This window comes from Humulus lupulus, chromosome 3 (genome assembly GCF_963169125.1).
Source record: "Humulus lupulus chromosome 3, drHumLupu1.1, whole genome shotgun sequence".
Taxonomy (NCBI): domain Eukaryota; kingdom Viridiplantae; phylum Streptophyta; class Magnoliopsida; order Rosales; family Cannabaceae; genus Humulus; species Humulus lupulus.
The window spans coordinates 278,637,739-278,781,917 of NC_084795.1; the positions used below are offsets into that span (position 1 = coordinate 278,637,739).

A 144,179-nucleotide genomic window follows, 5' to 3' on the forward strand; every position below is an offset into this window, starting at 1 on the left:
TGAAGCTTCAGGTGGCATTTGAACGTGAGGTTGCTTGCTGGGAAGGAGAAATTGGGCTTGGGCCCATGGCTTGATCATGGCATTTTTAAAAAATGCCATTTCCCTTCTTTCTTTTCCTTAAAAATGTCAATTTTCCTTTATTTTTCTTGCTTTTTCAAGAGCAAAAATTTCAACAAATTCTCTACAAAAATCAACCTAAATTAAATTAAAACTAAATATTTCCAATAATAAAATATACAATAAAAGTTCCATGAAAATATTAATTAAAATTTAATTTACTTAAACACTTCAGCTCAAAATTGCATCTTTTTTCTCATAATTTAACAATATTAATTTTAAATAATTAACTACAAAATTTTACAACAAAATAACTATAAAAACACACAAAAATATATAAAATCAAAATAAGACTAATAAATTCAAAATTATTTAAAAACTTAATAAATCAATTAAAAACTCAAGAATTAAGCAACAATTAGCACATAAAAAGTGGTAAAATAACTCTATTTTGTAGAGTTATCAATTTTGGACCCAAAATCAGTAGTTAAACCCTCATATACCCTTCCTAAACGTCTTTACACTCCTAAATATTGCCTAAAACACTCATTTAAACCTAGAATTATACACACTCTTTACCTATAACCGATTATCCTCAAGAATATATCAAGAACGTTAATATGACAGTTACCAAAAAGAGATCATTCTTAGTAGAAATGCAAGAAAATTGATACAAAATAGATGAAGTTGCTCAAAAACTTACTTGGAGTAGGGATTGCTAAAGATTCTTAGAAACTGACGCAAGATGATCGGAAAGGGCTTGAATTTTTTTGGAAGTTTTTGAAGAAAGAGAAAGTTAATGTGAGAAATGAAGGAAAAGGAAGAAGCCTATTTATACTGGTTAGGGTAGTTGACAAGTCACGAGTTAAAAGAGGGTTTTGAAACATTGAAAAATGTAAAACAGTCAAATCCTTCCTTAGAAACCATAAAATCATAATTATTTACCTTTTCGAGGAAGTAAAAGTACGGTTGGACGTGACAAGTCAGTGAATGCGGGTCGAGTAAGTTTATTTAATGTTGATTGCATCATAATAAACTTGGGGGGCAAATGTTTCCCTAAAAATTAACATGTTGACGTGGCATAAACAAAAGGCACGTGAAAGGCACATGACAAGTCATTTATGGAAGACTGGTCGACCCACGACCAGACCGGAGAAGGAAGCATGCTATCAAACATGTGCATGAGTTATGTGGAGCAACAGGAAAAAAAGTTGTTCAAAAGAGATGCGACCAAAGCTGCTTAATGGAACGTAGTTAAAGCTCAAAGTTAGTTAAATGTATAGATATTTGCGGGATCTGTTATTTCAAATGTAAAGTGTATTATTTACATATTATTTTATTATTATTTGTTGCACAAGTTACGCAACATGGCCCATATTTGTACATCATTGAGTCTATAAATAGAGACCCAAGGATTCATTATTCCTTACGTTGTAATTCTTTATGTTTAGAGAGTTCATAAGATTCGAGTGTTGTAATACACGTTCTTGTATCCTTCTTCCTAACTTGTGAAACTCGGTGGACTCTAGTGTGCTAATCACAAGTTTTGAGGGATTTACATTAATAAAAGTACTACGTAGACATATGTCATTATTGACTATCGGGGCCGGACCACTATAAATCTTTGTGTCGTTTATTATTCGTTGATATTCTTAAGTTCAATTCTTATTTCATATCGTTTATTTGACTAAGTGTCGTTGGAAAATTCGTGGGTCAACATGAACCTAATGGTTTGTATCTCTTAACTAGTTACATAATAGTTAGGGATGAGGAATGATGGATGCTAAGTATTATTTTGATGTTTTATGACTTATTAAATCTAACTATTTGGTGATTACATAATCGTAGGGATATTATTGTCTTATGTATAATGATAGATGATCCTAATATATAATTACTTATGTTTTCTATATAAATATAGGAGTTATTCCATCATAATTTATGGTACTATATGGTATTGTTGACTCGTTTTTGCATTAACTCGTCTAACACCCAAAAAATAATATTGAGAAGATTTGTGAGAGCTAAATAAAGTATATGAGATGTTTCTAGTGCCCAAAAATAATGGATTGATAGCATTTTATAATGGTTTGGCCCCAAAAAGATGACCTACATCCACATAGTCACCGTCATTGATCTTGCAAGTCATGGATTACACGTGTATTTAACTTTTAGCGATTTTGCTCCATTTTTCCTGTAAAAAGCTGACGCCCATTTTTCCTCTCTCTCTTTTCTTGGTCTTTACTCCTCTTATTTATATTGAAGAGTTATTGTTACATTTGATTAGGCCCTAAGCATGATCTAAGGTAAATGATAGTGATACTCCAAAAATGGATATAACATGTATAAACTAAATGGTCATTTATAAGCATTATTTTACAACAAAGGTTAAAGTGTGACCTTAGACCACCCAAATTATGGATATTATACATCTTGTAAAGGAATAAGGACAAATAGGTTGTTGTAACAAATTGTACCAGCCAGTAGTGGTTCCCAGACGTGGTCATGGCACACCCATTATTTGTTAGCTTTTTATCATTCTGTTATTTTCAGTACAATATGTGTAAAAAGGCTGTGTATATCCATTGCCCTCTTTTGTATTCTTCTGCCTGAAATGGCTATTTAAGTAATGGAATTACATCAGCTTCAATTGAGCTGAATATTCATTTTCACTGTTTCTATTTTCTTAACTTGGTATCAAGAGCCATCAAGGCCTATGCCAAAATGTCCACAGGACCAGATCAGACTCCTCCGCCAGCCTCTGCTCAAAGTGAGGCTCATTCGGCCAACCCTCAGCAGCCATCTGCCCTTGCTTTTAGCAATCCTTCAGCTCCTATTTCTCCATTTGGCAGCACTCTTAGCCAACCCTTTGTTGTCAAACTTGACAGAAACAATTTTACTCTTTGGCGTGCCATGGTCTCCACTATTATTAGGGGTCACCGTCTGGATGGTTACCTCAATGGCACAAAGCCTTGCCCCCCAGAGTTCATCCCTGCCCCAGCTGACTCACCCTCTGCCGAGTCCCGTTGCCCCAATCCAGAATATGAAATCTGGATTATTAATGACCAGCTTTTAATGGGCTGGCTTTATGGTTCAATGACAGAGGTCATTGCCTCTGAAGTCATGGGTTGCACCTCTGCTTTTGATTTGTGGAAAGCACTTGAAACCCTCTATGGAGCTTTCTCTAAGGCCAAGGTTGATGACACTCGCACCTGCCTTCAAACCTCACGCAAGGAAGATTTGACTATGGCGGCTTATCTTCGGCAAATGCGATCTTGGGCTGATACTCTCGCCATCGCAGGTGCACCATATCCTGACTCTTATTTGATTACTAATGTTTTGAATGGCCTTGGTCCAGAATATCTCACCATTGTCGTGCAACTTGAGGCTCGTGGCTCTTCCCTCACATGGCTTGAACTTCAAGATGTTCTTCTCCGCTTTGATAGTCGGTTGGAACGTCTCAGCACCCACACGACCAGCACCAAGATACTCAAGGATGTCGTTGCTCCTTCGGTGCATTTTGCAGCTAAGACCTCTTCTCCCTTACCACCCAACAGGCGTTCCTCTTCTGGCCACAATAGCTATCGGGGTTCTGGTTCTAGAGCTCGTGGTCGTAGTGGTCGTTCCAGCTCCAATGCTAATCGCCCTACCTGCCAAGTTTGCGGGAAGTATGGGCACTCTGCCGCTGTTTGCTACAACAGGTACAATGATTCGTTCATGGGCAGTGACCCACGCCAGAAATCCCAGTCATCACCAACTTCTCCTACCTCTCAACCCAGTGCATTTGTGACTTCTCCAGAGGTTATTGATCATGATGCCTGGTTCGCTGACAGTGGTGCCAGCAACCACCTCACCGCTGACCCTTCCCATCTGGCCAATCGAACTCCTTATGGTGGTAAGGAACGGCTCACAGTTGGTGATGGTAACTCTCTTACTATTGCTAATACTGGGTTTTGCTCATTCCCTTCTCTGTCTAAACAGCCCCTTATTTTGAGAGATTTATTACATGTTCCTGCAATTACAAAAAATTTGGTCAGTGTGTCAAAACTCACAGCTGATAATGAGGTCCTAATGGAATTCCACTCTGATGTTTGTTTTGTGAAGGACAAGAAAACAGGGAAGGTGCTACTCCAAGGGACTCTTAAAAATGGACTTTACCAACTACAACTCCCACCGATACCTCCTCCTAGCTCATCTTCTTCATCGAGTCCAGCTGCTTTTGTTTCCCATGTCTCTACTAGTCCTGTAAACCAACCTGTGGTTGGTGAGTCTGTTATTTCAATCAATGGGGTTTGGCATCAACGTTTGGGTCACCCCTCACCTAAAGTTCTTAGACATGTATTTTTGGATGCTAATATAAAAGGTTCTGTTAATGCTCAAATTCCCTTTTGTGATGCTTGTCAACTGGGTAAATCCCATGCTTTACCATTTCCTTCATCTAATAGCCGAGCCACTAAGGCTCTTGCACTTGTACACACTGACCTATGGGGTCCTGCCCCTATGCAATCAAACACCAATTATCGCTATTACATACACTTTCTCGATGATTTTAGTCGCTACACCTGGTTCTTTCCGCTCAAACATAAATCTGAAGTTCTAAGTGCATTTTCTCAATTTAAGAACCTTGCTGAAAACCAATTTGACACTAAAATTAAAGTCTTGCGCTCTGACTGGGGGGGGGGGGGGAGAATATGTTTCATTTGGCCAACTTGTTCGGGATAGTGGTATTGCCTTTCAACATTCCTGTCCTTTCACCTCCGCCCAAAATGGTCGTGCTGAACGGAAACATCGACACATTGTCGATATGGGTTTGACTCTTTTAGCCCAAGCACACATGCCATTACGCTACTGGGTTGATGCTTTCACTACTTCTGTTTACCTCATCAATAGATTGCCCTCTTCTGTCCTCAACTTTCGGTCACCATATGAAGTCTTATTTCACAAAAAACCCAATTACCATCAGCTTCGTATTTTTGGTACTGCCTGCTTCCCTTGTCTCCGTTCTTATCAACCTCACAAATTCAGTTTTCGGTCACTCAAGTGTGTCAATTTGGGTTATAGTGAACAATTCAAAGGCTACAAATGCTTGAGCTCTACTGGGAAGGTTTATATTTCTCGGCATGTTCGATTTAATGAGGGTGATTTCCCTTTTGCAACTGGGTTTCTTCATACCTGTCGGCCTGAACAATCAGCTCCCTCTGCTTGGGTTCATCTTCCTTTCCTTGTCCCCTCCACTGCCTCTTCCCCATCGCAACCCTCTGACCGCCCTGGAGTAGCACCCCCTGACCCAGACTTGGCTCCTCTGACTCCCACGAAGGTAACGTCTTCCTCTTCCTCGGCTGTTCGTCCTTCACCCATTTCTTCTTGCAGGAATGTACCCAATGCTACTGCCGAGTCCTCTTCCACACGTTCGGCGCCCTCACCTCCGAAGCCCTCACATCCGATGATCACCCGTGCCAAATCTGGCATTTTCAAGCCCAAGGTCTACGTGGGTCAATCTCAATGGACTTCTTCCTTCCGTGAACCTTGTTCTGCTTCAGAAGCCCTTGCGATTGAGGGGTGGCGTGATGCAATGGAAACTGAAATGGCAGCTCTTCACCGAAATCACACATGGACCCTTGTACCTCCATCTCCTACTTATAATCTGGTTGGAAATCGCTGGGTTTTTGCAACAAAGCTGAATGCCGATGGGTCACTTCAGAGATTGAAAGCTCGCTTAGTAGCAAAGGGGTTTCATCAGAGACCGGAGGTGGATTACAGTGAGACGTTTAGTCCCGTTATCAAAGCCTCAACTGTTCGTATTGTGCTTACAGTAGCTGTCGCTAAAAATTGGCCAATCCGACAACTGGACATTAACAATGCGTTCCTCAACGGGCAGCTAAATGAAGACGTGTTTATGGTCCAACCAGAGGGCTTTGTTGATCAAGAGAAACCAGATTATGTGTGTAAGCTTAACAGATCATTGTATGGCCTCAAGCAAGCGCCGAGAGCCTGGTTTGAAAAGTTGAAACAGACACTGCAACAATGGGGGTTCAAGAATTCTAGAGCAGATAATTCCTTGTTCTACTTATATCACAACAAGGTAATTATTCTGGTGTTGATTTACGTTGATGATATAATAGTTACAGGGAACAACAATACACGGCTCACTCAATTTGTTGCTGCCTTGAACAAAAAATTTACCTTGAAAGACCTTGGACCCCTCAGTTTCTTTTTGGGAATAGAAGCTTGTCGAGATGAGACTGGACTTTATCTTACCCAGTCTAAATACATAGAAGAATTACTTCACAGGTATAACATGACAACTTTGAAGCCATGTCCAACTCCTATAGTGGCTGGTAAATCGATTTCACTTGCTGATGGTGAAGCTCTCCCAAATTCATCCACTTATAGAAGCCTCATTGGAGCTTTACAGTACCTTTGTCACACTAGACCAGACATTGCTTTCGCAGTAAACAAACTAAGTCAGTTCCTGCAGAAACCAACTAGTGTTCACTGGAGTTGTGCGAAGAGGATTATGAGATATTTGAAAGGAACAGTTCAGTATGGGTTACACATCAGTCCAAGTGACCAATTGCAGATTACTGGGTACTCTGATGCGGACTGGGCTTGCTGTCCAGATGATCGACGATCTGTGGCAGGTTATTGCGTCTATCTTGGAGATTCATTAATATCTTGGTCCTCAAAGAAACAGGCTGTTGTATCTAGATCTAGTACTGAATCAGAATATAGAGCTCTTGCTCATGTTGCAGCTGAAATTTCATGGGTAGAATCACTCCTCAAAGAACTCTGTTTTCCTTTAGTTTCAAGGTCTGTGACGTGGTGTGACAATATAAGTGCAGCAGCTTTAGCTTCAAACCCAGTTTATCATGCCAGGACTAAGCACATAGAGATAGATGTGCATTTTGTACGTGACAAGGTGCTGAAGAAAGAACTGGACATTAGATACATTCCATCAGCTGATCAAGTAGCTGACTGTCTTACAAAAGGGCTTACACAGGATAGATTTCAGAATTTAATTTCCAAACTCGGCGTGAGAAAAACACCCTCTCATTTGAGGGGTGGTGTAAAGGAATAAGGACAAATAGGTTGTTGTAACAAATTGTACCAGCCAGTAGTGGTTCCCAGACGTGGTCATGGCACACCCATTATTTGTTAGCTTTTTATCATTCTGTTATTTTCAGTACAATATGTGTAAAAAGGCTGTGTATATCCATTGCCCTCTTTTGTATTCTTCTGCCTGAAATGGCTATTTCAGTAATGGAATTACATCAGCTTCAATTGAGCTGAATATTCATTTTCACTGTTTCTATTTTCTTAACTCATCTATCACAACTTCTAGGGCTCGGGTTGTGACAAGTATTCTCAAAGGCGGGTACTAGTTTTGTTTCAATAATTGCGGTTGGAAGCTTTGAAGGGAACTTGTTTATGGGTTTACTCATTTGATGGGCAAACTTAACATTCGAAAGTGCCCAAGAGTGATATAACTAGCAATGATAAAGTGATTTGTGCAGTTTGATAATAGATTTTATTTTCGATATTTGAGTTTGATTATTGAAATTAATTTGGGTTTAATTTCCGAAATTGCATCAAGATCGCAGGTTCATGAATGAGAGAAAGAGGGAGAAGGAGAGACAAGACTTTTTTTTTTTTAATTAAGTTGTTTTCTTTTATTTGTATTTTAAAATTTTAAAATATTTTACAAATACTTTAATTCAAGAATAATATGATCATATTTAAAAACATTTTAACTAAATTCAAGCTCAGTAAATTAATTTTAACCATTTAATATTACAAAATACAGGATTTAAAAAGTGGTTTTTCTTTTACAATGAAAGGTTTCATCATCATCACAAAGTGTTAGAATTTTTGGTCTGCATTAAACATCCGAACACATCAGCAAAGTTATATTTTTCTTCCAGTCTTGTCTACCATTTCGCCAGATGAGTCTGTGTTTATTTCTGGTATATTTTAAGTTAGATGACAGTTGTAAAAAAACCCCCTATAAATAAGTCTTGTTATCTCAGTTGTTTAGAGGTGATACGTGAACAGATTTCATTTTGTAAAATAGGAGCTATTTCAGAGAGAGAAAGAGAGAGAGCTTGAGAGAGAAACACTTGGGTCTTGGGTGAGAGATTTCTTTGTACATGGTCAAGTGTACTTGGGGTTTTGTTTGGGTTCAAGGCATTGTAATCCATCAAGTGTAGAAGTTCTCTAGTGGTGACAAGTTGTAATCTCCATTGCTGTTTCATAATGTAGAGAAGAACATCCCAATGGGAGTTCAAAGAGGATGTAGGCTCAAGTTATTTGGGCTGAATCTCTATAATTCTTGGTGTTCATTTTATTGTTTTTCTTGCTGATTTTTTCTATTGATATTTGTGTATGTTGTGTCTATTAGTTTGTTGCTTTTGTGTTTGTAGATGAAGCTGGTGTGAGGAAGGTGAATTCCCTAACACAAAGTAACAGTTGTAAATATCAAATAGTTGAATTTATATAATGAATGATATTATTGATATAGCACAAAACGTAAGGAGAAAGTGTACGTTGCCATTATTTTATTACAGACGTGAACAATAGAAAATGTATAAAAATGAACATAACAATTATAGTAGTTCGTAGTAGTAGTAGTACATATATATATATATATATAAATAGGTTTGGATATGGAGAATTAATGGTTTAATTAACCAGTTTGAGGTGTGGCAGTAACAATTCCATTGTCATTAACCACAACACGAACCCTATCACACCGAAACTGAGTGTCGCCGATGAAATTTTCCGGCACACGAATGGCGTTCACAGCAGGATTCTCCCTCTCAATAGTCTCTACAGCAACCTCACCTCGCACTCCCACCAACTCAGGCCATGATGTCTTATTATTCCCTGTCAACAATATAAATATTATTCATAAACAGCTTATATATATATATATCATTAATAAGTAGTGATTCTAATATACTCTTATACATAAATATATATTTTGCATACCTTCATCATCACAACTCATCTTTGCTCAAATATGATTTGTAAAAACTAAGTATAATAGATATATATTTGATTTTGAGAATGGGTTATTATTAGTGCCCTATTTATAGATTTTGTCTGACTTAATTATTAAGCTATATATATATAGTTTTTGTGTTTGTCCATTATTGACTCTTTTTTTTTTCCTTTCTCCCATACATGCACCGCTAGCTGCTGGTTCACCTTAAAAGATAATATATATAGCTGATGACAAGTATTCGTTATAATCTCTACACGTACGAATTAAGAGGTTTTATGATGAAGACTAGCTACTAGATCATCATATAATATAATATGATATCATATATAATAAACATTTCACACTTGTATATATATAGGCCACGTGACATATACATATATATAAGAAAGATAAGTACAACTATACTCACACATGCATATACATTATTGAATCTATATTTATATATATATATATATATATACGTCTACGATTTGCTGTCTTAATTTGAATTACTAAGAACAAGTTGATCCACACAACACAAAATTGTTATCATATTAATAGATTAGCTTGTGCTTTAATGTATAGTATTGTTTGTAGTATATGTTAAGGATGGTTTCGTTTTATTATATCAATAGATTAGCTTGTGCTGTAATATATATTATTAGTATTCGCCCGCTGATAATAAAGGTAATTATCCGTCACTAATTGTGTTTGCAGCGGCTAATTCACCTCTAATAAAGGTGATTACCTGTCGTTAATAATTATAAAAATAGAAGCCCCATTTCTTTGGTGTATTAGCAGCGGGCTACCCGCCATAGGAAGTCCGGCGCTAATAAAAATTATAAAATAATTACAAATTATTAGCAGCAGACCCTAGTCCGCAGCTAATAACATGAACAATACAAACAGAGTCCGCCTCTAATAGCTAATTTTCTTGTAGTGATTGTTTGTGTTTCTATTACAATGTCCAAACAAAATGGACTCAAACTTGTAGCTAAAAAAAAATCTATGTATATATATATATGCTAGCTATATAGCCAATTAATATAATGTGAAGATTAAAGTTGTTGAGAATAGGCTTGCTAATAGGGCGGGTTGTCCTACGGCACTCCACGAAGCAACCCGTCCTATTTGGCTCGCCCCATTTAATAAATAGGGTGGGACGGAACAAACCCAATAAAACATAACCTACCCAGCTACATCAACGGGCTTAATTTGTATTTTAGATAATAATTTTCAGCAGCATAGACAGTACTTTCCAACAACTTTCTCACTGTTTCTTAAATAAAAATTATGATAAAGCCACCCAAAAGGTATAGTAGGAAAAACAATCTTACCATTGTTCTCAATCTAGTTTGAATATAAATTAAAATCCAATGTGTTCAATATATAACAGCATATAGTGAAACTCTACATATAGTATTGTCCATAAAAACTTGTCTAATTTAGTCATTCTGCACAAAGCCATGAATATTTCGCCTCCAATAAAATTTGGTTTTGTGCATGAATAATAACAAACTAAGTCACTTAAAAAAACACATTAGTTAAAAGGTGTGGTAAAATAAACAAAAAATAAAGAGATTTTTTAAGTGATAGTTTCAATCTTTACACTTTGTAATATTTAGGTCTCGAAAATTGATTTTTTATTAGTTAGGTTCACAATATTTTCAAATCGTATCATTTAAGTCTCTAAATGTTATTTTTATTTATTTTTTCTTTCAAAATATAAAAAATGGTGAATCAATCTTAAAAAAAAATTAGACAATATCAAACAAAACATTGAAAAAATATATATTTTCATAACATTTTAACTTTATAACTAATCATATATATACATGCACATAAATAATTTTATATACACTATTAAATTTATAAAAAAAAAATATGAAATAAACAAGCATAAACACAATAAAAATGGATGATATCAAGATAATCGAGATAACATAGTTATTAATCATAATTATAATATAGCAATGTAGGTAAGAATATATTTTTGAATGAAACATTAATTCAATTTATAAAAATATTAAATATATTTAAAATGTCATGAAAATATTTTTTTCTCGTGTCATGTTTGTTATTGTCATAAATTAAATGTCCAGATATTTTAAGAATGACTCACCATTTATTTTGTAGTTTTTATGTATTTTAAAATAAAAAAAGCATTTAGGGACGTAAATGATCCAAGAACTAGTACTTTTCACATACATTGCCTTACTCTATTGCAGACTTTCAATGGGAAGCCCATTCGGATCACTGTTATTGCCTCATTAAAACACTCAAACTAGGTACTCTAGGCTTTAAGCCATTTCAGTTCTTTAGTTTCTGGACTACTCATAGGGGGTTTAAGGAGGTAGTTTTAGATAGTTGGAATAAGCCTTTGGTTGTGAGGGGTCTGCTGGGTGTGACCAAAAAGCTGCTTCGACTTAAGCATGCTTTGAAAGCTTTTAATAGGGAGGAAATTGGAGATGTTGAGCAGGGCTATCATCAAGCAAAAGGTGACTATCAACTCGCACTCACTAAAGCTCAAGCTTCTCCTACTGATTTTGCTGCGCAGGAGGCTGAAAAAACAGCAGCTTTTCGCTTTCAAGAACACACTGCTAGATACAAAAGTTTTTTGATCCAACAAAGCAAAATTACTTGGCTGCAGAAGGGTGATAATAATAATGCATACCTTCATGCTTGCATTAAAAAAAGAAGAAAGGAGAACCGTATTGTTTCCTTTCAGAATGAGCAGGGGGTTGTTATTGATGATTATAAGGCAATGGTTCATCATTTCTTGGACCATTTCAGAGGTTATATGGGAATCTCTAGTTCAGCCAATGGTTCATTTAATTCTCAGTGTATTGAGTTAGGTCTTTGTCTGGATATTGAGATGCAGCTGAGTTAGACTAGGGAATTTGGGAAATCTGATGTCAAGAAGGCTCTCTTTAGCATTCCGGGCACAAAAAGTCCAGGGCCGGATGGATATGGTTATGAGTTTTACAAGTCAATGTGGCAGAATATAAGGGATAGCATATCAGAGGCTGTCCTTGGGTTCTTTCGTGATGGGCAGATCCCTGCACAGCTCAATGAAACAGCTCTTGCTCTGGTCCCTAAAATTGAAGTGCCTAGCAGAGCGGTTGACTACAGGCCCATAGCTTGCTGCAACGCTTTATATAAGTGCATTTCAAAAATGATATGTAGTAGACTCTCAGAAGTTTTTCCTTATCTGATAAGTCAAAATCAAGGAGCCTTTGTTAAAGGGAGATCTCTAGCTCATAAAATTCTTATTTTTCAAGATTTGATCAAGAACTACAATAGAATAAATACTTCCCCGAGGTGTGCTTTGAAGATTGACTTGAGTAAGGCCTATGACACTGTTGATGCGGTTTTTCGCCAACAGGTAATTAAGAAAATAAGAGGAAGGGATTAGTGTTTTGTAATGAACCGAAATAGATGAATGATCTTTTAATGGACTGGTGACACAAAATACGTTTTTTAGGTGGTTCAAAGGTTAAAATCCTTCTACTCCACCAGTCAATATTATTGCTATATGCCTGGTATTCTTTTACAGGGTATTTCCTTATACAATAGAATCCAACCTCTTGCAACTCCCAGGGTCTCCATATTTATAGGAGAGAGCACCTGAGGGTTGGTAAGAAGGTCATCCCGTGACCTTCTTACCTATCATATCACTTCTGTGACATTCATTATTAATTCCTAAAACCTGACACATGAAGTGTGGTCTAATCAATAGGTAAGGGGGACAATGGGCTGCACGGCCCAACCCAGTCGTGGGTGCCTGAATACGCACGCTCATGCTGCGTGTCCGAGAAGTCGGGGATATATCAGACACGTAATGTCTGATATATGCACGTTTACATTGCGTGGTTGACTTTATAAGAGGTCATTGCTTCCAACTCCAGTTCGTACCGCGAGCTGGATGCCTCCTCGACCTGCGGCCTTCACAGTCCTGACTCGGTCATTAAATAATCTTGGTGAACCTTTTGGATCCCCGAGCTAACGAGGTAGGACCTGACGACAACAGCTCCGGTCATGGGGGATCCACGTGGTTGTGATATAATTAGGCCATATCTCAGCTCGCTAATAGCCCATTGGAAAATTATGGCGTACATTTGCCCCCCAAGCCCATGCTCGTGGTACACGACGTCGTGTAGGGCCATAGCAGGGGCTTTTGGGCTTCTCCATGAACTCTCCATATTCCACATTTTACGCAGGCGCCGAATACGTGGAACATCGTGGTTGGTGACGGTACGTCTTCCGAGAACCGCATTAAATGGCCTAGCCTATACTCAGCCGTCGTTTCGCCTTTCGAGTGGAGAGTCTTGGATCCCACATCAGGGCAATCCAACGGCCCTCCTCACGTGGCCTTTCACGTATATAAAAGGGGTGGCCACCTTACGCATGGGCCACCCGGTCATTCAAAAAATTTCTGAACCTTCCACTTTCTTCTCTCTTCTTCATCTTCAAAAGAAAAACCCTCTTCTTTCCGGCCGCCATTCCCAGCATTCAAGAAGTTCAGGTGTAAGGGCTCCCTTGAAGCTTTGGAATCAACTACTCCGACGAAGCCCCAACCCAGACGATCCCTTCATCCTCTTCTCAACCAGAATACTCCGTAAGTCCCCTGACTGTACATGTTTTGAAATTATTTTTCACTGTAGCCTAGGTAAATATTTACTGTAGCTGCATGCAAGGTTTTGTTGGTTTTTTGTAGCCATGAAGGGTGAAAGCCTTTTAGGTTAGAGTATCGCTTGTAGTAGAAAACCATTTAGGAACACGGTTTATAGGGTTCATTTTCTGGGGAAAGTTTCTGGGTAGGATTTTCGGTATGGTTGTTTAAAATATCCAATACTTTTGGGTGCAAAACCGGGTAGCTTAGGGGACACGCCTCACAGGCGATTTTGCACCCCTTGCCTACTGAAACTTTCCCTCCAAGGCAAATTTTCATCCTGACCCTCCTGGCACACGAATTCCGAGCAATCGGGGATCTGTTGGGAGCATATGCGCGTGTTCATAGAACCGCGTGGTCTCACTCTCCACGAGCTGAGATTACCTCAGCTCGTGCAAAGGAAACACCTTTTTTTTATTCTCCCTTATGCTTAGGTCGCCTTTTCTGAAAATTTCTTCTTTTGTTCGCTAGGCGACCAGATGGGACCCAAGAAGAACGCTTCTAAGAGGATCGCAGGCAGCTCGTCTTCCCAACAATCCAAGGGAAAGGAAGTGATGACAGACTCCCCAATTCCTGTCTTCGGGCCGGCCGTTGAGCGGGAGCTTGAGGTGGCACCCGACGCTTTCTTCGAGGCTGAGAGGATCGTCTCGAAGATCACTGACCAGGGGAAAGTGAATAAGATATTCCTTTCCCACAACATCGAAGTGGGGAGGGGCGCCCTGATCGCCCGACCTCCCCTAGAAGGTGAGCGGAGCTGCGCGCCGCTCGACAAGGAATTCGCGGCCTGGAGTGACGAACACTTCAAAGCCGGGGCTTTCCTCCCGCTGGACCAGTACTTCGCCGACTTCCTCAACTATGTGAGGTTCGCCCCTTTCCAGCTCTCCCCCAACTCCTATCGTTTGTTGGCGGGGCTGAGATATCTGTTCTTGAAATAGGAGTGGGAGGTCCCCACTCCGGCAGATATCCTATACTTTTTCTACCTCAAGGCCAGTTCAGAGCAGCGGGGGCGAGGCGACGGGGTCTACTACTTGACCCGGTTTCCAAATACGACTGCGGTCATCGAGCTGCCCAACCACCCCAATGAATTCAAAGACCAGTTCTTCATGTCCAAGGGGTTTCGCAACTGCGACCTGCACTACTTCAACCGTCCTCGTAAGTACTTTTCGTCCTTAGCTCGTAAGTTAAGTATCGGTTAGCTCTCCCTCTTATCCGTTTCTGACTTGGATTAATTCTGCATCCATTTTCGTGAGGACAGACAAGTCCGTGATCCTCGGGAGCCAGTACGAGACACTGGCGGGCTTGCCCCCCAGTGAAAAGGACTATCGCCAGCTCGTGACAGATGAGACGAGGCTGGCATGCAAGCTGATCTCTCCAGGCCAGACTCTGAACCTGAGGAGACCCCGGGTGCCTCCCCCAGCTCGCGAGATGAGGCCTATCCCCGAGGAGGAGGCCGCAGAGGATGAGGAGGACGAGGAGGACGAGGTGCCCCTCGTGAGGAGGAAGCCCAAAGAACGGACGAGGAGAGGATTCGGTCAGGAGCAGCTGCAGGTCCCTCCGACCAAGGTAACCCATATATGTTTAGGAACTTAGATAGGGCCCAGATTTTTGGGTTCGCGAAGGAGCGCCGCGACCCTGTTCTTGGGCGCCGCGGCGCGAGGCTGATTCTAAGCAGGGGAGGCTCTGTGACTTTCTGGGCGCCGCGGCCCTCTAGGGCAGCGCCGCGGCGCTAGGCTATTTTCAGCCGCGGCGCTAGGCCATTTTCAGAACACAAGATTTTGCAATTTTGAGTCTTTGCTCCGGGGGTTCGGGGGATGTCTTCGATGTATTGTTTTAGGGATTTGGGAGTTCCGAGAGTGTGGGATTGGCCCCGGAAGGTGGTTTTGGATTGGTTAGCATTAAATGGTGTTTTATATGTGTTGTGACTAGGTCTTTTGAGAGGCTCGGGTTAGAGGACCGTGCTCGCGGCTTTGGGGTATCGAAAGCTCGGGATACAGGTAAGAAAACTGTGGCACCCGTAGAGCAGGGCTTGGGCCCATAGAATTGTTGCAGGGCGCGGCCCTAAATTGTTTCATTGCTAGAATATAGTTTAATATGAATGATTGTATATTTGATTGTTAATTGAGAATGCTTAATGTGGCAAAAGCAGAACGAACGACGAAGGGCCAGGAACGGCGAAGGGCCGAGAACGGCGAAGGCCGAGAACGGCAGTGGGGCCGGGATTACCACTTAGCACATGGAGTGCTCGTGGTTAGGGTGAGACCTCAATGGATACATGGGATATCCTTACGGTGTAGACTGAGATCCCAGGCTTTGGTAACGTTTCTGGGACGACATGGCCGTATATGTGTTAGTTTATATGGACTGTCTGACTAGATTTAAGATGTCTGCTATAATGATTGTATATTATGCATATGTTATGTACTGTTTGAGTTTTCTTGCTGGGCTTCGGCTCACGGGTGCTCTATGTTGCAGGTAAAGGCAAAGAGAAGGTCGACCAGCCATGAGTACAGAGAGCGTGGGGGCGGCGCGTACATGTTCGGCTTGCCCAACTGCTTTGGTTGGGAATATTTCTGAGAAATGGCTGTATAAACCCTAGTTTTGATGGTTAATTACTTATAAACTTGTTTTGAGTTGTAAATATTTCATAAACTGGTTTGTGGGATCCCGAATGTTAAACTCCTGAACTTTTAATGAAATAGAATACTTTCTAAAGATTACAGCCTAGATTTTCACTTAATCACACTTTTATTTTAAAAAACTCGTTTAGCGAGTTGATTGCACATTTTAGCCTCACTTAGTAACGGCTCTAAGGTAGTAGGGCGTTACAAAAACCTTCGTGCACTTCCTGCAGGATGGCCTTTGTTTCGCCTGGCAAAACACATCGCAGGAGAGGAAGGGAGTGCCCACGTCGGTACAGCACCCCATCTACCATTGTATACCTTGGAGCCTGGTACAGTATCCACCGCGCATCATTACACTCCTCTGGTAGCTTCCCTTCGGTGAGATACTCAAGGATGTGGGTCATCCAGGTCGGCCTGGCGTCGATCATCTCGACCTCCGCCCTGACTTCTTCTATACTTGGTTTCTCCAAGAACTCTACCGGTACTAACCCCAAAGCCTCCGTCTCCTCGGAGGTGGCGAGCTTGGCAAGAGCGTCTGCGTTAGCGTTCTGCTCCCGAGGTATCTGTTCGATTGAGCCTCGCCCAAACGCAGACAGCTCGACTCTTACCTTTGCCAGGAAGGCAGCCATCTTGGGTCCTCGCGCTTGATATTTGCCCAGAACCTGGTTTACCACGAGCTGGGAGTCACTGAAGCACTGGACGGAGCTCGCCTTTAGCTCCTGGGATATTCTTAGCCCGGCCAGCAAAGCTTCGTACTCGGCCTCGTTGTTGGAGGCCTTGACACTACAAGAAAATTGGGTCTTTACCTACCAATTGTAAGTGTGTGTAAAACTAGTCTAATGGTGGGTAATATGGTTTACCTACCAATATTGAATTGGTAGAGATTGGTAGGTAAAGGTTAGTGGGGAAAGAGTCTTTACCTACACTTATTAATAATGGTAGGTAAAAGAATCAGTGGACCCCACTAAGTTATAAATCAATTGATGAGTCAGCAGATGACGTGTTTGATGATGTGGCATCCTACATGTCTACTGACATGGTTTCCATAGTTTATGTGTCTGATGACGTGGTATCCGTGGCATACATCAAAACCGCCACTTGGCATCTTGTGGTTGCTCCACGTGTCAGACAATAATTTATCCACGTACTACAAGAAATTCAAATGATTGTGTTACTTATCCCCTTTTTATCGGTTATGTGGCACTAAATGATTGGTCCACGTGACATGTTGTAGTATACTTATTTTTACCTACACTTATTTATTTGTGAGTAAATATAATATTTCTATGTAGGTAATTTTAATTATATATAAATTTTATTTAATATAAATAATAAATGAAAGTAATTAATTTGAAAAATATTTAACATTATTAATCAAATAAATTATTTAACTTTAATAAAAAAATAAACAAACATATATTATACAAAATTCATTGCTTATTAAGAAGCACATTTCATAAAAAAAATATCTATACATTATTTTTAGGTCATTGAAAACTCAATAATGTCATTTTTCTTGACATTCTTCCTATTATTCACTTTGGGATCATTGCATGAGAGCCTCCTTTTCTCTAACTGAACTTATTGTGAATGTCGATGATGACTTTGGTAGTCTGCTAGAGACTTACTCATGGTACTTGATTCAAATATATAATCGAGCAACTCACTGTCCGCAATATCCTTTCCTTGATTCTGTGGGAAAAGGAATAAAGAAAAAATTATCTGCAAAGATCACTGAAGACAGCAGAATAGCATAAGAAGCAAAGTCTATTGGAAGACATACATCAAGAAGATCAAGCCAACGGTTGGCAACAGAAGCAACAGCTGAATAGCATTCCACTAAGGTTGAGCCATTGAGAAACTTGTCGATAAGCTCATCCTGAAAATAGAAAAAGTATAAAACATACATTTAAAAATAAAGCAAAAAATAATTTTTTATATATATAAGTAAGCAAACATGAAGTACACAGTGAAATTATTCCATCTTAAGATTCATTCCACAACAGAACCTAAAGCAGCTTGCCCATGACGATTCTATAACACATGGTATGTCTATAAAATAGATAACTCTATTGGAAATTTTGTCCAGAATTTAGTCATAGAAGGAGAACTATACTATCCCAATTGTTAATAACCATAAATATAGACTTAAACTAAAGTATGAGGAGTTCAAGAGGTTTAGTTTTGTGATTTGTTGAGGATTTGAGAATTATTAGACTAGTAAGGCTTTACTTTACTTTGTATTGATGGCTTGATTTTCGATAGGTTTTTCTTTCTAGTAGGAAATATTTTTCCCTTTGCTTTTGTAATTTTTATAATATTATTGTTTCTTTTTAAATTAAAACATAAATAATTAAAGATGCATGTAGAAAAAGGCATATAATGAGTCCACAAAAAAGAGACCTTTTCTTTGCCATGAAGACTTCTCCACGCCAAACCCATTCAAGCTTCCGAAGACAAGTCTTTCCTGGGCAATTAAAATCACAAGCAGTGCAAATCTCGTCTGTAACTATTGATGATGGCTGAAATAGACAAATAAATATATTAAAGAATCAACAATCTCTCTCTCTCTCTCTCTTTTCTATTGATCAGTGAAGAACAAGTTTTGTTCATAAAAAGGATTAGAGATAACAATAGCAAAGATCAGAAGATGCAAATAAGGAAAAATTAATAGGTAAACCAGACGTGTAAAACATGTTAAACACCAAGTTTTGTTGTGTAATTGCAATATGTATTGCAAATTTCAATTGTAGACCACAAAGATAATATGAAATGAATTGAAGCTTGAACTTGTCAAGCACATTACATGAAAGAAATCAATTAACCAGCTTACCTGAAGCATGTTTGTTAAAATAATGTTCGAGTACATTGCAGCTACATCTAAATGATAAATAATGGGGCATTCATCTCGTATGGGGTCATCTCGTAATCTTACAAGCTGTAAAGTGAGGAAGAACGATAATAAAAGAGACCAAATTGTACGGAAGAAATGGGAAAAAATATATATAATTCCAAGTTGCTGCCTCAAACAATGTGAACCTTAAAACAATTGTTATTGTATGAAATTAAGCACGCTAGCACTCTCTTTAAGGGGATGAATGTATCAATCACTAGAGGCGAGTGACTTTTGAACGTAATAAACATTGGAAATTCAAAGGCGATTGTTAGATTTAAGGAAAGCGAATGATTTTAGACCCATTAGTTTGGTAGCTAGTCTGTGTAAAATAAATTACAAGAAACAAACTATTTAATTCATAAAATTCTAAGACAACGCCTAATAAAACAAGGCCCATATCCAGAAAGATAAATAGCTATCACGTTGGGTTTGCGGCAAAGAATTTCAAGAATTAAAGGAGTCTTCTAATGTTTTATCCATGTCTACTTTATAAGAAAACTTTAAACTCTTTCTGTATTACCTGTTTCCAATGAATAAAGAATATGTCTCTTACCAACAAAAAAATTAATGATCTCAGGAACACAATAGGCCATTGCACCAAGTAATTGAACACTACTTTGCTTTGTTGCTAAGCTTTATACTCAAGACCCTACAAAAGTAATGCATTAAATTAAATCCTTCATATAAATACTATATTAGGACAATCTTTCTCTAAGCAAACAAAGAAATCTCTTTCAACCCCAAAACACGTCTCTTAATTGGCAACCTATATTACTAACACAAAACCATTGAAAAAAATTCAGTTTCAGCATCAAATGGAAAGAAGAAAACTGGGTTTACATAAAAAAAATGCTTGACAAATATGTAATAATCAGAACCTAACCTTTTTGCAAACAAAACAAAGAAAAAAGATGAGGCTTTCACCAACAAGTTCCAACCCGAGCTGTCATGGGATCAAACCACATAAGCCAAGCATGACAAATGATATTTAGATGCAGCACAAATGTTCAATCAATACCCAGCACAAACCCAGATTGTTAAAAAAGGAAAATACCACTAATGTTCAATCAATACCCATAAATTTTAAGGGCAAAACCCCAATTCAGAAAGCAGGCGCTGAGATCGCGTCAACCACCACCATTTTCACCGGAGAGAAGAGCTGAAACTCACCATTGCATTCACCATTATATTGCCTTTGTAACATTCCCACCAAGTCAACTCAGAGAGAAAAGCTGAAACTCACGATCGCATTCACCATCGCCTTCATATTCAATCTAATATTCAAGCTCATCAAAATCAGATTCAAACCATATTCACTCTCTCGTCAATATTAAGAGTCAAACTCATAAAAAATGAAGAAAAAACTCAAATCTCATCACAGAAATGAAACCCATAAAAAATAAACCATATGAGCCATATCTAACCCTTTTCTAAACCCACCTGCAATGTCGACACCAGCCTCGCGTCTTCCACAATGCCGACCTGCCTCACCTTCACGTCTTCCTAGCTCCAGCATCGATCCCGTCACTCCCTGGGCATGCCAACGATATGAAGCCACCAAGCCTCACGAGCGATGGAGAAGACAACCGACGTTGGTGCTTCGCGTTCCTGGCAGTGGACCTCAACGGCACACTAGATCTTCCTCGTCCTCAGCCCTAACGTTGGTGCTTAGCATTCCCTGCGTCTTCCACAGTGCCGACCAACCCTACCCTCTCTTTCCCCCTTCTCTTGGTTGAAGAAACAATTTGTATTTTAATTTTAAATACAAATTTATTATAAATATATTTTATTTATATTTTTTCCAACTATGTACACACGTGGCATGCCACATGTTATACAATGTGTACACATCATATTATTTACTCCACATAAGCTTCCAAATAAGCATTTATAATAATAAAATAATATATTGAAAATAAAAAATAGGGGGAAAATTGAGCGGGAATGGTTAAAAAATTTCCCTCCATAATATACGTAGGTAAAGATCATTACCTACTGATATTATTGGTAGGTAAAGCTATATTCCAAAATATAATATAATGGACTAGCATTTACCTACTAATATTATCTACCAATAAATATTGGCAGGCAAAACATTACTTTCCCTACCAATATATATTGGTAGGTAAAATATTGGTAGGTAAAGATCAGATTTCTTGTAGTGTGAATCTGAATCTTAGCGCCGAGTGGAATCTATGTCCCTCAGGGGATATCAAAATGATTCCAGCCCCAGAGCCGTTCTCATTGGATGAGCCATCCACGAAGATCTTCCACGACGTCTGGGCCGAGGTGACCTGGGGTGAGTCTTCTACAGGATTCTCCCAGAATCCCGTGCACTCCGCCACAAAATCGGCCAAGACCTGAATTTTTATAGCAGTTCGTGGGGTGTATAAAATCTCGAACTGACTGAGTTCGATAGCCCACTTTAACAAGCGTCCCGATGCTTCAGGTTTTTGCAAAACCTGCCTTAAAGGCTGATCGGTCATGACGTGTACTGAGTAGGACTGGAAGTACGGCCTGAGCTTTCGGGAGGTCGTGATAAGGCAGAACGCCAATTTTTCCATCAACGGGTATCGGGATTCAGCCCCGAGAAGTCTTTTACTGATGTAATAGACCGGTTTCTGAACCCGGTTTTCTTCTCGGACCAATACGGCACTAGTTGCATCCTCTGTGACAGCTAGGTAGAGAAAAAGGGGCTCTCCTGCCTTTGGTTTGGATAATACGAGTGGCTCGGCCAAATGTGCCTTCAGGTCGAGGAAAGCACTTTCGCACTCTTTTGTCCATTCGAACTTCTTATTTCCTCAGAGCAGGTTGTAGAATGGCAGACACTTATCGGTGGATTTTGAAATAAACCGATTGAGGGTTGCCACCCTTCCTGTCATGCCTTGGACGTCTTTGCGCGACCTGGGTGAGGGAAGCTCGAGTAATGACCTGATCTTGTCGGGGTTTGCCTCGATTCCTCGGGTATTGACGATGAAACCCAGGAATTTTCCAGATGCGACTCCAAAAGTGCACTTCTGTGGATTAAGCCTCATGACATACTCCCGTAGTATCTTGAAGCATTCCTCCAGGTCGGAAACATGGTTATCGGCAGTCTTTGACTTAACCAGCATGTCATCAACGTACACTTCCATGTTCTTCCCGATCAGGTTGGCGAACATTCTATTTACTAACCTCTGGTACGTAGCATCGGCGTTCTTCAGCCCGAATGGTATGACCTTGTAACAATAGACGTTAGTCGGGGTCATGAAGTTAGTGTGCTCCTGGTCCCCCGGATTCATGGCAATCTGGTTATAGCCTGAGTACGCGTCCATAAAGGGCATGAGCTCGTGCCCCGCTGTGGCGTCCACCAATTGGTCAATCCTTGGCAAGGGAAAATAATCTTTAGGGCAGGCTTTATTTAGGTCAGAGAAGTCGATGCAGGTTCGCCACTTCCCGTTGGGCTTCGGGGCCAGCATGGGGTTGGCGACCCAAATCGGAAACTTGGCTTCACGGATAAAGCCGCATTTCTTGAGCCGGGCTACTTCTTCCTCTAAGGCCTCAGCCCGGGTTGTTCCCAAGCGCCTCTGCTTCTGGGACTTCGCATGAACGCTCTTGTCCAGATGAAGGGTGTGCATGATGACATTTGGACTAATTCCCACCATGTCCTCATGTGACCACGCAAACACATCCAAGTTATCCTACAGAAACTTGATCAGCTCTGCTTTCCTCTTGCTACAGAGGTTTTTCCCGAGCTTGACCATCCGGGAAGGATTTTGTGGATCGATGTTTACTTCCTCGAGCTCTTCAATAGCCTGGAGCTCAGACTTATCCTCGCCTATTCGGGGGTCAATATCCTCACTTAAGACGATATTTTCCCCTTCGGCGCTCTGAGGTATTTCAATCTCAGGATTAGTTAAAGGTTCTTGAGATTCCTCTCCTCCACCTTGGATGGCCATTGCTAGCTGCCCGGGTTTCGATTTTCCCTTCATGGAAATGTTGTAGCATTCCCTGGCGGCAAGCTGGTCTCCACGGATCGTGCATATTCCCGTGGAAGAAGGGAATTTCAGCGCGAGGTGGCGAACGGAGATGATGGCCTCAGAAGCTATGAGTGTGGGTCGGCCCAAAATAGCATTGTATGCAGCGGAGCAGTCGATGACCACAAACTCGAGGAGTTTGGAGACTGTCTGAGGTCCTTCTCCTAGGGTGATCACCAGCTCGATCGTCCCTATAGCCGCTGATCCTTCTCCTGAAAAACCATACAGCATTATGGAGGTTTCCTACAGCTCGACAACAGTTAAACCCATCTTCTCCAGCGTGGATCGGAATAGAAGGTTTACCGAGCTCCCATTATCGATCAGCACCCTCCTAACCCTTCGATTGGCGAGCTGCACTGCTACGACCAGGGGGTCGTTATGAGGGAACTGAACGTGGTTGGCATCCTCTTAGGTAAAAATGATTGGCTGTCTCTCCAATCGCTGCTGCTTCGGCAGACGCTGCTCCGGGACGAACTCTACTCCGTTATGCGCCTTTAGTTCGTTCACGTACCTCTTTTGGGCACCCCAGCTCGTGCCAGCCAAATGTGGACCTCCCGAGATTGTGGATATCTCTCCTCCTATCACTGGAGGAGGGACGTCTTGATCCACCCGAGACCTGGGCTGACTGGCCGGGACCTCCGGAGCAGGTCGGCCTGTCGGAGCCCTGTTCCGCGCGTACTAAGCTAACGGGCCGACTCTGATGAGAGTTTCGATCTCATCTTTCAAATGCCTACAATCATCGGTATTATGGCCAACGTCGTTGTGGAAACGGCAAAACTTGGAGGTGTCTCTCTTCCCCTTCTGGTGCTTTAACGGCTCCAGCCTCTTCCAGGGGAGGCGAGTAGAGTTTGCTAGGAAGATGTTCTCCCTAGAGTGGGTGATCTCTGTATAAGTCGCGTAGACTGGCTTAAATTTGTCTACGAACTTATTCTTCTTTGGGCCGTGCTGGTTGCCCTCGTCGTTCCCCTTTCTTTTACCTCCACCGAACTGGTTATTCTGTGTAACGTTTTGGGTCGCTGTCGCGACCTCCGTTCCCACTCCAGGGGGCTGCTTAGGGACCTGGCTGGTCCCTGCAGATGAGGCTTGGGCCTCCTCCAAGTTGATCCATTCCTGGGCCCTATTTAGAAACTCATTCACTGAGCTAACTCCCTTCCTTTGTATTTCGTTCCAGAGTCCCCCTCCGACGAGGATTCCAGTCCTCAAGGCCATGAGCTTGGAGCTGTCATCTGCGTCTCTGGCCCGAGCAGCGATGTTCGCGAACCTACTCAGGTAAGCCTTCAAAGGCTCGTCGGGTTGCTACCTCACGTTAGCTAGAGAGTCGGCCTTGACGCGGGCAGCCTGGGAGGCTCGGAATGCCCTTTTGAAGTCAGCAGAGAAAGTTTTCCAGGAGCTGATTGATTGTTTCTTGCTTTGTTTGAACCACTGCCTGGCTGGTCCAGTCAGTGTGGAGGGAAATATCAGACACCTCAGCTCAGGGCCAATGTTGTGGGCCATCATCAGGGTGTTGAGCATCCCAGATGATCCGACGGATCTCCATATCAGTTGAATTTGGACTAGTGCGGCATACGGAAACCGGTTGGGTATGTCATTGTCGCAATGCTGGGGGCGAAGAGCTCAAGCTCGTCCCCCGAATCATATTCGTCTTTCTCTTTCTCCGACAGGAGCTTCCTCATTAGCTCCTCCATCTGAGCCAGGCGCTCAAGGGTTTTGTCCTGATTTCCTTGGTTATTCCGGGGCTGTTCGACAGCTCCGGGTCCATTGTATACGTTTGGTGGGTTATTTCCCCTCCTATCTTTAGATAGGTTATTTGGGGCATTCCCACCGTTACGTACCTCAGACAGGTCTCCCCCTGAGCGAGCATGGCTGTCACCTCCTACTGGTTCCCCCCTATGAGAGTTAAGGCGATCTTGCAGGTCGCCCCTAGGTGGTTTGAAGACTTTGTGCCGAGCTTAAACGTTGACGCAGGTCTCCGCTAGAAAGGTCGCTCCAGCGACTGCCGGTCCAGTAGCTCCCATTAGAGAAGCTCGGAGCCCTGCTACGTCAGGTAGGTCCTGCGGACGGCGGGTTTCTCCTGCTGCCTCCATAAGCTGGAACATCTCGGATGGGCCGAGCAGGAGATGGATATCTTATTGGTGACGGAGGATGCCTGACCGGAGATGCAATCCTGGTTCCATCAGGGCGGATCAAGTTAGGTGGGGGCATTTCGGCCCTGCCAGCCTGCGGGCCCCGCGCCTGGCGATCTGGACGAGGCGCAGGACAGCTGGTGGGGACGGGCTGATGCTGTGAGCCCTCCTCGGATCTCCTTCTGGAATTCCCTCGAGCCCTCCTGGGCGTGCTCGAGGCTGGCTGGGAACTGGGAGTTGATGTTCGGACCGAGCAGCTATACTATTGTTCGGCTCTAGGCATTTCTTCGAAGTTTGCCTCTCGACGGTGCGATGAGGGAATAGAGTTGGATGCCGGCAGTCTGTCTGAGCAGCTAGGCCTGGACCGATTACCCCGGCGGGACTTATGAGTCTCGCCTTGCCTCTTTCCGACGTTAGCGTCGGTTGTAAGAGGGGGTAGTCGGGTCAACACCTCCTTAATCTGCTGACTAGCTTTCGCTAGTTGGCTCCTCAACTGAGCGTTCTCCATTTCTATCGCAGTGTAAAAATCTGGGTTTGGATTAGGTGGCCGGGGCGCCGAGCTTCCAGTGTCATCTTGGCCCACCGGCTGGTTGCCCGGCCGCTGCTGGACCTCAGGAATTTGTTCATCGGAGATGGCAGCATGATGAGCCTCTTGCCCATCATGTTGTTCCGCCTCGTTACCGTGTCTTGATCGAGTGGTCACCATAGTTGGACGTTTGCAATAGCACCAATCTAACACCAAACTGTTGACGCGGCTCTTCGCCAACAGGTAATTAAGAAAATAAGAGGAAGGGATTAGTGCTTTGTAATGAACCGAAATAAATGAATGATCTTTTAATGGACTGGTGACACAAAATACGTTTTTTAGGTGGTTCAAAGGTTAAAATCATTCTACTCCACCAGTCAATATTATTGCTATATGCCTGGTATTCTTTTACAGGGTATTTCCTTATACAATAGAATCCAACCTCTTGCAACTCCCAGGGTCTCCATATTTATAGGAGAGAGCACCTGAGGGTTGGTAAGAAGGTCATCCCGTGACCTTCTTACCTATCATATCACTTCTGTGACATTCATGATTAATTCCTAAAACCTGACACATGAAGTGTGGTCTAATCAATAGGTAAGGGGGACAATGGGCCGCACGGCCCAACCCAGTCGTGGGTGCCTGAATACGCAGGTTCATGCTGCGTGTCCGAGAAGTCAGGGATATATCAGACACGTGATGTCTGATATATGCATGTTTACCTTGCGTGGTTGACTTTATAAGAGGTCATTGCTTCCAACTCCAGTTCGTACCGCGAGCTGGATGCCTCCTCGACCTGCGGCCTTCACAGTCCTGACTCGGTCATTAAGTAATCTTGGTGAACCTTTTGGATCCCCGAGCTAACGAGGTAGGACCTGACGACAGCAACTCTGGTCATGGGGGATCCACGTGGCTGTGATATAATTAGGTCATATCTCAGCTCGCTAATAGCCCGTTGGAAAATTAGGGCGTACAGACACAGTAGATTGGTGCTTTTTAGAGAAGTTGCTTATCTGTTTTAGGTTTCCTACCCGATTCATTCATTGGGTGATGGTGTGTCTTCGTGGCACTTCTTATGTTCTTATGCTGAATGGTAGAATACAGGGGGGTTTTCAGGGAGTTTAGGGTCTTCGCCAAAGGGATCCTATCTCACCATTACTTTTTGTCTTGATTATGGAATATCTTACGTGGCTACTTCAACTAGGGGCTCAGCAAAAAGATTTCAGATATCACCCTATGTGTAAAAGCCTTAAGATTATTAATCTCTGCTTTATTGATGACCTAGTGATCTTTTGCAAAGCAAACAGTGGCTCAGCCCAGGTGGTTAAGCAGGTTTTTGAGGATTTCTGTAGTAGTACAGGTCTGAAGGCAAATATCAATAAATCTCAGATATTTTTTGGAGGTGTTTCGGCTGCTATTAAGGACCAGATACTTCAGATTTTACAGCTTGAAGAAGGAACCTTTCCTCTTAAGTATTTGGGGATTCCTATGAGGCCAACAAAATGGAAAATGACAGATTGTGAAGAGATTCTAAAAAAAATTAAACTCAGACTTCACACATGGGCTAGCAGACATCTATCATATGCAGGGTTGATTCAACTCATCACATCTGTTCTATTGGGATTGCGAAACTACTGGATGAACATCTTCTTGCTCCCTCAAAGCATTGTCAAAGAGGTAGATAAGCTTTGCTTATGGTTTTTGTGGGGCAACAATGGTACCAGGAGTAAATTTCATCTCACCCCTTGGTCCACTGTTTGTTTGCCGAAAAGATTTGGAGTTTTGCGTTTCGGTGAAGGAACTAAGTGGAATAAGGCAATGCTAGCCAAATATATCTGGGCTATTAGTCATCAACCAGAGACCCTTTGGGTGAAATGGACTAACACGGTGTACTTAAAAGGTCAAAATTTCTGGCAATACCAACTTAAGGCGGATTCAAGTTGGTATTGGCAGAAAATTTGTCATATGCGTGATACGGTTTTTCAAAGGGATATTGATGAAGCTAGTAGTCAAGGGAGATTTAAAATTAGTTTACTTTATATGAGATTTATACATCAAGATTCAGTTAAGTACCATCCCTTTGTTTGGAATAGGATGAGTGTGCCAAAGCATCGATTTATTACTTGGCAAGCGGTGAATGAGAAGTTGTTAACCCATGATCATTTGCATAGAGTGCTCATGCTTCTTGATTGTCTACTCTGCCCAGTTTATGAGTTAGCTGCAAAAAACCATGAGCATTTATTCTTTGACTGCAATTTCTCTCAACAGGTTGTGCAGCAGGTCCAAAAGAGGCTGGGATGTAATTGGCCTTTAAACTTCAATGAATGGACCAGGTGGATTGAAGATATGAGAGGAGATCTTAAAACAGCGCTTGTAGCGGCTGTCTTCTCAGCAACAATCTATTACATTTGGTATAATCGTAACACTTGTGTTGTCAATCACTTCTCTCATAGAGTCAATTGTATAGTTGATATGATCAAAAAAGATATTAGCTATAGAAGTAGGTGCTTTTTACAAAAGAAAATGTCAGGAACAGAGAGGACTTTTGTGAGGAATTTATCTTCTTTGTAATGCTGTTAATGCCTTCCCAGCTAATAACTCTACAAAATAGAGTTATTTTACCACTTTTTATGTGCTAATTGTTGCTTAATTCTTGAGTTTTTAATTGATTTATTAAATTTTTAAGTAATTTTGAATTTATTAGTCTTATTTTGATTTTATATATTTTTGTGTGTTTTTATAGTTATTTTGTTGTAAAATATTGTAGTTAATTATTTGGATTGTTATTGTTAAGTTAGTGGTAAAAAAAATGTTGTATTATTGAACTTAAATGTAAAATATAATTAAGTTATAATTAATATTTTCAAAGAATTAAATTGATTTATTTTATAATTGAAAATATTGTATTATGATTTATTTTATATTTATTTTGTAGGGAATTTATGCTCTTGAAAAGCAATGAAAACGATGAAAAAAAGTGGCATTTTAAGGAAAAGAAAGTAAAATTATGGCATTCTTGAAATGCCATAAGCAAGGCCCAAGCAAGGCCCAAGCCCACATTCAGCTTGCCATCAACCATGTTCACCATGTGCTTCACCATTTCCTTGCCCAGCCGTTCACATCACAAGACCATGTTCAAATCCCCTGCCATTTCTCCAAATGCCACCTGCCAGCCTCCAATCCAAACATCAACCTGCCTTCTTCAGCAATCCGCCAGCACGCCAAGCAGCCTCCAGCAGCTTCTCCACCTGGGCTGAACCAACAAGCTGGCCCACCTGCCCTACGCCAGGCATAGCAGCCACCAGCCCCTTGCACCCTAAGTGCCATAAAGCTGCCCAATTTTATTGAGCCCAACATTTGTTCCCTATGACAAAAATACCAATTTTTACCCAATTTTCTACACTTTTTACCCCAAAACATAATTATTACACCCTATAATTTATCCATATTTGCCATATTATAATTAATTCAATTAATTTTAATCAATTTAATTAATTTGAATTGATTATTTTAATCATCATTTTTGGCTATAAATATGGGATTTTTGTGTCCATTTTGAGAGGGAGGTTACTATACCATAATTTCTACACAATTCAAAACCTCTCCATTCTCTTCATCTTCTTCTTCTTTTTGGTTATTTTCTATGTATTTTTAGAGGAAAAATTTGGGGGTTTCTCCTCCAAATTTTCCTATTTATGTTTGTAATTTTTAGTGTGTATTTGTTATTCTAGTTATGTGTTTCTAATCTTTTTAAGATTATTAAGGTGATGATGAAACATTTTGTAACTAGATAGTATTTATTTTGTATGTTGATTTCTCATTTTGTGCAACAAAGTTTATGGAATTTTCTTCTTCAAATATCTTCTTTCATCTTAAATATCATGTATTTTGGATTGTTAGCACATATTTACACTCTGTTCTTCATTAGATGTGTCATTAAATTGTACACATCCATGCTTAGAACAAAAATATTATGTTTTGCCTTATAAATAATGTTCATTGATTTATTTGTTATTTCATTAGATTGATTTACACTAAATGCTTTGAAATTATAATTTTGAAAAGTGAAGAAAAATCCTATCTTTTTAGAAATAATTTGTGCTTAAAGTTATAAATCTATTTAGAAAATGATAGTTTGATTTATTTTAACTATCACTAAAACTTGGGAATTAATGTACTTATAAATATTATTGAACTTATATTTTGTGGATTCTAATCCTTAATAATCTTATTTTATCATCTTCATTTCTATTATTAATTTATGTTATATATATTGTCTTTAATTTCTTTATTATTATATTTTATTTTATTTTTATTGTTACAAATTCTCATCAATCTTTGGAACTAGGTTAGAATTTATTAATTTTGGTTTAAAATAGTTTCTCTTTTCGATTTTAGACAACTCCTTTGGGTTCGACATCCTTGCTTACGATCACTATTCTATATGGACGATTCGTGCGCTTGCGATATATAAATTTTTAAACATACCCGTTTTGAGTCCAACACCAGCGAGGGAGGTTTTGTTTGTAATCTGAATGTGATTAATAAAGGTTTTCTTTCTTGATAAAAAAAAAACTGGATGTCATCCAATGTGCGGTTGACATTTCAATCTCACACGTTTTAGGGAAAAAAATATTAATCGCTCGATATATTGTTCCAAAAAATAATTCAGTCATATCAATCTCTTGTTAACCTCCATTCATCTTTAGAAAGAATCGTCTTATAATGAGGAGAAAATATCTTAACTTGTATGGAAAAGCAATGTAAGCAATAAACATTGATGTCATGAATTTTTGTTATTCTATTTTTCTAAACACAACTAACCTATCCTATCCATGACTATCAAATTCAATTAATATATGTGCACAAGATCGCATATGAAATAAAGTCTATTTCGAAGTAATAATGACAATTTGTTTTCATTGTAGAGATGATGACATCATCATTGATAGTATAATTATCTAGAAATCTAGCATCAATAATCCTGCAATCTACTAAACATTGCTGACATGGGTGATGGACGGTGGTGGTGGCAAGACTCTCATCTTAACTCTAAGCCTTAGATGGTGTTGACATGTTGAAGTGGTGAAATGGTGGTGAGAAGCATGAGATGAGAAAGAGAAGTGGGTCTGAGAGGGAGAGGGAGAGGGAGAGGGTTAAGGTTAGGGAGATAAGGAGGGTGAAATGTGAGCTCGAGATTAAAAGAGAAAGAGAGATGAAATAAGGGAGATTAAAAGAGAGGGAATTAAAGTAGGTAACTTGAGATGAAAAGAGAAGAAATTAGATTTACTAGTTTAGGGTGTCTTAAATAAAAAAAAAAGTGAGTATATAAGATTTTCCAGGTTTCGAGTATATGAACACAACCTGGTGTAGTCTTAGATTGGATGTGTTTCGCTCAAAACAAAAACAAAGAACAAAAATCTGTTGTCACATTCCTGTTCCAGCCAATTAAATATTGACACATCATTTAATTTGACACATCAACTAACAGAGATGTAAGACTAAAAACGTTCTTAAATTTTCTGTTAATACCTAGCATTTATTATTTTATTTTGTTGGAGTAATCCTAATATAACTGGCAAATGACGTGTTGTTATTAAGAGATCTTTTAACAACTTTTCTCTTCTGTTATTTTTCCTTTGCCTAGTCAGTTACAAAAGATTTTTAGTCAGTTAAAACAGAACTGATTTTTCTTTCAACACGTGAAAGAACTGGAGCTGCAGCTATATATATCCAGGGGTTTCATTAGTTGAGGGCACAAGAAAATCAGAGGTTTTGAGAGGTTTAGAAAAGAAAGAAAAGAGAGAACAATGGTTAATTTTCTTTGTACATTGTTGAGTGTGTGAGAGTTTACTGTGGTGTAAACTAAGTGCTCATATTGTGAGTTGTACAGAGTGTTCAAGAACCTTTGGAGAAGAAGAAGGGTTGTTTTGTATTGTAACATTGATTCATTATAGTGGAGAAGTGCTCGGACTGGATGTAGGCCTTATTTTAAGGCTGAACCAGTATAAATCTCTCTGTGTGATTCGTTTTCTTCCCTTTTCTTATTTTTTGTTCTCTAAGTGTTTGTGTTTTAGTACACTTTTCTGTGTATATTTATTTTTGGTTTGTTTTGCAGGTGAATCTTGGAGCCTTGGGGTCGTGGATTGCTTTACCACGACACATTTTTATTTATATTTTTAATAAAAAATAAATAAAGTCTGGTCTACAATGAATATATTGCAGCAGAAAATATCCTTTCATCTTCTTATTTTGTTTTTTTTTTTATGAAATAGCAAAGATTATTCTTAGAATGAATATATGGTAGAGAAAATTTTTCATTATTTTTCTATTCAATACACCAACCATTTGAAGAAGAAATCTGTTTCTTGGAATGAGAGTTTCTTTTCTTCTGTCATTTTTGCTAGTTCATGTGTGTCATTGAATTGCATATATGAACCGAATCTCTATTCATTTATAGAATGAACAACTCAACAGTAAAGAATATGACAGAAACATAGTTGAACAAAGTAAACATCACTAATTAGAAGAAGGGTACGTAGGCAGCAATAGTGTTAATTTTGGACAATAAGACAAAAAATTTCATTGAAAAAAAATTAAAAAAAGAAGAAGAAGAAGAAGATGAAAAGATAAATGGTTGGTGTATTGAATAGAAAAATAATGAAAATTTCTCTCTACAATATATTCATTCTAAGTACAGTCTTGGTTATTTCATAAAAAACAAAATAAGAAGATGAAAATTAGAAGAAGAAGATGAAGAGATTTTTTCTACTGCAATATATTCATTGTAGACCAGACTTTATTTATTTTTTATTAAAAAGATAAATAAAAATGAAATAATAAATGCTACTTATTAACAGAAAATTTAAGACGTTTTTAGTCTTACATCTCTATTAATTGATGTGTCAATATTTAATTGGCTAGGACAAGAATGAGACAGAAAAAATGGGACAACAGATTTTTGTTCAAAAACAAATGGTGTAAGTTTTTGGTTTAGCATATGTAGGCAAGGCTGATCTCAGAGCGTGGGCCAAGTTAGTAGGCTTTGAATGCAGCCCCAGCCTTGCCCTATACTAGGGGTGGCAATTTGGGTCACAACACGATGACACGACACGACACGACACGATTAAGGTAAACACGAACACGACACGTTTAATAATCGTGTCGTGTTCGTGTTTGAGTTTTTGACACGTTTAATAATCGTGTCGTGTTCGTGTTTACCTTAATCGTGTCGTGTCATAATCGTGTCGACCCATTTAATAATCGTGTCGTGTCATAATCGTGTCAGACACGATAACACGAATACTTTACATAGGTTTTCTGATTTTTTTCCTATAATTATGATTAATCGTGTCATAATCGTGTTATCGTGTTCGTGTCGTGTTGACCCGTTTAATAATCGTGTCGTGTTCGTGTTCATATTTTTGACACGTTTAATAATCGTGTCGTGTTCGTGTTGACCTTAATCGTGTCGTGTCATAATCGTGTCAACACGAATCTGACACGTTTACACGAATTGCCACCCCTACCCTATACTGGCCAACATTGTATTCTTTAATCAAGTCGAAATTCAAACTTACCTCCATGTTCTTATTTTAGTTTTCGTTATTTTTTATATGTTTTTCAATAACACTTTACAAGCATCTGTAATAAAAATTTTATAATTATTAAAATTTGAATACTTATTAATAAAATAAATAATATAATTTTAATTTTACAATTTGCAGTTATTTTAATTATAAGATTATAAATACTCGAAGTTATATTAGAATTTGTTGATCATGTTAATTAGTATGTTATTATTAATGTCAAATTATCAACTTAATTCAAAAAATTTAACATACTGTACATTCAAGTTAATCAATTTGTGCTTTTATGTCATGTTTACGAGATTATCATGTCATAGTAAGGCTCAAATTCATATTTTTTTTGTCATGTCGTGCTCGTTTCTGGTACTCCTATCATGTCAAAAGGGAGGAAAAAAATTATGATGAAACGAATTAATAAGAGGGGAATAATATTTTTAAGATGGATCCACAGTAGGGCGAGGAATAAAATTAGGTTATTTTATAATTACTTTGATAACCCTTCATTATAATTTAAAAATAAATGAGCAATGATATACTAGTAATTCAATGGTTTCATTGGTCTCAAAAAGTTTTCTACTCATTTTTGCTACAATTTAAAGACTAATTATATTATTGGGATCTTCTCAATTATTTCCATTCACTTTTCCTCTCTACTCTTTTCTCTCATACTAAATATCTATATTTTTTTCTCTTTCTCTTTTCTTTTCTTTCTTAATTATTTTTTTTTCAATCACTTTTCCCACAAACCAAACATAGAATTAGTTCATTTAAATTAAAGTGCTACGATAACCCAAAAAACAATCCTATTAAGTGAGCTTTGCTGTGAAAATATATTTTACAAATTTTGTAAAAAATATATATATATATTTTACAATTTTTATTTTTGAGAAATAGCAATTGAAAAAAGAAAAAGAAAAAAAAAAAAAAGCCCTACTCTTAGGCCAGGCCTTAACAACTCAACGCCGCACACTCTACAAAACAAAACCCTAGCGCTTTACTCGGTGTTTTATATGCATATATAGGACGCCATATTCGCTTCAGAAATCCTAGGGTTGAGGTTGAGTTAGGGCTTCTTCTACCCTATGTTGTTGAGACCAAAGCTATGGAGCAGAGTTTATATTCTCTTTGTTTCTTAGTTTCATTCAGCTTCTGATATTTTATACATGTATTTACATATGAAAGCTGAGATTTTTATTATAATTTTCTGTTTCGGTGACGCTACAGACCATTTGGTGGGACTGATGTAGATTCCACTCAGTAGTGAAATGGAACTACTGCTACTCGACACTATCAATGGCTGGAGATCTTGTCAAGTTTAATGCTTAATGAGAGCTTTCCTCTCTTCTTGAGGTATAGCTCTTTACCCACTATTTGTTCTGGAATGTGTTCTGTATTTTGGGTGTTTACAGCTAATTCTTTATGATTTTGGGTGATTAAAGCTGCTCTTGATTGAGATAGAGTTACTCCAAATGAAAATTTCATTCACTTTTGTTCCAACAGTTACTTGTGTGATTCACTCTATTGGATTCAATCAAACCCCAAATGACTTTTGCATCAATCTGTTATTGTACAAATGAGAAAGACTGAGTTTTGCTGCCCCTTTGAGTAGTCAAATGATTATAAATGTTTCATATCTGGCTTAGTTAGGGGGCATAGATAAATTGAACAAAAAAGAGACCGTACTGGTCTGTTTTTTTTGGCTGAGGCATTTTGAGGAGACTTGCAAATTTCCTTTGCTGGTCTCTCAAGCATCCTTGGACATTTTACATTCTCATGTGTATTGTTTGTTTTCTTTCTTTTGTATCTTAGTAAAGCTTACATATGTTGAGATTGCCCTCGAATAACCGGAAGGTGGAATTTATATAAACCCACATTTGGTTCAGACAGGGGCATATATCATCTGGAAGTGGTTTAAGGAGGAGGAATAGCTTGTTTATCCTTTTCCTTGATCTTTTTTAAAAGATAGCTTCGAACATTGTTTACGTTTTCTTAACATCGTTTTTGTCAACTCTTTTGTTGTGTCTGCCTATACGCACATTGATAGCGATGTGAAAATGTGCTATAAAATTGGTATGTAATTTCATTTCTCTCTATTAGTTATGGTGCAATTGTTGAATATTTTCCACTTATATGTCAATAGATTTGAGATGGAGACCTGTGTTTCTCACCATACACTAGAGTGAGTTTTAGAGTTAGCTTTTTGTTAGCCCTGCTCGTTGGCTGGCTCGCCTCCCCGTTCCCGTCCCTTGTTTTCCAAATCCAATAATACGTTACTCGAGATTGGTTCGAGAGATAGCTCAAATGGTTAGTTATGTGGTTTGCTCCTACAAAGTTTGAGGATCTAGTCCTTCCTTCTTAGCTACATACATAGCAATTTTTATAGTTCCTTCTTAGCTAAATACTTAACAATTGTTGTAGTTATAGAATTTTTTTCAAAAGAGAGTTGGAAGTGATGATTTTTTCCCCAGATGATCGAAGCTGATTATACTGAGCGCTATTATTTAGTTTATCATTCATCCGATATTCCAAGCCAGAATTCTGATCCACTCTCTATTTATTAATCAAAGTTTTAGTGTTTTATAAATTTAATTGTTATTTTTGTAAAGTTTAGTGTTTGATAAATCTTGAAAATGTTCTCTCTAGAAATAATAAATAAATAGGGAGTTGATGACTATTTCCCCAGATGATCGAAGTTGATTATACTGAGCGCATTATTAATCTCTTTCAAGAGACCAAGCCAATATATCTGATCCATTTTTATAATTTTTTTACTTTAGATAATTTTTGTTTGTAGCTAGATTAATTTGTGGTTTTAGTTTCAAAATAAATATATATATATTTTTTAATTGTGTTGCAAATTAGATGGAATTGATGACTTTTTCCCCAGATGATCGAAGTTGATTATACTGAGCGCATTATTTATCTCCTTCGAGAGACCAAGCCAATATACTGATCCATCGATACAATTTTTGTTTTGTTCTTGAAATTTAATGTAGATAAATTTGTGTTTCAGTTTTCTAAATAAACAAGTACTTTTAAAATTGAATTAGATGGAATTGATGACTATTTCCCCAGATGATCGAAGTTGATTATACTGAGCGCAATTTTAATCTCTTTCGAGAGACCAAGCCAATATATCTGATCCATCTTAATAATTTTCGTTTATTTGGTTTTTTAATAGAGGTTAACATGTCACTTGTGTCGACTTGGCAATTTATAAGATGCAATCTCAATGTTGTGTTAGGCACAAAGTGTTTTATAGCAATATTGTTATATATATTTTTTTGAAATGTGTAAAAAAATTTTCAATATCTCCAATTGTGTTTATTTTTAAGACATGGTCTCAAAACCTGATATAATGCTGCTCTTTAAGTGCGGTGGGATGCGTGTTGAGGCTCTCCAACCAAAAGATACACAAGATTTATGTGATGGTTCTCAATTCATCGTACAATCCCTATAACGTTGTCAATTCAACCATGTTAGAATGTTGTTACAAATTTTTTTATAGTTCATAATAACCTCCTGCAGTGTGGAGTATGGTGCTAGCTACCCAACCCATTATACCTATACCCTATTAGACTAGGTGGTAGTCAAGGTATATGTATCTATGTGTCTTGGTTGGATAAATTGATGTTCTTATTATGATCTTAATTGAACAAGATACATTGATTGATGATGGATTCAGTCTCTATATGTGTTAGTAATCTCAAACATGGATTTATTTAAGTGGGGTTCACATTATAATTAATTCTATGGTTGATAATAGTTAGCTGCATAAACATACATTTCTCGTTTTTTTTTTAAATAATTATCCTTACAAATAAATTGCCATCTAATTGACTAGCTCTGTCTCTCTTTGAAACTCATATGGAGCAATGCTCTCTCTGAAACTACAATCTAAGTTAAAAGAGTAAGCTTTAGCTAAGCGATGGCATATTTCAAAAATCAAAGACACCTTATATAAACTTGACAAAGGACTCTTACAATCTTTAATTTATTTATTAATCTATTTATGATGTGTTTATTAAAGAATAAAACTATAATTTATTTTTGAGATTTGAGGACTGTATAATGTTTATTTTAGTACGTTACTTATATTATGAATATTAGATTTATATTTTAGTTTTGAGATTATTACATGTTAAAATGAATGGATGTTTGCGGCATAAGTACTCATTGTTTTGGAAAAATATTTGGTATGGATTTAATTTTTTTTTAGTGGAAAAGGTACCCAAAGTCACTAAAAGTGTAATTTCGTCAAATTCTGTTTCTTAGGGTTTTGTTAGCGTCTTGTTAGGGACGCGTGTAAGGTACAGAATAAATCACTTTTTAATTTCTTTTAAAATTAAAAAATACATTTTAAATTTAATAAAAATATTGAATTTGATTTAATTTAAAATCTTTACTAATTAAAAAATATAAAATCCTAAACAAACAAAAAAAAACTTCACTTTCCATCATCATTAAATGAAAAAATATATATAAATATAGTTTCTATATTTATGGAAAAAAAATTATACAAAATATAGTAAGTATTTTTTAAACGAAAAATATAAATATAGTAATTCCATAAAATATAAAAAATGAATCACCATAAATCTAATTACACAACTCTATTTTCTAATTTCTTCATCTCTCCTCCCCCATTGGGTTTCCTCTTCTAAGATCTCTACCAGTGATGCAACCTCCGCTGCTGCCCCTGATGGCGACGCACCTCGCCCCTCTAGTTCTTCTTCTTCACATTTGATTTTGTCATTTCAAATCTGATTTTGAACTTCATATTTGATTTTTCTAGTTTTTTTTTTTCAAATCTGTTTAAGTAACTAGATACCATGACGTCTACTTCATTTTATTCATATATGATTTTTTGTAGACCTAGTTGTAAACAGTTACGATAATGATTAATTTAGGTTCTTTTGTTTAGGTTTGATTTTGTTTTCATACCTAACTAAGTAACTAGGTACCATGGCAATTAGTTCTTTCTTTTTTAGATCTATTTTTTTTTCAAACCTAGCTGTAACCAGTTACGATTATAATCAGTTTAGATTTTTTGTTTGGATCTTAATTTTTTCCAGGTCTAGCTAAATAACCAGTTACCATCGCAATTAAATCTGTTTATTTTTTATTTTTTTTCAGACCTAGTTGTAACTAGTTATCTTCACCATAATTTTAGTTTATTTTTTTCATATCATTTTTTTGTCAAATCTCACTAAGTAACCAATCACAATTCAGGTTATATTTTGATAATAGTACATTACTAAAAAAATAAAAATTATTTTTATAGTTGTAACCAGTTACTATAACACCACTTAAAAAATAAAATTGATTTTTATAGCTCTAACCAGTTACAACACATCACTAAAAAAATTTGACAATGGCATACGATTTCTATCACAAAAAAAATTGTTTTGATAGTGATAACCAGTTACTATGGATAAAATATTGATTGAAGAAGATAAAAAATGGAAGAAAAAAAGAAGAAATGAAAATAAAAATATGGTGATGAAAGTCTTTGTTTTTTTTTCAAAGAATTATGCAAAAAAAATATTGTATAAAATATGAATGATAAAAGATAGTACAAATAGATTAAAATAAAGATAAAATATGATATACAAATAAAATTTTACAAATATATGAAGAAAAAAAACTCCCATAAAAATGTAAACAAAAAAATATTCCATAAAAAACTTAATGAAAAAAATTATCATATTAAAGTTTAAGAAAAAATCCAATATTTTGGTGTAATATATTCATTTTTTAATAGCTAAAAATGACTCAATTATACAACTTTTACTGATATATCCATAGATTAGTAAAATTAGAAATGTCCCTTTTAAGTGTATAAAAAAAAACAATTGTCCCTCTCTATAATTGGTATATCTAATTTACACTTACTATATTAGTGAATATACAAATATTTAATATTATATATATATATATTTATATTTATGCATACACCGAGATTACTTAACGAAAATGGTAATTAAAATCTTAATTTACATTTCTCTTAAAAAAAAGGTTGAGAATAATCTCACTCTTCCAATATCATAAAAATGCTTTCAAATAACTCAAAATCTTTACTCTAAAAATTCTTAGCTTAGTTTATATAATAAGAATTTCTTACCTAATGGTCTAAAAAGAATCTGATTCTCATCTTCGCACCCAAATTTCAAGTGGACTAACTAGGAATGTCATTATTAGAGGGTAGATTTTATCAAATGTAATTCTAAACTTAACTGAAAATATATATATATATATATGCACATAGGTTATAATAAAAAGTATATATTAAAAAAGGCAATTACAATGGTGAAAAACAACACAATAAACCAATAATTTTGTACTAATTGGTTGCGAAATTCTAATAATTTAGGGGTGTAATAAATTTGACCATTCCTATCCTCCAAAACATATAAGTATCATAGTTTTTTTTTTCATATTAAGTTTAAAACTCAGAAATAACAAAATCAAACATGGCCTCGTAAGAGTGACAATCAAACAATACAATAATTCATATATTGAAAAATTAAATATTACAAGATGAATGTGTTGTGACACCCCATGGAATTGGGATGTCAATAAAAAAAAAATTCAATCAAAACAAAAAATAAAATAAAATAAAACGAGTTCAAAACCCATCATTTACAAAGAAGAAGAAAAAGAAGCCAACAATTTTAAAATTAAAAGAGAAGCCCCATTGCGAGAGCGCCAAGGGAGGCGAATACGGCGGGGACAAAGGCGGTGGCATCGGACGTAGGGCTAGGAGCCGGTGCATCGGCGGCTGCCACATTCTGGACGGCGGACACGGCCATCATGGCGACGACCAAAGTGAAGAAAAGCCTCATTCTCATTGCTTCCATTTTTGTTGAAAATAATAGTAGAATAAGAAGAAGAGCTGAAAATGTTACTTGGAAAATTGAGAGAGAATTAGAGATTGAGAAGTGGTTGGTTTTTGGTGTCAATGAAAGTAGGGTTTTATAGGTGAGTTGTGTTTGGTTTGGTTTGGTTGGGCTAAGGGACAGGCAGGCATTGTGGCCTGGAAGACCGTTGCTCCAACCAAAAATTGCACATGGTTTGGTGCCATACAGCTGGTGCCAACGGTTCTATTGTGTGTGGCTTTTCCTTTTTCTTTTACTTCTTTTGTTTTGTTTTTGGGTCCCATAACCATGGCCATAACCATAGCCATAGCCATTGTCTTTCTTAACCACTTCATTCTTTATTGGGTTGTGGCCCCTTTGGTCTTCTCACTTTTTTAGTATTTTATTTTGAGAAAACAAACCAATTAATGCCTGGTATAGACTATAGTTTCCTTTTGTACTTTAAAATATATATAAATAAAAAATTAATGTGATTTGATTCGTTACTTAATTACAAATTAAAAAATAAAATAAAAATGGATACCAAGAAAGATTTTGACAGAAAGTGTGTTTGGTTAGCTGGATTCATTCGAGGACAGGAGGGAGTGGAATGGTAATCAGATTGAATCGATTATTGAATGAGAATAATACAGCCTTGCATTTATTTCCTTAATATGCAACTATTTATTGTCCATTAATAAATAGTTTTTTTTTTTTTGCTACTTTTATTGTTTTAAAAAATTAAAATATCTTTGACATTGTTGATTAGAATAAAAGTTTATATTTTTTTTGGATTATGTGTTTTGTCTTATTATCTGTTTGGACCATGTGTTTTGACAAATTACATTTTTGACTTTATATTTTGTAAAATTGTTAAAATAGAACCCTAAGCCCGATTTTAGTCAATGTTTTCTCAACTAAAATCACAAATAATTTACCAAATTAACAATTCAGAACAAAAATAAAATCATTCTGCTTAAAAAATGTGTTGTTATATTCGATTTCTCTTCATCAAAATTGAGTTTAGGATTCTATTTTAACCATTTTACAAAACACATAGTCTAAAAAAATAAAAACCCCTAGAATAATAATAATTTTAATAAAAAATTATTATAATTGTTAAACTTAAAATAAGAATGAGATATATCATTATAATCAATATTATAAAAATTAAAATATTCAGCTTTCATGATGCTAAACATTAAAGTATGTAATATTTTCTTTTATTGTAAATGATAAACTAATTAATGTATAAGCATTATATTAAATAAAATGACTCGACAAAAATAATATATTTGAATGTCTGCTAAAAAATAGGTCTTTATTAATTCCTAATATTTGATTAAGATATTTGTGTAAATTTATCAAAATAATATATTTAGTAATAATAAATTACTTAATTAAAAAGGGTGAGGAGAAAGAAAAAAATGTCAATAGTTACTTATTTACACTATTTTTATTTTGTTTGGGAGGAGGATTTGGACTTTGAACCTCCTATTTGTAAGAATATGTATAGTACCACTAGGCTCAGCCTATAACCATTTTTTATTAAATATCCATAAATTTCATTTAACAAAAAAAAATCACTTTATTATTTAATTCTTAAAATTCCACCACATGAAATCATTAACACGACATCTAAAGCCATTCAAGTAATTAATTTTACATCTTTTAAATTAATAATTATTGGGTGACTCAAAACATTGTCGCAAAGGAGTGAGCAATAAATAAATGTGAATTTGACTTGCGGTTTCTGCGTAGGGATGCATATTTTTCACATGGGGATGGAACCCGCGGGGAATTCCCGTTTAAATGCGGGGCGGGGACGGGAATAATTTCAATCCCCGAATATTAAATGCGGCAGGGGCGGTGATAGTACTCCCCGCCCCAACGGGGCCCCGTTTAAATTTTTATATATATTTGTAATATTTTATATGTATTTTATATATTTATAAATGTATTACTGTAGTATAGTAGTAATTTTGTAATATTTTAAATTTTTATTTAGGATAATGTTTAATATTTTAAATAATAAATATTGTGCAATATTTTAATTTACATATAATTTACAATTTTTATTTTAAAATTATCTTTTTAAAATAAATGGGTTCCCCGCCCCAATATGGGATTCCCCACCCCGCTCCCGACAGGGAATAAGCGAGGATGGGGATTAAAAATATAAATGGGGACGGGGACGAGGATGAGGACTAGGGGAGCACTCCCCGCCAATTCCCCGTCCTGTGTGCATCACTACATATTTGTGACTCAGACTAACTAACTAAGCGTGATATGTTGATGTATTATCTCTTTGATCAGATGATACTTACTTTCCATATGCTTGCCACTCTTGTGACTTATTGGTTCCTTCGAATTAGCTAATACTTCACTCTAATTTGAGTATATTATTAGTGACTTATCCATACTTAAAACAACTTTCAGATCAATATAGTTATTTCTGAACCACGCCAATTTTTTTGTAGCTTCACAAGTTGCTATGTATTCGACCTCTATAGGAGAATCTGCAATACTAGATTGTTTAATACTTCTCTAGATCACAACTCCTCCACCAAGTGTGAACATTGATCTAGACATTGACTTTCGATTGTCTTTATTTGACTGGAAGTTAGAATCAATGTATCTAATGGGGTTCAAGTCTCCACCTAACTAAACAAGTATGCAATCTCTCATTCTTTGAAGATACTTAAGAATATGCTTTCTCATAAACCAAGATTTGATTGATAATGACTGACTATCCCTACTTCATAGCAAACGTTAGGTCTTGTACACAATATTGCATACATTAGAATACCTACAGCTAAGACATAGGAAATCATATCTTGTCTTCTTCTTCCTAAAGTGTCTTGTGACATTGCTTTTTAGAAAGGATAACTTCATGTCGAGTCGGTAAATGACTTCACTTTGAATTTAGCATCGAAAATCATGCAAGCACCTCATCTATATAAGCTTCTTGAGACAAAGCAAAAACTTATCCCTGTTATCCCTTAATGTGAAGCGCTTTATTGGCTATGTTATAAGGAATTGGTCGATGACGAGATTCAAAAAGATTGTTAGAATTAGGTCCTTGATGTGTGAATACGAGCAAGGACTTAGAAGGTAAATGTTATACCCAATTTTTGCAAGATTGGTCAATGCACTAAAATAGGAATTAATATCCTAGTTATTTTAATTTAAACGACGTTTTTCCTTTTTATTTATTCAACATTATGAATAGTTCAGGAATAATTTTTAACAGCCTGAAAAAATCAGGAGGCACAATAATGTATAAGTCATAGTTATGGGTGGCAATTCGGACCACCACACGCCACAAAAATAAATGAGTTTGGGGTAACACATTTTGTTATCCCTAAAAAATACGAGGATGACGTGGCGAATGAGAATGCGACACGTGACATCATAAATCAGGGAAAAAATGATAAAGTATTGAGAAAAGACCGACGGGCAAAAAAGATAGGTTCAGGAACTATGGGGAAGTCGACCAAGCCTAAACCCCTAGGGGTGGTCGACCTGACCCTCGGCCTAAGCAGGCCCAAGAGCCCTAGGGGTGGTTGGCCTGGCCTCTACCCCAGGGGTGGTTGTCCTTAGTGTGTCCAAGAGAGTGGTCGACCTGACCCCTACCCCAGGGGTGGTCGGCCCAGTATGCCCAAGGATCCCTAGGAGTGGTCGGCCTGACCCCAACCCCTAGGGTGGTCGGCCTAACATGCTCAATAACCACCTAGGTGGTCGGCCCACCCTATTCTTCATAGGGTGGTCGGCTCAAACCCCTAAGTACACTTCACTGAGAAATACTCACTCTCGTTCAAACTGAGATCATCAGGCCTAGCACCCAGAAGGTCACAGGCCTAGCACCCAGAGGATCAACAGGTCCAGCACCCAGAAGGTTACAGGCCTAGCACCCAAGCCCGGGTCATCGGGCCTAACACCTAAGTCTCACATACCAACAGAGGCTTAACATCTTCCTCAGAGGTTTTTATCGTACATTATCCACCGCGATCTAGAGAAACAACGAGAAGACCCACGATCTCATAATTATTGGGAGGTGAACACGTATCTCCACTACCTGATAATCGTGTACCAAGCCACGATCCCAGTACTACTGGCCATGTAACAGCCCCTGGGTACTATAAATAAAGGACCCAGGGCTTCATAAATAGGACTTTGGGGGACTCTCTTTTCTGGATTGCTTTTTCTGGAATTTTGGAGATCTAAAGAACATTTGGGGAGAAATTTTGGGCAAGTGAGAATGAGTGAATACTTTGGTTCCACAATGTAATTGTCGAGTGATTCAATACTAAAAGCAAAGTGGATTAGGTCATTACTGTTCATCTTAACACGGTATGAACCACTATAAAATTATTGTGTGTTTATTTAAGATAATCGTACTCTGTCGTTTATTCAATTTATTTCATTCAAAAGGTGTCGTATACTATACATACGACCGTTGGCCAATTTCACAGGTCAACACGTTTAATAATTGTGACATGTTCATGTTTGAGTTTTCAGCATGTTTAATAATCGTGTCGTGTTCGTGTTTACCTTAATCATGTCGTGTCGTGTCAACGTGAATAATTATCATATGTGTTATAATATTTTATATAGTTATGATTAATTATGTCAATTTCGTGTTGTATCATAACACATTAATCATGTCATAATCATGTTATCGTGTTCGTGTCGTGTTCACATTTTTTATACGTTTAATAATTGTGCCATATTCATATTTACCTTAATCGTGTCATGTCACAATCATAATGACACGTATATGACATGTTTACACGAATTATCAGCCTAGTTATGATTCGATGGTAAAAATCCTAAATAGCGTATTTTTTATTTAATAGATTTTTAAATAATATTAATCATATTTGGAAAGTTATTATGTAATGAGAAAAGCTAAAAATAAAAGTTTCTATAATGGACTTGATTACACGTATATATTATTCAAATTGTGTTATATATTGTTATTAAGAATTTATGGTATTACTATAATATTTCATACACCATTATAGTACACAAATAAAAAAAAGCCTTTTAAATATATTGTTCTTTTTTTTTAATATTTAATAATATATTTATTTATAATTTTTTTAGAACATTGTTTTCTTTTCCTTCTTCTCCTCTTCTCTTTCTTCCACTTTTGTTTGGCTTTGATCTGTTACTTTCATATTCTTTTCCGTTTGTATTTTTTTTCTTTTATTTTTTATTTTGTTTCTCTATTTCAACTTTTATTTTCAATTGGTCTTTTTATTTTGTATGTGTTTTGGCTTGTTTTTATCTTTTTATAATCTAACCATGCCTTAAAAACTTATTAATTAGCGTTTTTGTGCTTGGTTTTTATATTTGGAATTTTCTTTTTCTAGTTTAGTAACTAGTTACTCATATTATTAGTATAGTTTGCTATGGTTTAGTAGCTAATTTTGCTGGTTTTTGCATGTTTTTAGTTTTGCTACACGTTGTTTGACTTTTTTTAACATCTTATTACAGTTCTTTTGCTTTTGAAGTAGTTATTGTAATTAATCTTAGTTTTTTCCCTCATTTTTTTTGTTTTGTAACCTCTTACCATGATATTATTAAAAATATTAGTAACTAGTTACTATATTATTTTTAGTCGCTATGATATTGTTTTTTGCTGGTTTTTCTAGTTTAGCAATTGGTTCATAATATTTTAAGTTTTTGTAGTGGTGATAGGTTCCGAGTTTTAATATGGTTACTATATTAGTAACATGTTACCATCTTATTATTGAAAAATTAGTAACAAAATACTATTTTATCACTAAAAATATTAGTATGTAGATACTATTATGATACTTGTTAATTAGTAACCACTTTTTATATTTTCTTTTTGTAGGCCAGAAACCGATTATCTCTCTAAAATTGAGAAAATTAGTAACTGATGATTACTTTGATGCGATTTGAAAATTTGGAAAAAATAATAATTTCATAATCAAATTCAACTCATAAATTGAATGTTAACATCACTTTATTTTTTGCTAGACTTGCACATTAACTAACTTTTATTGTGATATTAGGTAACACAAATTTAATCAAAATTGTAAATGAATCTTGTGAATTTAAAACTTTATATTGCATTTTTTTTAATTAATTTTAATTGTTAGAGGAGTGGACGACTAGATTGAGCCAACTTATTATTATTTCTTTAGTTAGGCCGATTCTTTTTTATTTGGAGGGTTATACATATGGAAATATGGGAATTCTTATAAGTTTGTTGGAAGATTAAGCCAAATAAGACCTAGAATTTTTTTTTAAAAATTCATAAGAAAATTTTATTGTCAAAATGCCATGTATTTTGTAATATTTTAATAAAAATCCCTTTAAAAAATATTACATAACACTCTAGTTCATAAAAAAATCGATTTATACAACAAACTAATATATTTACAAAATATGCCACTATCTCTTTCTATGCACAATCATCAAGCAATACAGGAATGCTAACCCATTGGTGATCCCCAATGCATTAAGGGATTCTCTTAGTGAAATAAGCATTAAGGGAAATAAGCTTTTGAAAAATCTCCGTATCTCAAGTACTAAAGGATTATCTCAATATTTGAAATAACTCTCTGGAATAATCAAACATTTTGGTGTATTTATAGTCAAATGCTCTAGTGGATAGAAATAGAGTTGTCTTACAAGTGAGCATTAGACTCCTATTTATAGAGTTTGAGATACACTTTGAATTTCAAATTCCACTAATCCCCATGGTTGTTACCAATGTTTAATTGGATGTTTATGGAATTAAAATTGAGATTTTAGAGTTACTTGGGATGCTAGAACCGTTCAAATTGGAAAAAACCGAAAAGAAAAATTTGTTGTCAGCACCACTAGTCGTGCCCAGGAGTATCAGTGGCCACGGCCAATGATAATCAATGGTTGTGGCCACATGCAATTTTCAGCAACAAAATTTTCAATTTTTCCAAAACGTTCCAAACTCTTTCTCACATGATTTTGTAACCTCCATACACCTAATGAGAGTTAAAAATATGTCTCCAACAACCATATTTCATAACGGTTTTGTGAAATTCAAACTCAAATGTGTAATACATAGTCTACACATTATTGGATAATATTTGGAAGTTACAAATTTGTAACTGATTCTGTAACTCCAAAATATGTCATATTTTGGCACAGATAAGGTCATTTTTGTATTAATATTTGTTAAGTTTTTCTATGCTTTGATGGTGTTATGATAGCATTTTTAATAGTTTTCACTAAGTTTCGTGATTCTACAACATATTTTCTACGTTGCGTTTTATGATGATAAATCTGACATTTTGATGGCAAGTGTAGTTAAAATAAAGTTTTAGGAGTATTCAAAGCTTTCGAGATTGAAATATGGAAGTGGTGGCAACGTGGAAGCTATCTAAGATCAAGAATTGAAGAAATTGGAGGTAGGCCGCGGCACTTTAAATGGAAATTACACTTTCAGAATTTTTTCTTCCAGACAGGCTACTGCCTATGGTGAGAGGCCGCTGCGCGTAATTTCCAGGCTGCTACCTGAGGGACAGATTTAGGCACAGATTTTGTTCTAGGCCATGGCTCGCATTTTTCAGGTCGCGGCTTGCGACGTCATTTTCAGATCTTTTATTACTTTTTAATTAGAATTTAATTGAGATTATAAAGGATGGTTAGGGTTACTTTGAGAGGGATCTTTATTACGGTTTTAAGAGATAAAAAGATTGAGAAATGGCTGGAGAGAAGACTACATTACTTTTGTTCATCAATCTAGTTTATTTTCTTCCCTTAATCTCTTTAATTTTAATTATAATTATGTTTGTGATTGTGATTACAATTATGGAGTAGGTTCTTTTTAGGTTAAGGGTTAATTCAAAACCCAAGACATGAATTCTTGATTATTGATAATGAATATTGTTCTTTAATTTCTCTCAATATTAGATTGTTTCTATTTTACCAATTGAATGTTATGAACCTTGTAATTTCTTGTTAGGTGGCCAACTAATTAAGGTTTTACATTATTCAATTGTCATCTTAGAATTACTACTCATTTAATAGTTTATGATTCTAAGTGTATGTGATAAATTACAATTGATAGTTATGTCAAAAGAATTGTTGATTGTGATGAAAAATAGAACCTAGGTTAAATGAATTATATGCTTCATTAATTTATTGCCTAGATTAACTTGTTTCCATAGGACTTAATGTTTTATCTAAGTTAAATATAGATTGCATGCTTCATAGATTTATTGCTTAGATAAAAGAGTTAATTATTGAGCGCTTCGCCTTGATTACTTATAATAGGGAGACTGGGATAATTGACTGCTTCAGCGTTATCTGCGGGGTTAATAGTTTAATTGAGAAATTAGAATAATATTTATTATTAGTGATTAGGAATGATTGTTGAGGGTGGAGATTAACATTTAATGCTTCTTAGTATCGTAATATCAATCATTAATTGCTTTCTAGTTTATGCTATTTAATTTTGAGTTAAAAATCAAAATCCCCTTTTAAGTTTTAGTGTTAATTCTTGAATAATAAAGTGAACGATAGTCCTCGTGGGTTCGACCTGTGCTTGCTATTATACTGAAATAATTGGAAGTATTGAAAAAAAAAATTGTTAAATTTGTGTGGTATACGACAGCCATCAGGCACACACATGTCAAATTTTGTAACTTTCAATTATATGTTACAAAGTGTGACAAATCACATTTTGTCACATTATTTAATCTTATATTATATGAAATAATATAACACCAAATGACTATCCTTTGTTGCTCACACGTCAACACACACCAGCCCATCATGTCTACCAGTCGCTGCAACCCCCAACCTCCAAGTATCGCTGCTTAACTCGATGCCAACTACTATGGATGGGCAGCTGAAGCTTGCAACACCACCATTTCCTGCCAACTTTGATATCGGAACGACAACCTCTTTGCAAGGTTGAACTTGGATTTTCAAGAAAAATAAAACCTAGCCATATAACTACTTTAGCTCGTCACCTTTCTAAATTTCTTGACGCACAATAATTTTTTTATTTTAATCTGGATAATTTATTTTTAAACATTAGTTACAAATCTAATAGTTTTTATGTAATGTAGCATTTCTATAAACTTAGTTTCATAAATGTTTAACTGAATTCACCAATCATGTTCACAAATGTTAATTATAAAAATATATTTTTAATTAAGAAATTAGTTCTATAAGTTACAAATGTATTTTTATTTACAAAATCAGTCTATGTATATTTTATCTACAAAATTGTGTGCTATATCTATTATAATAACTATTATTCACAAAACAAATTACCAAAAAACTATTTTTCTATTGTATATTTTTTAAAAGAGAAGTTTACATAAAATGAGAAAAATAAACATAGATTATATTTATAGGAAAAAAATGTAATTATACAAAATATGACAATTCCATAAAATATAAAAATAGATTACTATAAACATAATTACATAAAACTCTCTTTTACTCCCTCCTTTCCCCTTCGTGATATCTTTCTTTCTTTTCTCATTTCTTCCTCTCTTCTCCCCTATTTGGTTCCCTCTTGTCAACCCTTCACCGACGATTCCTCCTCCGCCCTCACCCCCGATGGCGACACACCTTTGCCCCTATGGTTCTTCTTCTTCAGATTTGTTTTATTCTTGTTCTTTTTTATATATGATTTTGCACTTCATATTTGATTTTTTTTCCTTCGATACCTAGTTGTATCACGATCTGTTTCAGATTTTTGTTGTTCAAATTTGTTTTTTTTTTCAAATCTGTTTAAGTAATAAGGTACCATGGTAACTGATTCTTTTTATTCATGTTTGATTTTTTTAGACCTAACTGTAACCAGTTATGATAATGATCAATTTATATATATTTTAGATCTGATTTTGTTTTCACACCTGTCTAAACAATCAAGTACCATGTCGACTGTTTTTTTTTTCTTTCAAACCTAGTTGTAACTAGTTAAGATTGTGATTAGTTTAGATTTTTTATTTGGATCCTATTTTTTTTTCTAGGTCTGACTAAGTAACTGGTTACCATTGCAATTGGTTTTTTCTCTTCACATCTATTTTTTTTTTACCTAGCTGTAACCAGTTACCTTCATGATCAATTTAGTTTATATTTTTTCATATCATTTTTTTTATCCAAATCTTATTTAGTAACTAGTTACAGTTCAGTTGGTATTTTGATAATTGTACATTACTAAAAAGATCAATTTTTTTTTTATATAGTTGTAACAAGTTACTACCACATCACTTAAGAAATAAAACTAGTTTTTATAGTTGTTAACATTTACCACACATCACTAAAAAAAGTTGATAGTGGCATACTATTACTACAAAAAAAAAAAATCAAAACTATTTTATAGTTGTAACCAGTTACTACAATACAACTTAAAAATAAAACTAATTTTTATAGTTGTAACCAGTTACCACGTATCACTAAAAAAATTTGACAGTGGCATACTAGTTACCACAAAAAAAACATCAAAATTATTTTGATAGTGATAACCGATTACTGCGGAGAAAATATTAATTTAAGAAAATAAAAAATAGAAGAAAAGAAGAAGAAATGGGAATAAAAAGCATGGAGATCAAGGTCTCTGTTTTTTTTCTTCAAAAAATAATGTAAAAAAAATGTTTTATAAATTATGAATGATAAAAAAATATTACAAATAAATTAAAATTATAAAAAATAACTTCAAAACATATTAAAACTAGCTACTAAAACGGTATAAAAAATAAAATATGGTATACAAATAAAATATTATAAATATATGGGGAAAAAAATCCTATAAAAATATGCCATAAGAAACTTAAGAAAAAAAAATTCTACCATATTTTTCAAAGTTTTAAAAAAATATCATATTTGGTGTAATTTTATTTTTTGTCAATAAAGTTAGCATTAAAAAAATCCATAATATTGTGATTTTTTTAATATGAGTATATATATTTTTAAATTCAAAATATTTTTGTAAATTAAAAAAAAAAACGTTTGCGAGTTGTATTGGATATTTTTGCCACTAGAAAAAAAGTTTGGGAATTTAAATACTACAGTTTAGCAACTTTAGGTAATTTTCATGTCAATATTTTTTTTGGTATTTAAATACTACATCTAGGTACTGGTTTTAGGATTAGTCATTACTTTCAATAGATGATTAATTCATTTTGGTTTGAATAAATTCTACCATATGTGAGAACCAATATATATATATCTATATATATATGAAAGAGTAATGTTATGTGAACCCAAAATATGCACCCAAACATTATACACAATGATGTGTCAGTTTAACCTAGTCAATCATATTTATTAAAATTGAGACCCACTATTTCAAAAAATAATGTCACATCACCATGTGTTAATGTTTGTGTGGATATTTTAGGTGCACAAATAATTACTCATATATGAAATTGGTCATTTGTTAAAAAAAAAAAAGAATTTAAAAAAAATATGGCTTTTGTACCATCAATGTGCAAAAATATGAGAATTATACTTTTGTTAATTTGTATGGGAAAATTTATTAAAGAAATAGATAAAATATGGGAAACATAATTACTAGTTAACTAAATATGGAAGCTAAATTTAAAACCAAAACACATCAGCCAAACATGGGTACTATTGTAAAATTAGCATTCCACTCTTCTTCCTCTCAAACCCAAGCCACAAAAACCCTTTCTCTTTGTATGTACATATTTTTAGGGTTGGTTACCTTCATGTTGTAATGTGTGTGTATATTTATGAGTTTTTTATGGTAACTAGTTACCTATGTTACTAAAATTATAGTTAATTATTTTTCATTTTTCAATGAAGTGTTCTTACTGTTTTTCCTTCAAATTTGATGTTTTTTTAATATGAGTAACCCATCACTCCTTTTACGGTAACTAGTTACCCCTCTTATAGCAGAAGATTACTTCTCTTAGGGTAGCTGGTTACCTATCATGGTACATGTTATTTAACCTAGCTCTAGAATTTTGTTTACATAATTATCAAAATTCAATCAAGTAACTGGTCACCTTACTTATGATTTGAAAAAGAAACGTACAATCTAAAAAAAAGGAAAAATATGTTTACAATAAATAAAAAATAATAGTAAACACAATTCATATTTAAAAAAAAAAAGAAAAAAATTGCAAAACAACCAAAGAAAAATGTAATATAAAATCAGTCACATAAAAATAATATAAAAAAACAAATAAGCTAAACAAATAATAATTAAATTACAAATATACCATTCTAAATTAATAAAACTTGATTAACGGTAAAACTATCACATAAACCAATTTTTATACAAAGATATAGGAAAATAAACCCATAAAAGTGAAAATTCTTAAAACATACTATAAATTAACTTTTTTTTTGAAAAAAACTATATTTTTGTATACTCTATACAAAATTTCATATAAAATGTAATTTCCTAAAAAAAAAAAAAAAAAAAAAAAATTCCAAATCTCAATTTCTATAGCCCAAGATTCTAGAAATCCCAATAGCCAATTTATTATTATTTATTTTGAATAATCCCATTTATTAGTTAGGCTTCTCTTATATCACTCCACAAACACAGAGGCTCTCACAGTCGCCTCCCGACCCCGACCCCGACCCTCCTTCTCCGACGGTTCGAACCCTAAGTCTCTACTATCAGCGGCAGCGCAGGGCAGTGGCCGCTCGGACTGCAGGTATCCTTTCCCTCTCTCCTCGGCGGCGCTCGCGGCATCTTTCTCCTTGGCGTCGGCGGCGCACCTTCTTCTCTGTCACCGAGGTCAGTCATAGTATTACACTATTACTTGTATAATAGATAAGTGAATCATATCTGTAACAAAAAAATCTACATTCCAAAAAGTACAATAGAAAAGTATATCATGCACTCGTTGTTTTTGGAACTTTCTTTTACTATCTTTCGAATCTTCGAGTGAGTTTTTCAACTTCACAGTTCGATGTACTGATACCTTGCTTGAATGAGAGTAAATACTTGCTTGATTACTTCCTCTAATCGAACTTTGGTTGCCTTTTCTCTGCCTGCAAAACTGCTCGCTCGTTAAATAACTTTCGTTCGTTCGTTCTTCTGATAATAATAAAAAAAAAATGTGAGGAATGTTATGGAGACCTGAACTGAAGAGACATTTTAATTCATTGCTTGATGTTTTTTTGGGCAACACAACACTAAGTCCTTGTGTAGATTCCCAGAACCTTAATTGTGTGTATTCTCAGTTCCTTGCTGCTTAATGTGATGTTGTTGGGCATCTTTACAAATTATCAGGTTTTAATATATATGGGCTGTTTGCATATAATTATCATAATGAGTTGAAGTAATCATAATTATGTAAATGAAAAAGAAAAACTAATTTTATGATATATTAATTTTAGACTTGCAGATAGTTTGAATATCCCTATTATCAATACCAAACGAAATATCACAATAGCTATAGCTATAAGCCTCGTTTCTGTTCTAGGGTTTTAGAAATTAGTCATGGAGCACGGCAATGGTGACTTGGAGCACGAGGTCAAGACCAAAAAGCACAAGGGGAAGCATGATAAGCCCAAGCCTTGGGACGATGACCCCAACATTGACCGTTGGAAGATTGAGAAATTTGATCCCTCTTGGAACGAAGGGGGCATGCTCGAAGTCTCCACCTTCTCCACCTTGTTCCCTCAGTACTTGGGTAATTTCTTTTCCCTGTCCTCTCTCTTGTTTGTTTTCTCATAAGATGTGGGTAAACTAAGCCAATTCAAAGCTTTAGCTAGGGTTTCATCGGTGGATTGTTTTAGGATCTGAATATACTTTTTTTCAGATCCTTGTTACATATATATATATATACACACATTCAATATTATTGTAATGTTATAATGTTTTGATGAATATTTGAACTAGAAAAATTTAGTTTGGATATGTTGCACTTTCTCATGCGACATGAACTTATTTATTGTCTTGCTCAGAAAAATATTTGCAGGAAATTTGGCCTAAGGTGAAGTCGGCTTTGAAAGACCATGGTGTTTCGTGTGAACTAAATCTGGTAAGTCATTGAAGTAAAGAGCGTTTAAAATCACCTTTTTTTTTTCTTTTAAAATTTGCCCAATATTAGTTATTGACAGACTATATATGAGAATATTTGTGCTGATGAGGTCTTTATGATTAGGGTTCACTGATTTACTTATTTGAATAAGAAATGGCACTGGTGTACTATTATGGTTTAGAACTAAGATTACACCCAGAGGAGTTTGTAAGCACTAACAAACTTCACCAAGTTTATCACTGAAATTACAAATCAGGCAGCATCAAAACAGAGATACTTTACAACAAATCTTCGCCCCCTGATGCCTTATCAACAGATTTATTTAATTGTAATAGTTGATTTGCCTGTTGATTTATTGCGGTTTTATATTTGTTGATCAGGTTGACGGTTCCATGACAGTTACAACTACCAGAAAGACTAAGGACCCATACATAATTGTCAAGGCTAGGGATCTTATTAAGCTTTTATCAAGAAGTGTGCCCGTAGCTCAGGTACAAATTACCATGTTTTTGTTATTTGTGTTTGCAATTCCACTATAGGTTTTTGAATTAGGTAATTTTTAACTATGTTGTTGCAAAGGGCACCTTTAATAGTATTCACATTAAATAATCATCTTTAAAATTTCAATGCAGGCTATAAAAATACTGAATGATGAAATGCAGTGTGATGTCATCAAGATTGGAGGTTTGGTTCGCAATAAGGTGAGCAATTTATATGTGTAAATTTTTTCTTGCTCATAGTGTGTATGTTAAAATTGTTTGTAATAATTGACTTTTTTTTATTTCTGAAAGAAACAACTGCTGTAGTGCACAGTGTATGGTTAAAATCTACAGTAGACATTTGAAGAAAAACATCTTAATAAGACTGATGCAAGGTTCTTAGTCTCGTTTTGGACAAAAATCAATTGGCTGTGCCTAATCTTAAAAGGTCGTTTTAATTTGAGGTCCTTCTGCGGTGATCATGACCTTGTCTTTTTTAGGTATTGTTAGTAAAACAGATATGTATTTATCTCTCTTTTCTTGGAATTATATTTAGTTGAATAGATCTCCCAGAAGTTAAATTTTCTACTTAATATTTATGAATCAGGCACTTAGTTGTGTTTTACGTCTCTGTTGGTGAAGTCTTAGCTGGTTTTATTAAAATTTAATGTTGTGAGGTTGGAAGGTGTAACACAAAGGATGTTAATGCCCAAGCAGGAAAGCAATACTAGACTAAAGTGTTTATAAATTTGTTCTATAAGGTAATGGCTCAGTTAGGACATGTAGTCTTCAAAAGCCGGCATGCAGTTTGCTCCCACAAGGTCTTAAGTTTGTGTCCATCTTGGGCACCTTTATGGTAATTGCTATAGTTTTCTGGTTCCAAGTATTGTAAGATCAAGCGGGGAGCCTAGTTAAAAAAAATCACCTTTCATTTCTATTAGTAGTCTTTAAACTCGAAGTATTTTCAACATTGTGCCCACCTTAGATTAATTACTTAGGGATATTGTTTAGGTGTGTAGTCTGATGATATGCAAAAATATTATAGTTGAAGTTATGCAATATTCTATGTAATATGGATTCCTTTCATGGATAATGCTCTCTTTCTCTCTCTCTTTACTGGCTACGAGGGAAGTGCAAATTTTTTAAATACTAACAGACCTCAAAATTAAGTTAATTAGTGGTTGGTGGTGTAATTGTATGCAGGAACGGTTTGTTAAACGAAGACAACATCTTATAGGTCCCAATTCTTCCACTTTAAAGGTGTGTTTATTTATTTTAATATGATATGTTAGCTAATAATCTGTACTTAAAAATAAAGTATATTATCTGTTATTTTTTGAATAGACGATAATTATTAGAGATGCTTTTCAATACTGGATACACTTATTTGACCCATTTTTAATGGCTTGCAGGCACTTGAAATACTAACTGGATGCTATATTCTGGTTCAAGTAATTATCCAATCCTTTTTCTTTCGTGTGTCCTATGCCAAGAGGCATATTATTTATAAAATGCCTTTTTTTTTTATGTTGATGCTAAATGAATAGGGAAACACTGTTGCTGCCATGGGCTCATTTAAAGGTTTGAAGCAAGTTAGGAAGATAGTGGAAGATTGCATTCAAAATAAAATGCATCCCGTGTACCATATTAAGGTACGTATCTCGGTAGTTATTGTTTATATTATCGACTTTTTTCTCTATAATCAACCCCTCTTGATTCTCATTTGTAGATCCTGATGATGAGGAAAGAGCTTGAAAAGGATCCTGCTCTTGCAAATGAAAATTGGGATAGGTTTCTTCCCAAATTTAAGAAGTAGGGCATATTCACTCTTTGTCGTCTTTTTTTCTTTTTTTGGTGATTGTATTTTTATTTACCAAAGTTATTTACTCCTTTTGTTTGTTTAGGAAAAATGTTAAGCAAAAGAAGGTTAAAAGTAAAGAGAAGAAACCATATACACCATTCCCCCCTCCTCAACAACCTAGCAAGGTGCGTATTTACTATTCGATTCCTGAAAGAGTTTCATAGCGTTGTTCTTTTTTTATGTTCGACATTACAAGATGCAGTGTTTAAAGCCAGTAATCTGCATGAAATTGGTAAAACTTGATGTCATTCCATTCCACTTCCTTTTCTATTTCTTTTTTCTTCTCGTATGAGCAATCGTCTCGTATTGATTTGTGCATGTTAGCCTTTTTTTCTGATTGTGGATGCACTCATACTTGTAATTGGGATTTTCCTTATTTTAAAGGGATAAGTGTCAAGTGTAATAACAGTCATGTTTGAAAAATATATAAACAGATTGATATGCAACTGGAAACTGGAGAATATTTCTTGAGTGATAAGACAAAATCGGCGAAGAAGTGGCAGGAGAAGCAGGAGCAGCAAGCGGAGAAGACTGCTGAAAGCAAAAGAAAACGAGACGCTGCATATATTGCCCCTGAGGTATTAAATAATGATAATGTAACACCCATTTCTCACCTTCTGAGAAGGACATATAATATTGGTGTATACGTTTCAGGAGCCTATAAGGCAGGATGGCAACTCGAAAAATAATGACAACGAAGATGTGGCTGCAATGGCCAAGTCCTTAAAGGTAATTAATTAGATAACGAGTGTATTTTATTTATAATGAAAAATTATTTGGTTTTGTCAGAATAAGAATGGTTTACAAGCTGCAATTGGGAATGTTTAACTATTTTACTTTGACAGAAAAAAGCCAAGGAGTTTGGAAAACAAAAATTGGCTGAGAATGTGGATGCAGAGGCATATATAGCAGAAGCTGGAGAAAAGCCTAAGAAAAAGAAATCCAAACACAACCATTCTTAACTAACTACTATGTTACATTGGTGATATGGTTCATTGTAACTGAGAACATACATGGTTTTGAGATCTTTGTTATGAGATACTCTAAAATTTTTGACACTAATATAGTAATTGTTATGGTTTTATGGTCCCTGAATATTGAAAGGTTAGTCGACTTAATCGTTATAAAGGTTTCATGATGTCTTTTTGATCTTTTTCATCAATTAATCGTTATTCTGTCTTCTCTAACGTTTAGGGTTTGATTTCTTAAAATCAATCTCAAAGTTTAGAATTTGATTTGCTTATTAAATCCATTATTCCATGATGCAAAAATCTCACTCATGTGATGATTTATTCTTGAATAATTCAATGCTTTATAATAAATACTGTTTAAAACTTTTCATGTCTTTAAATTTGATTAACAAGACTTTTTTTTTTTTAAATTTATGTTCACAAAGTTGGATCAAATGACTTGGAAACTCCACTCCCATGAGTCCCACATTACTAAACATATACCCTTTTATTATTATTTCTAACTAAATAACCTCAAACCCACCGAAAATGTTTTCAGCACACGAATAATTTTAATCTCATTTTTTTTTCACGTTGGTGTATATTGTAGTTATGTAAGATATGTCGCAAATTTTTGAGATATTTTGAATAATTTATTGTGTTGTATTGTTCAAACAATTTGTTGCATGTATTTTTTTTAATTATTATTCGCATTTGAGACTTCTTGTTTGAACCTTGTTTTAGACATAGTAAATTATGAATTGAATAACTATAATCTACACTATTACATAAAAAAATTGAGATTAAAACTATCAACGTGCCAAAAACATGAGGAGGTGCATCGTAAAAATACTCTGAACAAAAAATAAAAATAAAAAGTTTTAGGGAGTTTCTATGGTGCACCCCCTTGTAGGGCTGTATATAAATTTTTACAACCCGCCCAAACCAATCTGAAAAAATCGTCAAAAAACGCAACTCGAATAAATCGACAAAAGTTTAAACCGCCCAATTGTTACATTGGACGGGTTAAACATAATTAACAATCCGCCCAATATAACCCGACCCGTCCAATTAAGAACTTACTATTTTTTTAATACATTTACATATATTAATATATTATAGACATAATTAAATTTATATATTTTTTTAAAAAAACCCTAAGTTATACGATTACTAAGTTTGCCTCTGCGTCTGCCTCCTTCTTTCCCCTTTCTTTCTTGGTATGTCGTTAGGGGTGAACATTTGACCCAAAAAGCCCGTAAAACCCGCAACCCAAAAACTTGATTTTTTGCAAAATCCGTCGGATTCGGGTGAAATCTAGTCCAAACCTGACATGGTTTGGGTCAGGTTTTGAAACTAAGGCCACACGGGACCCGAACACGAACATAATTAAAAAAAATTAATTTTCGAAAAAATTAATGCATTTTTGACAAAAAACTTATCATACCACGACCCAATTTGTAAAAAATCAACGTTACCAAAATAATAACAAAGTTAAAAAAACATGTGAAAAATAAAAAAAAAATTAAAAAAGTGTCAAAAAAATAGTATTTTTGATTTTTTTTTTACCCATTCCCATTTTCGGCCCAAAGCCAATTTTTTTATCAATCCCACCCGTAACTTGACCAAACTCGAAACCCGAAATCACTAAAAAAACCGAAAACTTCGGAGCGTGTTTGGTATCCTACTTTCCCACTCGAAGCCCGCAAAACCCAAAACCCGACCCGTATGCACCTCTATATGTTGCTGCTCTCTCCTCTCTCTCTCGACTTTCTCTGAAGTTCTCAACTTTGCAGAGCACTAGGTAGGCAATCCATTTTGTCTCTCCCTTCTCTTCAGTTCAACGCCTCTCTCCACGCTCTTCTCTCTCGTCTACGGTAGCAAAAGTGCAGGACTCCGTCTTTGACAGCAACGCGACTTCAACTTTGGCAACAACAAAGAGGTACCATATCTCTTCCAATGATCACCTACCCCTTGTATTTTCTATATGTAAATAGTTTTTTTTTATAGAACTTTATTGGAATAAGAACAAAACTACAATGCACCCTGCAAATTTTTTTGGAAGTTCTGACAAATTTATATTGTTGAAAACAAGATTTAAAAAGTAGGTTGTACTCGTACTTATTTTTTTTCTATATGCGTGTGAAATAAATGTTTAAACTACATTTTTGGTACTGTAAATTATTCAAAATTAAAAAAAAATTATAAAATATTTTAAATAATTACAATATTTACCTATATATCTATTCTATATAATAAATGTGTACATAACGAGAATTTTTTGTTTTAACAGTGTTTTTTTTTTAATGTTAACTTTAACAGAATATTCTTATATTTAACGGTAGTTTGTAAATCCTTAAACTTAAATAAAATAAAATAATTAATTAAAAAATTAAAATAAGATATTTTACAATAATAATTATACAAATTAAAATAAGATATTTTTAAGATCTTTTACAATAATAATTATTTTAAAATAATAAATAATGAAACAAATTAAAATATGATATTTTTGAGATATTTTACAATGATAATTATTTAAAAATAATAAAATCATACGTTTTATAACTTAAATCAAATTTAATTAAACTTAAACTTACTTATTAGAATAATATCACATCTATTAAACATATAATATAATATACTCTGAATTAACAACAAATTGTTTTTTTTTTTTAAAACTAGCAAGAAACTTAAATTTAATATTCACTTATAATATTTAATATTACTGTTGACTGCGTTTTTAGCCAACGACGTGAGAACGTCAAATACGACGAACCTTCAAGAGAATGTAAATGACAACAGACCGTATAAACAAGAAAAGTAAATAACACACAGGATTTTTATAGTGGTTCAGCCCCGATCGTCGGTAATAGTCTAATCCACTTAGAGTTGTGATTTATAGATCTATACTCAAGATCAGATGGACTGAGCCAACTGAGTTTCTTCAGTACAGATTGTGAAAATACAAGAGTTCTCTCAAATATCAGCACTTTCTCTCTCTAGAATACACAGACCCAATTTTCTCTCTCTAGAAAGAAGAAGCAGAAAGAAGCCCCTCTCTCATCCCATAAGCCCCCTATTTATAGGCCTGGGATACTCAACTGATATCCCCTTTAGATAGGGATATTTTATTATTCATCTTATATTTATATTACAAGAAATATTTAAAATATAACTAATTCCTCAATTTGAGTGAGGAATGAGAGATTCCCGCGTATGTTGTTGAAGCTGTCTCTGGGAACCTTGACTTAGTCTCCTCTAGCTAATTGATCCACCTCCTACTGACTACCCATGCAAGTGCTGGTCGAACGTGCATGGTGGTAGGACTTGTGCATGTTGATTACTCCTTCAAGCTTTCCTTGGACCAAGGTGATATAAGCTTGGCTCTCCTCGGACCAAGGTGGTCCGAGGCAACACCCTTGCTTCTCACCTCGGACAAGTCCAAGCATACCTTCTTCAATCAAGGTCCGATCGGACCTTGTGGCCTTCTCCTCGGACCAAGGTGGCCCGAGGCATCCTCCTTGGCACCTCACCTTGGACAAGTCTGAGGCACTCTCCTTTAGCATCTCCCAACTATGTCCGATCGGACATTGTGTAGGCTCTCCTTGTCAAAAACTAAGTCTCCACTCTTGACTTGCATGGGACTCCTCCTCCTTAGCTACCTACCTTAGACACGTTTGAGCCAACACTTAGGAAACCTTGGGAGGCTTACCTCAAACACATCCTTGGGGTCTCCTAGGACCACTTTCTCCTTGGGGTCTCCTAGGACCACTTTCTTGAGTTCTCCTCGGACCTCATCCTTGGGTTCTCCTAGGATCACTCTCTAGGGGTCTCCTAGGACCACATCCTCTTTGGGGTCTCCTAGGACCACTCCCCTTAGCTCTCCTAGAATGCATTTTCCTTAGCCTCCTAGGATGCATTCTCCAATTTTTGGGTATAACAATTACATTAAACATATAATATATAATATCTTGTTGTCACTCCCAAATTCAAAAAATAGAACAAATATAAGCTTAAACAAAAATAAATAAATAATTTAATTAAAATAGGATATTTATTTTAAAATTTATATGACATTAATATAAATTTCGTGCATATTGCACGTTGCTTATATTTAGTTATAATAATATATAATACAATACTAGATATTTAATAATTATGTTAATATAAATTCAAATCTTATAAAATATTATTATTATTATTATTATAATATTGCATGATATAATCCTAATTTTTATAAAACTTATATTAATATAAATTTAAATATTGTATAATATCATTATTATAATAATATTTAATTCAATACTACATATTTAATAATTATATTAATATAAATTCAAATTTTATAAAATATTATTATTATGATAATATATAATATATAATACATAATCTTAATTTTTATAAAAAAATTATTATTTATATTTAAAAAAGAAAACTTGTTACTTATTCGAGGTCTTTCTCGAGGGACAATTCCACATGAGCAATTCCTGACACGTGGCCATAAAGCTCTCATTTCCCAAGGAGTCCTCGGGAGAATACTGTCGCGTCAACTTCGTCCGAGAAGTCGTCTGAACCTGATTAGCTACTTACCCGAGAAGGGATGAGCTCGGATCCACCCGTAAGCCCTTAGGGTAGAACTTCTCGGGGTGTCCGAAGAGATGTTCGGGAAGGAAACATTTACGTCGACATCTAGGAGAGCCCAAGGAGTCTCCTCGAGAAACATATTAGTGGATTTTCTGTATGTCCTGGGGACCACAAAAGATATGTCTAACGTGGACTTCATTATGGGGTGGTCCCTGACACTTATCTGTTAGGATTTCAAGGACCACATCTTTTAGTAAAAACGTTCCAGGCTTGATTGCCGCCCCCATCATGGTATTTAGCGACAATGGTGGGGTGTCGGATGAAGGAATTCACTCCCGTGACAAAAGGAAGTACAAAATCTCTCAGTGTCCTTGGTCCTTGTTCAATATGGATCTCAATAGCAGTTGTTGCCCCTTGAACATTATTAGCAACATTGTTTGTTGGATTCCCTTGATTCTCAGCCATGGTAGTCTCCAACCTTTTATTCTTTCAGTTATGTCTGGAAGTTCTTTCTATTTCAGGAATCACCTATAGTATTTCTCGATGTTTAACACGTCGCATAAACCAATACTTCCTGAAATCAAAGGATTAAAACACCAACCGAAATAGAACAATAATAAAAAAAACCAAGTTAGAATAAAGATTAACTATTTTGATATTAATAACACAATCCCCGACAATGGCGCCAAAAACTTGTTGTAGATTTTTAGTATGCAAGTATACGCAATCAAACAAAGCAATATAGTTAAGTGAAGTGTTGAACCTACATGGACTGCCTACTAACTACCAATAATTAATCTTTATTTCTAATTGATTTAAGAAGATCAAATTTCAGAAATTACTAAACAAACTAAATGAAATAAGTATCAAGAACATAAAAGAACTCAAATAATAAAATTCTAATTCAATGGATTAAATATAGGGTTATCAATTTCATCAACTATTCACCTATAAGCGCCACAACCCTAAATTGATTGCACAGTGGCTCAAATTGCTCAAATAATAGTGTCGCAACTCAAAAGTCCAGTGCCGCGACCGTCATTCAACCCAACTTTTGCCTTCTCTGTCTTCCACAGAGTCGCGGCCCTAATAGTGTAGCGCCGCAGCTCAAAATTATTATTATTTTTCAAAATTTTCCTTTTCAATCTTGAGAACCTCGTCGAAGGCCAAAATCAATCCAGCAGAAATCTCTTACACTTTTCTTTCTCCAATTTAGGCATTTTATGCTCAGAATCCCAAGATATCTCCATAATTTAGTCCATTTATCCATTCCGCATAGGTTCCTGGAAACATTAGCAAACACAAACATCATACTGCACAAACATAACTGAAAATGCATATAAATTCCATAAAAATTCTCTCCAAAATACTATAAAAACTATCCTAACTAAAGGCCTCTGAAACAAGTCAGATTATAGTTCTACAAAACATTTTGGTAAGGTTAAGTTTTGATAATATTTGCAAATTGGCTTTCGACGTTGATCCGAATTATCTTGGCATAGATGGAGCAACACTTTAGATAGGCAAAGTAACAAGGTCGTCGTTCCTAACTGAGCACGAAGTAAGATCCCCTTTCTTCGTGTCATGGAAAGGTACAATATCAATTGGGTCATTGAAATAGTCCTTACTAGCTCCACCTATGGAGATGGATATGATGTTCGCATCAATGGAGATTGATTGTTGGAAAGCTAACCCGCTCTCGATGAGATCCGACAATCGACCAACAAAACCAAATCCAGCAGCACCATCGACAGAAGAAGAGGAAGAATACAAAATATTGTAGCGTCGAAAAAAATATAGCATGTATAAAATTGTATATATTAATATTCATAATACACTAAAAAGATTTTTACAATAACAAAAATATTAACATAAAAATTATAAAATTTCCATTGACAACAATAATTAAAAAAAACTTAACACTAACTATAGCTTATTTGTTAAAAAAATTATTTGAAAATTAAAATTGTTTGTACAGATTTTTTTTTGAAATTGTGACTAAAAATAATACAATTTAACTAAAACACTAACAATGGCTACTTAGAGGGTTTGACTCCTTAATTAAAAAAGATATTTTTTGTTTTGAAAAGCTAAAAACAGTTTTTTGAAAACAAATAGAGATGTTTGACATTATTTTTAGAAAACAATTTTAAAAACAAAGTTATAAAACACAAAAAATTTTGAGAACAACAAAAAATTATTTTATGTTATTCTCAATTTTTTTTTTCACATCACTTTTTTAATTATTATTATCTCACATTATTTATTCTCACATCAATTTATCTCTCGCCATTTTATCTCTTTTCACTTTCTATCTTCACATTTTTTTCTCTCATTATTTCTTATCATCTTATTTTCTCTCTCATGTGTTATTATCTCATCCTTTTATCTCTCATTACTTACTATATCATTTGTTCTCTCATCACTTTCTTTCTCTTCATTTTCTCTCTCATCATTTTACCTCTCATTACTTGTAAACTTTGTTTAAAACAAATTCATATTTACGATTATATCCCTCCGTATTTTTGTAATTTTTTCCAAATTCCGTATTTTTTTGTAAAAACTAAGGTATTTTTGTAAACTTCCCTTTAGATTTTTAACACTTTCTTCAGCCCGTGAGAAAGCCCAATTTGATGAGCCCAATCAATACTAAGTCCGTCTACCTTCCAATTCCATCTCTTTCTTCCTCAACTCACCTCATTCTCAATCCTTCCGACTCGATCTCTCTCTGTCTCCGTCAGCCTCCGCTTCAGTCTTTCTTTCTCCTTCACTCAGAATTTTTCAGCGACTCCGCTTTGCCAAACTTTTCCTTTCAGACTAGGCCAAAGGTACTTTCTTGGACCTGATTTATGTTAATTTATCTTGTATTGTGATTGTTAGAACTGCTCTCGCTCTCTCTCTCTCTCTCTCTCTCTATAAATATATATTAATGTTCTAAGAACTAAGTTTGAATTTTGTGTAGTGTGCTGTTTGGACTTTGGAGAATTACTTAAACATATGTATGTATTGTGTTGTGTGCTGCCTGCTCTGGGGATTAAATCTGTATATTGTTTTCTAATTGTTAGATGGAGATAGATAGTAAGACACCATCTGTGAAAACCCTTCAATCTTCTGCTAGTATATATATATATATAAATAGAATTACAACTAAAACTAAAACACAAATGGGTTATACTACGATGCATCCCACAAATTTTCATGTACTCATCCTTTTGAGTTCATAATTTATGTGCCTTCAGATTAAAAAAAAAACTTTAAATTCACTTCAATTGATGTTATAGAGTACTGATAAGTAGACTTTTTTTTTTTTTTTTTTTAATTTTCTTGGAAAATGCAGGTGAGGTGACTATAAAGCTCAAATCTTAGCCAGCGACATTTAAATCTGCGGACTTGGGTGAGCTAATAGCGAAGAAACGTCGTCTTTTCCAATCTCTGAAATCGAACTCATTTCTTGAAGATTCTCACCATCGTTCTCAAACCGGTTTGTTCTAATTTCTTTTACATCTTAACCTTTCTTCATATTTTCCTAATTATTCATGGTTGTTTAATCTTTTACCCAAACCCCATTAAAGGTGGCATATCAATTATGTTCCTAAATTCTATTTCATTTGTCTGAAGATTCAGATCTTGATGAATCGAAATTGTTGGTGTTTCATTCAGATTTTGAGATTTTTGAACAAAGCTTCTTGGACTTACATTCATGGATGCCAAGGCTGCAAAAACTGCTAGGGAATCTCTTGACCTAGCGTTTCACCTGTCCAATATGCTCGACACAGGGCTTGATCGTCACACACTTTCTGTGCTCATTGCTCTCTGCGATTTGGGTCTCAACCCTGAGGCTTTGGCTGCTCTCGTCAAGGATCTCCGGACAGAAACCATGTCCTCTTCTTCATCTCAGACTTGAATTGAACAGGTTTCTTCATTTACATTACACCAACAAAACCATTTCCCCCCTTTTGCTTGTGTGAATACTGAACCCCATTTGCTTATTATGTTAATGGTGACCAGAATTGGGAAATGAATTTGAGAGTCGATTAGAATTTCCCAAGGAGTTGTCAATGTCATAGATTGGTTGAAAAACAAGAATGACTTTTTCTTTTTTTCCCTCTTCCTAATGAGAGGTGGTTTTGTTGAATTAATAGTTTATCAAAGATCTTAAACTTCATAGCTGTTCTATATTAGCTTGTTCTGTACACAAAAACAAATTGCGCTGGCAAAAACAACTTTCACTAGCGCATTTGGTGAATTGCGCCGGCAAAAGTCATTGTTTTTGCCAGTGCATTTCATAAATATATATATATGTATTTATATAGAGATAGAGAGGAGATGAGCGAAATTAAAATCACAAATCAACTAATATACCATTAATAAACGTTCATAATAGACCATTTAGAACACATCCTTGACACAAACTTAAAAATTCAAGTTACATCCAAACAAAAATTACAAACTTAAAATCTAGTTACTACTATTCAATATTACTACTAATAATACTACACACTATACTTCACCTTAGCCACGAAGAAACCTCCAATGGCTGCCACTGCAAAGCCAACCACCATGAGCCATGGACCGATGCTTCCATTCTCTCCGCCGGCTCCATTCACCACAATCTCAGCTAGAACATTCTCGTTTCCGCCCGCTCCATTCACCCCAACCTCAGTTGGAACTAGCTCCGGGACGTTGGATGATTTGGCTACCGCATTTAGAGGCTCACGATACTCAGCACTCTGACTTGGGAAGTTGGTTTTTCTTGGTATGGCCACTTGATTTGGAGTCATTTTTGGTCTCTAGACTTTTTTTTTTTTTTGAAAGAAGATGACAGAAATGAAAGTAACAGGGGTTTGTGCATGTATATATATATAGATAGGAGGGTATTTTGTTTATTTTATATTTGTTTGCTTAAAAGATGGAAGAAATGAGAGTAATGAGGGTTTGTGCATGTATCACTACAAGAAACAACGTTTGCGCCGGCAAAAACAACTTTCATCGGCGCATTTAGTGAATTGCGTCGGCAAAAGTCATTGTTTTTGCCAGTGCATTTCAGAAATATATATATGTATTTATATAGAGATAGAGAGGAGATAAGCGAAATTAAAATCACAAATCAACTAATATACCATTAATAAACGTTCATAATAGATCATTTAGAACACATCCATGAAACAAACTTAAAAATTCAAGTTATATCCAAACAAAAATTACAAACTTAAAATCTGGATACTACTACTCAATATTACTACTAATTATACTACACTCTACTTCACCTTAGCCACGAAGAAACCTCCAATGGCTGCCACTACAAAGCCAACCACCATGAGCCATGGACCGATGCCTCCGTTCTCTCCGCCGGCTCCATTCACCACAATCTCAGCTAGAACATTATCGTTTCCGCCCGCTCCATTCACCCCAACCCCAGCTGGAACTAGCTCCGGGGCGTTGGATGATTTGGCTACTGCATTCGGAGGCTCACGATACTCAGCACTCTGACTTGGGAAGTTGGTTTTTCTTGGCATGACCACTTGATTTGGAGCCATTTTTTGTCTCTGAACTTTTTTTTTTTTAAAGAAGATGGCAGAAATGAGAGTAACGGATTTGTGCATGTATATATATAGATAGGAGGGCAAAAACAATGACTTTTGCCAGCGCAATTCACCAAATGCGCTGGTGAAAGTTGTTTTTGCCTGCGCAATTCCGAATTGCGCCGGCAAAAACGTTGTTTCTTGTATTGATACATGCACAAACCCTCGTTACTCTCATTTCCGCCATCTTCTTTTAAACAAATAAATATAAAATAAAATAAACAAAATGCCCAAAATACCCTCCTATCTATATATATACGTGCACAAATCCCCGTTACTCTCATTTCTGCCATCTTCTTTCAAAAAAAAAAAAAGATTCAGAGACCAAAAATGGCTCCAAATCAAGTGGCCATGCCAGGACATACCAACTTCCCAAGTCAGAGTTCTGAGTATCGTGAGCTTCCGAATGAGGTAGCCAAATCATCCAACGCCCCGGAGCTAGTTCCAGCTGGGGTTGGGGTGAATGTAGCGGGCGGAAACAATAATGTTCTAGCTGAGATTGTGGTGAATGAAGCCGGCGGAGAGAACGGAGGCATCGGTCCATGGCTCATGGTGGTTGGCTTTGCAGTGGCAACCATTGGAGGTTTCTTCGTGGCTAAGGTGAAGTATAGTGTAGTATTATTAGTAGTAATATTGAGTAGTAGTAACTAGATTTTAAGTTTGTAATCTTTGTTTGAATGTAACTTGAATTTTAAGTTTGTTTCAAGAATGTGTTCTAAATGATCTATTATCAACGTTTATTAATGGTATATTAATTGATTTGTGATTTTAATTTAGCTTATCTCCTCTCTATCTCTATATAAATACATATATATATTTCTGAAATGCACTGGCAAAAACAATGACTTTTGCCGGCGCAATTCACCAAATGCGCCGGTGAAAGTTGTTTTCGGAATTGCGCCGGCAAAAACGTTGTTTCTTGTAGTGATACATGCACAAACCCTCGTTACTCTTATTTCTTCCATCTTCTTTTAAGCAAACAAATATAAAATAAACAAAATACCCTCCTATCTATATATATATATACATGTACAAACCCCCGTTACTCTCATTTCTGCAATTTTTTTTTTTAAAAAAAAATAGTCCAGAGACCAAAAATGACTCCAAATCAAGTGGCCATGCCAAGAAAACCAACTTCCCAAGTCAGAGTGCTGAGTATCGTGAGCCTCCGAATGCGGTAGCCAAATCATCCAACGTCCCGGAGCTTGTTACAGCTGAGGTTGGGGTGAATGGAGCGGGCGGAAACGAGAATGTTCTAGCTGAGATTGTGGTGAATGGAGGCATCGACTCATGGTGGTTGGCTTTGCAGTGGCAGCCATTGGAGGTTTCTTCGTGGCTAAGGTGTAGTATAGTGTGTAGTATTATTAGTAGTAACTAGATTTTAAGTTTGTAATTTTTGTTTGGATGTAACTTGAATTTTTAAGTTTGTGTCAAGGATGTGTTCTAATTGAACGTTTATTAATGGTATATTTGTGATTTTAATTTCGCTTATTTCCTCTCTATCTCTATATAATTACATATATATATATATTTCTGAAATGCACCAGCAAAAACAATGATTTTTGCCGGCGCAAAAACGTTGTTTCTTGTAGTGATACATGCACAAACTCTCATTTCTGCCATCTTCTTTTAAACAAACAAATATAAAACAAAATACTTTCCTATCCATATATATATATACATGCACAAACTCCCGTTACTCTCATTTCTGCCATCTTTTTTAAAAAAAAAGTTCAGAGACCAAAAATGGCTCCAAATCAGGTGGCCATGCCAAGAAAAACCAACTTCCCAAGTCAGAGTGCTGAGTATCATTAGCCTCCGAATGCGGTAGCCAAATCATCCAACGCCCTGGAGCTAGTTCTAGCCGAGGTTGGGGTGAATGGAGCGGGTGGAAACGAGAATGTTCTAGCTGAGATTGTGGTGAATGGAGCCGGCGGAGAGAACGGAGGCATCGGTCCATGGCTCATGGTGGTTGGCTTTGCAGTTGCAGTCATTGGAGGTTTCTTCGTGGCTAAGATTTTAATATATATGGGCTGTTTGCATATGATTATCATAATGAGTTAATCATAATTATGTAAAAGGAAAAAAACAACTAATTTTATGATGCATTAATTTTAGAATTGCAGATAGTTTGAATATCCCTATTATCAATACCAAACGAAATATCACAATAGTTATAAGCCTCGTTTCTGTTCTAGGGTTTTAGAAATTAGTCATGGAGCACGACAATGGTGACTTGGAGCACGAGGTCAAGACCAACAAGCACAAGGGGATGCATGATAAGCCCAAGCCTTGGGATGATGACCCCAACATTGATCGTTGGAAGATTGAGAAATTTGATCCCTCTTGGAACGAAGGGGGCATGCTCGAAGTCTCCACCTTGTTCCCTCAGTACTTAGGTAATTTCTTTTCCCTGTCTTCTTTCTTGTTTGTTTTCTCATAAAATGTGGGTAAACTAAGCCAACTCAAAGCTTTAGCTAGGGTTTCATCGGTGGATTGTTTTAGGATCTGAATATACTTTTTTTCAAATCCTAGTCACACACATATATATATATATATACACACACACATTCAATATTATTGTAATGTTATAATGTTTTGATGAATATTTGAACTAGAAAAATTTAGTTTGGATATGTTGCACTTTCTCATGCGACATGAACTTATTTATTGTCTCGCTTAGAAAAATATTTGCAGGAAATTTGGCCTAAGGTGAAGTCTGCTTTGAAAGACCATGGTGTTTCGTGTGAACTAAATTTGGTAAGTCATTGAAGTAAAGAGCGTTTAAAATCACTTTTTTTTTCTTTTAAATTTTGCCCATTAGTAGTTATTGACAAACCATATATGAGAATATTTGTGCTGATGTGGTCTTTATGATTAGGGTTCTGATAGACCTCCTATCACTTTTGTATACACTAGGAGGGGTAAGAGAGGAAAAGGCTCGGGGTAAGTACTGACCAAGAGGTTAGAACCACAAAGTAGAGGTAGTTATATGAGGAATAATTGGGTGGGAGTGGGGTACAGGGGAATTCTGTGTAGACCACAATATAAAAAGGGTAGAAGAGATATTATTGGCCAGGCTGGAATTGGTATTTTGTAACCTCTTTTGGGAGAGACCAGGCTCTCGAACACCTGGGTATCAATACAATTGAATTTCTTCATCATTTCTGCATTTATTTTCACTTTTATTTGCTTTTGTTCTTGCTATCTGGGCGATTAGAGATAGGAAAATCCTATCAAATTGGTATCAGAGCACTCGATCAGCATGGGGCCGAAGAAGGATCTGCAAACGGAGGTTTTGGAAGAGAGGGTTGAGCTCTTGCAGGCAGATTTCAGACGCGAGTTGGAAGAGTTAAGATCTGAGTTTCAGCACCTTCCGAAGGAGCTGGAGTTGATGAAGACAGAAGTTCTACGACTGCCGGCAATGGAGAAGAAGATGGATTTTGTGGTGGCACATTTGGCTCAGTTATTGCAGTCTTCGGGGAAACCAGTGGGGGACTCGTTGGCCATGAATTCCGACCGGCAACGTCGGGCACTAGAAGAGGAGACCTGTTCAGGAGCTCGAACAGCTCAACAGGGGGCACGACATCCTTCCCCAGCGCCTCCGATCATTGGGGAGCCGTCCAACCCACATCCAGAACCTCAACAGCAGTCATCGGAGTACACATATGGAGGGGGACAAAATTTTGGATAGGATTACAGACCACCTCGAATGGAATTATCGTTGTTTGCGGGGGAGAACCTGGACGGATGGATTTATCGCACTGAACGATATTTTCTTCTGATGCACATGATAGAACAACAGATGTTGGAGACGGCGATAATTAGATTGGACGGTGATGCACTAACTTGGTTTCAGTGGGAGAATCAACGCCGACCGATTACATTGTGGGCTAACTTGAAACAGCAAATACTGCTTCGTTTCCGAGCGTCTCCAGTGGGTTCAGTGTCGGAGGAGCTGCTGTCCGTGACCCAGACGTCCACCGTGCGTGACTATCGTTTACGTTGGGAGATGCTGGCTTCTTGGGTCCCTGATGTGCCCGACCACGTGCTTGAGGGCAGCTTCGTTCGTGGGCTCAAAGAGAGTATCAAAGCAGCCCTGCATATCCTCCAGCCCGTGGGCCTATCCAATATCATGGATACGGCCCAGAGAATAGAAGAAGGGCATCAATTAATTTAGACGGGCCAGCCCATTAGATCTGGGTTTGCTAAACAAACCCTAAGCCCCATTACATTACCCAGAAACACACAGCCACCCTTCCTAGCCAAGCCGCCCCTTTCATCTCCGACTACCCTTTCTTCTCAGGCGACGGCGCCGACCAGCAACAGCGTTACTCAGGCGCCGAAATCCTCCTTCCGACGGTTAACCGAGGCTGAGTATCAAGATAAACGAGCACGTGGAGTTTGCTTCCGCTGCGATAAAAAATTCCACTGAGGCCATGAGTACGAGCAGAAGTTTCTCCACGTATTGTTACTCGCGGATGACGAGGACTCGATGCAACTGGAGGAATCGCCACCCCCATCGCCAGATTCGGGAGAACTTTGTGGCACTGAAGAGACGCTGGCCACCCTTTCTCTAAACTCTCTGGTGGGTATTTCATCAACTCACACAATGAAATTAGTGGGGCATATCGGGCAACGACCAGTAACAGTTTTGATTGACAGTGGTGCAACCCACAATTTTATTTCTACAGCGATTGTTTCAGCAGTGGGAATCCCTATTATAGCTACAACTTGTTACGGGGTTCTCTTGGGTACGGGGGGCAAGGTCCGAACGGAAGGGATTTGTGCGCAAGTAGAGCTTGATTTGGGAGCATTGCGAGTTGTCACTGATTTTTTGCCGCTGGAACTCGGGGGTGCGGACGTGATACTCGGTATTAAGTGGCTGGAAACGCTTGGTAATATGCAGGTTAATTGGAGGACAATGGTCATGAAGTTTGAGATGGCGGGGTCGTGGATTACGTTACAAGGCGACCCTAGTTTATGCAAATCTCCAATTTCCCTTAAAGCAATGATATTATCAGTCGAACGAGAAGCGCAAGGATATTGGGTATAGTTTGGAGAGCTAGCAGCCGAACCAGCCAGCGAAAAATAGCCACTGCCTTTAGCAGTAGTAGCAGTCTTACACGAATTTCAGTCCGTTTTTGATATGCCAGCGGATCTCCCACCTTTGAGGGCTCGCGAACATGCGATTCTTCTAAAAGAAGGCACGGGTCCAAACTCCGTTCGGCCATACCGTTATGCTCAAGTTCAAAAGGATGAGATTGAGTGTTTAGTCGCTGAAATGCTCCAAGCCGGAATTATACAGCCAAGCACCAGTCCATTTTCTAGCCCGGTATTGCTCGTTAAAAAAAAAGATGGCAGCTGGCGTTTTTGCGTGGATTACAGGGCTCTAAATCGTGAAACAGTGGCTGATAAGTTTCCGATTCCAGTCATAGATGAGTTATTGGACGAGCTTCATGGGGCACAAGTCTTTACTAAGTTGGATTTGAAGTCGGGATACCATCAAATTCGAGTCAAGGCAAGAGATATTGAGAAGACAGCTTTTCGTACACATGAAGGGCATTTAGAATTCCTAGTCATGCCTTTTGGGCTAACCAACGCCCCGGCAACGTTTCAAGCTCTCATGAATGAAGTTTTTCGAGATTTCTTGAGGAAGTTTGTACTGGTTTTTTTTTATGATATTTTGATATACAGCCCGTCCTTGGAAGACCATGTGCATCACTTAATTTTGGTCATGGACCGTCTCCGTCACCACAAGCTATTCGCTAATCGAAAGAAGTGTATGTTCGCTCAAGCACAAGTGGAGTATTTGGGTCATGTGATTTCAGCAAATGGGGTGGCTGCCGACCCTAACAAAGTGGCTGCAATGGAGGCGTGGCCCACTCCTAAATCCATCAAGGAGTTGAGGGTTTTTTTGGGACTTACGGGGTATTACCGTAAGTTTGTACAAGGTTATGGGAGCATCGCTAAGCCGCTGACGGATCAGCTTAGAAAAGATTCTTATGGGTGGACTCAAGAAGCCGATTCGGCCTTCCTTCAATTAAAAAAAGCGATGTGTTCAGTACCGGTGTTGGCCTTATCAAACTTTTCAGTTCCTTTTGTGTTGGAAGCAAATGCGTCGGGGGCTGGTTTAGGGGCTGTTTTGATGCAAAATGGGCGCCTCGTCAGATTCTATCATCGCGAGCCCGTATGAAGTCCATTTATGAGAGGGAACTCATGGCAATCGTGCTGGCTGTTCAAAAATGGAGACCCTATTTGTTGGGACGCAAGTTTTTGGTGAGGACAGATCAACGCAGCTTGAAGTATTTGTTGGAGCAAAGATTAGTGGCTCTAGAGCATAAAAAATGGCTTACAAAACTGCTGGGATATGATTTTGACATCTAGTATAGACCGGGGTTAGAGAATAAAGCGGCTGACGCCTTATCCCGCCTACCTTGCGAGGCTGCTTTAGCTGCCATTTCAGTTCCAAATGTGGTGTCAATTCCAGATTTAACAGCGCACACAGAGGTAGACCCTTTTCTTTCTAAAATAGCGAAGGAGTTGCAGGAGGGGCAGCAAGTGGCTGGTTATTCTTTGGTGCACGGCTGTCTGAAATTTAAGGGGCGATTAGTCATACCGGCCTCTTCCCCTTTCATTCCATTATTGTTACAAGAGTATCACATCAGTGCAGTAGGGGGACATTCGGGGGTGTTTAAAACTTTTCAGCGGATAGCGGCTGATTTATATTGGCAAGGAATGCGAAGGGACGTTCAAAAGTTTGTTGCTGAATGTGCAATTTGCCAGCAAAGTAAGTATCTAGCTCAATCACCGACAGGTTTGCTTCAGCCATTGCCCATTCCAGACCAAGTTTGGGATGATATTTCCATGGATTTCATTGAGGGGCTGCCGAAATCGAATGGGTTCGACTCCATCTTTGTAGTGGTGGACCATTTGAGTAAATATGCGCATTTTATACCCCTACGGCATCCATTTACAGCGACTACCGTCGCTGCCAGTTTTGTTAGCGAAGTTGTCAAACTTCATGGTGTCCCACATTCCATTGTTTCAGATCGTGACAAGGTGTTTCTCAGCTTGTTTTGGAAGGAGCTATTGAGATTGCAGGGAGCAAGTTTAAAGGAGAGTACAGCTTATCATCCCCAATCGGATGGACAGACGGAGGTGGTAAACTGCTGCTTGGAGACTTTTTGACGCTGTTTTATCAGCTCAAAACCGAATCAATGGGCCAAGTGGATATCTTGGGCAGAGTATTGGTACAATACTTCCTTTCATTCGGCTGCTGGAATGACACCATTCAAAGCCCTTTATCACCGAGACCCCCCGCCATTGGTACGTTTTGAACCAGCCAGTACAAAGTATCCGCTGTGGAGCAAGCACTAAGCGACAGGGACAACGTTTTGGAGCTATTAAAACAGAACCTACATCGGGCCCAGCAGAAAATGAAGGTACAGGCCGATAAGAAGAGACGGGAGGTGCATTTTGAGGTGGGGACTTTTGTCTATGTCAAGTTGAGGCCATATAGGCAGCGAACTGTGGCCAAGCGGATTAATGAGAAGCTGTCACCACGATACTTTGGCCCTTTCCAGATTTTAGAACGCATTGGTGCGGCTGCCTACCGTCTCCGGCTCTCTCCCGATGGCACAATCCACCCGGTTTTCCATGTTTCGCTGCTAAGGACAGCGCTGGGACCAAATCAGCACCCTACCAAGCTCCCTCTAGAGTTAATGGCGGAGGTGGAATGGATTTTGAAGCCAGAAGAAGTCTTGGAGTTTCGGCCAGGAACTCAGAAGGAAGCACCGCAGGCCTTGATCAAGTGGATGAACATACCAGAATGTTATGCAACTTGGGAGGACTTTCGTGTGATTCAAAAGTAGTTTCCAGACTTTCACCTTGAGGACAAGGCGAAACTGGTGGCCGGCGGTATTGATAAACCTCCTATCACTTTTGTATACACTAGGAGAGGTAAGAGAGGAAAAGGCTCGGGGTAAGTACTGACTAAGAGGTTAGAACCACCAAGTAGAGGTAGTTATATGAGGATTAATTGGGTGGGAGTGGGGTACAGAGGAGTTCTGTGTAGACCACAATATAAAAAGGGTAGAAGAGATATTATTAGCCAGGCTGGAATTGGTATTTTGTAACCTCTTTTGGGAGAGACCAGGCTCTCGAACGCGTGGGTATCAATACAACTGAATTTCTTCATCATTTCTGCATTTATTTTCACTGTTATTTGCTTTTGTTCTTGCTGTCTGGGCGATTAGAGATAGGAAAATCCTATCAGGTTCACTGATTTATTTATTTGAATAAGAAATGGCACTGGTGTACTATTATGGTTTAGAACTAAGATTACACCCAAAGGAGTTTGTAAGCACTAACAAACTTCACCAAGTTTATCACTGAAATTACAAATCAGGCAGCATCAAAACATAGATACTTTACAACAAATCTTCGCCCCCTGATGCATTATCGACAGATTTATTTAATTGTAATAGTTGATTTATTGCGGTTTTATATTTGTTGATCAGGTTGACGGTTCCATGACAGTTACAACTACCAGAAAGACTAAAGACCCATACATAATTGTCAAGGCTAGGGATCTTATTAAGCTTTTATCAAGAAGTGTGCCCGTAGCTCAGGTACAAATTACCATGTTTTTGTTATTTGTGTTTGCAATTCCACTATAGGTTTTTGAATTAGGTAATTTTTAACTATGTTGTTGCAAAGGGTACCTTTAATGGTATTCACTTTGAATAATCATCTTTAAAATTTCAATGCAGGCTATAAAAATACTGAATGATGAAATGCAGTGTGATGTCATCAAGATTGGAGGTTTGGTTCGCAATAAGGTGAGCAATTTATATGTGTAAATTTTTTCTTGCTCATAGTGTGTATGTTAAAATTGTTTGTAATAATTGACTTTTTTTTTATTTCTGAAAGAAACAACTGCTGTAGTGCACAGTGTATGGTTAAAATCTACAGTAGACATTTGAAGAAAAACATCTTAATAAGACTGATGCAAGGTTCTTAGTCTCGTTTTGGACAAAAATCAATTGGCTGTGCCTAATCTTAAAAGGTCGTTTTAATTTGAGGTCCTTCTGCGGTGATCATGACCTTGTCTTTTTTAGGTATTGTTAGTAAAACAGATATGTATTTATCTCTCTTTTCTTGGAATTATATTTAGTTGTTTAGATCTCCCAGAAGTTAAATTTTCTACTTAATTTTTACGAATCAGGCACTTAGTTGTGTTTTACGTCTCTGTTGGTGAAGTCATAGCCAGTTTTATTAAAATTTAATACTGTGAGGTTGGAAGGTGTAACACAAAGGATGTTAATGCCCAAGCAGGAAAGCAATACTAGACTAAAGTGTTAATAAATTTGTTCTATAAGGTAATGGATCAGTTAGAACATGTAGTCTTCAAAAGCCGGCATGCAGTTTGCTCCCACAAGGTCTCAGGTTTGTGTCCCTCTTGGGTACCTTTATGGCAATTGCTATATTTTTCTGGTTCCAAGTATTGTAAGATCTAGCGGGGAGCCTAGTTAAAAAAAAATCACCTTTCATTTCTATTAGTAGTCTTCAAACTCAAAGTATTTTCAACATTGTGCCCACCTTAGATTAATTACTTAGGGATATTGTTTAGGTGTGTAGTCTGATGACATGCAAAAATATTATAGTTGAAGTTATGCAACATTGTATGTAATATGGATTCCTTTCATGGATAATGCTCTCTTTCTTTCTCTCTACTGGCTATGAGGGAAGTGCAAATTTTTTAAATACTAACAGACCTCAAAATTAATTTAATTAGCGGTTGGTGGTGTAATTGTATGCAGGAACGGTTTGTTAAACGAAGGCAACATCTTATAGGTCCCAATTCTTCCACTTTAAAGGTGTGTTTATTTATTTTAATATGATATGTTAGCTACTATTCTGTAGTTAAAAATAAAGTATATTATCTGTTATTTTTTGAATAGACGATAATTATTAGAGATGCTTTTCAATACTGGATACACTTATTTGACCCATTTTTAATGGCTTGCAGGCACTTGAAATACTAACTGGATGCTATATTCTGGTTCAAGTAATTATCCAATTTCCCTTTTCTTTCATGTGTCCTATGCCAAGACGCATATAATTTATAAAATGACTTTTTTTTTTATGTTGATGCTAAATGAATAGGGGAACACTGTTGCTGCCATGGGCTCATTTAAAGGTTTGAAGCAAGTTAGGAAGATAGTGGAAGATTGCATTCAAAATAAAATGCATCCCGTGTACCATATTAAGGTACGTATCTCGGTATTTATTATTAATATTATAGACTTTTTTCTCTGTACTCAACCTCTCTTGATTCTCATTTGTAGATCCTGATGATGAGGAAAGAGCTTGAAAAGGATCCTGCTCTTGCAAATGAAAATTGGGATAGGTTTCTTCCCAAATTTAAGAAGTAGGGCATATTCACTCTTTGTCGTCTTTTTTTCTTTTTTTGGTGATTGTATTTTTATTTACCAAAGTTATTTACTCCTTTTGTTTGTTTAGGAAAAATGTTAAGCAAAAGAAGGTTAAAAGTAAAGAGAAGAAACCATATACACCATTCCCCCCTCCTCAACAACCTAGCAAGGTGCGTATTTACTATTCGATTCCTGAAAGAGTTTCATAGCGTTGTTCTTTTTGTATGTTTCTACATTACAAGATGCAGTGTATAAAGCCAGTAATCTGCATGAAATTGGTAAAACTTGATGTCATTCCATTCCACTTCCTTTTCTATTTCTTTTTTCTTCTCGTATGAGCAATCTTCTTATACAAGTTTTTGATTTAATGAAATTGTTTTTTGTCCTTGATTATCATGTGATTTTTTTTCTTTGCTTGCTAAAATTATGATACTTGATATTTCTTCGACCTTTATTGTTATTGCTATTATCTACATATTTGATGAATGTAATATTTAAGAGATTTGTGTTTCATTCCCCTTTTTCTTTTGCCTTTGATTTGAATGTGAGTTTTGAACTACGAGGTTCATCTTTGTGGATTGTTGAAACTGTAAATGAGTCGTTTTGAGAATTATGAGACTAAGAAGATATGCACTAGAAATATATGGCTCTAGTTGGGAAGTTCTCTCTCTCTATATAAATCTAAGTTGTAAGGACATCTATTGTAGTCGTCAGCCAGAGCAAACATGGTTCAGGTTATGTAACAACTTATCTGAATAATCAACCCTTTTTACATTTTTTAATCCGAACTTACAGTAGTGGAAGCTGATCATGTAAGTCTTCTGGCTGAAAAAAAAAAGTACTAGTTTGAATATAACACCTTGTGGTGCAATATTCATACAAAATGTACAAGTATATTTCCATTTTTCCTCTCTGAGGTACTCATTAAGATTCTTTGCTTGAAGTCAAACCTTTACTCATTGTCCTCTTCTCTCTGGACCATGGTCTGGTCATGTGATAGTCAACACGTGCCATGTGCTTTATGTCTCAACCCTGCAACACCGTTGCTATCATGAGATAGAGATAGAAATATAGAGGCATGTGATATCCTCGAAACATGTATCATGTATATATGATGCCCATTCTCATGTGAGCTTTAGTATTTTCCTTTGTCTTTTATACTCATTTAGTGGTCAAATGAATGGTTATGAACTTGGGTTGTTTTTCGTTGACATAGTTTCGTTTCTGTTTGCATGACCAGTTTGGAAATATGTAATCTACCAATTCAATTGGGGGGTGAAAATTAGTATTATTGTATAATGATTAGAGGTGACAAGAGAGGTGGAGATTTTAGGAGAAGTGGGTATGTTTTGAATGATTTTGATGGAACTGTGGTCAGATGTGGGGTGGCTGCTGTGAATAGAACATACCAACATTATGTTTACTAGAACTGTACCAAAGCATCTTAACCAAGCTGTCGTTAATGATAATCTTTGATACACTTTAATCCAAACCCATTCTATAAAGTGAAAAATAAAATTACAAATCAAAACAATCATGATCTCTCTCTCACCTCATCTCACCAAATCAAAAACCTTAAACTAAGTTCCAAAAACCAATTAAAGGACAAAAACCAAAACCCAACAAAAGAATAAACAAAACACAGAGAATCAGGGCCATGTCCAAGATACTTCTTTTCTTTCCACAAGGACAAGGACTTGGGATCACATGGTGTCACTAACTTTAGCTCATCTACCTTACTTTACTTTATCATTCAATTACAAAAAACACAGAATAAGTATTCCCACAAGATTAAAGGAGACCCCATTTGGATGAAGAAACTTATATATATCCTTTTAATTTATCATCATCCTTTTTTACTAAAGGAAATAAAAAACCATCCCAAGAAAAATATCAAAAACGCCTATGATGTTAAGAGGGGACTATTTATATATTATATCATATCATATATAACAATAACAGTAATAATAACAGCATAAAGATCCTATTAGCCAAACTGCTTGCTTTTCCTGTTAACAATAACAGTAATAATAACAAAAATGGTTACCAAAAGCATTTTTATTTTATAAAAATTAAAAAACATAAAACAAAAATTTTACCAAACGCAACCTACATTTTTCATTGTCTTAACTCATTAAGAGTATTTAAGTCATTTTAGGTGAATTTGAGGTTATTTTTGTGAGAAACATTAGTAAGGGTATATGTTTAGTAATAAGGAACTTACGGGGGGTTATTTATTGGAGTTTTCCAATGACTCTTGAGACATTTAATTAAAGGAAAATTCTTTGGTGCACCCCTCCTGTTTTCCGCACGCAAATAATTTTAATATCAATTTTTTCCGCACGCAAATAATTTTAATATCAATTTTTTTTATATGTTGGTGTATATTGTAGTTATATAAGATATCTCACAATTTTTTTTTAGATATTTTGAATAATTTATTGTATTGTCTTGTTCAAACAATTTGTTGCATGTATTTTTTTAATTATTATTCGCATGTGAAACTTCTTGTTTGAACCCTCTTTTAGACATTGTAAATTATGAATTTAATAACTATAATCTACACTATTACATAAAAAAAATTGAGATGAAAACTATCAACGTGCCAAAAACATGAGGAGGTGCATCGTAAAAATACTCTTAACAAAAAATAAAAATAAAAAGATTTAGGAAGTTTCTTTAGTGCACCCCCTTGTAGGGCTGTGCATAAATTTTTACAACCTGCCCAAACTTGCTCGAAAAAACCACAAAAAAACGCAACCCGAATAAACCGACAAAAATTTAAACTGCACAATTGTTACATTGGATGGGTTAAACATAATTAACAACCCGCCCAATATAACCTGATTTATCCAATTAAAAACTTACTATTTTTTTAATACATTTACATATATTAATTAAATTTATATATATGTATATAATTTTAAAAAACCCTAAGTTATACGATTACTAAGTTTGCTTCTGCGTCTGCCTCCTTCTTTCCCCTTTCTTTCTTGGTATGTCGATGTTGTTGCTCTCTCCTCTCTCGACTTTCTCTCAAGTTCTCAACTTTGCAGAGCACTAGGTAGGCAGTCCATTTTGTCTCTCCCTCCGACCTCCCTTCTCTTCAGTTCAACGCCTCTCTCCACGCTCTTCTCTCTCGTCTCCGGTAGCATAAGTGCAGGACTCCGTCTTCGACGGCAACGCGACTTCGACTTTGGCAACAACAAACAGGTACCATATCTCTTCCAATCCATTCTCGCATTCTCTGAGTTTTTGTGGCAGAAAACTTGATTAATCTTTGGTGTTTCGCTGCTGCAAGTTTCTTAATTTTTGAGGGTTTCACTGCTGCAAATGTCTTGCATTCTCTGATTTTTTTATGGCAAAAAAATTGATTAAGTTTTGGATGTATTATTGCTGCAATTGTCTTGATTTTTCTGTGTATTTTCACTACTGTAAATGTCTTAATTTTTAGGTGGTTTACCGCAGCAAGTATCTTGCATTTCTAATTCTTTTATGTGGCAAAAAACTTGATTAAGGTCTCATTTTTTATGTGTACCCACTCTAAGTTTTTTAATGTATCTTCTCTTGGGGAACATATAGATTTCCATGAATCATTCTTACTTTTAGTTATTTATTTGCTTTGGATACAATCTTTGGATGAGCATTGAGAAAAATGTAATCTGAAAAAAAAAAAATCATTCAAATTTCGGTTTGGGCGGGTTGGACTCGTGCTTAATTTTTTCTATATGTCTTTGAAACAAATTGTTTAAACTTTGTTTTCAATATTGTAAATTATTGAGAATTTAAAAAAAATTATAAAATATTTAAATAATTACAATATTTACCGATATATAAAAAATTAGAATTAAAACTAAAACTAAAACACAAATGGGTTATACTATGATGCATCCCACAGAATTTTCATGTACTCACCCTTTTGAGTTCATAATTTATGGGCCATCATATTAAAAAAAAAACTTTAAATTCAATTCAATTGATGTTATAGAGTACTGATAAGCTGACTTTTTTTTTTAATATAAATCTGCAGACTTGGGTGAGCTAATAGCGAAGAAACGTTGTCTTTTCCATTCTCTGAAATCGAACTCATTTCTTGAAGATTCTCACCATCGTTCTCAAACCGGTTTGTTCTAATTTCTTTTACATCTCAATCTTTCTTCATATTTTCCTAATTATTCATGGTTGTTTAATCTTTTACCCTAACCCCATTAAAGGTGGCAGAACAATTATGTTCCTAAATTCTATTTCATTTATCTGAAGATTCGATTGATTTATAGCTTTCTAATCAGATTCAGATCTAGATCTTGATGAATCGAAATTGTTGGTGTTTCATTCAGATTTTGAGATTTTTGAACAAAGCTTCTTGTACTTACATTCATGGATGCCAAGGCTGCAAAAACTGCTAGGGAATCTCTTGACCTAGCGTTTCACATGTCCAATATGCTTGACACAGGGCTTGATCGTCACACACTTTCTGTGCTCATTGCTCTTTGCGATTTGGGTCTCAACCCTGAGGCTTTGGCTGCCCTCGTCAAGGAACTCCGGACAGAAACCATGTCATCTTCTTCATCTCAGACTTGAATTGAACAGGTTTTTTCATTTACATTACACCAACAAAACCATTTCCCCCCTTTTGCTTGTGTGAATGCTGAACCCCATTTGCTTATTATGTTAATGGTGACCAGAATTGGGAAATGAATTTGAGAGTCTGAGTCGAATTTCCCAAGGAGTTGTCAATGTCATAGATTGGTTGAAAAACAAGAATGACTTTTTCTTTTTTTCCCTCTTCTTAATGAGAGGTGGTTTTTTTGAATTAACAGTTTTTCAAAGATCTTAAACTTCATAGCTGTTTTATATTAGCTTGTTTTGTACACTACAAGAAACAACGTTTTTAGAATTGTGTCGGCAAAAACAACTTTCACCGGCGCATTTGGTGAATTGCGCTGGCAAAAGTCATTGTTTTTGCCGGTGCATTTCAGAAATATATATATATATATATGTATTTACATAGAGATAGAGAGGAGATAAGCGAAATTAAAATCACAAATCAACTAATATACCATTAATAAACGTTCATAATAGATCATTTAGAACACATCCTTGAAACAAACTTAAAAATTCAAGTTACATCCAAACAAAAATTACAAACTTAAAATCTAGTTACTACTACTCAATATTACTACTAATAATACTACACACTATACTTCACCTTAGCCACGAAGAAACCTCCAATGGCTGCCACTGCAAAGCCAACTACCATGAGCCATGGACCGATGCTTCCGTTCTCTCCGCCGGCTCCATTCACCACAATCTCAGCTAGAACATTATTGTTTCCGCCCGCTCCATTCACTCCAACCTCAGCTGGAACTAGCTCCGGGGCGTTGGATGATTTGACTACTGCATTCGGAGGCTCACGATACTCAGCACTCTGACTTGGGAAGTTGGTTTTTCTTGGCATGACCACTTGATTGGGAGCCATTTTTGGTCTCTGCACTTTTTTTTTTTTTGAAAGAAGATGACAGAAATAAGAGTAACGAGGGTTTGTGCATGTATATATCTTTAGATAGGAGGATATTTTGGGCATTTTGTTTATTTTATTTTATATTTGTTTGTTTAAAAGAAGATGGCAGAAATGAGAGTAACGAGGGTTTGTGCATGTATCACTACAAGAAACAACGTTTTTGCTGGCGCAATTCCAAATTGCGCCGGCAAAAACAACTTTCACCGGCGCATTTGGTGAATTGCGCCAGCAAAAGTCATTGTTTTTGTCGGCGCAATTCACCAAATGCGCCGGTGAAAGTTGCTTTTGCCGGCGCAATTCTAAATTGCGCGAATTGCGCCGGCAAAAACGTTGTTTCTTGTAGTGATACATGCACAAAGTCTCGTTACTTTCATTTCTGCCATATTCTTTTAAACAAACAAATATAAAATAAAATAAACAAAATGCTCAAAATACCCTCCTATCTATATATATATATACATGCACAAACCCCCGTTACTCTCATTTCTGTCATCTTCTTTTAAAAAAAAAAAGTTCAGAAACCAAAAATGACTTCAAATCAAGTGGCCATGCCAAGAAAAACCAACTTCCCAAGTCAGAGTGCTGAGTATCGTGAGCCTCCGAATGCGGTAGCCAAATCATCCAACGCCTCGGAGCTAGTTCAAGCTGAGGTTGGGGTGAATGAAGCGGGCGGAAACGAAAATGTTCTAGCTGAGATTGTGGTGAATGGAGCCGACGGAGAGAACGGAAGCATCGGTCCATGGCTTATGGTGGTTGGCTTTGCAGTGGCAGCCATTGGAGGTTTCTTCGTGACTAAGGTGAAGTATAGTGTGTAGTAATATTGAGAAGTAGTAACTAAATTTTAAGTTTGTAATTTTTGTTTGGATGTAACTTTAATTTTTAAGTTTGTTTCAAAGATGTGTTCTAAATGATCTATTATGAACGTTTATTAATGGTATATTAGTTGATTTGTGATTTTAATTTCGCTTATCTTCTCTTTATCTCTATATAAATATATATATTTCTGAAATGCACCGGCAAAAACAATGACTTTTGCCAGCGCAATTCACCAAATGCGTCGGTGAAAGTTGCTTTTGCTGGCGCAATTACAAAAACGTTGTTTCTTGTAGTGATACATGCACAAACTCTCGTTACTCTCATTTCTGCCATCTTCTTTTAAACAAACAAATATAAAATAAAATGCCCAAAATACCCTCCTATCTATATATATATATACATGCACAAACCCCCATTACTCTCATTTCTGCCATCTTCTTTTAAAAAAAAAAATGTTCAGAGACAAAAAATGACTTCAAATCAAGTGGCCTTGCCAAGAAAAACCAACTTCCCAAGTCAGAGTGCTGAGTATCGTGAGCCTCCGAATGCAGTAGCCAAATCATCCAACGCCCCGGAGCTAGTTTCAGCTGAGGTTGGGGTGAATGGAGCCGGCGGAGGCATCGGTCCATAGCTCATGGTGGTTGGCTTTGCAGTGGCAGCCATTGGAGGTTTCTTCGTGGCTAAGGTGAAGTATAGTGTGTAGTAATATTGATTAATAGTAACTAGATTTTAAGTTTGTAATTTTTGTTTGGATGTAACTTGAATTTTTAAGTTTGTTTCAATGATGTGTTCTATTATGAACGTTTATTAATGGTATATTAGTTGATTTGTAATTTTAATTTTGCTTATCTTCTCTCTATCTTTAATGGTAGACTATATCTTTCTCGTGATGTTGTCTTTCAAGAAGACTGTTTTCCCTCCCGCACCAATACACTTCCTGCTGTATCTCCTCCTCATTCGGTCTCACCACTCCCTTCTGCTCATCCTCCCCACTTTCCTGTGTCTTTACCTCAACTAGACCCTCCCACTATTTCCCCTTCCTGTCCGTCTCTTGCCCAGCCCCTTCCCCAAGCTTCACCATGTCTTGACAGCCCAATTTCTGCTCCAATACTGCCCAGCTCATCCCCTAATCCCACCACTTCTGTCCAATTGTTTAATACTTCTGATAATGTACCAAATGTTATTTCTTCTACTGTCCCTACTAATACTTTTGCAGGCACTAATGATCATTCAATGGTGACTCGCTCTAAGGCTGGTATTCGCAAGCCGAGGGTGTTCATTGCTACTAAGGAGCCACGGTCAGTCCAAGATGCTCTATGTTCCCCACATTGGAAAGAGGCTATGGCTCTTGAATTTGCAGCCTTGCAACGCAACCACACTTGGTCACTTGTTGATCTTCCACATGGCCGAACCCCTATTGGCTGCAAATGGGTTTTTAAGGTCAAGGAGAAGCTTGATGGGACTGTTGACAAGTATAAGGCTCGGCTGGTCGCAAAGGGTTTTCATCAACAACATGGTTTTGACTTCACCGAAACATTTAGTTCTGTTGTGAAGACAGTTACAATTTGGGTGGTGTTGACTATTCCTTTGGCAAAAGGATGGCAGATTCGACAATTGGATGTTGATAACGCCTTTTTAAATGGTGATTTGAAAGAAGAAGTCTACATGGTACAGCCGCCTGGGTTTGAGAATCCTCATATGCCCTATCAAGTTTGTAAACTTCATAAGGCCCTTTATGGTCTTAAACAAGCACCACGAGCGTGGTTTGACAAGCTTTCTACTGCCTTGTCCGCCAAAGGTTTTACTTCTTCAAAGCTGATTCTTCTCTGTTTGTTTGTTCTACAACCAGTCATTGTACATATGTTCTAGTTTATGTTGATGACATCCTTGTCATGGGCAGTTCTTCATCCTTCATTTCACAGCTAGTTTCAGATCTTCATAAGGAGTTTTCTTTGAAAGATTTAGGTGATATCAACTATTTTCTGGGCATTCAAGTAACTCACACAGCCGCTGGTTTTCATTTATCTCAACGCAAATATGTTCAAGATCTTCTTTGTAGGACCAAAATGCAAGAGGCCAAATCTCAAGCCACCCCAATGAATGCGGGACTCAAGCTATCTACCTATGGCAGCGACCCTGTAAGTGATCGCTCCTTGTATCGCTCTATTGTTGGTGCCTTACAATATGCTACTGTCACACGCCCCGAAATTGCATATAGTGTGAACAAAGTCTCAATTCATGCACAATCCTCTTGAGTCTCACTGGATTGCTGTAAAAAGGATTCTGCGTTATCTGGCTGGTTCACTCGATTATGGTATTCATCTTCAACGCCCAACGCAGCTTGTTCTTGAAGCATTTAGTGACGCTGATTGAGCTAGTGATCCTGATGATCGTCGTTCTACAACCGACTTTTGTGTATATTTTGGCGGTAACTTAGTTGCTTGGCAATCTAAGAAACAACATACCATTTCTAGATCCTCTACCGAAGCTGAGTTTCGCAATCTTGCCTCTGTTGTGACCGAGATAGCTTGGATTCAATCATTGCTTTGTGATCTTCACATCACTACTCGGCCTCCTCCCCTAGTTTGGTGTGACAATCTGAGTTCCGTAATGCTTGGAGCAAATCCCATTCTCCATGCCAGGACCAAACATATTGAGATTGACCTCTATTTTGTTCGTGACAAGGTGCTTCAAGGCAAACTTAGTGTTCGTCATGTTCCTGCTATTTCTCATATTGCAGACTGTCTCACTAAGCCATTATCCATCACTCGTTTCTCTGTTTTACGTGACAAACTCAGTGTTGTTTCTTTGAACACGCTGAGTTTGAGGGGGGCTGTTAGGGATATAGAATTAGTTCATTAGTTAAGCCTAATTCTGTTTTTCTTATTCCAGCTCTTGTAACTAATTTCCGTTACAACAGAGTAAACTCTGTATATGTTTTGGCACCTTGTATATAAGGGCATTTTATGCCTTTTATTCAATATACAGAAATTCATACAGAAACGTCTTCTTTCCTCTTCTTGATTTTATAACAGTTTTCAATGAGTGTTTGTTTCATTAGTTGTGCAATGTTCTTTTAAAAGTAACCAAAATATACATAATTATGAAACAATATTCAACTTTAATGTTAAAATACTTTTCAAGTTATAGCTGCAACTGGTAACAAAAGGTTTTACCTGCAATACTCTAATTTATTGTATGATTGTACTTCTTTTCTCCATAATTAATCTTATTCTTAGCACTTTTATTCTGAAAAAAACATTAAAAAACTTATTTAAGTTTGGAAAAAAGAATAACTTTTGCAACTTTTGCTGCCTAATTTTTTTATCAATTCTTTCCGTTTCATTTTTTTTTTTTTGAGAAAAGGCAATTATATATATATATGGTGATGTTTGACAAAATGACTTTTTTAATGTCATTTTTAAGAATAGCCCTCTTAACATTCCGGACATACTCAATACGAATTAAGATCTCATGTCAGATTATTGTGTCTCATAGTGTGTCTAACCAATATAATTTTGACACCTCATATTACTAGGGGAGGTGTCAGTTTTATAATGAAAGGAAAATTTAATGAGGTGTTAGTATTATATTGGTTGGACACATTATGAGAAACAATAATTTGATCGGGAATCTTGATTCCTCACACGTTGTTGTCTTTGTGCTTGATTTAAATTGTTTTCTCTACTAAGTAGATATATAGTTATATCTCATTTTCATATCTGCATTTATATATGTAGGAATTTAGTGACACTACAACAAAAATGAGTTTTAGGGGCGACATGCAAAAAGTCGTCCCTGATTAGTCCCCCATGAAAAAATATTCCTAAAGGGTACATTAGGGGCGACTCGAAGGGTTGCCCCTGATATTCAAATATCAGAGGCGGCACAGTCGCCCCTAAAACTTGAAATGTCTCCTCAAAAATTTAAAAATTTTGAATTATTTTTGTCAATATGTCGCCCCTGATACTCCATTAGTCGCCCCTAATACTATACTATGTCGCCCCAAATGGTTGCACGTGACATATTATCAGGGGCGACAGTGTCGCCCCTAATACTATTTTATTTATAAAAAAAATAATAAAATTAAATAACTAAATACAATTTTAATTAATTTTTTATTAAAATTATTATTTAAAATTTAAATAATTGAAAACAAATATATTAAAAATAAAAATATTATATTAAATATTCAAATTAGTTTATTAAAATAACAATTGTACATATTCATATTACATTAACATATCAAATATTCATATTGTTCATAAAATTTAACAATAATAAAATAAACCTAGTCTCCTAAATCAGCTGCCAAGTCCTCCTCCCTATTGTCTTCTTGTTGTGGTGGCTGTGGTTGTGATTGTTGCGGTGGCGGCATCGGCCAAAGATATTGGGGAGGTAATGTGGACGATCCAGCTCCATACATGTAGGGATACGATGGCTGGGAGGATGATGGAATCGGCCATGGATAAGGTGTTGAGACGGCGCTACCCCGTACATAGAAGGATGAGTTGGAGCTGGAGGTTGAGAAGACGAAGTCCTAGAAATATTGTCACTATCAGGCACAGGCGGCATCTGAACGTTTGGTGGACGAAATGAAGGTACAAAATATTGAGTTAAGAAATTAACTTGATCAGTCAATTTCTGTAGATTATTCTCAAATTTTTCTATATATTCTCTTGAATGATGAGGAGGAACTTGAGACTCGCTGAAGTGAGAGTGTTGGGTAGATGATGACCCCGACCCCGACCCCTTCAATTTGCGGCCCACTCCTCGCACATGTCCACGCCTTTGGCCTAATACTTTTTGTAGCACCTCCACCTGATCAACTGATGACGGACTATCATTATTAGAAGCATCAGTGGATGTTTGCTGAGTTTGTAACTCAAAATCAGCCTTCAGTTTTTCTCGTTTTCAAAAAATGTTAGACACTAACATTAAATATAACTCTATTGATATTAAAAAATATAATTCAAACTTACATAATCTTGGCGAGCATCATCGTTCACGAAATCATTTGTTGCTTTCTTCCAATGATAATCCTTCCATGACTCAATGAGGTCCGGGTTCGTCTAAAAAATATAACCCAAATGTTAGAGAACATATAATTTAAAAGAACATAATTTTGATAATATTTTATCTTTTACTTACTTTTTCAAAACGGACGGCTGCCAACGATTTTGTACCCTGCGTTGTAGAATACTTTTGTTTATTCCGATTTTCCTTATTCTTTATGGAGCGGGCAATAAATTGTGGACTTGTAAATAACTGACAGATCTGCTTCCACTCCTCTTTGTTAACATCATTAGTTGAGTTATTTAGAACCTTATCCCAATCCTCCGGTCCATTGTAGTGTTTCTCAAAGTGTTCGTATCTTAGTGTTTTCCTATTACGGTATCGGTCTTTCATCTCTCGATCAATACCATCTAAATACTTTAAGAAATCCTCGCGGCCCGTTATTTGATAATAATACTAAATTGAAAATTAAACATATTAATAATATATATACTATATTGAAGACGAATTTTAAAAAAATATATTTAATACTATTTTTACCTGAATTATTATGTATATACTAATGTGATCAAGTCCTTGGCATAATTCAGGTAAAAATAGTATTAAATATATTTTTTAAAAATATCTTTAATATAGTACATATATTATTATTATGTTTAATTTTCAATTTAGTATTATTATCAAATAGCGGGCCGCGAGGATTTCTTAAAGTATTTAGATGGTATCGATCGAGAGAGGAAAGACCGATACCGTAATAGGAAAACACTAAGACACGAACACTTTGAGAAACACTACAATGGACCGGAGGATTGGGATAAGGTTCTAAACAACCCAACCAATGATGTTAACAAGGAGGAGTGGAAGCAGATCTGTCAGTTATTTACAAATCCACAATTTATTTCGCGTTCCATAAAGAATAAGGAAAATCGAAAGAAACAAAAGTATTCTACAACGCAGGGTACAAATTCGCTGGCAGCCGTCCGTTTTGAAAAAGTAAGTAAAAGATAAATAATTATCAAAATTATGTTCTTTTAAATTATATGTTCTCTAACATTTGGGTTATATTTTTTAAACGAACCCGAACCTCATTGAGTCATGGAAGGATTATCATTGGAAGAAAGTAACAAATGATTTCGTGAACGATGATGCTCGCCAAGATTATGCAAGTTTGAATTATATTTTTTAATATTAATAGAGTTATATTTAATGTTAGTGTCTAACATTTTTTGAAAACTGGAGGCTGATTTTGAGTTACAAACATCCACTGATGCTTCTAATAATGATAGTCCGTCATCAGTAGATCAGGTGGAGGTGCTACAAAAAGTATTAGGCTAAAGACGTGGACATGTGCGAGGAGTGGGCCGCAAATTGAAGGGGTTGGGGTCATCATCTACCCAACACTCTCACTTCAGCGAATCTCAAGTTCCTCCTCATCCTTCAAGAGAATATATAGAAAAATTGGAGAATAATCTACAGAAATTGACTGATCAAGTTAATTTTGTACCTTCATTTCGTCCACCAAACGTTCAGATGCTGCCTGTGCCTGATAGTGACAATATTTCTAAGACTTCGTATTTTCAACCTCCAGCTCCAACTCATCCTTCTATGTACGGGACAGCGCCGTCTCAACATATGGTACCTCCATATATGTACGGAGCAACACCTTATCCGTGGCCGATTCCACCGTCCTCCCAGCCATTGTATCCCTACATGTATGGAGCTGGATCGTCCACATTACCTCCCCAATATCCTTGGCTGATGCCGCCACCGCAACAATCACAACCACAGCCACCACAACAAGAAGACAATAGGGAGGAGGACGAGGCAGCTGATTTAGGTGACTAGGTTTATTTTATTATTGTTAAATTTTATAAACAATATGAATATTTGTTATGTTAATGTATTATTAATATGTACAATTGTCATTTTAATAAACTAATTTGAATATTTAATATTTTTATTTTTAATATATTTGTTTTCAATTTTTTAAATAATTAATTTTATTATTTTTTTTATAAATAAAATAGTATTAGGGGCGACAATGATAATATGCCACGTGCAACCATTTGGGGCGACACGTTGCCCCTAATAATTAAGTATTAGAGGCGACTAATGGAGTATCAGGGGCGACATATCGACAAAAATAATTCAAAATTTTTGAGGCGACATTTCATGTTTTAGGGGCGACTGTGTCGCCTCTGATATTTGAATATCAGGGGCGACTCGAAAGGGTCGCCCCTAATGTACCCTTTAGGGACATTTTTTCACGGGCTACTTTTCGGGTTATTAGGGGCGACATGCATGTCGCCCCTAAAACTCATTTTTGTTGTAGTGTCTTGGCAACAACAACTTGTTTCTGAACGATAAATGTCCCTTGGGATGTGGTGCTGTTGCCGTAGATAAAGGAGGAATCATCTAAGACTGAGCGGTTAGAACACTGCACAAACACTTGACCATACTCTAGTGTCCCAGTTTCATCTAGACATCCCATCATATTTCTTCCATTTGGGATGTATATCTTTGTTTTTGTGCGGATTTCGAGCAACTTAGAGGCATGGAAAGATTGCAGCATCATAGAGAGAAATGGCTCTTCATCTGGTTTATAACCGCATACAAGCATCTCCTTCAGAATGTTTGTGATTTCTCCTGGGAAAATCAGCCCCAATTCATGCTGAGCTCTTAAAGGATCAATTAAAATAGAGTGAAGTCGTTCCACAGCCTCCCTTTGCATCTTCCTGAAAACATGATCCTTTACTCCAAAGAGTTGATAGAAGGGTCATCACCTGGCGGTTCAAGAAACATGGTTGGTTCTTGCTCCATGCTAAAATGTCTAGCTTCGTGTTTTTTGATTTGTACTTGCTCATGCTGTCTCTCAGTGACAATTTTGTTGAAGACTTGGGATCAATAGCTACAACACCTTTAAACCCACCATAACGAATTTGAAATGCTGATGGGGTAAACATGTTAAGGCCACATTTTTTCGCCACTTGATCAGCAAATTCTTTTGATATTTTCCCAATCCCATCAGAGAAGCAGTATTTTTTGCCATTCGTCTCAACTTCAATGTCGGGAATCAATTCTACATCATGCATGCCAACATTGAAAGTTTCTCTGGAAGAGCCAAAAGATTGGCCCAGCCTAGCAACATATTTCTCCACGTTTCGAATGTTAGAAAAATCACCCATCCATCTCCTGATATCTGCAACAGTAAGCCCTCTCTTGAAGCAAACATCCAAGTCGAGTTATCATCCAACTGGCTTGATGAGAAGCCAAGAAACTCAAACTTCTTGTCCCCAATAGTTATACCGTCTCTCAAAACAGGGAGTATTCTGTCATAAACTCTTGTTCGCCTTTCTTCCTTTCCAGAAGTTGCACGTATACACAAGTCTTTTGACCGTATCTTCTCCAAGTCCTCGTCAACGAAAGAGACACGAAGAAAGTTGTCAACATCATTTGGATAGTTGCGCAACACACGATTGAAGAGACTGACTTCAGGGCCACAGAAGTAGACTTTTGATGGTGTTATCGGAACCCTGTGTACATACACCAGCCCATCATCTAAGGCGATGTTAGGCATTTTAGGAAGCTGTCCACTTTTGCTGTAGCTCATATATTGGTTGGCAAGCCATCTCAGTGGATCAAGGCAGGCATCTTTAAAGTGATAGAGTTTGTCAAGAGCAGACTCTATGTATTCAATCTTTATTCTGCTTGGATCAACTAGCTTGTAAAATTTGGTATCAAGTGCCTCACCAGGAAGACATCTGTGCTGAACCAAGGAGTTTATCATGAACAAAATCTTGTACGGCAAGTTTATTCCTTGAGGTGGATAAACAATAGGAACAAGGTCTGAACTTGAAGAGAAAGGAGAACCTTTCTCCACAGAAAATGTGTCTTCATTTTCTTTGTAGTAAACGAATCCGTCACGCAAATTCGGAAGAGGGCTTCCGCTTGGAATCTCCAAGCATATAGCAGATGATTGCCCAATGGAGCATGATGGGGTGACATCAACATCTCCGTTCCAGTAGCATCTATTGCGAGCACCCTTATTGAAGTTTTTCTCAACAGACACATCTTTCGTGTAAATCCTAGGTGCACCCAGTAACTAGTATTATATAGGAGAAAAAGTGTTAGTTTATTCCTCAAATTGCCAAACAAATTGTAGCTAGTTGTCATGTATAAGAAATATAACAATGTCTTTTTCTTCCCTTTCTCTTTTCTTGTTCTAAAAGCATAAAACAAATTAAGCATTCAAAGCTCTTATCATTTTTAATATATTGTAAACAAAAGAGTAGAAATTAGAGAATGGAGAGTGTAGTACTGATGGAAATTAATGAGTTTCCTTGTGTATCTATATCAGAATTCTAGAAAGAAATTTTTTCTAGAAGCCTATTTTCCAATTATTTACTTATCAAGCATTGTCTAGAAGAATAGGTACATCTAAATGCAATCTGCTCGGAGTGGTTCCTCAAACAAAAACAACTAAACAATCATTTCACAGCCTTTTGTGATTTTTAAACACACCATATGCAAACTTAGTTTCAGTATACATTTAAAATGCTATGTTTTTAGATTTCCATACAACATTACATATTCGTGTCTAAGAATTAAACAAAAAAGAAAAAGGGTCTTCGAAAACAAACCTGGAGGACAAGAAACATGGTAGTTTGTCCCAAAGAATGGTGCAGCTCAATCTGCCAAATATTCTCATAGGTGAGCACATGCTTGTACTCAGCAGAACAATAAGTGAAATAGAAGTCGAGCTTTCGCAGTCCTGAACCGAATTCGATGCGGACATTCTTCTCTTTCCAAAGATAAGAGAACTTGTTCTTTGAAACCTTACATCCAAAGAGCAATGTGATGCCATCCATGCTCTTCGGCTTCGAATCAATTTTTATGTTCACGAGCTCTCGAGCTTGAAGATATGAATCGCCGTACCATATCTCTCTACTCTCAGCCATGGACAGTATGGTTTGAGCAGATTCAGAGTTGGTGAATTGAACCTTGGCGTGTGCTCTTGACTTTTTCATGTAGTTGGCAACCTCAACATTACATACAGTTCCTTCTCCACTGTATTCCTCCAGAAAGTTCTTCACGTCTTCGGCTCGCTCAATTGAAGAGAATCCATACAACTGAAGTGTTGTCTTTCCCATTCTGCAAAATCAAGTTAAACAATTCTGTTTAGCAATACACATATTGCTACTTGAGTATTGTTTCTAGAGTTAATGTGAAAAATGGTAAGAAAGATGTTGACAGTTAGAAGAAAATAGGTTTTTAATGTTTTGATTTTTGGGATTCCTGGGAATAGGAATCGGTACCTATTCCTGTATTTAATGTAATTACTTATGTATTTCCTATATATACCTCTAGTCCTAGGTTGTACAGAATTATCAGTGAATAGAAATATAGTAAGAAACAGTTTTTCCTCACCATTTCATCATGGTATTAGAGCTGTAAGGCTCGATTCTGTCCCCCCCTCAGCTTTCCTCCATTTTTTCCGGTGGTCGTCCCTCCTTCCAGTCGCAAACCAGTCCGGCAACACTCCAGGCCTCCGGCGAAGTCATTTGGCACCTACGCCGGCGCTCAAACCTCCAGTCGCTCCACTCCGGCGCTCATCCTCCAGTCACTCCTCTCTGGCGTCTCGGCCAATCCATTCCGGCGGTAGTCCAGTCTGGCGGCGCTACAGTCGGACCCCTGTAGCCCTCAGAAGCTCTCGGCTCCACTCTCGGCACAGAAGCTCTCGGCCCCATAGCCCTCCAGTAGGTTCTCTTTGTGATGTCGAATAGTGAGGAGGTTACCTCTCAAAATATTGGGCCTCGCTCAACCCAGCCCAATGAAGGTAACCCTAACCCCAACTCAGCCCAATCAGCCCATTGGGTCTATGGGCTCTCTTTATAACCTTGATAGTGGTTCACTTAATATTACAGCCCATAAACTTGATGGCAAAAATTATTTACAATGGGCCCAATCTGTCAAACTTGTTATTTGTGGTCGTGGTAAACTAGGATACATTACTGGTGATCTCCCTGCACCTCTTTTCAATGATCCAACATACAAGTTATGGCAAGCTGAAAATTCTATTGTACTTGCATGGTTAATTAATTCAATGGACTCAAAAATCAGCCGCAGATATTTGTTCTTTAAGACTGCTAAGGAGGTGTGGGATGCTGCCCGGAAAATGTATTCTGACCTTGGTAACGCCTCTCAGATTTTCGAAATCCGTACCAAGCTTAAAGAAATCAAGCAAGGTAATCAAACTGTTACCCAATATTTTTCCGACTTACAAGACTTGTGGCAGGAGCTCGATTTGTATCTGGATACCACACCACTATGTGCTAACTGCACTACAATCCAGCGACAGCAGTTAGAGAAAGAACGAGTCTTTGAATTTCTTACGGGGTTAAACAGTAATCTTGATGAAGTTAGAGGTCGTCTGGTAGGTCGTGCCCCATTTCCTGACACTGAAGAAGCCTTCTCTGAGGTTAGACGTGAAGAAGCACGTCGTCGTGTCATGCTCACTACTCCTGACCTGCAGCCCATTGAAAGCTCAGCTCTCGTATCAAAATCTGGCCCTCCACCACATGGCAGATCCACTCCCGACCCTCGACCTAATCGTAAAGGTGATCGACCTTGGTGTGATCACTGCCAACGTCACGGTCATACTCAATCTACTTGTTGGGTTATCCATGGTAAACCACCCAATTGGACCCCTCGCCGCCAAAATGAAAGAAAGGCCTATCAAACTCAAACTGAGGTATCCGGTCCTGAGACTCATAGTGCCTCTGTTGCACACTCTGGTAATTTTTCTTCCACCTTCAACACACCATGGATCATCGATTCGGGCGCCACTGATCACATGACAGGTTTACCACATTTGTTTGATACTTATTCTCCATGTTCCACTAAATCTAGTGTCACAATTGCAAACGACACCCATTCTCCTATTGTTGGAATAGGCACTATTAAATTATTTGCTGACCTCATTCTTAAATCAGTACTTTATGTTCTTTCTTTGAAATGCAATTTAATCTCTGTCCTAAAATTAACCAGTGATAATCATTGCTTCGCTAAATTCATGTCAAATTCTTGTCAATTTCAGGATTTATCATCGGGGAGGATGATTGGCAGTGCTAGGGTTCATAACGGACTTTATTTCTTTGAAAGGCAACATCCAGTTAACGAGCTCTCTTCTCTACTACGTTTGGGTTCAAGTTCTATTTCTAACTTTTGTTCAAGTTCATCGTTTGTTTCAAACTCTGTTTCAAAAACAATTATGTTATGGCATTGTCGACTTGGGCATCCAAGTTTTTTATATTTAAAACACTTATTCCCATCGTTTTTTGTAAATAAGAATATTATTAATTTTCATTGTGATATTTGTCAATTTGCCAAGCACACACAAATTTCGTTCCCTCACAAAATATATACACCTTCCAACCCATTCTCTCTAATTCATAGTGACATATGGGGACCTTCCAAGGTCAATACTTCTCATGGTAAGCGATGGTTTATCTCTTTCATTGATGATCACACACGTCTCACTTGGGTCTATCTTCTTAAAAGTAAGTCTGAAACATGCCAAATTTTTCAGAACTTTCATCAAATGATCCAAACACAGTACCAAACATCTATAAGAATACTCCGTACCGACAATGGTACTGAATATTTCAATACCACTCTTGGTCCCTATCTTCTCAAAAATGGGATTGTCCATCAAAGCTCGTGTGTTGATACTCCGCAACAGAATGGATTTGCTGAACGCAAAAATCTCCATCTCTTAGAAGTAGCTCGTGCTCTTATGTTCACTATGCATGTCCCTAAACATCTTTGGGGCGATGCTATCCTTACTGCTGCTTATCTCATTAATCGCCTCCCTAGTCGACCCCTTCAGTTCAAAACACCATATTCTGTTCTTCAATCTCTACATCCTCACATCTCTACAAATACTCTACCTGTTAAAGTATTTGGTTGCACTGCTTTTGTGCATGTTCACTCCCACCATCGGAGTAAATTTGATCCTAGAGCCATTAAGACTGTGTTTTTGGGTTACTCTCCTACACAAAAAGGTTATCGGTGTTATTGTCCCATCACCAAAAAAACATTCATCTCATATGACGTCACATTTTTCGAGGATACTCCTTACTTCACTCCCACATCGCTTCAGGGGGAGTCCAACCATCACCAGCAAGAAGCTCAGTGGTCGTGGGGGTTAGAATTACCCTTAACAACTCTTTTTCCATTTACCTCTTCCACTCCACTTTCTTCCGAACCAGATATCCAGACTCTCCCTCCTGAACAAGAAAATCCACCAACCTCTCCTAAAAACATTGAACCAGAAGAACATCCTCAAGTCCAAAACGTACAGAAAGAGATTCGGGTGTATTCGAGGAGAAATAAACAAGTTATGAATTCTCAGCACAGTCAAACGCCCAATCCGGTAATGGAACCGCTTCCCTCAAAAGATCCAGGTATTCTCCCATCTAACAAACAATCAGATCTAGATATTCCTATTGCATTAAGGAAAGGAACCAGATCATGTACCCAACACCCCATTTCAAAGTTCATTTCTTACTCAAAATTGTCATCTCCATTTAAAGCTTTCACCTCGAATCTATCAAATATTGTGATTCCCAGGAATATCGAAGAAGCTCTTGATTCTCCTCAGTGGAAAGCAGCAGTGCTTGAAGAAATAAGAGCACTTAAACAAAATGGAACGTGGAAATTAGTAGAGTTATCACCAGACAAGAAGGTAATAGGGTGCAAATGGGTGTTCACCGTCAAATTCAATGCAAATGGATCTATTGAGAGGTACAAAGCTCGGTTAGTTGCCAAGGGGTTTACTCAAACTTATGGAATTGACTACACGGAAACATTCGCTCCAGTTGCCAAACTCAACACTATCAGAGTTCTTCTCTCACTAGCGGTTAACATGGATTGGAAATTACATCAGCTTAATGTAAAGAATGCGTTCTTGAATGGGGAACTTGAAGAAGAAGTGTATATGAGTCAGCCTCCGGGATTTGAAGAATCTCTCAAGACAACCACAGTTTGCAAACTGAACAAATATCTCTACGGCTTGAAACAATTTCCTCGAGCATGGTTCAATCGTTTCCTGAAAGTTGTCAAAGGGCTTGGATACATACAAGGCCAGACTGATCACACTCTCTTTGTCAAACACTTAGGAAGTGGAAAAATTGCGGTACTAATCATATATGTTGATGACATAATTATCACTGGTAATCACATTGAGGAGATAAACTCAATCAAAGAAATGTTGGCAAAGGAGTTCGAAGTCAAAGATCTCGGTGCTCTCAAATATTTTCTGGGTATGGAATTTGCTAGAAGTAAAAAAGGTATTTCCGCGTCCCAGAGAAAATACACTCTAGATCTTCTAAAGGAGACAGGAATGCTCGGAAGCAGACCCAGCAAAACTCCAATTGAGCTCAGAGACAAAAAGAAAATGTTCGAAGGAAGTCCAGTTGACAAGGGGAAGTACCAACAGCTGGTAGGAAAACTCATCTACCTCTCACATACTAGACCCGACATTACTTTTGCAGTGAGTCTAGTCAGTCAATACATGCATGATCCGTGTCAAGGACATCTCAATGCAGTGTATCGAATTCTGAGATATCTCAAGCAAACTCCAGGAAAGGGTCTTTTTTTCAGGAAGACAATTGAGAGAAAGGTTGAAGTGTTCACAGATGCAGACTGGACTGGTTCAATTAATGATAGAAAGTCTACATCTGGATATTGCACAATGGTATGGGGGAATGTAACCACATGGCAAAGTAAAAAGCAAACTGTGGTTGCAAGAAGCAGTACAGAAACAGAGTATAGAGCCATGGCTCATGGAGTGTGTGAAGCTATATGGATCAAACGTCTACTAGAAGAATTGAAGATTAAATATGAAGCCCCTATTCAGCTCTACTGTGATAACCAATCTACTATCAGCATTGCACATAACCCTATACATCATGACAGAACGAAACACGTGGAAGTTGACCGTCACTTCATCAAAGAAAAAATTGACAGAGGAGTTATCAGCATTAGATATGTGCATACTAATCAACAGTTTGCTGATATTCTCACAAAGGGACTATCTGAACAAACATTTGATTTTCTTGTAAACAAGCTTGGACTCATCAATATCTATAGTTCAGCTTGAGGGGGAGTGTTGACAGTTAGAAGAAAATAGGATTTTAATGTTTTGATTTTTGGGATTCCTGGGAATAGGAATCGGTACCTATTCCTATATTTAATGTAATTACTTATGTATTTCCTATATATACCTCTAGTCCTAGGTTGTACAGAATTATCAGTGAATAGAAATATAGTAAGAAACAGTTTTTCCTCACCATTTCATCAAAAGATGAGAAGAAGAAGAATCTGATCTGGCCTGAAAACTGAAGTGATTGATTAGTAGTAGCTGTGTGTTCTTGGTTGTTTGATATATGTATGTTCTTTCTAATGGCTATGGCTCTGTGAAGAGAAGCTAAGTGCAACTATGGCAGGTATTTATAGGGTTCAGTAAGTGAACAAAGCTTGCTTACGTGGCCAAATGTAATTGGATAGGATGGTTGTGACTCTTAGTATCGGGTATTTCCTTCAGCTTGTGTTCTAAGGTTTTAATTGTTAGTCCCCAAGTTTCCAATACAGTCAATTGATTCTTTTTAATCCATGCATCAACCAACAATCATTCTTTTCATTCAATTAGAAGTTGCCACGTCACCATAAGAATGTATATGTTTTTCTTGTTGGAATGAATAGGAAGAATAAAAGAAAATTTAATTGTAAATTCCGTGGGGCATACCCTTGTTGAACAAGTATAACGATTTCAATGATAACCAAATACAGAGCTTATAAAGAAGTAATTATTCTTCTTGTATACATTATGTATGATTAGATAGGTTTTTGTTTTGTTTTTTGAGTTGCTATCCCCATTCTCTTTGAATGGAAGAATCTAGAAGTTTAATTGACTGGTGGGGGCATGCATGGATTAAAATATGACAATCATGATGGGATTTTAGTGCCCTTCTTGGAAAAGGGATACAGTAGAAAAATTCTTGTATTATTATTGGACATGAAAACTTGATCACTAAGAAGCAAGAACTCCTCAAAGAAGGACTAGGACTAGGACTAGCAATAGGACTGAGAGCTATATATCGTTGGAAGCTTTTTCTTTATGCACTTTTCGTGGAAAATCTTATCCCATACGTAAATATACACTTGTTAAAGTTATTTGTTCTTTTCAATTCGGTCAATGCACAAAAAAATAAAAATAATAGTTGGGTGATTTGAGCTTCAGTGCTTAATGAGGGCCCTACTTGAGTTTATTGTTTCTAACATTTGAGAAATATGTCTGAAATGTATTTTCAGATTATAATACCCTTGCCATAATTATTCGCACATCAAATCTCTGTTCTCATTCTCTTTCAGTCTCCATGACTATTCAATGATCGCAACATTTGAAATTCTTACACATTTCAATTTTTTAGAGAATCCAATCAGTGGGAGTATCCCTCCAGAATTTGGAAATCTCACCAAATTGGAATTTCTTAAACTTTCAAGCATTTCTCAAATCTCACCAAATTGAGATAATCTGGAATGGTTATCTCATCTCACTTTGTCCAAATGAGATTTTGTCAACTTCCCCAGGTAAGATTCTTCATCTCTTTCCTATACAAACTATTAGTTCAATTTCCTCAATGTTCTTGATCATTTTGAAATGAAAGACTTTGGCTCATAAATAACATCATAGATGGTTCTTTTCCCAACTCGTTTGGACAAGAAACATGGTAGTCTGTCCTAATATTTTCATAAGAGACCACAAGCTTGTACTCAATAGAACAGTAAGTGAAATAAAAGTCAAGCTTTTGCAGTCCTAAACTGAATTCTACGCGGACATTCTTCTTCTGGTTCCAAAGATAAGAGAACTTGTTCTTTGAAAGTTGACATCCGAAGAGAATGTGATGTCGTTCAAGCTTAATTTCTTTAACTTCGAAACGATTTCGTTATTTTCCATGAGCTCTCGATCGAGTTTGAAGATGTGAATCTTAATGCCACAACTATCTATTCTCAGTCATGGACACTATGGCTCCAGAAACACTACTGTTTAGCATTACATATATTGAGACTTGAAAATTCTATCTAGACTCAATGTGAAAAATGGTAAGAAATGAGACAACTCTGAATTGATTCCCTTTGAATTAGGTCTTTCTGATAACTTTGTGATCATATATTTGGTCTCACAAGCTAACTGCTTGCATACTCAACTCATTACTAATATTAGGTCCGGAGACAACACATACAATTTATATTATTTCTACTTTTAATTATTTAAAACACAATATAAACTTTGGTTATTAATACATACTCTAAGAAATTAAGTCTATATAAGTACAATTTAAATCATCTTTAATTAATTTGAATAAAATTGCAACAATTACATCACAAGAAAACATCCTTGAGTAATTTTAGAATGTGGTCATGGTTTTCTCGTCGAGCAATGCAAATAGGCGTCTTGTCATCCAGATTCTTAGAGGTGCTGCAATCATAAAAAATAAATAAATAATTAAAAAAAAACATTATTATTGTGTAATACAAAAATAATAATATTTAGGCATGTGAAAGAGATTTAATTCACTAACACAGAAGCTCCGTTCTCTAATAGAAGTGCCACACATTCTTCTTTCCCATTTTCAGCAGCATAATGTAAAGGAGTGTCTTTGTAATAATTCTCAACATGCACATCGGCTCCAAACTCAATAAGAACTTGAACACACTTAATCTGTTAATCAAACTATGATGATAATCCAAATAATAATAATAATAAAACAACAATATATGGAAATGTAATTGTTAGATGACAAAAATTATTAGCTAGCATAATATAAGCTAGTTTTATGCAACAATGTCATCGAAGAAATGTGCAAGAAATAAGGAATGTTAGCTAATCACAAATATTAGAGTTATTTGCACCATCTTTGTGAATACCAAATAACCGTGCTTATATTTATTAACATCAAGTGAAACTAGTTTAGAATTAATATACTTGTGATAACTCTAAGGGGGTGTTTGGTACGAGGTTTGACATTGTGAGAGTAGAGTTAGAGAGATTTAGATTAAGGGAATGTGAAGTGTTTAAACATGTTAAAATTACCTTCAAATTAAGCTAAAAAATATGACTCACTGAAAAACACAAACTTCAAGCTATTAAAAATAAATTTACCAAACATGAGTTAGATTTGACATTCGCATTCTCACCAAACTAAAACTCCATACCAAACAACTCCTAAATGATTATATTATAAAAACATAGTCAAACAAGATTGAAAAGTGAGTATCTTTCACATAATTAAGTCATATACTCAGCTAAACTATTATAATTTATTTTGGTGTTATTTCATAAGTTAAAGGTGACACTATATATCTTTGAATGATCTCATAAGTTATTTTGAATAATTTTTGGTGTTATTTCACAAGTTAAAGCTGACACTATATATCTTTGAGTGACAAATTACGATACAAAATGTATTTCGTTGACAAAAAAATTCATCAAAGTAATCATAATAATTAGATTTGTGCCAAGAAGAGTAATTGATCAAATAAGTTTAAAAAATATGTGGATATAAATTAATTTTGACACTTTCATAAGTTAAGGTTGACACTATATTTCTTTGAGTAATCCCATAATTTTTTGAGATGAAAAGTACAGTCAACACAGGAATCATGATATTAATATTAATCAAATACCAAAGTTTAAAAATATATCATATAAATATAATACTTGACTGTATTTACATGCTAAATGTAACGGTGTTATTCCATTTGAATTTTTCATATTTTTGTCGGCACCACAATGTATAGCATTCTTCAAATTCTGGAAACAAATTAGGAAAAAAAACCACATTAATTATTATATTATGTTGAATATGTATATCTCTTCTATATAAAAAGTGTATAGATAACATAAATTTAAAATATTATTATAATAATAATATATAATCCTAATTTTTTTACTTGAATTCAAATATTATAATTATAATATTTAATACATTATTAATATTTAATACTTACATTAATATAAATTAAATATTATAAAATATCATTATAATAATAATATATAATGCATAATCTTAATTTTTATTAAATAAATTATCATATTATATATATAATCATAAATAATGTTTTGGTTTAATTTTTCATTTAATATATTTATGTCTTTTTTTTTTATATAATATTATTTATTTATTTAAAATTTATATGACCATGATACAAATTAAATAAATATAATTAATAAATTCTATGAATAAAGCTATGTAAATTATTTATTTGTATCTAGTATATATATATATTTATAAATAAAGGAAGATAATATCTCACATAAAAGAACTCTATCCACTTTTAATTATCTCTTTAATTGTATTTTATTTATATAGAAAAATTTAACAACATATACTAATTTCAAACATCATTTAAGTCAATACTCACCATAAGTGTTCTTAGTAGGGGTGTACATGGGTAGGGTTTTCGGGTGCATCGGATTCGGGTTTTACGGGTTTCGGGTGGAGGAAAGTGGTATCGAATCCAGTCCAAAATTTTTGGGTTTTGGGGTGATTTCGGGTGTGAGATTGGTCCAAAAATGGGCTTTGGTAAAAAAAATTCAAAAATACCATTTTTTTTAATTTTTTTTAATTTTATTTTTTTGTTTTTCACATGTTTTTTTTAACTTTGTTATTAGTTTTGTAATATTAATTTTTTTTACAAATTGGACCTTAGCAATTTTTTTTTTAGAAAGGCATTAATTTTTTTGATTTTTTTTTAGTTATGTTCGGCTTTGGGTGTAACCCGAACTTGTGTGTCCTCAATTTTAACACCCGAACCCAATCCGAACCATGTCGAATTTCACCCGAAGTCAACGGGTTTTTGTAAAAAATCAAATTTTCGAATTGCGGGTCAGACGGGTTTGCGGGTCAAATGTTCACCCCTAGTTCTTAGTCTATGATCTCATTATTGGAGATTAATTATATGTATATATATATTATCATATATGTATATATATATCTATGTATTACCTCGACATCACCACATGTGGCAGTGTGATGAACAATTGAGTGATTATAATCCCTATTATTAGTTTCCATATGGTGAAGGTGGGCATCTTCATGAACATAATAAAAGCAAGTTAGGTCGTACTCTGGACTTAATAACCTTTCCACAATATTATGATCATAAAAGTACCTAAAAATAACAAAACACTTGTACTTAATTACAAATTAATAACAATTATATATATAATTAGTTATTAATTATTTAATTATTACCTAAACCAGTCAGCATTGTCAGTGGGTTCTCTATGGGGCCAATAGGCTCTGGGTGCTTTAACATAAACTTCCTTCATATATGGATCATTCCATATTTTTTCTTTAAGCTCTTTACAATGAATTCTTATGTCTTCTGGCATATCTGCCTCACACTATATATATATATATATAATTAATAAGCCAATAATATTCAAATCAGTAATATAATAAATAAATTATACATTTTTATTTTGAAATGATTAAATTATTAAGTCAAAATTAATTAATTAATATTTACCTTCCAAAAATCTTCAAATAAGGACTCAATCATCTTGTTAGGCGAAGGACGTCCCCATAATCTTCTCCAGAAGATATTAGCAATTTCCTGTTATAATCAAACTATTGATGATTAGCATATATTCAGTATATACTAAGATCGAATTTTAATTTTTATCAATAATAATAATAATAAAAAAAATAAAAATTACATTATTATGATATTCGAGCTCATTTTGGATATAGTTAATCCAATTGCTGTAGAAATGTTTTTTATAGATATGAAATGAACCAAGACATGATGATGATGATCTGGACAAGTGTTCGATCTTCTCCATAACAATAGGTTGCAGCCATTTTCGTATCGCACTCCAGCTTGGATCCTATATATATATATATATGCGTATATATATAATTCAACTATGCATGTTATATAGAAACCAAATACAAAAAACAAAAAATCTTTGAATTTATATATATATACACACACACAACATGTATATGACGTACCTTACCCAGCCACTTCGGTCCAGCAAGATTGTAAGCTAATAACAGCGTGTTCATGGTGTTGACAGAAACTTAAGATCGATGAAGAGTTAGAATTATTTGGAAGCCAAATTTTGATGTATTTTTATTTTTATATTTTAGAATTGATCACACACACATATATATATACGAAGAGTTATTATAGTTAGGAATTTAGAGGCCAAATTTTGATGTATTTTTGTTTTATTAATGTCAAATTAGGTAATTAATACACTAACATTATTTAACAATTACAAATTTATAAACAACATAAAATCGGGTAACATTATATTATATTAATGGTAAAATTGACCCAATAACTTTTTAAATATTAAAAATTGAAAAGTTTTCCAATTTATTTATTTAACGTTTAGACATTACGTACTGTCCAAGTATGTCGTAATTTCTTAATTTGATAATATATATATATATATTTATATAATGCTATAAACCAAATCTGGTAACAGTACTCTTTTGATTCTGCCAATTAATTAAGGTCATTTTCTTCTTCAACTGTTACTTCTATATATATATATATGTATAATGATATAAACCAAATCTGGTAACAGTACTATTATATATATTATTGTCCAATATTTACTCTTTTGTATCTGCCAATTAATTAAGGTCATTTTCTTCTTCAACTGTTGCTTATATATATGCAGGAAAAAAATGATGAACAAAGTAATCGGGTACAGTAGTGTGATTATGATGAGGAGGAAGATTATTAGAGATCATTCTGATGAGGAGAAGGAGAAGGAGAAGGAGAAGGAGAAGGAGAAGGAGAAGGAGTACTGTTATGATTATAGATCATGGTGTGATCTTCCTGAAGATATACTAAGCTTGATAATGGAGAAGCTGGATTTCAAGGACCAAGCTCACTTCCATGCTGTCTGCAAAAGATGGCAACTCGTAGAAGGTATCAATCGATCTCAATGGCTTTTTTATTGGTTTTGTTCTTCTACCACTGTGTGTAAAACTATTCAAAAATATTACCTCTACAATCTTGGCACTGAAAAAACATATGCGATTCAAAACAAAGTAAAGCACAGGTGCAGTGGTTTTAGTATTAATAGTACTTATGTGTATGACTGGAATAGCACCTGCGTAGCTGTAAAATCAGGTTGGTTGCTACTCGTGAAAACATGTTGCGAAGCTTATTATCTGTACAATGCAGTCACTCAAGAGGCTATTTCTCTTCCCAGAAAGAAAATGTTAAGAGAATTCGGTAGATCCATTAATGATTGCTTCAATTACTTTGAACTAAGTCTCGTCCAAGAACGACGAGGACGAGGACATTTCGTAGTGTATCAGGTTGACAAACACATCGATTTCAAAAACTTAATACTCATAAGCACGTGGCGTAGTGCTGAGAAAGGTAAGTGGAAAAGTAACAAGTTTGAACTAGGTGAGGAGCTGAATCTTCTCAACGTAAAGTACGTCAAGAAAACTCTTTATTGTGTTTTCAGTAATGGAACAGTGCATGGTTTCAACGATAATGATATGAGTTTGAGTGTGGTTGTGAAATCAGAGAACATCCCTGAAAATCTGTGCCAAGATTTCACGAGTGGAGAGTTGAGAATACTTGAAGCTAAATTAGTAGCTGATTTGGAAGCAGAAGAGGTTTTCCTAGTGTATCCCAATAATAATTGGCTCGTTTTGAGGTTAGATTGGTCGAACCATACGTGGGTTGAAGAAATGAGTTTGGGCTGGAGAGTGTTGTTTTGTTTCCATAAACATTTTGCCAAATCTGATGTTTCGATGCTCTCAAACTATGGCAACTTCAAAGGCTACATATGCCATCGTAATGCTGCTTCACCTAACTTCGATTGTTTTCCATTCATTAGAGGCTGCCCTAATAATCTCAATGACCACTCTAATGATGGGTTCAAAATTCGGTGGCCTCTCCACTCGCCTGAACATCTCATGGAAGCATTTTGGTTTCATCCACCTACTATATAGATAATTAATATTAACTAATATAGTTAACATATATTAGTTTCATATTTTTGTAGTACAATAGTACCAAATATTATGTATAACGACGTATTATTGGATGGAATAGAAAAGGCTATTTAAGGTATTATATATATATATATACGTTTAATGAAATTGATTCAAGTTTATTATTAACATGTTACTTTAGGCAAACTCTACTCTTGGCTATTCTTTCTTCTGTTGGTTTTTGTTTTGATTCTTCCCACACTTGCTAGCTATAATGTCAGAAAAAACACAGTAAACACTAAACACCACTACTACGCTCCCTGAAGTTGTATACATACATGCTTATATATGATATTTGGTGCTCATACAATAATAAATAATAGAGTAATAAGCATAGCCATATATGAGAGCAAGAAGTAATAAGAAAAGAGAAAAAAGTGGTCTCAAACAATGATGACCATATGCAAATCATAATTGTTGGGATCAACACATAGATCGATATACAAAAAATTGACATTAACATCAACAAAGAGCTCTCTAACAAGTTCTGTCAACTATCACCTTTGCTCTTTCGATCACTTGCAATAAGAGCTCATATAAGCTCTTGATTCTTTAAGAACGTACTGCTATCTTCTTTTTCCTAAGAAGTATAAGTAATAAGAACAATTAGAATGCTTGCAATTCATACGTACGTGACATAAAGCAAAGAAAGTTGCATCATTTTATCATAAAAAAAATGCTAATTACTTGTTGTTTCATATGCAATTTGCATTAAAAAATCAACAAATTGGAATAGCACAAGAATAATGACTTTAGATATCTTCGTGGCCCAAATAACCATAGAATCTTTAGCTAAAAAAACAGAGAATTAAGTTCCAAAAGTGGGAGGCTCTACCGATGACAAATGTTCTCGGTATATAATTCTCGGTAAAAGGTTGGTTCTACCGACAACAACCTTTGTATAGAAATTTTATAATTCATCACAATTTACAAGCATTATTATTAGATAAAAAGCACAAGTAATGCTAAACACATACTGTAATCCCCAAAAAATGGAGATCGATGACGTGGCAATAGAGGTGACAAGTGGCAGTACATGCCCCGTAAAAGACACATTAAATAGTCAATAAATACATTGACTCCTCAGAGTTGTGATAAAGTGACCCAGTAGACTGATGAAGAGTTTTGACTGCTTAAGAGGTGTCATGTCCAAGCCAAGTGCACTCGAGGAGAGTACTTGGGCTAGGGTGTGTCCGGTCGGACTTTGGTCCGAGAAGCACTCCAAAGGCATGGTCGGACTTTAGTCCGAGGAGAGCCCAAGGGTGGTGGTCAGATCTTGGTCCGAGGAGAGCCTTGGCATGTGATCGGACTTTGGTCCGAGGAGAGCCCAAGGGTGGTGGTGGTCGGATCTTGGTCCGAGGAGAGCCTTGGCATGTGGTCAGACTTTGGTCCGAGGAGAGCCCAATGGTGTGGTCGGACCTTGGTCCGAGGAAACCCAAGGTGTGGTTGGATTGTGGTTCGAAGAGAGGTCCAAGGGCATGGTCAGACTTTGGTCCGAGGAGAGGTCCAAGGTGTGGTCGGACCTTAGTCCGAGGAGAGGTCCAAGGTGTGGTCGGACTTTGGTCCGAGGAGCAGTCCAAGGAGTGTGCTCGGATACATGTCCGAGGAGAGGCTAGGGACATGGTCCTTATGCGTATGACCAACAAGTGCATGGTTGTCCAAATAGAGACATGGCATGCTAGAGGAGAGTGTCATGTTAGACGAGAGACATGGCATGCTAGAGGAGAGTGCCATGTTAGACGAGAGACATGGCATGCTAGAGGAGATTGCCATGTTAGACGAGAGACATGGCATGCTAGAGGAGATTGCCATGTTAGAGGAGAGGAGTGCATGTCCTACCAGCAAGTGCATGCCCTACCAGCACTTGCATATGTCAAGCATGCATGTATCCGACCAGCTCTTGCATGAATGGTCAGTAGGAGATATGGGTCGACCACATAGAGGAGGGCTAAGTCAAGATTCCCAGAAACGGCTTCAACAAGAACCGGTCTTAGCACGCGCGAGAATCTCTCATTCTTCCCACAAATTGGGGGTTTTGTTACATTTTGAATGTTTTTTGTAATTGAAAGGTAATAAATATAATAAAATATCCCGATTCTAGGGGATATCAGATGTATGATCCTAAGCCTATAAATATATGGCTTATGGGATCAGAAAGGAGGCTTCTTCTTCTTTTTGGATTTTTGGGAAATTTTGGGTCTGAGTTTTCTAGAGAGAGAAAGAGCTGGTATCTAGAAAAATTCTTGTATTCTTGTAATCTGTACTGAAGAAACTCAGTTGGCTCAGTTCATCTGATCGTGAGTACAGATCTATAATCACAACTCTAAGTGGATTAGGCTATTACCAACATATTGGGGCTGAACCACTATAAAAATTGCTGTGTTATTTACTTTCTGTTCAAAACCGTCTGTGTCGTTTAAATTCTCTTGAAGGTTTTATCGTTTTTTACGTTCTCACGTCGTTGGCCAAAAACGCGGTCAACACATATGAAACACCTGTGAGTCCACAAGTAAATTTTGTGATATACATTTTGTGTTTTGTGTTGGATCTAGGGATTTTTAGAGATGAAAAAAATTGAAGGTTTATAATAGTTTAGCTCGAATAAAAATAAATAAAAATGCGTACATTTATTGGTGTTTTTTTTATTGTTTATGTTTGTGTGATTTTTTCATTTCTATTATTTGTTTTTTTTTTTTTTTTGCGTTTTTGCTTACAGAGAATACTTTTTCATTTCTTTACACATACAATAATTGGCCGAGTAGACATTCTTCTTGGTTGCATCATTACTCCTAGACAACACATGCAACACTTAGATATAGGTTTAATTATTTCTAGTTAAATTATGACAATATTTTTTTGAATATTCCCAAGCATAGTTTTATTGTATGGCTGACTGTGTTGAATATATTACATATAAAAGTTGTAATGCCTCAAATTTCCTAATAAGGTTTAGGACCTTGATTAGGAGGCCGGGAGGGCCATAATTGCTTTATTACGCTATTTAATGATAATATGCATGTTTAGGTGTATTAAATATTCATGTGAACCCATTTGTGATTAATTGGGTGATTTTCATATTTTGGCCATCTCGGGCATTTTTGGTATATATGTGAAATGGGCGTGGTGCTTTACTACTGTTTGGTTATGCCAGGTTTACCCAGCACAAGACGATCCTAGGAGGTAAGCTAGTGGGAAAGTCACAACGAGATTTAAGCTTGACTTGGAGTAAGTCAAGGGGTATTTAGAGCATTACCGGGTTATCGGGTAATGGGAATTAATATTTGGTGATAAATTAAGAGTTAGTAAGATCAGGAGGAAATTCTGGAAGTTTTAACTATAATGTTCTCGGGGGTGTTTTCGGGACCCCGAGCATTAGGTTTTATTGGAAGTTACTTAATCTTGAAGTAACCTTTTAAGAAAATAAAAAGAACGTTCTGTACGTTCTCTCTCCCAAAAAGTTCCCTTATCGTCTCCCGATCGCGTTTTCGAAAGTATCTTGAGTTCTAGGACTCAGATTTAAGCGAGGATTGAGGCATAGCAATCCTAAGGAAAATTAGAAGCTTATTAGCCGGAGGATTTAGTTGAAAACAACTCAATCGGAGGTAATTCAAGTTTTAAGTTCTAAGTTTTTAAAGTTTTTAAGCTTGAATTGGATTTTGTGTTTTGATGTGTTTTTGGGTGATTTGAGACTTGGGTTTTGTTGGTTTTGGATCATGGGGATGTTTGGGAACTTTGATTTTTGAGTTTGGAGATGTTTGAATATGTTTATGAAAGGATTTTAGATGAAGAAATTGAGGATTTTTGGCTGGGTTCGAGTTGAGCCGCGGCTCTGTTCTTGGGCGCTGCGGCTCAAGCTTGAAGAAGCTGGTGGTTTGGTGCTGATGGGCTATTTGAGCTGCGGCTCTATTGGGTAGAGCTGAGGCTCTAATTGCTGTCAGAGAGGATTTTTGGGCCTGATTTGAGTGGGGCTACGGCTTTAATGGTTGGGGCCGCGGCTCAAAAGAGGAAAAGTGACCAAAATGGGTTTTTAGTCATGGGAACTCAAACCTTAGGCCTCGGGATCATTCCTACTACCCAGATTGGTGGCGTTTGATGCTCGGAGGCTAGGTCTTGGTTCCAGGTTTGGTTTTAGAACTTGAACTCATTGGATCACCATTTGTGGTTGTGACTAGGTTATCACTAGAGGCTTGGAATCGGGATCGTGCTTGTGGCTCATTTGTTGGTAACCTGTGCTTGGACCCAAGGTAAGAAAACTGCACCCCATGTGTGACATGTATGGTTATGTTTGATGCATGTTGGATGTTTAAATGTAAACATTGATAGCATAATGAATGCTTGACAATCTTGCCCATTTGCATATGGTTATTATTGAGGCATGCTGGATGATTAAGTGTGATGCATGTGATGCACGAGAAACATGTGATTAGGGCATGCCATGAATGATGAATATGAGATTGGTCAGAGCTTGAGTCTCTGAATTTGTGCATGATCATAATTATGCTAGCAACTGTTTAGTAAGCATGCTGAATGCCTCATTCTTGGATAATTGGCATATGATACACATTGATAGCATTGCTTACTTGTGCGTGGTACTGACTAATTAGTCAGATTTGGCAAAGGTGCTAGTATCAACTGTGAAGCTGTGACTCATTAGTCAGGTTCGGCAGTGGTACTGGGCACTGGTCACGTTGCACTGACTCATTAGTCAGAACGGCCTTAGCGTGTATCACGCAAGCCATCAGAGATTAGATCTAATCGACTATCTGCATTGAATGACTCAAAGAGCATTAATGTCGGACCGACCTCAAGGTCGATGAACATTATAAGCGCTTGAAGGCTAGTGGCTTAACTAGCAGCCACTCTTCCATTTGATCTAGTGACTCGCTTGTCGGTCACTCAGTATGGTTTACCAGAACCTGTTGAAGGCTAGTGGCTTACCTAGCAGCCACTCTTCCACTTGAATTAGTGACTTGCTTGTCAGTCACTCAGTATGGTTTACTAGAACCTGTTGGGGCTGGTGGCTTACCTAACAGCCACTCCTCCATTTGAATTAGTGACCTGCTTGTCGGTCACTCAGCATGGTTTATCAGAACCTCAAGTATTGCGACACTCATCTGATTAGGATTGACTTGATAGTCCTCCAATCAGAAGGCCATGATTTCTTGTCCTAGATACCCCAGCATTGTTTAAGGTCATTTGCATGCTTGAATAAAGCTGTGTTTGCTAGGCATGCCAGATATGGTTCGATATCATGATATGACTGCTTATGAGCATATGAGTTTTCTTGCTGGGCTTTGGCTCACGGGTGCTTTGTGGTGCAGGTAAAGGCAAAAGGAAGCTGGACCATCCTTGAGTTGGAGAGCTTAGGTGATGACGTGTACATATGCAGCTGCTCGACCAATACTTGGGCGAGGTTTGAAAGAGGAACTAGGGTTAAACCCTGTTTTGCCGCTTAGAACGGCCTGTTGTAAATATTTTCTTGTAATAGACTCTGAAATTATATTTTTGGGATCCCAATGTATATACTAAACGTTATAGTGAAACGTTACATCTTAATCGAAATTTTTAATCCCTAAACCGCTAATCATACTTAGTTACACGTTTATGGCCAAACGACTCGGTTAGCGAGTTTAGCACTGTTTGCAATGTGCACTGTAGCGGTCCCTGGAGTTGGGGCGTTACAAAAATAGATTATATAGATATAAGATTAGTCCAGATAAAGATTGTTGCATTTGTGGGACTGCCGAAGAGACAATCAATCATCTTTTATTTGATTGTTGTCTAGAATAATTGAAGCATTGGTTAGGGTGGAGGGTGCAAAATACAAGGCTGCTTTTGCTATTTAGAAAGATTGAAAGGGCGCGAATGAGCAAGTTTTGAAAGCAAGTGTGGGCTGCAACAATGGCAAGTCTGGTTTATGCAATTTGGAGAATTCGCAATGAAGCGTATTGGAATCAAAGAGTTGCTATGAAACATTCAATTGTATAGAAAGTGAAAAGAGAAGTTAAATATAGAATTGGAAATGTAATGCCTAAGAAAATTAGACAGGAGGATTTGCTCTGGTTTGCAAAGTTGTAAATAGAAACTTTTTCAGACTTTACAAACTTTTTCAGGTTGTAAAGGTGATTCGACAAGCAATACACATACCTGATTTATATAAAAAAAATATTTTTAGTTTATTTAAAATACAAATAATATAAACTTTAGTTATTAGTATACATTTTTTTCTTCATTTTTTATATAATAATTTTATTCTGACTTAATAATTAAATTAAAAATATATAATTAAATTATTTTTTAAAATTTATTAATTGAATATACTCACTAGTATCCTAAAATATAAAAAACTACAGCACATGCAGTGACATCTAGGCCTTGTTGAGACTTTTGTTGTTGTTGGAACCTCTAGTGACAAATTTTCATTGTTCGTCACTAAAAATAAATTTTTAACGTGTCTATAGTTGTTGCTTGATCATCTAGTGATGGATTTTAGTTTCTAGCGATGTGGTCGCTAGAAGCTTTGTTTCATATTTCAATTTTAAAAAGAAAAATAATTGCAATTTTTATCTAATTATTTTTCTTAAATTTATTGTTAGCAAATAATCAACCCATTATTCATCTATATTTTTTAATCCAATCATATTTTTCAAACATTACCATACAACATCAATTTAATTATTAAAATCTCAATAAAAATTAAAATTAAATACTCATTTTCAACTTTTATACTAATATTTAAGGGAAAAGAAAATTTAAACTCCGATAAATTATGTCACAATAAGTACAATTTAAATTATCATGAATTAATTTGAATAAAAGTGAAACCTTTACATCACAAGAAAACCCCCTCAAGCAATTTTACAACATGGTCATGGTTTTCTTGTCGAGCAATGTGAATGGGTGTCTTGTCATACATGTTCTCAGAGGTGCTGTAATAAAAAAAATAATGATAAAAACAAAAGTAAAAATTAAAAATTATTTGTGTAAAGCCAAGCAAAATAAATAATTAAACTTGAGAAAAATATTTAATTTACTAACATAGAAGCTTCATTCTCTAATAGAATCGCCACACATTCTTTTTGGCCATAATGAGCCGCATAGTGTAGGGGAGTGTCTTTGTTATAATCCACAACATGCACATTGGCTCCAAACTCAATAAGAACTTGAACACACTTAACCTATAATTAATGATAATCGATATAAATATGTATAATAATAAGTCTCTTAAAACATTATTACATGACAAAAAATATCAGATAGCTAGCTAGCATAAGTGTGTACATAATATAGGAGCATAAAAGAAAACATTCGAGGATAGCTAATCACAAATATTATAAAGTTATACGACTAACCCAAAACTGTCATGAAATGATAGTTGGATAACATCAAAGTTATTGTCTTTATTTTTATTTTCATTACTTTTGTAAATACTAAAAAATTGTGTCTATATTTATTAACATCAATAAATAACATAAAAGTATAGTTATATATATACATATATACATATACTAGATACAAGCAACGTGCAGTGCACGTGTTACACTTAGATTTCGAGCATGAGGTTGTGATCCCGAAATCTAGGCTCGATAGGTGTAATCTCAAAATATGCACGGTTGTCATATGATCATTCAGTCGGACCTCTTTATAGTAAACAACGACCTCGATGATGTGTAGCCTCGAGTATGCTCTGAGCTCGCATGGCCATGGTATGCCACTTAAATATATTTTTCCCTGATACATCTCTTGTCTTTAGATGAGATGGTTCGAGCTCAGAAAGTGTAAGCTCGAATGTGACAACATCGTCAACGTCTACTTGTTCTGAGGATAGGCGGAGCTAGGCGGCGAGCTCGTGATCAACTGCTAGTCTCGAAGATTAGATGAATCTCGTACCTGAGTTAATCAGTTATATGTGAATATATTTATTATTGTGCAATCTCATTATTTGAGGGATATCATTTAATCTGTTATCTAATCTCACATTTTATGGGACGTTTCCATGTATATAGGAAATAATATATTAAATAGAATTATATTAATTGATTCTCATAATATCTTCCCAAGATATGTGGGATTGAATTCTGTAGTACTTGTTGGAGTCTCTTTTTGCCTTTTGGTTTCTCATGGGGTCAGATCGTTTGAAAGGGACCTGGGTTTCATTAGCCAGATAGATATTCTCCTAAGACTCATTGAGCTCGGTATACACCTTGTATAAGGACAAGTATCTCTCCCCTTTCTTCTTCTTTCCCCCCATCCGCCTCGGGATTATTCCATTCATTCTTCTTTCTTTTAGAAGGGTTGTCCCCGGGGGTTTTTTGAGGTCGTAGGATTCACCGAAGTCGAGGCAGAGTTTATGTTTGTTGTTGTAGTTATGGGCTGAGAGGTCATATTCAATGTTGACCTCGTCTCCTCTACATTAACAAACCTCTGAGCTCGTCAATTGAACTTCGTTAAGGACCTTACGTGCTTTCTTTGCAAATCCTCCCAGAGAGGGCTTCCAGGCATTACTCTAGCTCGAACAGCCATTAAATGGCCACTGTCGTCGACGTCACGAGCTTGAGCGACTTCCAAATTAAATCTGGTGAGGTAACTTTTTAGTGATTCATTTGGCTATTGTCGGACATTGGTCAAGGCAAATGCCTCGGGCCTAACATCGACCATGGCCTTGAATTGTTTCTTGAAATCTCGCGATAGTTGATCCCAAGAAGCAATCGAATGTCTTTTATATTTTTCAAACCAGTTCTTTGCTGGTCCCGTGAGCGAGGCTAGGAACAGCATGCACCTGAGCTCGTAGTCCACATTACTGGCTCGCATGATTGTGTTGAACGTACTTAAATGACTGTACGGATCCGAATTCCCATCAAACGGCGGGACATGAGGAATTCTAAATCCTTGAGGAAACGGGGTGCTAGAAATATGCAGGGCGAAGGGCTCGAGTTCTTCATCGAACTCTTCGTCTCGTTCCCGACCTCATTCGTTTTGCAAGATCCTAAATGCTCTTTCCAACTGTTCAATCCTTTCTTGGACTGAATCTATGGGGGGTCTGGCTTGAACCAGCGGGACCTGGTTATCGTTGATTACAACTCCAGTTCCACGCCTTGGCACGGGTTGCTTGCGCCCGTTCAGATGATCTCTCAGATCTGGATTCAGGGGATTGTCCCGCCCCCGATTGTGGTTTAGATGTTCTCGTAAATCTGGGTGATTTTCTCAATTTCCAGTGTTCCTTGGTTCCTAGTCGTATATACTAACCGACCTAGTATCATCCGAGCCTTCTCTGTCATGGCTCGTTGCACGATTATTACGAGATGAGTCTTTTGCTGGTCTCCTAGTCTCAATAGTTTGAGATTGAGACATTTGGCTTCTCGTGGGATGTGGACCCCTATGCTCCCTAGCATTTCCCCCATTCTCTGGCCTTCGCCCAGCTCACCTTTCCCTATCACCATAGGTCGGTTGTGTATTCCTCTGAATTGGCGAGGGGTGCCTTATCAGTGATGGTGGGTGTCTTATTGGCGATGGTAGCTGCCATCCATTACAGGGCCTAGAAGGCCCTGAATTTTCTCGACCAGGTTCTGCAACATTCTGCGTGGTACCAGGATTTTGGGTCCGAGCCTACTCCGGCTGGTGCCTCTGCAGTTGGGTTGGCAGGACCTTCATCTCGGTTACCCCTCCGGGGTCTCAGTGGGACAGGCTGCTCTGCTGGTGGCAGAGGTGGCCCTGCTCTTCCAGTGGTCGCGCTTTTACGCAGTCGACCCTGAGGCCTACAGGGTGGAATTTGAGCGTCCTGCGGAGGCGGAGCCTGGGTATCTTGCGGAGGTGGGGCTTGAGCCGCCTGCGCTTCAGCAGCTAGTCTAGCTAGCTCTTCGTTGCATTTTTTGGCTTCTGCCAACTACTTACGCAGTTGACGATTTTCGAGTTCCACAATCGGGACATATCTCTCAGGGTTGTAGTACATGTCCTCGTCGTCCCTGGGGGCAGGTGGTCCCCAAGAGTCGGATGAACCACTCATCTCATCGGGGTCAGAATCCACCATAGGCTGCTTTCCAGGGTGCCGAGGGTACTCTTCCTCATCTAGGATCTCCTCCTCAGGGATATTAGGATCATTTGTAGCCATTGCTAATTTGAGAGGCTTTCTGACTAAACAGATCATGTACGTACTGTTTAATGACTCTCAATGAAACCACCAAACTGTTGACACCGTTTTTCATCAACTTAAATAGGAGAGCAATTAAACAAGAAAATATTGGAGGAAATAAATAAAGAAGAACACAAAAGGGTTTTTATGGTTCAATAGTTAAATATGCCTAGTCCACGAGTCTATGCTATTAAGACTTCGAGAGTTTTCTCGAAACTTTTCAGAGAATAGTTGCCCAGAGTTTTCTCTCAAGAAATCAGAAAATCGATCCCTTTACAAATGGTGCTTCCTTCTCTATTTATAGAGAAGGTTGCAGAATTCATTCCCACATATCTCGGGAAGATATTTTATGAATCCATTAATATAATGCCATTTAATGCATTATTTCCTACATACACGGAAACGTCCCATAAAATGTGGGATCGGATAACAGATTAAATAATATCCCTTAAACATTGGGATTGCACAACAATAAGTACGTTCACATATAACTGATTAACTCAGATATGAGATTCATCAAATCTCCGAGACTAGTAGTCGATCTAAGCTCGGAATAGATAGATATTGACGATGTCGCTACATTCGAACTCACACATTTCGAGCTTGAACTAGCCTGGAAGGCCAGAGATGGTTCAAGGATGTGTCTAAGTGTCACACCATGCTATTTGCGAGCTAAGAGCATTTCGAGGCTACGCACCTCCGAGGTTACCGTTTACAGAAACGGTTTAACTGAAAGGACACACGGCGACCATACCTATTTCGAGCTTACACAGAAGTAGAGCTGTAAATGTGGGCCGCCCGGCCCACATTTTTCGTGCCTCCGGTAAATTCGGGCCGGGCCGGGCCGGCCCGCATAAAAATATATAGGCCCAGCACGGCCCACAAGCACGGCCCACACGGGCCACGTGCCGGCCCGGACCGGGCCCAGATCGTGCCAGCCCATATTTCTAAAGTGGGCCAGCCCATTTTTTAAAATGGGCTTTTTTCGTGCCCAAAAAATGGGCCTCAAGTCAGCCAAAATCTGGGCCTAATTGGAGCCCACTTTTTTTTTACTTGTTTTACTTTTTACATATATATATATAATTCGAGCCCACTTTTTTTCTTGTTTTACTTTTTACATATATATATGTATATTTACTTAATTAACACAATAAAAATTCCAAATTTAAAAATAAAAATAAAATAAACATTGCCTTATTAAAAACTTTACCAAGAAAAAGTTTAAGAAATAAAATCTATAAAAATAATATGATATTTTTACATACTATAAAAAAATGATGATATAATAATAATTTTTTTATTTATTTGAGTTTAATTCGGGCTTTTTGTGTGTCGTGCTTTCGGGCTTTTTATATTCGTGCTTACGTGTCGTGCTTTCGTGTCGTGCCTTCGGGCTTGTCGTGCCGTGCCGTGCCGTGCTAAGCCCGTGTCGTGCCCGTGCCTGGCCCGAGCCCATATTTTTTCGTGTCGTGCCTGACCCAAGCCCATATTTTTTCGTGCCGTGTCGTGCTCGTGCCTTCCGGGCTCGTGCCGGTTTCGTGCCGTGCTCAAAAGCCCGGCCCGTATTTACAGCTCTACACAGGAGCCTAGATTTCGAGATCACAATCTTACGCTCAAACTCTGTGTGTAACACAAAGCTAAATAATATTATTTTAATAAAAACCCAACACTTTTTCTTTCCTCTACTCCTTTGCAATAACATATATATATATATATAAGTATTTAGTAAAAAAAAAAAGAAGAACCAAAATTTTGTAGCCAATAAAGTTCTCTTTTCTTCAATGAACCATAATCCAGAAAAAGATTGATTTTTGTATATGTCGTCTGTATAAAAAAGTGTGTAGATAACGAAAATTATTTGTTTTAACGGTTTGTAATGAAATATTCTAAATATATAATGGAATATACTTTTAAAATTAATTAAAAATAAATATTTATTAATTATATTAATATAATTCAAAGTCAAATGTTGTAAAATATCATTATTATAATAATATGTAATACAATTTCTCAATATATATATAATACAAGACTAGATATTAATAATTATATTAATATGAATTCAAATATTATTATTATAACAATATTTATATACAATACTAGATATTTAATACTTATAATAATATAAATTTAAATATTATAAAATATCATTATAATAATATATATAATACATAATCTACATTTTTATTAAAAAGAATATCATTTATGTTTAAAAAGGTTATCATATTATATATATTTTAAAAAAATCATCAACAATGTTTTGGTTTAATTTTTCATTTTATGGTTATGCTATTCTTTTATATATCATATTATTTATTTATTTGAAATTTGTATGACAATAAGACAAATTTAATAAAAATAAATAATAAATTTTATAAATAAAACTAAGTAAACGTGAATTGCATATTGTATCTAGTATATATAAATATATATATATATACATGCAAAATTATGTAAACTTGTTATATAAATATATATAATATGTCTGATTATTGCAAAGGAGGAGGGGAAGAAAATGTTGTCTTTTTATTAAATTTTTTAATTTAGTTTTTTATTATTTAAAATGTTTTTAAATTAATTATTTTATTTTAATTTAATATATATTAAATTAAGTTATAATTTATTTTCTTAACTTTTCTGTTAAAAATTAGATGGAGTTAAATAAAAGGATCTAATTGCCACTATTAGTAAACTTAAGGATTTAATTGCTAAGAAAAAAAACTCAAGGACTAAACTAACAATCTATGCATAACTTAGGGGGCAATAGTGCTAAAAACCATTTATATTAATATAATTAATAAATATTTTTTTCTAAGTTAGTTTTAAAAGTATATTCTATTAAATATTTATAATATTCTGTTAAAGTTAACTAAACAAACTGTTAAAATCAAGAATTTCTGTTATTTACACATTTTTTATATAGAAGATATATATATATAAATTAAAAGTGATATTATTTTTCATAAGTTAATAAGGCTAACACTAAAGTTTAATTTAATTAATGTATATATATAAATATAATACCTGATCGTATTGACATGCTAAATGTAACGGTGTTATTCCATTAGAATATTTCATATTTTTGTTGGCACCAAAGTAAAGCATTCTTCAAAGTCTAGGAAAAAATTATATAAATTATCATATTATGTTGAATATATATATATATAAATATATATATATATAAATGAACATTATATAGGCATATAATAACTATGAATTTTTTTTCATTATATATGTATATATTACCTGTGCATCACCACATCTAGCAGCATGATGAATAATTGGCTCATTATCTCTATTATTATTAGTTTCCATGTGTTGGTGATCATGATCTTCAATCATAAATAATGTAGTTGAGTCGAACTCTGGACTTAGTAACCTCTCGAAAATATTATGATCATAATAGTACCTAACAATATATAACAAAACAACAAGAAAAAATTATACAAATTAAAGATCATATATAATTTTATATATCTTGATATATATAATTAAATAAAGAATATATATTCATTATTATTTATCTAAATATTTTTTTAAACAAGTACAAGTTTACAATACCAAATAATTCTTAACAACGTAATTATAATATAATTATCTTAACAAGTGAGCATAGTCTCTACTTCTAGATATGTTGTGCGTACTGGAAGCTTCCATCATACATTAATTAAATTAAACTTTAGTATACGTATTTGAATATGATAACACCTTACGTTACCCATCCATTTGGGACCATCAAGATTGTAAGCTAACAGTAGAGTGTACATGGTAACGACAGAAACATATATAATAAGAAGAGTTATTAGTTAAGAATTTAGAAGCCCAATTTTGATGTTTTTCTTTTTCAACTGTGATTATATATGATAATATATATATTATGGAATTGATCACTTAATTAGTTTCCCATTTTTTCTAATTATAAATAACAAACATAAAATCGGGTAACATTATATATTAATTGTAATTAATAGCCTAATAACTTTCCGGATTATAAATAATATTGTGTATATTTATATACATTACGTACTGTCCAAGTATAATGTTGTAATTTCTTAATTTGATTATATATACATATATTAATGATAATAATCAAATCCGGCAAAATTATTATATACGTATATATATAATGATACAAACCAAATCAGGTAACAGTAGTGTTATTATATATAATATTGTCCAAATTACTCTTTTGTAAATAAATATTGAGAAATTATAATAAATGACATAAAATAAAGGCATCAAGAAGTTAATGTCCTTATTTTTAAAATTGTAGAGAAATGATCATTTTACATTGTTGATTACCTAAATTATCCTTTTTTATAATTTATTTAAGACTGTATAACTTTAATATAGTGGTATATGTATATTAGTTTTGTTTAATTAGTTTTTATTTTAAAGTTATATTGATTTTTTAAGTTTTTTATAGGTTGTTGGTATATTATTTTCCAATTAGTGTATATGTTTTTTGTGGTATGGTATATAATTTTTTTTTGTGATATTTAGTTTCTATTTTATTATACATAGTGGTAGTATATAATTTTGTATCATGGTATATACATTTTAATGGTAGTATATAACTTTGTTAGCATAGTATATATATTTTTTAGTAATAATTTTGTATGTTTTGATGGTATATTATTTTTCAACTCAGTATATATACTTTGTAATATGGTATATCATTCAACAATCCATAAAAAACGAAAAAAAATCAACATAGCTTTAAAATAAAAATTAATTAAACAAAACTAATATACATATATCATAATATTAAAATATTTAGAATAAAATAGTAATTTGATAAATGGCATATTTGGTAATATGTGATATTAATGAGATGATTAGGCTATTTTACTACAAAATTAAAAACATAGTCATTTACTTACTTTCACACACCATTAATGATCATTTTGCATCATGCCCCATTAAATAATATTAATCATATATGGAAAGTTATTATGTAATGAGAAAAGCTAAAAATAAAAGTTTCTTTAGTGGACTTGATTACACGTATATATTATTTAAATTGTGTTATATATTGTATATTATAGTGTAATAAGAATTTATGGTATTACTATAATATTTCATACACCATTATAGTACACAAATAAAAAAAAGCCTTTTAATTATTTTGTATTCTTTGTTTATTTTTTGAATATTTAATAATATATTTATTTATAATTTTTTTTAGAACATTGTTTTCTTTTCCTTCTTCTCCTCTTCTCTTTCTTCCACTGTTGTTTGGCTTTGATCTGATACTTTCTTATTCTTTTCCGTTTGTATTTTTTTTCTTTTATTTTTTATTTTGTTTCTCTATTTCAACTTTTATTTTCAATTGGTCTTTTTATTTTGTATGTGTTTTGGCTTGTTTTTATCTTTTTATAATCTAATCATGCTTTAAAACTTATTAATTAACGTTTTTGTGCTTGGTTTTTATATTTGGATTTTTCTTTTTCTAGTTTAGTAAGTAGTTGCTCATATTATTAGTATAGTTTACTATGGTTTAGTAGTTAATTTTGCTGGTTTTTGCATGTTTTTAGTTTTGCAACACGTTGTTTGAGTTTTTTAACATCTTATTACAGTGCTTTTGCTTTTGAAGTAGTTATTGTAATTAATCTGAGTTTGTTCCCTCATTTTTTTTGTTTTGTAACCAGTTACCATGATATTATTAAAAATATTAGTAACTAGTTACTATATTATTGTTTAGTTGCTATGATATTGTTTTTTGCTGGTTTTTCTAGTTTAGCAATTGGTTAATATTAGTTTAAGTTTTTGTAGTGGTGATAGGTTCCGAGTTTTAATATGGTTACTATATTAGTAACATGTTACCATCTTATTATTGAAAAATTAGTAACCAATATTATTTTATCAATGAGAATATTAGTATGTAGATACTATCATGATACTTGTTAATTAGTGACCACTTTTTATCTTTTCTTTTTGTAGACTAGTAACCGATTATCTCTCTAAAATTGAGAAAATTAGTAACGGATTACTTTGATGCAATTTGAAAATTTGGAAAAAAAAAATTCATAATCAAATTCAATTCATAAATTGAATGTTAACCTCACTTTATTTTTTTCTAGACTTGCATATTTACTAATTTTTATTGTGATATTAGGTAACACAAATTTAATCAAAATTGTAAATGAATCTTGTGAATTTAAAACTTTATATTGCATGTTTTTTAATTAATTTGATAATGCTGCAACAAGAGAGGTTGACAAGGTCAGTCATTATTCTTTCTTTAGTTAGGCCGATTCTTTTTTATTTGGAAAGTTATACATATGGAAATATGGGAATTCTTATAAGTTTGTTTGAAGAAAAAGCCAAATAAGATCTAGAAATTTAAAAACAAAAATCAAAAGAAAATTTAATTGTCAAAATGCCATGTATTTTGTAATATTTTAATAAAAATCCCTTTAAAAAATATTACCTAACACTCTAGTTCATAAAAAAATCGGTTTATACAACAAATTAATATATTTACAAAATATGCCACTATTTCTTTCTATGCACAATCATAAGCAATGCAGGAATGCTCACCCGTTGCCATTGCTTTGTTGACATGCACAGTCAAGGAAAGAGTGTCGGTTGCTAAAACCCGAAATTATTTAGTCCTATCGCCTCACTCTCTATCAGCAGTCGTGTTACAGACATTCTTATTTCACGCCAAGAGATATTTATATTATACTCAATGGAAATGGTAAAACAAAAAATACAACAATATGCAAGAGGTTACAGTAGACAAGATGATAGATAAATAAGTATTACAACTCTTATTACAAAAATACAAGTAAATGGAAATAGAAGAAGAGAAGATAAAAACAGTAGTAGAAATAAGAAATAACATGAACAATAAACAAAACTCTCTCACTCACACAACCAAAGTGAAGAGTACTGGGGATCACCAACTTGAACAAGCTTTACAACATTTGTCCAAAAGTTTATTTCCCATATCTCAAGCACTAAGGGATTCTCTCAATATTGGAAATAGCTATTTGGAATAATCAAGCGTTTTGGTGTATTTCTAGCCAAGTGCTCTAGTAGATAGAAATAGAGTTGTCTTACAAGTGAGCATTAGACTCTTATTTATAGAGTTCGAGATACCTTTGAATTTCAAATTCCACCAATCCCGTGGCTGTTACCAATATTTAATTGGATGTTTATAGAATTAAAATGGATATTTGAGAGTTATTTGGGATGTTAGAACCATTCAAATTGGAAAAAACTGAAAAGAAAAATTGGCTGTCAGCACCACTGGCCTCTGTCCCCCAAGGCGCGGCCAGTGATAATTAGTGGCCGCGACCACAAACAATTTTCAGCAACAAATTTTTTCAATTTTTCCAAAACGTCTAAAACTCTTTCTCACATGATTTTGTAACCTCCATACACCTAATGAGAGTTAAAAACATGTCTCCAACATATTTCATAATGGTTTTGTGAAATCCAAACTCAAATGTGTAACACCAAAATCTACACATTATTGGGTAATATTTTAAGTTACAAATTTGTAACTGATTTTGTAACTCCAAAACATGTCACATTTGGGCACATACATGTGTCCAATTTTATAACTCTCAATTGTAAGTGTGACAAATCATATTTGTGTGGAAAAGCTCATTTTGCCACATTATTTAATCTAATATTATATTATATGAAGTAATATAACACCAAACGACTATCCTTTGTTGCTCCCACGTCAACACGCACGAGCCCATCATGTCAACCAGCCGCTAAAACCCCCAACCTCCAAGTATCGTTGCTTAACTCGATGCCAACTGCTATGGATGGCCAGCTGAAGCTTGCAACACCACCATTTCCTGCCAACTTTGATATCGAAACGACAACCTCTTTGCAAGGTTGAACTTGGATTTTCAAGAAAAATAAAACCTAGCCATATGAGTACTTTAACTCGTCGCCTTTCTAAATTTCTTGATGCACAATAATTTTTTTATAATATGGATAATTTCTTTTTAAACATTAGTTACAAATCTCGTAGTTTTTATGTAATGTAGCATTTCTATAAACTTAGTTTCATAAATGTTTAACTAAATTCACCAATCATTTTCATAAATGTTAATTTTAAAAATATATTTTTAATTAAGAAATTAGTTCTATAAGTTACAAAAGTATTTTTATTTACAAATTCAGTCTATGTAAATTTTATGTACAAAATTGTCTGCATTATCTATTATAATAACTATTATTCACAAAACAAACTACCAACAAATTTTTTTTCTACTCTCCATATTTTTTAAAAGAGAAGTTTACATAAATATGAGAAAAATAAATATAGATTTTATATTTATGGGAAAAAATGTAATTATACAAAATATGGTAAGTTTTGAAAAAAAAAAGTTTAAAATATGAGAATTCCATAAAATATAAAAATAGATTACCATAAACATAATTACATAAAACTTTCTCTCACTCTCTCATTTCCCCCTCATGATATCTCTCTTTCTTTTCTTCTTTCTTCATCTCTTCTCCCCCATTTGGTTCCCTCATCTCAACCGTTTGCCAGCGATTCTACCTCCGCCCTCGCCCCTGATGGCGACACACCTCTGCCCCTATAGTTCTTCTTCTTCAGATCTGTTTTATGCTTGTTCTTTTTGTTATTCTTGTTTTTTTTTTTCATAACTGATTTTGCACTTCATATTTGATTTTTTTTCCTTGTAGACCTAATTGTATCACGATCTGTTTACCGAGTTTTTCGGAAACTACAATAGTAAAAGATAAAAGAGACTAAAGAGAAAGGGTTTAGAAGTTGTAAGGCAGATTTTTACGTGGTTGGGACGTTAATGAGCCTTAGTCCACGAGACAGTTGTATTAGAGCTTAGAGAATTTACAACAATGGAGTTTTTTGTCAGTTTCAGCAGAGTAACTGTATACACGCTAAAAAGATCCCTCCTCTCCAGTGCTCTGTTACATGTATTTATAGATTCACAGGTGCACTGGGCTTGGGTCGGGCTGACCCAGGCTCAATAAAGGTATAGATACTGCTGGCTTCTCTATCGGAAGCCCAATACAAAGGATTAAAACATAAAAGAAACACATTAATCTGAGCCCACTGGGCCAGCCCAAACCATATCTATCATGCGACAAATTGGACCTTTGGTCTGGGCATCTCGAGTTACGAGGCAGATTCAGGGGACAAGATCGGTCAGAGTAGTGGTGGCGCGGGTCTGAACCAACGGCGTGCAATCCCAAGGTGACCAAGATCTTCCAAAATGTTCTCAGCACACAAAGAACGAGTGTGGGCTCGCTATACAAAATAACAAGCAAAATCTATTTATCAGATGTTCTCAACACATGAGATCTGATAAAGTTTGGACCTAGGTTTTGTGAAGAACAGTGACATTTGTATGTATCACTGTTCTCTTTATCTGAGAGAGATTTCTAGATATTTTTCTATCCCTGAAAAGTTACGTTCTGTAAAACTGATATCCTATATTTAATATATCCAATATATTAAAATAAAATCTTAGTTATTTTAAACAATTTGAAAATAACTAATCAGTTATCATATTTTTGTTTAAATAATAATATTTTAATCAAATTACAAAATCTCATTATTTATTTAATATTTAAATAACTAAAATTATGGAACCTAGAAACTGCTCACAGTCTCTTATGCGTGTAGCACAGTGACTGTGCACTGTGCTACACGTGTACTACATGCCAGTGATGGCATGTGATTTTTTCCAATTTTTATTATTATTTAAATACCAAAAATCTCAAAAATAAATTAATTTAAAATTAATTATATTTTTGTTAAATCAAATAATTAATTAATTACACATAATTAAACAATAATTATGTTTGATACATAGAAAAATATTTTACTTATCACATAAGTCATTTTTGCCCATTTTTGTATTTACCTTTGTCAGTGTTTGTTTGAGCCATTTCAGGGACCATGGACCTATAACATTAAGCTCCAATAAATAAACTAAATAATTAAACTCTTTAATTATAATAGTTAATTTATTAATTCTGATATTACTCCACTATAAATTCAGAATTGCACTCTTTATGTTATAGATATACTTTTACAGAAATCTTATCTTAAGTCGTCCATTGATATAACCATCTTACAATAGTTCAACCCTCTAATTAATTAGTTCATAAATTAGAATGGAAGAATTACCATTTTACCTTTCTAATTTACTTTTTATTCCTTAAGTACCATTAATTCACTAGTGAATAATTAATCTATAATCTAATTATAGATTTGAGCTCAAAATCATTCAGTTCCAGAATTAACCCTTAAGGGAACTAATATACGATCCGTTAGGAAAGATTAGATTATGTATTGTTGATACATGTTCCCAGCCATTTATGATATTAAATCTCCAAAACAAAAGTCATTAGCCTCATTCTTTGAAGAGACCTTAACGAATGAATCAAAAGATTTAATAAACATGAACAGAAGTTCATGAACACTCAGGATTTAGGTTGATCTATAAATGATCATCAGATATGATATGAATTACAAGTCTTTATTGTTAAATGGTTTTTGGATAAAGACTTTAATTCATATGGGCCCGTGTCATATATAATCATATTATATAAAGCACATTTACCGAGATGTCTTTCCACATCAATAATCTGAATCTAGATTATTTGTATCATTATGATACTCAGTAAATCGTACTTACAACTCCAATTAAAGAATTCCATAACTTTAATTTGTTGTTGTTGACTATTTTTATTCATTCATGTGATCTTAATTCTCTCGTACTAACACAAGATCACATTCTCAATAATGAATATAGAATTTTTATGATATTTACAAAATTATTCAAACAATAATTTAACAATCTAAATATAATAATAATAATAAACCAATGTATTTATTTATTCACAGAAAAAATAAATGTCTTTTACATGCTTTTAGGACACACTCCTAACAATGTTTGGTTATGACTAGGTGACCGCTAAAGGATTAAAGGTTCGATCGTTCTTGTTCTAGTTCTCGCTCGAACCAGAGGTAAGAAAACTGCACCCTGTGTATATGTGACATGCATGGTTATTCTTGATGCATGTTGGGTGTTTAAATGTAATGCACGAGAAACATGTGTTTAGGATATGCTTCGTATACTGAGTATGATATTGTTCAAAGCTTGAGCCTAGTTGTGCTAATAATTATTGAGTAAGCATGTTGAATGCCTTGTATTCAGATATTTGACATATGATATATGTTTGGTGGCATTGCTTACTTGTGTATGACACTGACTTATTAGTCAGAATCGGCAATGGTGTCAGATCCATCTATGAAGCTGTGACTTACTAGTCAAGTTCACAACGGGTTGAACACTGGTCGCGTTTCACTGACCTAGGAGTCAGAAATGGCATAGCGTCCCGAACGCAGGGCCGATTGAAGATTAACTCTAATCGATATCAACGTTGAATAACTCATATGGGGTATTAATGCTGGACCGACCTGAGGGTCGATTAAAATTGTAAGCGCTTGGCTAGTCTAGGGCTAGTTACTCAGAGCCAGGGCCTAAGGCCTAGATGACTGCTTGTCACATGGCTAGGGAACAGTGTCCCATAGTTATGACTCTAGGGTCATGAGAAAGGTTATGTTGGTGACTAATCATCATGCACCTATCCTGTTTCAGCTAGTGAAATGATCACTTATTTATAAAGGGAACATATCCCACCTTAGTGACTTGTACCACTGTCACTCTTTTATTCAGGGCTATCAGCCTGGTATGGTTACCAGAACCACTAGTGTTAAATCACTTATCTGATTGAGATTGACTTGATAGTCATCCACTCAGGTTGGTAGGATTTCTTATCCTGGATACCCATCGTTATGTGGATTTGGTTGCCTGTTTGACTAAGGCTAAATCTGCTAGGCGTGTGCCTTATGATTTGATGACATGTTATTACTGTTCATGAGCACATTAAGTTTTCTTGCTGGGCTTCGGCTCACGGGTGCTATGTGGTGCAGGTAAAGGCAAAAGAAAGTTGGACCATCCTTGAGATGGAGAGCTTAGGTAACGATGTGTACATATGCGGCTGCTCGACCGCCACGACCGATGGTTGAAAAAGGAACTAGGGTTAAACCCTGTTTTACAACTTAAATCGGCCTATTGTAAATATTTTCTTGTAATAAACTCTGACATTATATTTTTGGAATCCCAATGTATATAGTAAACGTTCTAATGAAATGTTACATCTTAACCAAAATTTTAATCCCTAAACCGCTAATCATACTTAGTTACACGATTTTGGCTGTAACGCCCTGGATACCCCAGAATAGTTACGGTGAACCAGAAATTTGACCCGTTACCCGAGCCCTTTGGTTAAAAACGTGCTCTAAATGTGATTAACAGGTTAAGGTGGAAAAACCAATAAAAGGAAAGGATGTTTTACATTATGAACTGCTCTGCAGAGCTAATCAAAACATTTACAAGCTGTTCTCGGTACAAAATGGTCATTACTGTTTCAAATTTACAACCCCGCCGACCTAAGCGGCAAAATAGGGTAAACCCCCTAGTTCCTCTAAGAACGCCTTGGCCGTGGTGGTCAAGCGGCCACATATGTACACAACACCACCTAAGCTTTCCACTCAAGGCTGGGTGAGCTTTTCTTTCCCTTTACCTACACCACATAGCACCCATGAGCCAAGGCCCAGCAAGAAAACACAATATAACATGATATAATATCAATAATGATAATAATAATCATCCAGGACCATCAATCCAAAACAGATAGGTGACAGTCACAAAAGTCACTGAAATGGGTACAGTCCCCTCTAGTCATGTGACGATAGGTGTTGAGTCTAGTTTTTGTCATGTTTAGGTGATGTTTTAAGTAGTCTTTTATTTCGTTTTTCTTTCATTTAGTGCGGGTTTATGCTTTGTTTGTCTGTCTTTGTGAATATCAGGAAGAATTGAGCACTTGGAAGAAAATGTCAAAGAAAGGGAAGAAATAACCAAGTTTTTCAACATATTTCGAGAAAGAATGGATCTCAACATAATTTGGAAGTGTTGGTGAATTTTTGGGATGAGCCACGGCATGAGCAAAGTAGAGCCACGGCTAGGTGGTGAAACAGAACCACTATTTTGAAGGAGATCCTCGGGTCGCGGCATGGCTAGAGAAGGTTGCGGCATAGATGGGCATCAACCCAGAATTCTTCGACACGGGCCGCGGCATGGCTGACTAATGCCGCGGCATGGAAAGAGCATTTCGCCCAGAAATTTTGACACGGGCCGCGGCATGGTGCATGTAGAGCCGCGGCCCGCCTCTTTTAAAAATTCAATCCTAGGTTTTAATATGGCGAAAAACACAAAAGAGGAGACGTACGGACTGTGGAGGAGTTCTGGTTTTGAAGGCTGAAGGCTTGGAGTATTTTTACATGTTTTTCTTCTTCTTCCTGATGTTATCTTAATTTTTGTTGTGATTAGCATTATGATTATGAACTAATTTTCTGTTTAGGATGTTTAATTGAATCACTTGAACCCCTATTATGAACTAATGCAATTTCAATTCTCTTCTTCTTCAATCTTAATCAATTCCATATAACCTGTTCTTATAGACTGATTATTGATTGGCCATCTATAGTCAGACATACATGTTTTTAAGTCAAAATCTGAGAAGTGAGATTTAAATCTGCTATGGTTATATTGGACATAATTCTAATTTAGAACGAAAGTATCTGAATTAATTGTGTAACTGTTTATTAAGTTGTCAAGATTAATGCTACCTTTGTGGTTCAATTTACCATAGAAATATAGGAAATTGTCACCTAGGTTGAGTTTATAATTCATAGTATGATTATAGGCTGTTGTATCAACTTGTTAATTGAATTAGGTAAAAAGAAGAAGAACTCATACTTTGCATTAGAGAATAATAGGGAGGATAGTTGATGAGATTAAATATCCTAATTGTTTCTTCAGTGGTTAAATTAAAAGTTTTACTATTAGTTGTTATTCCATTTAATTTTCAATTATTGTTTTTGCACTTTATAGTTTCTTTTGCTGTGTTTACAAAAATCAAGAATTTTAATTTATCAAATAGAACAAGAAGTTAATTGACTGGTAATTGATAAATCAGTCCTTGAGGACGATACTTGGTTTTTACCATTTTATTACAAATTACGACTGTGTGCACTTGCATATCAAAAATATCGCAACAAGTTTTTGGCGCCGTTGCCGGGGACTGAAAATAATTATCAATATCAGTCTAATTAATTTTTATTCTAATTTGATTTCAATTTCTCTTGTTTCTAATCTGTTTAGTTGCCTAATTTGTCTATCTCAGGTGAACTGTGTTATGTGCGTAGTAGAAGAGGAGTAGACAATCTTGTTCCTTTGAATCTTGAGATTGAAAAGTCCTGCAAGCAAAACAGAAAGAACAAGAGGGAGGCCCAGAAGTCTGTGAAGATGGCACAGAATGAAGGGGATGGCAAGAATGCTTTAATTCCTGGAGTTATACAAGGGGGTCAGGCTCAGAATAATGCTGAGAGGAGCCTGAGAGATTATGTACTGCCCACTCTGACGGGAGTACAAAATAGTATACGCCCACTAGCTGTAGAGGCTAACAATTTTGAAATCAAGCCAGCTATTCTACAAATGGTGCAATCCTCTATGCAATTTAATGGGTTGCCTTCTGAAGATCCTCACACCCATTTGTCTAATTTTTTGGAGCTGTGTGGAACTTTCAGATACAATGGGGTGAGTGATGACGCAATTAAACTGAGGCTTTTCCCATTTTCTCTGAGGGACAGAGCTAAAAGTTGGCTGAACTCGCTGCAACCAAACTCTATTGTCACCTGGCAAGATCTAGCTCAGAAGTTTTTGTCAAAATTCTTCCCTCCGTCCAAAGCTGCTAAATTGAGGGGACAGATCAACAATTTTTGCCAGAATGATGGAGAGTCTTTGTATGAAGCTTGGGAACGGTTTAAGGAACTCTTGAGAAGATGTCCTCATCATGGCATTGAACAGTGGATGCTAGTACAGAATTTTTACAATGGTTTATGTCCTACAACCAGAACCATTATTGATGCTGCAACGGGTGGTACGTTTATGAGCAAGAGTGCAACTGGTGCTTATGAGCTGCTGGAGGACATGGCCACAAACAATCATCAGTGGTCTGAGGAAAGATCATCAGGAGTCAGAAAGGTAGCTGGGGTGCATGAGCTGGATGCAATCACTACTCTAACAGCACAAGTAGCCTCCCTGACAAAACAGTTACAACAGAGCACTGTATCTGCTAATGTGGTTCAAATGGCAGTTAGGTGTGAAATTTGTGGTGGTCCTCACTCTTTTGATCAATGCCCTACCAGTATTAATAGTAACACTCCGATGGATCAAGCTCAGGTTCAAGCGGTGGGAAACTTTCAGAGGCCAGTAAATAATCCTTTCGCCAATTCTTACAATCCTGGATGGCGAAATCATCCTAATTTTTCTTGGAGGAATAATCAGGGCCAGCAACCTCAGTTTCAGGGCCAATTTCAGAATAATATGCCTCAGTCACCTATGCATCAAGCCTCTTCCTCACAACAGCCTAGGCCTCAACAATCAATGAATCAAGCTCAACCTGAGAGGCCTAATGAACTGCAAGCTGCATTGTTGACCCTCACCAATACTCAAACTCAGTTTATGACAGAGACTAGATCTTCTATCAGAAACCTGGAAACACAAGTTGGGCAGTTGGCCAACATGCTTAATAACAGACCGCAGGGAAATTTGCCCAGTAATACTGAAGTCAACCCTGAGGAGCAAGTTCAGGCAATTACTCTGAGGAGTGGGAAGCAGACTGAGCAGCCTAGACTTCCACAGGCAGTGGTTCAGAATAAAGAGATGAGTGGACAGTCTGATTCAGAAAGGGTTACTGAAGGCCACCAGCTTCCAGAAAAGAGTCCGCCAGTTGTTATTGAGCAGTCAGTTCGAGTTCCATACCCTCAGAGACTTAGAAAGACTACACTAGATAAACAGTTTTCTAAGTTTTTAGAGGTGTTTAAAAAGCTGCACATAAACATTCCTTTTGCTGAGGCCTTGGAGCAGATGCCCAGTTATGTGAAATTCATGAAGGAGATTCTGTCAAAGAAAATGAGGATGGAGGACTATGAGACTGTAGCACTCACTGAAGAGTGCAGTGCGATATTACAGAGAAAGCTACCCCAAAAGCTGAGAGATCCGGGGAGCTTCACCATACCTTGCACCATTGGAAAATTTGAATGCAAACATGCTTTATGTGATCTGGGGGCGAGTATTAATCTGATGCCCTTATCTGTGTTTAGAAGACTTGGTTTGGGGGAGGCAAAACCAACAACTGTTACTTTACAGCTAGTAGACCGATCGTTGACACATCCACGAGGTATTATTGAAGATGTTCTTGTGAAGGTGGATAAGTTCATATTTCCAGCTGACTTAATCGTTCTAGACATGGAGGAGGATACAGATGTACCAATTATTCTCGGTAGGCCATTTCTAGCCACAGGCCAAGCTCTTATTGATGTTCACAAAGGAGAGCTTAAGCTTAGAGTTCAAGGAGATGAGGTGGTCTTTAATGTCTTCAAGTCCATGAAGTATCCGGTGGCTACTGACAGTTGTTATAGTGTCGATGTGATAGAGAAGGCAGTCTCCAAGAGAAGGATGAGTAGTGATGCCTTAGAGGCAGTATTATTGGGTGATGAGGTCGATGATGATGATGCTGAGATAAGAGATTGTGTGAACTGGATCAACTCCTTCTTGCCATACTGGAAGAAGTTTCAAGAATTAGCAGATGCGCCTGATAAACCACTAACATCCATTCAGCAGCCACCACAGCTGGAATTGAAGGTCCTCCCAGATCACTTGCGATATGCTTATTTGGGAGAGAATGAAACTTTACCTGTCATTGTGTCAGCTGACCTGTCAAAGATAGAATTGGAGAAACTGTTGAGGGTTTTAAGGGAGCATAAATTGGCCATTGGGTGGACCTTGGCGGATATTAGAGGAATAAGCCCATCGACAGTGATGCATAAAATCTTATTGGAGGAGAATAGCAAGCCATCAATAGAAGCCCAGAGAAGACTCAATCCAGCCATGAAGGAAGTAGTATTTGAGCAAATTCTTAAATGGTTGGATGTTGGGGTGATCTACCCAATTTCTGATAGCGCATGGGTGAGCCCTGTGCAAGTGGTACCTAAAAAGGGTGGTATGACAGTGGTGAAAAATGAGAACAATGAACTCATTCCAACAAGAACTGTAACGGGGTGGCGGATTTGTATAGATTACCGCAAGCTCAACAAGGCAACAAGGAAGGATCATTTTCCTTTGCCTTTCCTTGATCAGATGCTTGACAGATTGGCAGGCCATAGCTACTACTGTTTCTTGGATGGGTATTCAGGGTATCACCAGATTGCTATTGCACCAGAGGATCAAGAGAAAACAACATTTATATGTCCTTATGGCACATTTGCTTTCAGGAGAATGCCATTTGGACTATGTAATGCCCCTGCAACATTTCAACGGTGCATGATGGCCATATTTTCAGACATGGTAGAACGGTGTATTGAGATATTCATGGATGATTTCTCTGTTTTTGGCTCATCATTTGACCTATGTTTGGGTAACTTGGAGAACGTGTTGAACCGTTGTGAGAATGCTAATCTGGTGTTGAATTGGGAGAAATACCATTTTATGGTGAAAGAGGGGATTGTTCTTGGCCATAAAATTTCGAGTGAGGGAATTGAGGTAGATAGAGCAAAAATTTCTACCATTGAAAAGCTGCCTCCACCAGTTTCAGTCAAAGGTGTTAGAAGTTTTCTTGGTCACGCTGGGTTCTATCGAAGATTCATAAAAGATTTCTCTAAGGTGTCCAAGCCTCTCTCGAATCTGCTTATGAATGGAGTTGTCTTTGATTTTAATGACGAATGTTTGAGGGCTTTCAATTTCTTGAAAGAAAAGCTTATTTCTGCTCCAATTGTGATAGCTCCGAATTGGGAATTGCCTTTTGAGTTGATGTGTGATGCCAGTGACTACGCAGTGGGGGCAGTTTTGGGACAACGAATTGACAGGGTATTCAGGTCTATTTATTATGCTAGTCGGACTCTAAATGATGCTCAGCTGAATTATGCTACTACAGAAAAAGAGTTGCTAGCTATTGTGTTTGCTTGTGACAAATTCAGACCATATCTGATTGGTAACAAAGTGATTGTCTATACTGATCACTCTACCATTAAATACTTGATGTCAAAGAAAGATGCCAAGCCCCGCCTGATTAGATGGATTCTTTTGCTTCAAGAATTTGACATGGAAATTCGTGACAAGAAGGGCAGCGAGAATGTGGTAGCTGATCATCTCTCTAGACTTGAAGTGGAGGAGACTGAAAATAAGAAAGCAATGCAAATCAATGATCACTTTCCTGATGAGTAGTTGTTTGGGGTAAGTGAGACTTTAGCTGTCCCTTGGTTTGCTGACATAGTGAACTTCTTGGTTGCCAAGATTGTGCCTCCTGAAATGTCAAAGCAGCAATTAAAGAAATTCTTTTCTGAGGTGAAACACTACTATTGGGAGGAACCTATTCTCTATAGGCATTGTGTGGATCAGATTATCAGAAGGTGTGTTCCTGAAGAAGAGATGCAGTCCATTCTTAATCACTTTCACACTCAATAATGTGGAGGGCACTTTGGGACATCAAGAACGGCGGCCAAGGTATTACAAAGTGGTTTCTATTGGCCTTCATTATTCAAGGATGTCAATGTTTTTGTCAAGGCTTGTGATAGATGTCAGCGAATTGGTAATATCTCGAGGAGAAATGAAATGCCTTTACAGGGGATTCTTGAAGTGGAACTGTTTGATGTATGGGGCATCGATTTCATGGGGCCTTTTCCACCATCTTACAACAATGAATATATTCTATTGGCAGTAGATTATGTATCCAAATGGGTGGAGGCTGCAGCAACTAGAGCCAATGACGGTAAAACTGTGCTTAATTTTCTGCATAAACATATTTTTACTAGATTTGGCACTCCCCGAGCTCTGATTAGTGATGAAGGGAAACACTTTGTGAATAAACAACTTGATGCATTGCTGGCTCGTTATGGAGTATATCATCGAAAAGCTTTGCCTTACCATCCTCAATCAAATGGGCAAGCTGAAGTTTCAAACAGAGAAATCAAAAGCATCCTTGAGAAGACCGTTGACAGTTCGAGGAAAAATTGGTCGAAGAAGTTAGATGATGCGATTTGGGCTTACAGAACTGCATTCAAGACACCAATAGGCATGTCTCCTTACAGGTTGGTGTTCGGTAAAGCGTGTCATTTACCAGTTGAACTGGAGCATAGGGCATTCTGGGCTATGAAGAAGTTAACTTTTGATTGGAGTGCCGCTAGTGAACGAAGGTTGTTGCAACTGAATGAACTTGACGAGTTCAGAAATGAGGCTTATGAGAACGCCAAGATTTATAAAGAAAGAACAAAGGCTTGGCATGAAAATAACTTAATCAGGAAAGAGTTCCAACCAGGGCAGCAGGTACTTCTTTTTAATTCAAGACTGCGACTATTTCCTGGCAAATTGAAGTCAAGATGGTCAGGGCCATTCATTGTTGTTCAGGTTTCTCCATATGGTTCTGTAGAAGTTCGGGGCAACTCAGGTGATTCCTTTAAAGTCAATGGTCAGAGATTGAAGCCCTACTTGGGTGGTAGTTTTGATCAAGCAAAGTCTATTCTCCTTCTGAAGCCTCTCTGAAGAGGGGTTCAGCGTCCGGCTAAATGACGTTAACGACAGCGCTTGTAGGAGGCACCCTATGTTTTATGTGTTATTTATTATACTTTTGTATTTGTAAACAATGGATATTTGGTTTATTTTTAGACTTTTAGAATTGTGAAAAACGTGAAAAATAAAAAAAAAACTCAAAAAAATCAGGAAAAAAAAATGGAGAATCCTTAAGGGCCGCGGCATAGCCATATAATGCCGCAGCATTGGGGGTTCCAGAGGCCCACGAATTTTGAAGTCTAGGGGCGGGCCGCGGCATTGAAACCCAGTTTTTCCCAGAAAAGAGAGGCGGGTCGCGGCATGGATACCATGATGCCGCGGCATGGTCAAAGTAATGCCGCGGCATGGTCAAAGTAATGCCGCGGCCCGTGTCCGAAATCTGGGGTAAAAAGCCCTAAAATTAGCCATCATTCTCATTCACTTTCACTTCCACAATTTGCCATCCTACTCAAGCCTCCTCTTCTCTCTCAATTCTTGAGACTTTCATCAGCCAAAGAAACAAAAAGGAGAAGTCTTGTGCCATTCAAGTAAGTGTCTCACATCTATTCTAGTGCTTTAGATTGGAGAATAGATTACATTGTGGTATTGTGAACTGTTTTATGCTTTTCTTGTGAGACATTTAAGGGGTTTGTCAATTGTTTTTCTGGGATTAGTGGTTGGGCTATTTGATTTTGTTACTTAGAAATTTTTGGGGGAGTGAAACCAAGGAGAAGTTGTACTCAAGTTCTTGAAAACCAATTTGGGGGTTTAGTCTGTTCTTGTATTGAAAAAAAATGGGTCCTAAGAGAAATCCTCTGAGAGGTACCCCCTCAAAGAAAGCCTCCTCATCCCACACTCAACCACCACCACCTCCCCCGGCTGATTATGACACGCAATTATTTGTCAATAAGGAAGCAGCTGACTTGTTTAAAAAGATTCATAAGAAATCTGTGGTAAGGGAAAGGGGATTTGAGTTTCATGAGGCACCCTTGGTACAAAACCCTGCTTATGATATCATCAGAGCTGAAATATTGCGACATAATTGAGGTTTCTTCTGCGACTCTACCTGTGTGGGAGCGGCCAACTACTCTCAGATGTTTGAATTCTTTGCCAACTTCCCATATCTTGATGCAGAAAAGCAAAATTTTGTTAGGGGTAAAATGGTGCCTACGGAATCTTATTCATTTAACCAATTACTGCACCTCCCTTCATTGTCTGCACAAGAGGACGAACATTGGCAGTTGGCCCATTTTGATGAGCCAGACTATGATGCTGTGGCTGCAGTTCTGAGTATGGAAGGTGCGCGATTCAACTATCATAATGGAAAGCCCAAAGACATGAACAGGTGGCAGCTCAATCCAATTGCGAAGGCATGGGTTTATTTTGTAAGTTCACGTTTATTGCCGGCCTCTCATCTTTCTACTGTTGATAGAGAGCGCTGCTTGTTGGTTTATGCTATCATGACCAAAATGAAAGTTGATGTGGGCCGAATAATTCACTACAACATTCGCAATATCAGCAGATTCAATACTACAGCTGGTGTTGCCCATGGTACTTTCCTCTCAACCCTATGCAACACTTATGAGGTACCAGTCTACCCAAGCGATCTAGTCCGGAAGCCAATGGGGCCAATCAATCAGGCTATGTTTACGGCATTCCCTTCGGCTTCTCTTACGCCGCCTGCCTCTAGCCAGCATAATAAGCGTAGCCGAGCTGATGAACCAGTGGACATTGATCAAGCTGAGGAGGAGGAAGCAGATGAAGCAGGTCCCAGTAACCCACCTTCGAATTTGGCAATTGGTAGACCTATTGATTAGCACACGCAGCGCACGCATGATCGATTGGATTATCTTATTAAACAAAATCAATACTTAATCCAATCGCATCATGCGCAAAATCAGCATTATAATGATTTTATGGTGCAACAAAATGAGTATGGGCGGGTTCACATAGAGGAGTTGAATGCCTTAGTAACGAGGTGGACTATGAGCTCTGCTGATGAGAATTACTTCACTCCTCCGCCGCAGTACTCTCCATACCAGTGGCCGCCTCCACCACCTCCTCCGCCATACTGATGTGGCGTCAGGTAAGTTCTCTTCCTTTGTTCTTTTCTTTATCACATTGGGGACAATGTGCATCTTAAGTTTTGGGGGGAGCTTATTTTGTTTTATTTTTGTTTTGTGCGTTGTTTAGTTTAGCTTTTAGTCTGTTGTGTTATTTTCTGTGTTGTTTAGTGTAACTGTTAAGCCATCATTCTTGTCTGTTGTTGCTTTGTTTTTGCTCGTGAAAAGGAAATTGAATTCAACTGTGTGCTTGGTTCAATTGTTTTAGAGTTTAATTTAAAAGTTTTGTGGGAAATTTTTAATATGTTTTGAAAATGCAACATTTTGGATTTTATTATATGTGTTTGACTAGGGTTGGTGGTATGACAATTTGAATTTGATAGAACTTGCATTATTTGGCCTTTGAGACGAAATCCTTGATGACATGTGTTTTGAAAAGTGATTTAGGCAATTTTATTGGATCGATTGTGCTTTTCAAGCCAACCTTGATTTAATTTTCCCTAGATACCCTCTTTGAGCCTAAAAGTCGACCTTTTATTGTTAAACACTTGTTCTGAGCTTAACCGAATACTTTATTATTTTTCATTTCCTAGATTTGTACCATGAGCTTATAAAATATAAAAGGGGATTGATTTATAATGGGTATTACTCTTGTGTATTGGTGTTGGCAATATAAAAAAAAAACAAAAAGAGATTTGAGAGAAACTATTTTTCTTTTGATGTCCCCATTAAAATGCATAAGTTTGGGGGAAAGATAGTATATATAAAAAAAAAAAACTCTCTAGTGTTTAAATTTCTCAATCTTTGCAAATAAAGAGGATCTTTGGGTTGTGTTAAATTGTGTTGTGAATATCAAGATTGGGTGCAAAGTTTATATGCTTATGGTAATGTTGAGCCTAAATGATAATTTCATCTACCCTTGCCTAAGCCTAACGCTATAACCTGTGAAAGTCCTTTTGATTTCAAAACACGTGTTATTGACATTAGTGGAGAAGGTCAAGTAATGCAAGCATATTGAAAAATTGGTTTGTGGAATTGTCTGGAATGAGTTGAGCATATATGATAGAGTCCAAGTGTTGTAGTCATTTTCGTGATATATTATTGATTACCCTAATTGAACTTTACAAATTGGACTTTAAGGCAATTGAGCTGAAATTCTGGTTATTAATATTGCAATTGAGATTTCATGAGTTTTGGCAAAGTAGTGTAGATGGTAATGATGGTTTAGCTTGTTCATTTTGTGTTTGTTTCTTTTTGTTAGTTTAACTTGGTCTTTACTCGAGGGCGAGTAAAGGTTAAGTTTGGGGGAGTTTGTTGAGTCTAGTTTTTGTCATGTTTAGGTGATGTTTTAAGTAGTCTTTTATTTCATTTTTCTTTCATTTAGTGCGGGTTTATGCTTTGTTTGTCTGTCTTTGTGAATATCAGGAAGAATTGAGCACTTGGAAGAAAATGTCAAAGAAAGGGAAGAAATAACCAAGTTTTTCAACATATTTCGAGAAAGAATGGATCTCAACATAATTTGGAAGTGTTGGTGAATTTTTGGGATGAAAACTTGAAAAATTGAGAAATCCCTTAAGAGTCACGGCATGAGCAAAGTAGAGCCACGGCTAGGTGGTGAAACAGAACCACTATTTTGAAGGAGATCCTCGGGCCGCGGCATGGCTAGAGAAGGCCGCGGCATAGATGGGCATCAACCCAGAATTCTTCGACACGAGCCGTGGCATGGCTGACTAATGCCGCGGCATGGAAAGAGCATTTCGCCCAGAAATTTTGACACGGGCTGCGGCATGGTGCATGTAGAGCCGCGGCCCGCCTCTTTTAAAAATTCAATCCTAGGTTTTAATATGGCGAAAAACACAAAAGAGGAGACGTACGGACTGTGGAGGAGTTCTGGTTTTGAAGGCTTGGAGTATTTTTACATGTTTTTCTTCTTCTTCCTGATGTTATATTTAATTTTTGTTGTGATTAGCATTATGATTATGAACTAATTTTCTGTTTAGGATGTTTAATTGAATCACTTGAACCCCTATTATGAACTAATGCAATTTTAATTCTCTTCTTCTTCAATCTTAATCAATTCCATATAACCTGTTCTTATAGACTGATTATTGATTGGCCATCTATAGTCAGACATACATGTTTTTAAGTCAAAATCTGAGAAGTGAGATTTAAATCTGTTGTGGTTACATTGGACATAATTCTAATTTAGAACGAAAGTATCTGAATTAATTGTGTAACTGTTTATTAAGTTGTCAAGATTAATGCTACCTTTGTGGTTCAATTTACCATAGAAATATAGGAAATTGTCACCTAGGTTGAGTTTATAATTCATAGTATGATTATAGGCTGCTGTATCAACTTGTTAATTGAATTAGGTAAAAAGAAGAAGAACTTATACTTTGCATTAGAGAATAATAGGGAGGATAGTTGATGAGATTAAATATCCTAATTGTTTTTTCAGTGGTTAAATTAAAAGTTTTACTATTAGTTGTTATTCCATTTAATTTTCAATTATTGTTTCTGCACTTTATAGTTTCTTTTGCTGTGTTTACAAAAATCAAGAATTTTAATTTATCAAATAGAACAAGAAGTTAATTGACTGGTAATTGATAAATCAGTCATTGAGGACGATGCTTGGTTTTTACCATTTTATTACAAATTGCGACTGTGTGCACTTGCATAGCAAAAATATCGCAACAATAGGATCACCAGGGCTTAACAGATAATGAACCTTTCATAGCTTAAACAGGATAGGTGCGTGGTGATTAGTCACCAACATAACCTTCCTCATGACCATAGAGTCATAATCTTGGAACATCGTTCCCTAGCCATGTGACAAGCAGTCACCGGGGCCCTGTGCCCTGGCTCTGAGTAACTAGTCATAGACTAGCCAAGCGCTTATAAGTTTCATCGACCTTAGGGTCGGTCCAGCATTAATTCCATAGAGTCATTCAATGCCGATATTGATTAGATTTAATCTTCATTTGGCCCTGCGTTCATGACGCTGTGCCATCCCTGACTCTTAGGTCAGTAACCCTGACTAATCAGTACATGTACAAGTATACAACATTCACTAGCATATAATATGCAATCCATGTCCACATTTATCAACCAACATGTCTCAGTAATAATCACGCATGTCATATACATATACAGGGTGCAGCTGTATTCATACACTGTTTTCTTACCTCAGATTCGAGCTAGAATGATAAAAAGAACGACCCTTGAGAGCGATCAACCTTTAGTCCTTTAGCGGTCACCTAATCATAACCAAACACGGGACATCATTAATAATAATGATCAACATAGGTTTCCACACCAATATCTAGCCTCCGGAAGATTAATCCAAACTAATCCAAGTAGTAGGGACACTCCCGAGGCCCATAGCTAAGTTCCCGGGGTCAAAACGAGCAAACGGGGCGAAAACTGGGCAAGGGCTGCGGCCTTGGCACCTTGGACCGCGGCCCCCAGAGTTTCCTGAAGCAAGGGCCGCGGCGCCCAGCAGGTACAAAAACTCCCACCTGCTTCTTCGAAGCAGGGCCGCAACCCTCAACTCTGGGCCACTCCCAAACATATTTTTAACACTCCAAATGTGACAGTCAGAATCCCGTGATCCGTAAGGGGAAAGACCGGGTAAGCTGTGCAATCCCACACCGCCTGGGGAAGGTCAAGTGTAATGATTCTAAGACTATGTAGGTATGGGACTACACAGTTGAAGAGGCTTAAATGGATTGATGGGTACTACCTATATCAGGAAGGTGCATCTTCTTTTCGGTAGCCCACCACTTGAGAACTCCATGGTTAAACGTGCTTGGCCTGGAGTAATCTAGGGATGGGTGACCTCCTGGGAAATTTTCCCAGAAAGTGTGCCAGTGAGGACAAAGCACGCTGGAAAGACTTGTCTTGGTTTGTAGGACCAGTCGGCATTCCAGAAAGCAGCCATAGTGATGTGGGGCGTCACACCAAAGCCTCCAAATTCATACCTAAACATTCCCCAATCATCAAAACAAAGTTCCCAAGCTTCCCAATACTTCAAAACCCTCAAAACCCAAGGTCAAACGAACTGAAAACTCAACGATTCACAAAATCAATTCAAAGCTTGGAAACTCGGAAAAACTCAAAACTTAAACTTCGATTACCTTCGATTGGGTTGTTTTCCGTCAAATCCTTCAGTTAAGAAGCTTCTAATCTTTCCTAGGATCGCTATGCATCGATCCTCGCTTGATTCCGACTCCTAGAACTCAAGATTTCTTAAAAAATGCTTCGGGTGGCGAAAATGAACTAAAGAGAGAGAACGAAAGATTTTCTGATCGTACGTTCTATCTGACAACTACTTCAAGCTTAAGTAACCTCAAATAAAACCTAGTGCTCGGGGTCCCAAAAACACCCCCGGGGACATTATAGTCAAAACCTCTTAAATTTCACCCTGATCTCAAATATTCCCAATTTATCATCAAATAAACATTCCTATTACCCCAAAATTGACCCCGTTATGACAAAACTGCTAATCCACTCTATATGATCGTCTCATGCTGAATAGCTCGAATATATCTCCATAATAATGGAATCTCATTCACAAATCAAGTTAT

At 36.2% G+C, this 144,179-nt stretch overlaps 10 protein-coding genes, 1 long non-coding RNA gene, 7 other non-coding genes and 2 pseudogenes across 23 annotated transcripts; 14 read left to right on the top strand and 6 right to left on the bottom strand.

Annotated features, from left to right (window-relative positions):
• Positions 1-27,067: 27,067 nt before the first annotated feature.
• Positions 27,068-28,465, top strand: LOC133825762 (uncharacterized). Its single transcript, XM_062258663.1, has one exon. It carries the CDS (start codon positions 27,068-27,070, stop codon positions 28,463-28,465), a length of 1,398 nt encoding a protein of 465 aa, XP_062114647.1.
• A 5,932-nt stretch (positions 28,466-34,397) lies between these two features.
• LOC133824512 (uncharacterized) lies at positions 34,398-36,587 on the top strand. 2 transcript variants are annotated; one of them, XR_009888533.1, is made up of 2 exons: positions 34,398-34,833; positions 35,367-36,587. It is a non-coding gene; the product is annotated as an uncharacterized LOC133824512 (long non-coding RNA). The 2 variants fall into 2 exon arrangements; XR_009888532.1 differs by having other exon boundaries at positions 35,624-36,587.
• On the top strand, positions 35,116-35,247 carry LOC133828438 (small nucleolar RNA U19). The gene has a single exon (XR_009891049.1). It is a non-coding gene; the product is annotated as a small nucleolar RNA U19 (small nucleolar RNA).
• LOC133828450 (small nucleolar RNA snoR138) lies at positions 35,313-35,461 on the top strand. The gene has a single exon (XR_009891061.1). It is a non-coding gene; the product is annotated as a small nucleolar RNA snoR138 (small nucleolar RNA).
• Positions 35,927-36,030, top strand: LOC133828396 (small nucleolar RNA Z103). Its single transcript, XR_009891018.1, has one exon. It is a non-coding gene; the product is annotated as a small nucleolar RNA Z103 (small nucleolar RNA).
• Positions 36,142-36,238, top strand: LOC133828395 (small nucleolar RNA Z103). The gene has a single exon (XR_009891017.1). It is a non-coding gene; the product is annotated as a small nucleolar RNA Z103 (small nucleolar RNA).
• On the top strand, positions 36,346-36,441 carry LOC133828394 (small nucleolar RNA Z103). Its single transcript, XR_009891016.1, has one exon. It is a non-coding gene; the product is annotated as a small nucleolar RNA Z103 (small nucleolar RNA).
• LOC133828393 (small nucleolar RNA Z103) lies at positions 36,534-36,630 on the top strand. The gene has a single exon (XR_009891015.1). It is a non-coding gene; the product is annotated as a small nucleolar RNA Z103 (small nucleolar RNA).
• A 3,341-nt stretch (positions 36,631-39,971) lies between these two features.
• LOC133824513 (arabinogalactan protein 13-like) lies at positions 39,972-40,438 on the bottom strand. Its single transcript, XM_062257401.1, has one exon. It carries the CDS (start codon positions 40,341-40,343, stop codon positions 40,164-40,166), a length of 180 nt encoding a protein of 59 aa, XP_062113385.1. The 5' UTR covers positions 40,344-40,438; the 3' UTR covers positions 39,972-40,163.
• A 12,483-nt stretch (positions 40,439-52,921) lies between these two features.
• LOC133824514 (KRR1 small subunit processome component-like) lies at positions 52,922-57,848 on the top strand. Of its 4 annotated transcripts, none has more exons than XM_062257402.1 (13): positions 52,922-53,094; positions 53,786-53,995; positions 54,270-54,346; positions 54,727-54,837; positions 54,979-55,047; positions 56,029-56,085; positions 56,238-56,276; positions 56,373-56,477; positions 56,555-56,637; positions 56,730-56,811; positions 57,121-57,264; positions 57,341-57,415; positions 57,532-57,848. In XM_062257402.1, exons 2-13 carry the CDS (start codon positions 53,803-53,805, stop codon positions 57,646-57,648), a joined length of 1,152 nt encoding a protein of 383 aa, XP_062113386.1. In that variant the 5' UTR covers positions 52,922-53,094; positions 53,786-53,802; the 3' UTR covers positions 57,649-57,848. The 4 variants fall into 4 exon arrangements, with proteins under 4 accessions (XP_062113386.1, XP_062113387.1, XP_062113388.1 ...); XM_062257403.1 differs by having other exon boundaries at positions 52,956-53,094; positions 53,700-53,995; XM_062257404.1 differs by having other exon boundaries at positions 52,959-53,094; positions 53,762-53,995.
• LOC133828403 (small nucleolar RNA Z159/U59) lies at positions 53,361-53,454 on the top strand (annotated as a pseudogene).
• Positions 57,849-64,904: 7,056 nt separating the features above from the next.
• LOC133824519 (mitotic-spindle organizing protein 1B-like) lies at positions 64,905-70,204 on the top strand. 2 transcript variants are annotated; one of them, XM_062257410.1, is made up of 4 exons: positions 64,905-65,051; positions 65,561-65,704; positions 65,884-66,136; positions 70,004-70,204. In XM_062257410.1, exon 3 carries the CDS (start codon positions 65,924-65,926, stop codon positions 66,125-66,127), a length of 204 nt encoding a protein of 67 aa, XP_062113394.1. In that variant the 5' UTR covers positions 64,905-65,051; positions 65,561-65,704; positions 65,884-65,923; the 3' UTR covers positions 66,128-66,136; positions 70,004-70,204. The 2 variants fall into 2 exon arrangements, with proteins under 2 accessions (XP_062113394.1, XP_062113393.1); XM_062257409.1 differs by lacking the exon at positions 70,004-70,204 and having other exon boundaries at positions 65,884-66,397.
• LOC133824517 (KRR1 small subunit processome component homolog) lies at positions 70,021-82,730 on the top strand. The gene is made up of 12 exons (XM_062257407.1): positions 70,021-70,204; positions 70,489-70,565; positions 76,328-76,438; positions 76,580-76,648; positions 77,630-77,686; positions 77,839-77,877; positions 77,976-78,080; positions 78,158-78,240; positions 78,333-78,414; positions 81,301-81,457; positions 82,275-82,367; positions 82,582-82,730. Exons 1-10 carry the CDS (start codon positions 70,021-70,023, stop codon positions 81,310-81,312), a joined length of 819 nt encoding a protein of 272 aa, XP_062113391.1. The 3' UTR covers positions 81,313-81,457; positions 82,275-82,367; positions 82,582-82,730.
• Positions 82,622-87,737, top strand: LOC133824520 (mitotic-spindle organizing protein 1B-like). Its single transcript, XM_062257411.1, has 2 exons — positions 82,622-82,834; positions 85,798-87,737. The coding sequence occupies exon 1, from the start codon at positions 82,622-82,624 to the stop codon at positions 82,823-82,825; it is 204 nt and encodes a 67-aa protein (XP_062113395.1). The 3' UTR covers positions 82,826-82,834; positions 85,798-87,737.
• A 1,316-nt stretch (positions 87,738-89,053) lies between these two features.
• On the bottom strand, positions 89,054-90,986 carry LOC133824518 (uncharacterized). Its single transcript, XM_062257408.1, has 3 exons — positions 89,733-90,986; positions 89,564-89,653; positions 89,054-89,488 (listed from the first exon to the last, which is right to left on the bottom strand). Exons 1-3 carry the CDS (start codon positions 89,988-89,990, stop codon positions 89,480-89,482), a joined length of 357 nt encoding a protein of 118 aa, XP_062113392.1. The 5' UTR covers positions 89,991-90,986; the 3' UTR covers positions 89,054-89,479.
• A 557-nt stretch (positions 90,987-91,543) lies between these two features.
• LOC133824522 (RNA-dependent RNA polymerase 1-like) lies at positions 91,544-94,751 on the bottom strand (annotated as a pseudogene).
• Positions 94,752-102,041: 7,290 nt separating this feature from the next.
• On the bottom strand, positions 102,042-105,057 carry LOC133825763 (uncharacterized). Its single transcript, XM_062258665.1, has 4 exons — positions 104,918-105,057; positions 104,669-104,834; positions 102,242-102,381; positions 102,042-102,138 (listed from the first exon to the last, which is right to left on the bottom strand). The coding sequence occupies exons 1-4, from the start codon at positions 105,055-105,057 to the stop codon at positions 102,042-102,044; spliced, it is 543 nt and encodes a 180-aa protein (XP_062114649.1).
• A 1,420-nt stretch (positions 105,058-106,477) lies between these two features.
• LOC133824516 (uncharacterized) lies at positions 106,478-107,783 on the top strand. The gene is made up of 2 exons (XM_062257406.1): positions 106,478-106,616; positions 106,798-107,783. Exons 1-2 carry the CDS (start codon positions 106,600-106,602, stop codon positions 107,657-107,659), a joined length of 879 nt encoding a protein of 292 aa, XP_062113390.1. The 5' UTR covers positions 106,478-106,599; the 3' UTR covers positions 107,660-107,783.
• A 6,750-nt stretch (positions 107,784-114,533) lies between these two features.
• Positions 114,534-117,809, bottom strand: LOC133825764 (uncharacterized). Its single transcript, XM_062258666.1, has 4 exons — positions 117,698-117,809; positions 117,312-117,577; positions 114,740-114,879; positions 114,534-114,630 (listed from the first exon to the last, which is right to left on the bottom strand). The coding sequence occupies exons 1-4, from the start codon at positions 117,807-117,809 to the stop codon at positions 114,534-114,536; spliced, it is 615 nt and encodes a 204-aa protein (XP_062114650.1).
• A 14,867-nt stretch (positions 117,810-132,676) lies between these two features.
• On the bottom strand, positions 132,677-132,783 carry LOC133827789 (small nucleolar RNA R71). The gene has a single exon (XR_009890440.1). It is a non-coding gene; the product is annotated as a small nucleolar RNA R71 (small nucleolar RNA).
• Between the last annotated feature and the right edge of the window lie 11,396 nt (positions 132,784-144,179).

Bases quoted from the DNA above. Each gene is read 5' to 3' on its own strand.
- LOC133824519 (XM_062257410.1), top strand. From the start codon at position 65,924: ATGGATGCCAAGGCTGCAAAAACTGCTAGGGAATCTCTTGACCTAGCG.
- LOC133824518 (XM_062257408.1), bottom strand. From the start codon at position 89,990: ATGAAAGACCGATACCGTAATAGGAAAACACTAAGATACGAACACTTT. The intron at 89,654-89,732 runs GTAAGTAAAAGA...TATATTTTTTAG, and splicing joins CAGCCGTCCGTTTTGAAAAA to ACGAACCCGGACCTCATTGA.
- LOC133824513 (XM_062257401.1), bottom strand. From the start codon at position 40,343: ATGGAAGCAATGAGAATGAGGCTTTTCTTCACTTTGGTCGTCGCCATG.
- LOC133825762 (XM_062258663.1), top strand. From the start codon at position 27,068: ATGGAATATCTTACGTGGCTACTTCAACTAGGGGCTCAGCAAAAAGAT.
- LOC133825764 (XM_062258666.1), bottom strand. From the start codon at position 117,809: ATGGCTACAAATGATCCTAATATCCCTGAGGAGGAGATCCTAGATGAG. The intron at 114,880-117,311 runs GTAGGCTCGGAC...CATTAATTATAG, and splicing joins CTGCAGAGGCACCAGCCGGA to GTTAAGTGTGTTCAAGTTCT. The intron at 114,631-114,739 runs GTTAGTAAATTA...TTTTTATTACAG, and splicing joins TTAGAGAATGAAGCTTCTAT to CACCTCTGAGAACATGTATG.
- LOC133824514 (XM_062257402.1), top strand. From the start codon at position 53,803: ATGGAGCACGGCAATGGTGACTTGGAGCACGAGGTCAAGACCAAAAAG. The intron at 53,996-54,269 runs GTAATTTCTTTT...TGTCTTGCTCAG, and splicing joins CTTGTTCCCTCAGTACTTGG to AAAAATATTTGCAGGAAATT. The intron at 56,478-56,554 runs GTACGTATCTCG...TCTCATTTGTAG, and splicing joins ATCCCGTGTACCATATTAAG to ATCCTGATGATGAGGAAAGA.
- LOC133825763 (XM_062258665.1), bottom strand. From the start codon at position 105,057: ATGCCAGAAGACATAAGAATTCATTGTAAAGAGCTTAAAGAAAAAATA. The intron at 102,382-104,668 runs GTAATACATAGA...TTTGATTAACAG, and splicing joins CCACATGTGGTGATGTCGAG to ATTAAGTGTGTTCAAGTTCT. The intron at 102,139-102,241 runs GTTAGTGAATTA...TTATGATTGCAG, and splicing joins TTAGAGAACGGAGCTTCTGT to CACCTCTAAGAATCTGGATG.
- LOC133824517 (XM_062257407.1), top strand. From the start codon at position 70,021: ATGGAGCACGACAATGGTGACTTGGAGCACGAGGTCAAGACCAACAAG. The intron at 76,439-76,579 runs GTACAAATTACC...ATTTCAATGCAG, and splicing joins GAAGTGTGCCCGTAGCTCAG to GCTATAAAAATACTGAATGA. The intron at 77,878-77,975 runs GTAATTATCCAA...CTAAATGAATAG, and splicing joins GATGCTATATTCTGGTTCAA to GGGAACACTGTTGCTGCCAT.
- LOC133824520 (XM_062257411.1), top strand. From the start codon at position 82,622: ATGGATGCCAAGGCTGCAAAAACTGCTAGGGAATCTCTTGACCTAGCG.